Source organism: Cryptomeria japonica, chromosome 1, assembly GCF_030272615.1.
Source record: "Cryptomeria japonica chromosome 1, Sugi_1.0, whole genome shotgun sequence".
Lineage (NCBI taxonomy): Eukaryota > Viridiplantae > Streptophyta > Pinopsida > Cupressales > Cupressaceae > Cryptomeria > Cryptomeria japonica.
In genome coordinates, this window is record NC_081405.1 from 175,499,587 (window position 1) to 175,643,765 (window position 144,179).

General features: G+C 36.2%; 1 protein-coding gene and 1 long non-coding RNA gene across 5 annotated transcripts; one reads left to right on the forward strand and one right to left on the reverse strand.

The window, feature by feature from the left end:
* Nucleotides 1–10,699: 10,699 nt before the first annotated feature.
* On the reverse strand, nt 10,700–69,381 carry LOC131060919 (uncharacterized). 3 transcript variants are annotated; one of them, XR_009110460.2, is made up of 3 exons: nt 69,257–69,381; nt 42,862–43,013; nt 10,700–10,927 (listed from the first exon to the last, which is right to left on the reverse strand). It is a non-coding gene; the product is annotated as an uncharacterized LOC131060919 (long non-coding RNA). The 3 variants fall into 3 exon arrangements; XR_009371540.1 differs by lacking the exon at nt 10,700–10,927 and adding an exon at nt 21,654–21,758; XR_009110461.2 differs by lacking the exon at nt 10,700–10,927 and adding an exon at nt 24,563–24,895.
* On the forward strand, nt 13,940–69,693 carry LOC131060918 (beta-galactosidase 2). Of its 2 annotated transcripts, XM_057994356.2 has the most exons (19): nt 13,940–14,487; nt 14,959–15,054; nt 15,885–15,997; nt 16,105–16,171; nt 16,280–16,372; nt 16,528–16,671; nt 17,121–17,209; nt 17,366–17,471; nt 17,582–17,669; nt 44,216–44,334; nt 44,457–44,621; nt 63,968–64,137; nt 64,846–64,955; nt 65,162–65,271; nt 65,974–66,084; nt 66,960–67,070; nt 67,197–67,405; nt 67,588–67,903; nt 69,226–69,693. In XM_057994356.2, the coding sequence occupies exons 1-19, from the start codon at nt 14,326–14,328 to the stop codon at nt 69,334–69,336; spliced, it is 2,490 nt and encodes an 829-aa protein (XP_057850339.2). In that variant the 5' UTR covers nt 13,940–14,325; the 3' UTR covers nt 69,337–69,693. The 2 variants fall into 2 exon arrangements, with proteins under 2 accessions (XP_057850339.2, XP_057850340.2); XM_057994357.2 differs by lacking the exons at nt 13,940–14,487; nt 14,959–15,054 and adding an exon at nt 15,560–15,709.
* Nucleotides 69,694–144,179: the final 74,486 nt, after the last annotated feature.

Here is a 144,179-nt window from a genome sequence, read left to right on the forward strand (position 1 = left end):
TAGCATAAGTTCATAAGCATTTTCAATCTTGAATCTCCATAAGCATCCATAGTGCAAAAAGCTGCTGAGAGCTACACTAATTTGGAACTTAGAGAGGAGAGGAACAAGGAAGGAGTTTAGTTACCTTCTGTAGATTCCTTAAGCTTTCTTTTTGTTTAGTAGTGTCTTTCTTGATATGCTTGCTTAGGATAGTTTTTAATTTGTGATTTCTAACACTAACATCTAACAATTGATTTCTTTTGTTTCTTGTCTTGTGTTTGTTTATCCTAACTAACATTGTCATTTTTGCAGAGCATCACCAACAATCTCCCCCTTTGGCATTAATGGCAACACTAGATGTGAAAAGCATCTAAGTACCAAGAAGTGCCAAACAAGTCTCCCCTTGTGGAAGACAACCAACAATCTCTTGAATAGCTCTCCCCCTGTGAATGATATCTCTGTAAGGTTTTGAATGATTTTCCACATTACTATCACTCCCCCTTTGACATCAATACCATAAATATGACAAAAATACCAAAGCAATGATATAAACCTTTGAATCTCAAAGCTGACTACTCCCCCTGAGTAGTAGCACCACTCATCAGTGCTAGAATGAATAATGTCTCTGATAATGCATGTCAGACTGATGACAAACTTCATCAATCAAGTCTCTATTGGAAGGGTAGAAACCCCTAACCTGTCTCTCAAATGCTCAAATGATTCCTTGGACAACAATTTAGTGAATACGTCTACAATCTGTTCTTTAGTGTTCACATAAACCAATTTGACTTCCTTTGCTTCCACCTTGTCCTTCAGAAATTTATACTTTATTGAAATATGCTTAGTCTTAGAGTGAAATACCAGATTCTTAGACATGTCAATAGTTGCAGAGTTATCACAGTAGATAACTACCGGTTCACTACAATTTACCCTAATATCCTTCAACATTTGTTTCATCCACAAGACTTGAGTGCAATTAGTTGTTGTTGCAACATACTCAGCTTTTGTAGTAGATAAAGAAATGCATGACTATTTTTTGCTGATCCATGAAACCAGTTTCTTTCCAAGAAAGAAATCTCCACCAGAAGTGATCTACATGTCATCAGTATCTCCTGCCCAATCTGAGTCAGTATATGCACATAAAGTGAAATCATCATTTTTGGAATACCATAAACCATATTTTGTTGTTCCTTGCAAATATCGGAATATCCTCTTTATTGCACATTACCATGATTTTCTTTAGGATTACTTTGATATCTTGAAACATTACTTACTACATTCATAATATCAGGTCTAGTCTGAGTCAGATATAACAAACCACCAATCATAGACTTATACTTTGTCGGATTTACTAGTGTAGAAGTATCCTTGATAGATAATTTCTCACTTGTTACCATAGGAGTACTTGTCGGTTTGGAATTATCCATACCAAACTTCTTCAACAATTCCCTCAGATACTTAGTTTGACAGATAAAAAGTGTCATTGTCAATTTCAGTAATCTGCAAACCTAAGAAAAATTTCATCTCACCAATCATGGACATTGCAAATTCATTCTTCATGTTGTTAGCAAATTCCATGCACAATTTATCTTCTCCTCCAAAAATTATATCATCAACAGATAATTCAATAATTAGAATATCATTATCAGTGATCTTGTAATATAGATTACTATTAGCATTGCCTTTAGTAAAACCAGGCTTCAAAAGATATTTATCCAACCTTGCATACCAAGCTCTAGAAGCCTATTTCAAACTATATAAAGCTTTCTTCAATTTGCGAACCATATCTTTATCATCTGTCAGTGAAAATCCATCAGGTTGCTCAATGTAAACTTCTTCTTCAAGCTCACCATTCAAAAATGCACATTTAACATCCATTTGATAAACCTTATAGTTTTTATAAGCTGCATAGGCAAGAAATAATCTAACAACTTCAATTCTAACTACAGGTACAAATATCTCACCATAATCAATTCCTTCCATTTGAGAATATCATTTACAAACCAATCTAGCCTTGTTCCTTACAACTTGACCATCTTCATTCAGTTTATTTCTAAAAACCCATTTAGTTCCAATAACATTCTTTTTTTTAGGTCGAGGAACTAAAGAGCAAGTCTCATTTTTCTCTATCTAATCTAATTCATCTTCCATAGCATTTAACCAATGTTTATCCTTACAAGCTTCAATAATAGTTGTTGATTCAACTTGTGAAATAAGACATACCTCTTCATTTGCCAATTTTCTTCTTGTCATAACTCCCTTGTTCCTATCTCCAATAATTTGATCTTCAAAATGATTTAATCTTACATACCTCAGTGTCTTTTGAACTTCAGGTTCACTACTCTAATCATCAGTCACAATTGAATTTTCTGATTGTGTCGATGTAACTGTCTCAGGTTCATGTACCGGTTGAGACATTATCAGTTCAATTATGATCATTTCCACTGCCAGTTCCCTATCATATGATATAGAATGATTTTTGTACTATTCATCCACTTTCACATTAGCACTCTCCACAATTTTCTGCAATCTTTTGTTATAACATCTATATGTTTTGCTCTAAATTGAATAACCAAAAAATATCCATTCATCACATCTAGGATCAAACTTTCCAATTGAATCATCTCTTTTGATATAGCATTTACTTCCAAAAATTCTGAAATATTTAACAGTAGGTGTATGTCCAAACCATAGTTCATAAGGTGTCTTACCGATTTCACCTTTGATGTGAACTATGTTGAATGTGTAGACTATTGTACTCACTACTTCTCTCCAGTAGATATGAGGCAATTTGGCTTCCATCATTATAGATCTTGTTGCATCCAAAATGGTTATGTTCTTTCTTTCCACTACATTTTGCTGAGGAGTCCTAGGTGCAGATTGTTGTCTCCTAGTTCCATTTGTCTCACAATAACTATTAAATTCATGAGAAGTGAACTCACCACCATGATATGATCTTAGACATTTGATTTTCAATTCAGTTTCTGTTTCAACCTTCACTTTAAAGATCTTGAATTTATCAAAAACTTCAAACTCCTCCCTTAGAAAAGTCACCCACATTATTCTAGAATAGTCATCAATAATCAACATGAAATACCTATCACTTTGAAAGCTTCTAGTCCTTGTTGGACCACATAATTCAATGTGAATCAAATCAATTACATCATTATATTTATCATGTATGCTCTTAAAAGAACTTCTGACTTTCTTACCCAATTGACATTCCTTACATACTAGATTATGAGGCTTCATAATCTTAGGTATATCTTTGACTATCTTAGTTGAACTGATCTTAACAATACAATCAAAATTAACATGACACAACCTCTTATGCCATAGCCAACTCTCATCAATATGAGCAATTAAACATGTTTTATTACTAGTGTTCAAGTGAAAGATGTTACTTCTTGTCTGAATACCAATTGCAATCTCCAAACCAGTCTTGTTAATGATTTTGCATTTTCTATCTTTAAACTGAAGTTGAAAACCCTTATCAACCAATTGACCAACACTCAAAAGATTATGCTTTAAACCTTCTACATAATAGACATTATCAGTATTATGCTTGTCATCCAAAGAAATAATGTCTCTACCTTTGATCATACATGCCTTGTCATCTCCAAATCTGACTTGGCCACCATTGTATTCTTGTAGGGACAAAAAATTTCTTTTATCTCCAGTCATATGATGTGAGCATCCACTATCAATTACTCATTCATCCTTATCTTCAACTTTTTCTGCCAAGGCCTTTTCTTCATTTTTGATAGTCAGTTCTGATTCATCTTCCTTCAAAGCATAGAACACCCATTCTTTTCCATTTCCAGATCCACTAGCAGAGTCTTCTGTCAGTTCATCTCTAGATTCATTAGTTACTCCTTCCTCATCTACTATGTAGCATTGTTTACTTTTCTTGAATCTATATATGTTCTGGTTAGGCTTAAAATATGTCTTAACTCTTTCCTCAAACCTTGCATTCCTTTCAAGACATCTGGATGCAAAATGACCAATCTTATTACATGTAAAACATTGAAAAGGTGTTTTTCCTTCATACTTACTTCTAGTTGGTCCTTTAGGTACTCTTCTAGCAAATAAGGCTTCAAGTTGCTCAAGTTCTTCATCTTCTTTCCTCATGTCTTCCAATTCTTTTGCATATAGGGATTTCCAATCACTTTTGCCAGTAGATGATGATGATGATGATGATGATGATGATGATGATGATGATGCATGAAAAGCAGGTTCAGATTTTATAGCTCCAGAAGATCCAAAATTTTCAAGCTCAAAAGCAGATAATTTCCCAATCAGAATGTCTCTGTTAACTGAAGTGTTTGCCATTGTTCTTAACTCATTAATTGCAATTGCCTTCATCTTGTAAGTCAGTGGAAGGGATCTCAAGACTTTGGAAACTATTCCATCTTCACTTAGAAATCCTCCACAACATTGAATTCCCATAACAATCTCATTTACTATTTCCATAAACACAACAATTCTTTCATTATCTTCCATTTTCAAGTTTTCATATCTTACCCGGTAACCATCAAGTTTAGCAATTTTGACAATAGGATCACCTTCGTCAAAGTTTGCAATTTTTCCCACATAACCTTAGCCGATGATTTATCAGTCAATCCCATGATCTGTTGATCAGTAAGTGCACACAAGAGGGTTTCTCTAGCTCTGCAATCATTTTCAATATTCTTATCCAAGTCTGCAGGAGCAGGATTGCTAGATGTCGGATCATAAGGTGTGTATCCTTTCTTAGTGATCTCCCAAATATCCTTGCCAAGACATCTAAGATGAGTTTCCATTCAAATTTTCCATATCCCATTATTTGTTCCATCAAGCTTAGGGATTTCTCTTGTGAAAATAGTTGTCGGTGGATTAGAGGTGTTAGTTGCCATAGGATCTACCTCAAGCGGTTAAGCTTTTGCAAAAGAAGACCAAAGCTCTGATACCAATTGTTAGGATAACCGATGAACAACTGAGAGGGGGGGATGAATCAGTTGCTAACAGATTATAACTTTTAATCCACAATACAACCTTAAACAAATCAAGTATCGGTAAAGCACTTACAGATGTTGGTAGGAACAAATACCGGTAAACAATACAATTTAACAATTAACCAGATAATCAATGCAAAGCAACCATACCACATAACACCATGATTTGTACGTGGAAACCTTGGAAAGGGAAAAACCACGGTGGGAAGCCTACCCACAATTAGATGATACTTCTGCAGAAAGTATGTGTTACAATGAGGGGCCTACACTTGCAGGAAGGCACACTGCCTAGAGCGTACTGCTCATTACAAAAGAGTCTCACTGACTATAGAGAGGCTACAACCATCTCAAGATAAATGGACAACAATCCAATAGAGTGGATTGCCAAAAGTAGCATCTACCATGCCTGATTACAGTCCCGGTTAAGCTTAGTGTCGGAGGACTAAATCCTCTTCTGAATCCAATTCGATCACCAATGATTGACCAACTCCTCTACCTGAATGATGTTACAATATTCGCACATTACATTCCTTGACCATGACCTTTTCAATAACCATGATACATTACAAAGAGTTTCTACCTCTTATTTATATAGACCCTAAGGCCTAAAGCGATTAGGTCGGCCACAAGATATTACAATAAGATCATTACATAATTCCTTATTACAATGAATATGCCATGTCGGCTTAAGACCAAAACAATAATAACAAATCCATAAATCATCTTGAAACATCTTGGTAACGTGTAGAGTACATGTTAGCATGATACCAGTCCATAACCTAGATATGTATCAAACCTATAATGGGTCCACCATGCCAAAGCAATGTCTTCAAGTAGTTTGAAGCATAATCAAAGAACATCTTCAGCATCCTGAAATCCATGAAGAAGGTGCACCAACACAAATTATGCATCATGTCACAATTCCTCAATGAAAGCTCTTCCAGTAAAGCCTTAAACCAATGTTGGTAAGGGTTTACCAGAGTGTATGATAGCATCCGATTACCAAGCCAATACCAACTGACCAAAACATGCTCATGGAGCATATAACACATGAAATCAAACATACTTCACTGATCCAAACATGCCAGAAGTGTCCAACAGATAGTCTTTTCTACCGGTAACACTAGATCTTCTACCGGTAACCAAAATTGTCTATCAGTAACCAATCATAACAACTAGTGTTAACATCAATGCAACACATAATCAATTTATCCATGATGCCAACAAGGACATCCTCAGTCTCAAATTTATACTTCAGATTTTGCTTCTTGACTTGCTTGATCTTCTAATCTCCTTCATAATTGTTGCTCAACTTCTCCCACACTTCATTTGTAGTCTTTCAGAACATGACCTTCAAGAGCAGTGAATCACTCATCCACTGGTAAATGTGTTTCTTGCTTTGCTATTATCTTCATGCAACATGATCTCATATGGAGTAGAAGGACCACCAATCGGAGGAGTATAACCATTCTTAACAAATCTCATATTATAAATAACATAGAATCCAAATAAGATTCTATCCACTCCTTCCAAAAAGAGTAATTTAAGCCATCAAACTTTGGTATTTTGTGACCATTGTCCTGCACTTAAGTTTTTCCTATAGGAACCTTGCTCTAATACCAATTATTGAACATGCTATGAGACTGGGAGGTAGGGGTGAATCAATCTTGAGAAAATTCTTAAACTCGCAAACACTTATCAATTATCTTTATCCATCCAAACACTAATGAAAGATGAAGCAATAAATACAAACACATGAACACCAAACATTTACATGGAAAACTCAATATAGGAAAAACAACAATGAGAATCACACTCTCTATATGAATAATTGAATATAATGTTTTAGGCACAAGGCTAAGGAAGCTCACTACTCCTAATTTGGACTTGCAATCTAAGGCACACAACCTTAGGGCAAGATATAATAGACTTGTATGCTAAGACACACAATCCAGGGGAAAGATATAAATTTGCACAACCTGAAAAAAGGATACACTGTCTTCCAACAAGCATAGAGGAATGATGAATTGAAATGAATAAGATCTCTTGATCATGAAATTCTCATTGAACCTCAGACTCGAGCAACCAATATCATGGCAAACTCAACACACTTTTGTTTCCTCAAAACTTTGTCATATTGAAAAATATGATCATTTGTTGCCTCAAAACTTTGTCATATTCACACTTTTGCTTCTCACATATAATTCCACATTACTTTCAATCAATCCAAACTCAAATTCACACATCCACATCTATTTATATCATCTTATTCACCAAAACTCTCAACTTCCATGTTCAAATTCCAATTGTTGTGATAGTAGTTGTTGATTTAATACCCATACTTGTTGATTTAATGTCCAATTTCTTTGACAACATTGCACCAATAATTGTGACACTAATAACCATAATTTAATGAAATGTACCCTTAGTTGTAAAAAGCAACCAATCATGTGATGCCACATTAGATGCACAAGTATGGGGGGCCCTTATGCACAACTATTGTTCACACCTTTTTTTTGGTTGTTTTGGATATCTTGGCAAAAAGTATGTTGATGTGGCACTGAAACTTTAGTCATAAGTAGGAAGGGGACTTTCCAAGTTAGTTGTTGTAAGAAAATGGGAGTGATTTGAAATTTCCACGTAGGATTTTGAGAAGCGTAAAGTTAGGGTGCTCAAGTGCTAGGTCCTCTCCCCTAATACAAGTTCAGTAGAAAGAAAATCCACAACCACAAACCAATAAAGGCCATAATGTAATGCCCTGCCAAGAACCCTAGAGGAAAACAACACAACTAGGCAACTAAAGGGTGAAATAATTTAATTTTTTTAAAAGACTAAGTGCACTAACAAAAACCATTACACTTTTAATAACATAGCGGAAGTCTAACATATGTTTTCCTAAGGGTTACCAATGAAGGTTAATTCGTAGATTATATTAACACCATAGTTAATCCAATTGTCCATTTAATTAGATAAATTAAAAGCTTAAGTTTAAAACTACACATACATCTAAATTCCATAATGAAGAAATGAAAGTACTCCAATGTATTCAATTTCCATAAAACATTATAACATAAAATCAAAGCAACTGAAATAACATACATTCCACTGACATACTATTACAATATCCACAAATACATGGCTTCCAATAATGCCACAGGTTACAAAGTTACAATATCAAGGTTACATAAAAGTCTGATACAATGACCACAAAGTCTCAACTGAACAATGATCTCGAAACAGAGCTAGTACATGATCCACGAACCAAGAACATCAGCGAAGCCTTTCCTCGCCTGAAGATACAATCTAGAACATCCAATGGGAAGTGGCACTACCACCCGACCATGTGATCCCAAAATGGAACCACCCCACCATGCTAGGAGATAGTAGAAAACCCTCAAGCAAGCAAAGTAAGACAAGTACAAAAGGACTACAAGACTTTGCAAACATCCATGTGACTCAACTCACAAAACACTAGTGCCTCTAAGAAGAGAGTGTCATCGCATAGCTTGATGGTTACCATGGTACAGCCTCCATAGGTCCCGACCCCCATCCTTGGGTTTCTCCTGGTAACCTCTCCCGAGCCTCCGGTTCCAACTAAGTCTAATGCAGACCCTACCAATCCTTTCGTGAAGACAAGGTGGTAAGTTTGTCATTCCAGGACTTCTCATAACATTATGAGCCCTATACTAGTACTCACCTATGCATGAGGTACATTTATCTTAATTAATATTTAATCTACCCACCCCCTAATCAATTATTAGGTTATCACTTTTTAACTGACTTTCGACGGGTTATCCTGTCATCCACTTCGGGCACGGCCCCCGCTCGAAAGCCACTCTCTCTCATAGAACACTAACAGGAAACGTTTCTCTACGAGAACTCTATGGCGAAATAGACAACCATAACCAATCCTGACAAAGCACAGGTGAAGGATACATAAATACCAACCCAAGATTGATCATTTGGACAAAAACACACAATGGCTCATATCAAATAGGTTATACAACAACACTTGGTCTAGGAGAAATAATAACATAGGACACAATGACAATTCAACCAGAATACCCATGAAATTTAAGCTTGACTGAAAATATCATTTACACAACATCCCAATACAGGCAATCTTTCCTTAAAAACAGCCAAAAGCATAAATAACACGTAATTTAAGAATTTCCAGATAACAAGAATTTACAACTATTTAATACATAAACTTGACATTTGTCCAATAAAGTAAAATAAATTCACATATGTATTAATCTCCTAATGTATTTCCAATATGTATATCGAATTTAAAATTATAAGCTTTTTTCTAAAATTACTAAATTCTAAATTCTTTATTCATATAACAAAAATCTTTAAATTAACAGTTAAAAATAAAACAACATATATATATATATATTAACACATTATAATTATTTTATTATTATTTATTTATTTATTTATTTTTAAAACTAAATAACAAATAAAATAATAAATAAAATTAAAAAAAAATTAAAATTAATTTTTTTTTTTACTAACTATGTGATGGGCTACCCAAGGTAGCGGTGCTACCATAGGCAGCCAACGCTACCATTGGGTAGCGTTGCTGTCCTAAGGCAACAACCGCTACCTTTGGGTAGCGTTGCTATCCTATGACAACAGCCACTACCAAAAGTAGTGTGGCGTGGGTCGAGGCATGGCCTCCCCACATTTTTTAATAATTAATTTTTTTTATTTTTTTATAATTTTTTCTTTTAAAACATAAAATTATAGTTTTATTAAAAATCATTACAGCAGCATCAAAAAGACTAAATACCCAATTCTTTTAGAATTCTATTCCAATTTTTTTTTTAAATTAGATACTCTCATAAATTAAATCAAAATTAAATTTATTCCTAAAGTGATCAACAATTTCCACAAGATACCTTTATTAAAATAAAAAAAACTATAAAAACAAATCAAACAAGAGAGGATAATTTCTCCTAATTTTCTCAAAATTATATACTTCCCATAAATTAGAAATACACATCAGGTATGGATTTTAAAACAAAACTCGAATTCACCGGAAGAGGGTTTGTATTTGACAATAACTTTACACACACACATCAATCAGAGAAAAATAGAAATATCTACTAAAAACACACAACTAAGAATTCATCCAACCTGGTATAGCTTTCCTGGAAGAAATTTGTAGAAGAGCCCTAATCCTTTCAATAAACTTCCAATAAATTTCTTCACCTAAATTCCTAACCTGTTCCTATGTGTGTCTAAAATAAAGACCTATACCCCTATTTAAACTAAAATTCTAGGTTCAATAGCTTTTTCACAAAACCTAAATTTAGAATAATAGTAATTTTATTTTCTCTTCTAATTTTATAACAAAAGATAAGCTAATATGCAATAATTAAAAATCATTATTCTTTCTTTTCTTTTCTTATGCAAATTAATTAATTTCTAAATAAACAATTAAAACAATACTTTAATTCCAATTAAATCTTTTATTTATTTATTCTTTTATTTATTTAATTATTTATTTATTTAAAATTCAAGGAAACAATAAATATAAATAATCTAATTTATTTTTCCATTTAAATAAAAATATATTTCTAATATCATGCAACTTGCAACTTAATTTAATAATTTATTTTCATTAGCTAAATTTATAATCTCAATGCATAAACAAAAACAATTATGAGATAATTTCATAAACTTAATTAATTAATTAATTAAATCCACTAAAACGCCCAAATTAAACAAATCTCAAGCAATTACCCACAAAAGATCAAATGACAAATACAAAGGCCGAACAACTAACAAGACGACCAACTGACGACACTCACACGAGTGTAACTAAGTAAAATAGGGTCAACTACTATCTCCTCCACTTCCATCGGAAAATATAAGGCACGCTCAGACCTGTGAAGCCAGGTGGAGATGATGCCCCGTACCTATCCGATACTTGTACCTGCAATATCCTGCATCACCAAACCACACATGCATATATATACAATATAGAAGATACAGCATACACGCCGATGAAGGAGAATCGCGACGTTCCCTGTCTCACCGAAATGAGTGAAGGAAAATCGTCTCCTTGCATCCAATACACTCACAAACACACAACATATAATTTCACATTGCATAGGCAAAGTAAAATGTCAGTACATAGCAATAATCCATAAAATACCATAAATCACAAGTACTGAAATAATGCAAATAAATTATACATCTCATCTCTAGATAAAGCATAATGTTATAAAAATCTGAATAATATATCATGGTAATGTATCCACTGAAAAACAACCAATAATAAAATATGAGTCTAATGAGTTCAAACTAGTAGGGGTACTACACATAATAACAATTGCATGTTGGATGAAGAGTGAAAACAAGAATGAAGTCGTGAGTGGTTGGAAATCTACAAATGTATAGAGTCAATGTCTTCAAAAACTCCTATGTAGCACTATGGAGCGACGTTGGACAACTTGTCAAACCTAAACTTCCTCTTCAAATCTATTGGTCTGAAAGAACACAGAGAGGCCACCATGAATTGCAATAATGCTCATGGAAATGGAATGAAAACCATCGACCTCTAATGCTAGCAATAACAAGCAAAAATATCCACTTATGTGTTGCCAAGAGCCAAAAAACTACAACATCATTTTGAATCATGGTCCCTAACTCGTTGTGAAAATAGTTCAAATAATAGAAACATTGAAAAAGAGCAGATATGTTAGCAAATTTACAGTAAAGGGTAACAAAGTTAAGGCCTCCTATGTTTTTTCTTTTCTTTTGTACAAAAAAGTCAACCAAATGGTAAGATGGGTAGAGAGAAGATTGGCCCTCAAAGTTTGCAAAAATAGGAAATTACTGAAATTGATGAAAAAAAGGTATTTCTTTGTTTCTTAAGCCTTCAGAACATAATGATGGTGGCAGTTTGGTTCCATGATGCTCTAATGATAGGGCTATCTATGTGTAGGAGTCACCTTGATGCAGGAAGGAACATGCTAGCATGACTCTGATACCATGTTGGAGTAAGCTAGGAATTCGAAAGCATGAAAACAACCTTGCAATAGTAAAACGATAAACACAACGAGATAATCTATCATATAGATGAAGAGTGTGTAAAATGTACTTAGAAATCTTTCATATATACTCCTCCAAAGGTGCAACACTTCTGAGCTTGAACTTGACAAGTTTTTGAGCAATTGGCAAGTATGCATGCAATAGGTGTCATAAATGATGAGGACACATATCGCAATTCTAATGATGTGAGACAAAAGCATAAAATAGTTTAAGTAAATTTCAGCTAAGTGGGAATAGGTCAATCCCAAAAAGGTTAAATTAGCTAAATAATTCAACAATGACTCTAATTACACTAACATTAAATATGGTGGCAACCTCCCAAAATAGAATCTAGTGTTGGAAAGGAGTGATTTTTTTCTTGGAAGTAAGTACATTTGTGTAGGAGTTGTTTGTAGAAAAACTATGAAGCTCTTAATGACATGTTGGGCATTTGAGTTTGTTGTTCCAAAGTTTTTATCATTGTGGTGAGTAAAAATTTTATATGATAGAAGGCTCGTGTCATTTAAAATTGTAGAGCTATGTGTTGAGAAACTTTTGATAGATTGGTCTATAAGAAGAGGCTACTTGGATTCCTACCTACTAAAGGTACCCGATCGTGGACTGCATCATCATGTATTTTTTCCTCCTATAGAGATCCGATCATTGCTTTTCCTTACATTTTGGACTCTTACTACAACTAACCATGATCTCACATGTTTCCTTCTCCCATGGATTGTGCTAGCAATTTTATTGTTTCTAATTATGATGCACTACCTTTGAGCACCTTTTCTTCACATGATTTGATTTATGATATGTATATCTACTATGGCAAATATTTACAATGTACCCTTACTTCCCATTGCTATAAATATTATATTATGTGGTGAAGTTACACCTACTACACATGAAATATAGTTGCATTATATGAAGGTATTCTTAGAAATACATGTCATGATGGTTCTATCTCCTTATAGCTAGATGCATATGTTGCATGTTGTTGGATTTGATAAGCTAAAGAAACTATTTGATTGCAAGTAAAATTCTTTATTTTTTTGTTAGATTTTTCTATAGAGATTTCTAGAATAATTTATATTTCTATATGTGTATTTTGATTTATCATCATAATATGCTAATTTTAAATTTTATAATCAATATAACATATTTTTTTATTAATACTACTATTAGTATTAACATAATTTTTCATTAATACTACTATTAGTATTTTCTTAACATTAAATATCATAAACACAATTTGAATCAATTACACCTCAAAAATGTTTGAGACATAATGAAATCAAATAATATGTCATCACCCTCATAAATTAAACTATAACCTTTCGATAATATGTGTATATTTAATACACATAATATTATCAAATAATATACCACCATCCTCAACAATTAAACTATGGCCCTTCAATAAAATTATATATTTCAAAAATACACGTAATTGTAAACAATTCTAAAAACATTAAGAATCATTTAATAAAATCCCTTCACCCTCTTCATATTCACTTAATCACATTTCTTTCTAACCTCATGTTCCCATGCGACTGCTTAACTCTATTTTTGCTAAGTGTTCCCATGCAACTTTAAAATTGTGACAAAAAGGATAATTTAGAATCTTTAGAAATTAAAAATAAGCCATGGAAGAAAAGTTTTGAACCATAATGAAATCAAATAATATGTCATCATCCCTTATCAATTAAACTATAACCTTTTACTAATATTTTTATATTTAAAACTCATCCTGAAATCAAATAATACACTTTCATTAATATTTATATTTAACATATAACGAAACTAAATAATATACTATCATCCTCAACAATTAAACTACAACTATTCAATAACATTATATATTTAAAACACCATTTAAAAAATACACATAACCATAAAAACACAGAATCGTTTTTGGTAGTGTAGTGAAGGTGGCTAGAGCACCCGGCTTTTTCTCTGGTTTTATATGAATATAGGCTATATATAGATAGATTGTTTCCTTGATTATCGGCAACTTAACACAAACGCGGTTTTATTTTCCGTGTTATTATGAGGCGCAGGAGCCATTTCAATTTGAGAATTCCGAATTCTTAGCCAGGTCGTTTGAGCATTATACCGGCAAAACTATACTTATTTAGCATCTATTGATTAGAACTTAAATTTTTGGCGTCTAAACTTCCTCTATTTAAGGACAGTTTGTTAGTCCAGCACAGCTTCACAATGGGCTCTGATCTTGATTTTCAAGCTTTTTTCAGCAGGCAGATTAGTACATGAATTGTGGTTCAGATACAGACAGTAGTCAAAACAAATGGAAGGCGCCTGGTGGCAGTTGCTTCTGCTACTGAGCGCCTTTTCACTTGCACATTTGGTGGAGTGCAAGGTCACTTACGATCACAAGGCTCTGGTTATCAATGGGCAGCGTAGGATATTGGTTTCCGGAGAGATTCACTATCCAAGGAGTACTCCTGAGGTATATGTACAAGTAATGCCACCTTTGAATGCAATTGCTAAGCCAATAGTAGGCACAATGATCATATTTTAGAAGAGAAAAGGAAGCAAACATACCTTACAATGCAATGGCTACCCTGACAGGGTCTTTAGAATAAAAAAGATGAAAGATGGTTTGCTTAATTTGAAAGATGGTTTGCTTAATTTGTTGAAGGTTTGCAAGCTAAGTGGGTTTAATCTTGGAGGAAACTCTGCTTGGGATTGGTTCTTGCAAACCACTACTTGTGAAACATAAATCAAAGAGTTTGAGTCAAAAAGTACACAATTGAATCCTGATAGCAATATCATGTTAATGACCACCTATCTATGATTATAAAACAAAAGAAACTCTTAAAAACTTGTTTGAATTTTTTTAAGATGTAAGATTATTTTCAGTAGTGGGTCTTTGATTATTTTGATTATAATCTGGGTAGTTAATGACATACTGTTGCAGATGTGGCCAAAGCTGATCAGAAATGCTAGAAAAGGAGGATTGGACGTTATACAGACTTATGTATTTTGGAATGGACACGAACCATCCCCAGGCAATGTATGGTCTTTTAAAAACAGTTAGTGTTTGCACATTACGAAATTTATCGTGCTTGTTTAGTTTTTTGATGGACTGTTTTGGCAAGGATAGATTTCAGTTGTTCGCATTATGATCTGGATTTCCATTTGTTATTATGATTGGTTTGTTCAGACTTGTTTGAAAAAAACGTTTCCATTTGGTTGTTTTTATCAATATTAATCTGAAACAGTTGATATCTCAAGAATTGTTATCAACCTTTTCGTGCCAATTCAATAATAAATTATTTCATGCACTTTTGATTGTTTGGTTGGTGGTCGATATGAATTTATATCCAATAAAACCTTTGCAAATCCAAGCAGACATTGGCACAAGTCAAGGCACAAGTCAAGGTCGCTGTGCTAAAATTTTCACTCTATCTTGAGTGAGATGACGTGCACAAATGTACAAGCTATTTGCTTTTTTTGGCATATTCCATGATGGGTTTCTTCATCTATCCTTTCATTAATTACATTTACTTGTAACTTTTCGAATCACAATCTGCTTGACAATTTGGGACATTTATATGTAAAAACTACTTCTTACCGGCACTTTTGCTGGGCAATCTAAACATCACTTTGATAGCTCAATGGATGCATCAAACACCAACAATGCATCTATTATTCCTGGTTTTTTTACAGTTAATACTTCCACTAACTGTTCAAAAGTATTATCGCATTTGTTGAATTCTGGGAAACAGTACTATAATTTTAAAAATTTGTTTCCTATAATATACTGAAACTGGATTTTCTCATATTTTGAAGATTCAGAAAGGATATGCATGTTTAATGCTGCATACATATTGGGTTTTGCAGTACAATTTCGAGGGAAGATTTGATCTAGTTAAGTTTGTAAAGCTTGTCCAGCAAGAAGGATTATATGTTAGCCTGCGCATTGGTCCTTATGTTTCCGCCGAATGGAATTTTGGGTAAATTTGTTTGTTAATGATTGCGATTATTTATGGAGTGGTCTTGTCTTGAATCGTATCTAGTATAATTGACACTAGATGCCACTGCTTTTATGATCTATGTGCAGGGGCCTTCCAGTTTGGTTAAAGTTTGTCCCTGGCATCAGATTTAGAACAGATAACGAGCCTTTCAAGGTTGATCACCCTTTATTGGTTTACTTAAATAAAAGTTTACATGATTGCAAATACCCTATATCCTTATATGTTACAAACTTTCATATTTTCCATGGTTGAGTGTTGTAGAATGCAATGCAAAAGTTTACCAAGAAGGTTGTAGACCAAATGAAAAGTGAAGGGCTCTTTGAACCGCAAGGTGGACCTATAATTATGGCCCAGGTATAAGTCACAATCTTCTTCCCCTTGTGCCATGTGGACGTGCATCTGTGATATTAAAATGGCACAAAATGGCCACCTTTTAAAGTTTTTATAAATCTGTTTGCCCTTGCTCATTGTCTTAACTCTAGCAAAATGCTGAAACTTTTTCTTTACAGATAGAGAATGAATATAAGGGCACACAAACAGTTTATGGACATCCTGGAATCGCCTATATGAATTGGGCTGCACAAATGGCTGTAGCATTGGATACAGGCGTTCCCTGGATTATGTGCAAACAAGATGATGCGCCAGATCCTATTGTGAGTTTTATTATTAATGACCGCTTGTGCTGATCAATTTCTAATGTTTAACCAGGAAATAACTCATCGCGTTTACAAAATATCTTGTATAATTTACACCAAACCACTTTATCTGATAGTTAGATTCTGCCTAGCGTTCATGATATTGGAATGTAAAAATGAAAACTTACAACACACACTGAGCTAATTGTCAAGTGCGTCATCTTTTTGGTCTGACCTTACCTTTGCATTATGTCCAGATAAATGCAATTTAAACATAAACAAGTAGCAATGCATACTTGCAAAGAAGTTAATTTTGTTTTTTAACCTTGTAAGTAATTGAAAGGGATGCAGAAAACACAATAAACTGTAGTTTCTCAGGGATCTGCATGTGGCTTGTTTTGATGGAATTTTTTATTGAAATCTGAGCTCACTCTTTTGACATTTTTGCTGGGCTATATTCCAAACAGATCAACACTTGCAATGGTTTCTATTGTGACAAATTTGTACCTAACAAACCCTACAAGCCAGCATTCTGGACAGAGGCCTGGAGTGGCTGGTACAGACATTAACTTCTGAATCCTTAATGTTCTTATGATATTTTGAACTTTGAATGTTACTTGGAGGATGGTATATCAAATTTGCAGTAAAAATGGATGTTGAATGCTAGTTAAAATTCACAGTGAGATCAAAAGTTGCCTACTGTTCTCTGTAGGTTTACTGAATACGGGGGTGCTACTACTCAAAGACCAGTTGAAGATCTGGCCTTTGCAGTTGCTAACTTTCTCCAGGAAGGAGGGTCCTTTGTAAATTACTATATGGTAGGATTGCTTCCTCGCAAACTGATTGATATTCTACGTCTATCGTTGTTCTTATTCTTGTGTGCAAACTTTTTGAATATGTTAAAAAATCCAATTAATTTTCTTTGCAGTATCATGGTGGCACAAATTTTGGCCGTACTGCAGGAGGGCCTTTTATCACAACGAGCTATGATTATGATGCACCTATAGATGAATATGGTATGAGCTACTACCATTCTTTTTAGCTAACAAAATTTAATCAAATTCTGTAATAATCTATTCTAAGTCAAATTTTTATAATTCTTTTCTTCTATTCTACCAATGGAAACCCGTATCATCAATATTCAAATGACTAAACATAAATGTTAATACATAATCCATCTACAAAACAGTATATTAACAATGGACATAATTTCATTACAAATCAGTTCATGAGGATGTGCTAGCACTAATAGATGAATCGGTTTTTCAACAACTTCTTAGAGCATATGAACTTCCAAATAACATAAATTCCATGGAATAAACACTTAGAATATGAATTCTGTCACCAATTAAACAGATAATACCTCGGATGTGGTTCATCGTTGGAGCTGGTACATTTCCTTTGATAAGTCCCAATGGTACTTGGTTTGGATGCTAGGGTGCAGTATGACTCCAACAAGTAGATAAGAAAATCCTATCCACCTCATCCAAATGGACTCTATAGTTTTGTCAAGAATGAGGTTTTTAAAGCCATTATTACAAGGTACTAGGGTAGACACCAACTAAATAATATCAAGACTCACTTTTCCATCCCCCTCTTATCTGTCTAGTACACATATACTAACCAGTAGCCACAATGAATGGACGTGGCCTTATTACATCCACCAACTTCCTACTACCTAGTTAACTCGACCTTTGAATCCTTAATGGAATTGTGAAAATAGGGAAAAGTAATTGTAATTTTATTCTCTCCTAAGTATATTATTGGAAAGTTTTGATATATTAGAACTATTTTAGTCTGAAAATGGATTTGAGAATGATAATGTTTTAGTTTAAAAAAATTAAGTATATTTAAAATTGGGAAGAAATGCAAGTAAAATTCATGTTAAGTCAGTTTAAGACTGCACATATATTGGACCCTCATTTTGGGGATATTAAACCCCCCAATATGAATGCACGTTATATAATATTGCCTAGCCAGTCAAGCCCCCGTGATATATTTACATCCAAAATTATAAATATTAACATAATGAAACAAATAACATCTTTTAAAAAATTTAATCAAAATAACTCCAACTCATATATTTAATTTTGAATACCTTTTAATAGCAATATGTTAAATATTATTTGAATCAAATATCTTGGAATGACCACTCTCACCTTAGAAGATTCTAGTGGCCTTGGCCCTCATTACTATGGTGCACTCCAGAAGGAATCCCATACCATTTCCAATTCCTAGATTAATGTTATATATAATTCTTTAAGGAGTGGTTTCCAAAGCATAACTCTTTCCAAGGTTGTTGGTCTTGGTTCAGGAAAAAAACTTTGGAGGTTGGTTTCATTTTGGGTTCGTCCATACAAAAACATATAAAATAAAAAATATGTACATACATGCAGTAGTAATTAAGTTCAAAATACACCACTTTGCTAATAGTCAAATAACATCACATAATACACCACCGTATTAATTTTTTAGCTCAAAAATGATATAGTCAAGTGTCAACAATCAGCAATCAAGAACCACTGGTACTAGCATTGGCAACGGTACTAGCACTCTCAGTCTCATAATCATAGGTGGCTTATTGTGCAGCAAGGTGGGAAACTGAAGCATGCAACTCAGCATGCTATTGCTCAATATTCTGCTGCTTTGTCTACCCTTGTTTGTAGGAATTTTCTTTATGTGTGAGGAGCTGCAAGTTTGAATACACAAACACCAAGTCCTCTACCTTTTTGGAGTGTAGTCTATTGTGCTTTATTGACTAGATGGAGCGTGTGCTTAAATTCCTCTTAGATGAAGATGAACTAGCAACCTATCAAGATTTTCAAATTAGAGAGTTAAGAGTTATAAATAAAATAGTGAACTTAAAAGCAAGATAAAAGATGTTTTTTTATAAAACTAAGAGCTTACTTGCCATAAAATTTTAATGGCAAGAGGTTGTAGGTGCTGGTAAGATTCTCCATGGAAGTACCACCAACTATGAGCATCAACCCTATACTTGTCCCAAAGAGCATCAAGACCACAATCATTTGTGCTTGCAAAACTTTTGAATTCAAACCTCACTAAATCCCATATGTCATGGTGAAAGAGTTTGCGAGGTGCTGTCTTGTACCCTTGAGCAACTTTAGGATCTCTATATGAGGCAACTCTTGTGCCACTAAGGACTTGTTGACCATAATACCTGGGACTCAATGCAAAGACAAGAAGATGCAATGGAGCAGTCATTTTGTTCCATCTTTCCACCATAATTTGTTGTAGTTCTTTGAAGAATGTTTCTTCAAGATCTTTCTCCTTTTCATTTATGGACTTCCATTTTCTCAATCATTGAGTAAATGCCATCATATACCTCACCCAAACAAGGCCTATCCATGTCAGTATAATGGATCATGCTCAATATAGGCTCACCGAAACTCAAGACGTACTCAGCATGATCCCACCAAATGTCATCTAGTATCATTTTCCTAATGTTTTTTGCCCTTGTAGAGCTAGATTTCCTCCATATGCTATAGTTAGGGCTGATTACCATGCTAGATAGTGCCTCACAAACCTTCACATGTCGTCTCAACACAATTGTTTTGGAGGCAAAATGGGCCTCACCAACCTTTTTCAAAATCAAAATAATAAAAAATTTAAATTAAATTTAAATTAACAAAGTTTATAAAGTAAAACATATTTATTATTTAAAATTTTAACTTACCTTCAATAGCTCCAATCTCGAGAATTGTCTAAATATGCCTTGTGACATATGGTGGTTGGTGATGAACATTTGAATCTCATCGGCATCAACATACACCTATTTGATCCATTCAACTTTGTTGCAAATTTTTTGTAGCATTAGATTGAGTTAGTGGACAGCACAAGGTGCCCAAAAAATGTGTGAATAACACTCCTCAACCAATAACCTAGCAGCCTTATAGTTTTTGGCATTGTTTATTACAACTTGAACAACATTTTGAGGGCCAACTTCCTCAATGGCTTGGCAAAGAATGTTAGCAATAAATGGACCATCCTTTGCCTACCCTTCACAATCCATTGCTTTCAAAAACATAGCCCCTTTAGGGAACACTACAATAACATTGATCAATGGGCGATTTCTTGCATCTTTCCATCCATCAAATATGATGGACACCCCTGTTTCGACCCATGAACCCTTGATAGGATTCAAGGAGTCCTCTACATGTTTCACCTCTCTATCCAGTAAGGTAGTATGCACCTTCTCATAACCTAGGCCCTTGAACTCAATTGGAGCCTCATTAATTGATCTCACCATTTTTTACCAATAAGGTGAGCGAACAACATTAAATGCCAATCCATTAGCATAGCTACATCTAGCTATGTCTTTCTCAACAATCTCTATACTTTCATTATGAAATGTTGTTTCCAATGGTCCCTTTGTTCTCTTATGTGTCACAAGTTGTTCTTCAGGTGAAAACAAGAATGGATGGCCCTATGTAGGTTCAAGATTTGAAGGTGATGGAGAGGTCTCCGATCCTTTCTTAGTCTTTAGCAAAGGATGAGCACCTATAGCTACCTTCCCTACTACTTGGTTTGTTTTTTCTTTCTCTTCAATATATGCCAATACTTATTCCTTTGCAAGGCCGTTACCTTTTGGCTTGTCTGGACAAAATTTGATGCCTTGTTGAGGGATAAAGCACAAATGTGCTTTAACTGGATTGTATGAGCTGTTATATTGTGCTTTGCAATGAGGATAAATCCAAGTGTAACCTCCTCCACCTAAAAGAAGTAGTACCATTTCCACATATTCCAAAGGGGAGAATGAGGATTTGTTTTAAAGCAAGGTTGGCCATCAAAGCTAGAAGCACTTTCCATTTTAATACCTAATACAAGTAATTCTATAAACAAAATCGATAGGCGCAAATCCACAAACCAAAATGAAAAAGAAAAACAAAACTAGAGAGTTCATTTCAATTTGTTAAAAAAATGTAAGGAAATTTTTTTAAAAACAACAAAAAACCTACCTCTTTTGTTGAAATCTCCCTCTACAATGTCTTTGAGAACAAATCAACATTTGCAAATGCATAGGATTAGCACAAGAACCATCTTCAGGCATGCAACAATCAATCTTCAACTCTCTCAAGGGGAGGGACCTGGTAACATTGACTCTTTCACAATATTAATATGTATTTAATAAATGCAACTAGTTCTCCCTTTTAAAAGGGTCTTTACAAATATTGTTTACTAATCCCCTTCTAAACCAAAACATTGTATTATTATAACTAGCATAGCATGATGTTACCAATTTTAAGATGCAAAAAATGATCTTGGGATCTATAGGTTATGGACCTACAATATAACAAATGTTTTTGATTAAGGGTTAAAGAAAATTTGGAAGGGACTTGAAACCCTATTTACAAGAAGCTTCCATAAGGATACTCACAGCCAACCAGCAGCCCAAAACCAACAAAAAGCACAAACACACTAGCAACAAAGATAGAAGTCTAGAACTACAATGTAAATCATGTTAAACAAATATAGGTGTTTGTTTTGTTTTCTTAAGTAACTAGTAACACCAATTTCTAAAAATAGACATACAAATTAAATGGGAATTGGCATAGGCATACAAATTTGACCATTAGAAATGCTAACTCATTAACCTTATAATTTTTGTACAACTTCCTTGTATAAGAGGGTACTAGCCAAATAGAAATATAAACAAGATTCAAACTTAATACCATTAAAGTTGTAATCTCTTAATTGAGATATCATGATGTATAAATCGATCTTGCTTGAACTTCGTAAATCATCCATTGAACTTATGTGAGTGAATTGAGTTTGATGGTCCAAATGGTCACATGAAGGTGGCCAGAAAGAGGAAAGCAATATGTTTGACTTGAGTATATTAATCTTTATACAAAATGAATATAAATTACTCTTAGCAAGAGAAAATTATTACCATTTCTTTTTCTAAATAAAAAATGTGTAACATAACTTACATAGATTATCATATACTCATCAAATTTATTATATGATGGTATACCCCATAACAATTCTAATCTTAATTATAGCATGTTAAATTTATTTTTATATTCATTACCTATATAGAGACCTTTGCATCAACATGCCAATAGACCTACAAATCTAAGTTAGCTATCAACCGTTAAATTGCACCATTAATACTCTGGTCTAATTGTTTATCTTGTGTTATAAAAACAGTCTCACTGAATTACCACCACTGCATATATTAAATGTTTTGAACTTTGTGCACCTATCTATCATTGCACATAATGGATGAGAAGTCTCAACATAAAAATCATATAGCATAGTTTATTTATGAACGCATATGTGATGCCCAATTTATTTGGTTCTTTCTTTTTGAAGTTGGATTGGAGTGGGAGAATGCATAAAATACATAAAGCAACCGAACAGTAAATGCAATGTTAAATTGAAACCTGTAGGTATAACAATAGACCCCATTCCTCATGGAATCAGTTTATTTTGATAATTCTTGTTTTATCCAGTATTCACAATTTCAAGGCATTAAAGGTCAGCTAAAAATATTAAATTGGCACCACACCTTAAAAGGAGTTCAAGTTGCCCATAAGCTTTAGTTGCTACCATATTCTTCAAAAGATGTAAGCAAATTTAGAGTGTGAAATTCGATACCTAGATCATCCTTGCAAGACCCATTTGAACTTTCACCTGTTTCTTGGTGGCATAATGTGTCCAGTGAATCAACCACTCACTATAATTCCCGAACCCAGAGAAAATATCTCAGGTGAGATTTCAAAATTCTCACTTCTTCAACCCCAACTAGAGCATCTAGGATATGAGCTCTAGCGCTTGTACTGTTCTCTAAGGAAATAGGCCAGCCTATAGCTCATGTAAATGCGCTCTCATAACTATCTTAATGTCTAAACAAACATCATGACTATTGCCATGTCAGCTCGGTAATTCTTCATTGCTTCCCCCTTCTAGACCATGTACTCCAGTTGATGATTCACCTCCTTCCACATCACAACCAATTTTCACATGGAAATTTCCAGCATCATCTTGACTCTCTGTATTTGGAGGAACATAAACAGTTTGTCCTGACACATATTGTTCTACCTTCGCTCAGTAATTGTTCTTGGACAGACTAATCCTTGTTCGGAAAATATCTGAAAAATTCTTGCTTGGTCCTTGATCATAAGAATTAATTATATTCTCAAAAAAGTACCTGAAATTTTCATATGTAATGTGATTGTTGCTTAAAAGGTAAAAATGAAAGACAGTGAGACTGTGAACAAACCAAACAGAAATAAATGTATGAAGCATAAGTATCATAGATGTCAGAGATAATCTCATTGCCTCCCAAACATCATCGCAACACCATCCATAAGTAACTTGATATACAGGGCTGATATTGCAAATGCATACATGCAGAGAAGAGTTGTTGAAGCAACAACTCATGAAGAAGAAGAGATAATTTCTCTGTCCAATCCATTGTCCAACCCAATGGCAATGATGGCCAAATCTTCCACACAGTTATCACATATAGAGCAAAGGAAGCAGCATGGATGATGATATTCCATGCAAGTTTCACAATATTTGACTTTTAGTCTCACTTTATTTACCATTAAATCTTTCATATATGGAAATGATAAATGTGGGTTCTGTCTACTAGAATGTTCAACAAAACTTTTACAACCAAACAAATCTTCTAGCCTTGGAGGATGTAAAGCACATGGAATAATACTAGAGTCGCTGGCAGAGGTAAGCCAGAGCAACAGAAGCACATAGAATGTGTATACGACTGTCACCCCCACAATTGCATAATCTGTGTTGTATTGTGGGAATTTATGTAAATGATGCCTTTGTTTGAAGCCAAACCCTACCAGAGAACAATGTTTATCCTTGCTTATATGTGACAAACAAACAGCATGATTCATGTTTGCCAAAGTAAATTGCAACTCGTTATTTATGCAAATACAGCCAGTATTAACAAATCCATAAAGTGAATGATTTGTAAAAACCACCTTGTGGCTTTTCAAGGCCTCAAAAGTTGTCCCACTATTTGTTGGGCTACAATGAAAAGTAATACAATGTTTGAAATTAGTATTAGCTGGGGAAGATAAGGCCACACGGCTTATGTCCAAGTGCAAGTACCTTGCGAATAAATAGATCCAAGTAGTAAAATGATGCTAATAGAATAGCACTTAGAAATATTTCTGGTCCAACTGCTCATCAAACCTGGCTTTTTCAGTAATGATGTCTGATTTCACTAGTCTTTTTGGGTTCCTTGATCCTAAACAATGCAATATATCAAAGAAAAGAAGAAAAAATGCATGCAAAATATTTTTTAATCAAAATTAACTAGTTTAAGACTTTAGCACATCAAACCTGGTTTTTTCAGTAAAGATGTCTGATTTCACTGGTCTTTTTGGGTTCCTTGATCCTAAACAATGCAATATATCAAAGAAAAGAAGAAAAAATGCATGCAAAATATTTTTTAATCAAAATTAACTAGTTTAAGACTTTAGCACATTAAATTCAATGTTATAAATAATATTTACGTTCAAAATTATGAATATTAAAAATGGAACAAATAACATCTTTTAGAGAATTTAATCAAATTAACTCCAATATTTAATTTTGAATATTTTTTAATATCAATTGCTCAATATTTATCTAAATCAAATATTTGAGAATGGCCACTCACCCTCGGAAGATTTAGTGATCTTAGCCCTCATATGGTGCACTCTTGAAGGAATCTATGTAAAAACATAGCATGTGGCTATGCACTCTGCCTACACATCACATGCCCTAACTAGGGCAATTTTAATTGTACTATATACCCCAGATTAGATGCACTTTGTACACCCTCTCATATACCCATAGCCCACCAAACCAACTTCTTCCTTGAGTGATCTCCATGTCATTTCCAAGTCTCACATAAATGCTATATTGAATCCTTTAAGAGGTGATTTTCAAATCATCACCCTTTTACGATGCTTATCTTTTAATATGTACTTAATAAATACAATCATTTCTTCCCTTTTAAAAGTGTCTTTACAATTTATTTTTTATTAATTTCCATTCTAACCAAAAGGTCATAATCCCTTTTATTTCCAAAGTGTTCTGTTGAAGTGTTTTTTATGACAGCATCGAACACAGAATAAAGTTGCCTAACGGTCACTTCACTCTCTCTTGATCAAAGTACGATTGCATGCTAAGATTGCAAGAAGTTCAAACAATCGACTCCAAGGTTCCTTCGATGCGTGGACGTGACTCAGTTGGCTGATGTGATTGCTGGTAATCCAAGGGGCCTTACGTGTGCATCATTCTTTCACTTCTTTGCTATGGCTGGAACTCCATCATCGGATATGGCAATTCTGCGATGCTGCTGCTTCGAATGAAATAAAATGAACTGAAAGTAAAAGGGAAAGGTTTCAGAAGGATCTAAATCTATTCCTAAGGGCAGTGATAACAATGAATAGTGCTCTAGTGGACAAATTCCAAATAAACCAAGCTCTGCTTCGCCAAGATCAACTACAACTCCGCAAGAACCGGTGCAATCTTCTGGGTATGCTAGAGGATTTTCAAATGGAGAAAGTACATTTGAATACCCAACACAGCGCAATCCAAATGACTATCCACAATCGAACTTAGCACGAATTTAGGGGGCTCAGACTAACTTTACACTGCAACTTACAATCAGCAAGATGCAAAAAGTATGAACCATGGAAATTCATCAAACACCATTACATTCTCCATTGAAATCAAAGCACTTTACTATTTCTAATCTAAGCAAGGAAGGTGAAACCGTGCAAGCTTTGAAAAAATAATTTAAGTGGACACCATCAGAGAACAATGTTTCACTATTATTTTCTCAAAAACTTATCGCAACAATTTCATACGAAGCTCCCTCTCTTTTAAATGAGGGGGTCACCCCTTTATATAGGCTTCAAGCCCTGGCTACATGCAAAACCCTAATTAGGGTTTTCCCAAAAGATTCTCCACACATGATGCAACAATGTGGGAATCTCCAATTAATAACCCATCATGCCCATATACAGTTAATTCAAAAGTACCCAAAATAGCATCCATTGCGCATTAAATGCACCACCTCCTTCAAATTCGCCCAACATGCATTGAATATTCATCCATGCAAAAACCACCCCATTATGTCATAAATGCTCCATCATTTCCACATGTGGCGGCTGCATGTAAAAGGAATCTGCCATAAATTCAACATGCAATGACCAAGTTGCCATTTGGTCAAATATTCCGGCAATGAATGTGCCACCATACTGCCATGCGTTCAATAGATCCTCGCCATGCAAATGGACTCTGCCATCGTATATCCGCTCTTGCACATCTGGAATTGTTGGAGAGAGAAAATTCGATTCAGGAAGAATTTTCTTGAAGTCTCCTCAACTTTCCTTGCTTGAAGAAGGTTTTTCATCAATTCTGCACATTTCCTATTTTTTAGGAACTTTGCAATTCAAGTCCAGGAGGAAGAGAATTCTCCTACGAATCCGAATCTATAAAACTTTCTAAATCTGGAGGTCATTTGAGCCCTCAAAATGGATTTTTCAAATTCTTCCCCGAGGGGGAAATTTCTTGTTCATTCATCCCTGATTCCTTCCTTGCCTTAGAAATTTTATGTTCAATTCATCCTTGGGTGTATTTCTTCCTTGCCTTAGAAATTTTATCATTTCTAAGAACTATGTCCTGAAGGAAGAAATTTCAAACACTTAGTCAATTTTTTCACCTTTCCTAGAATTTTAACCTAAAGAAGGGAATTTCTGACACTTAGCCAAATTTTCACCTTTCTTGGAATTTCTTCTTCTTGGGTGCAATTCTTCCTGGATAAAGGAATTCATCTCTTTGTGTGCTGTTCATTCTGGCGCCCTCCACAAGGCCAGGGCGGAAATTCCTCCTGAGGAAGGAATTCATTGTTTTGTGAATTGTCCATGTCTCCTTTTCAACATCCTCCTAAAATTTAGGAGCTAGGTTCATTGGATGAAGAATTTCATCCCGATTCGGAATCTATAAAAATTTCCATATTTGGCCGGGATTTGATGCCTAAAAATAGCATAACTGAAAATTCGCTCGAGGGGAATTCTGCTTTTTATTCCTCATTGACTCCTTGGATTCCGTGCCTTAGGCAAAATTTCAATTTTTTTAGCTCAGGTGAAATTTTACCACGCCAAGGATTCATGAATTTTCCACTTGTGAATGTCTTCATGGATTCAGCGCCCCAAACCAGACCTGGGTGCATTTTGGCCCTGTCCATGGAGAGGCAGAATATTGCACTTGTGAATTACTTCTTGGTTTTAGCACCCTAGCCCATACCTAGGTGCATTTTGGAGATGTCCATGGAGAGGCGGAAAATTGCATTTGTGAATTACTTCTTGGTTTTAGCGCCCTAGCCCATACCTGGGCGCATTTTGGAGATGTCCATGGAGAGGCAAAAAATTGCACTTGTGAATTACTTCTTGGTTTTAGCGCCCTAGCCCATACCTAGGCGCATTTTGGAGATGTCCATGGAGAGGCGGAAAATTGCACTTGTGAATTACTTCTTGGTTTTAGTGCCCTAGCCCATACCTGGGCGCATTTTGGAGATGTCCATGGAGAGGCGGAAAATTGCACTTGTGAATTACTTCTTGGTTTTAGCGCCCTAGCCCATACTTGGGCGCATTTTGGAGATGTCCATGGAGAGGTGGATTTTTCCACTATTTCAGGCTCTTCGTCAGGATATATATATGAAATATAACATTTAAGTATATTGAAGATGCCACTTATACTTTAAGTTATATTTCATATATATTGTCAGGATGTTTGAGAGTGGTTTCAGGTCCATAGGAATCATAATGCAAATTTTGGATTTTGGAAGATCTTCCAAATTTCCAGACTTAGTCAAATTTCAGGCCATTTTCAGATCAGGATGACATTGGTGGATTGATGTGAATTTCTGGACTTGGATGATTTTGCATGCTTTCCTCTTCTGGAATAGGAGTTCCAAACTTAATCATTTATGACCCAACTTGTCTGCCTTCTGACTTTTCCGGATTTAGAAATGGTCTTCAAGAAAGCTCAGTCTTCAGCGTCTTCGTAGATATTCAACTTTCAGTGTTTTCCTGTGAAGATCTTGCCAAAAATAGATTTTCCCAAATAGTAAGTGTTTCAAAAAGCACTTACTAAAAATAGAAACTTACTAAAAATAGAACTTACTAAAAATAGTAAGTTTGGTTTTTGGCAAAATTAGACCAATCCGGGACTCAGTAAAATCCCTAAAAAATAGGAACTTTCTAAAAATAGAAAGTTGCTCAGTTTTGGCTCAAATTTTACTAGGAGGTTCCTTGAAAGGTCCCGATTCCAGCTGCATGCTTAGTTTCTCCAAAGCTATAATAGAAACCCCTAAAATCTAGGCCAGAAGGCAAAGCCCTTTCACAAAACGAGTCCTAGACCTAGCCGAATTTGCTCAAACAAAAAGAAAATTAAACCCAAATGACCCCCGAACACTTGCAAAGCAAAGAGACTGACGAGACTGCTATGAAAAAACCCCAAAAACGCAAGCCAAAAGACCAGGAGGGCCTAAAAAGTAGGGGGTCCCCATTAACAATGGAGCGATGTGTGGAAACGTCACAGCATCTAGCCCCCTCCCAAATAAATGTTCCTGAACATTTCAAGTTTTGAAAGATAAAATTCAATCCACAGGGAAAGTGTTGAAAAACACTTTAGGGCAAAATGCAAATTAAAGCACGTTCATCTGATTATATGTGTGCATATGCATTAATCCCATCTCACAAGACCATCCAGACTCCTAGAATTAGTCATGGCAAGCTATAGTTATCTATACTTCAATAGCTTCCGGGACGTTGCCTCGTTGCCAGTCAAGCGTCCATAGCTCCGACGAGGTTGTCTCTAGAAATCTTCAAATATTGCTCCACTGCCAGCCAGGCGTCCATAGCCCCGGTGGAGTTATCTGTATATTCCCAAAGCCAATATTTTGATATTTTTTTTCATTTTTCATCTTTTCTTTTTCTTTTTCTTTTATATTTCATTTCATTTCCATCAATTCCTTCGGCTCGTAAGCAATGAAGCCTACTATGGGTTTGGAGGTTCCAGTGGCGTTGAAGCAAGATATAGGATTTTCACCAGCCATAACTTCTCCTAAGAGATCTGAATGACTCAGAGCAATTGATAACATAAGTGGAATACAACATCCTCAATTCTACCCACAAACAGGAACTCCAAACAATTTAGGCCACTCCAAACCCCTTAAACCTAAGCAAAACCACTTGAGCAGACAAGCTCAAGGGAAACCAGCACCAAAGGCTGAAAACCAAAAATCAAAAAACCAAAACCAATGGGAAAACAAACAAGAAAGAAAAACAAAACAAAACAAGCCAAAAACCAATAGGAAAACAAACAAAGCAAACAGAAAGGAAACCTACTCTAATAAGAACAAAAAATTTCGAACGAACAATACCCACAAGACCTAAATATATGCAACTCCTAACATGATTTCTCAAGATGTGCAGGAGCAACATGGCATTAGTCATGGTTCAAAGCCTTGCAAATTCATCTTTAAACTCAGAAAAGTAATCTTTCACAATACAAATCTCAAACTCAAGCAAGACTTCAAGAAAAATTAACAACTGTGGCAACTCATTGGGACCATGATCAATCCATAAACAAGTTCTTCCTGAATTTCCATAATTAAATTCATAGCTTTCAAATTCAAGAGCAAGGAAAGAGACAACCCGGTGGTTTTCATGCTTGGGCAAGAATTCTCACATATCATCCACTGCTTCATCAGGAGGTCGAAGCTGGTGGTGTATCATCCCACTTGCATCTGAAATATGCAGATTGGGATCATATTCAATGGCGAGCAAACTGTGGCGTGAGCTGGACTTGAATGGGAACTTGGAAATAGAGGACATTTCTCCAGCTAACTCCTTTTGCATATTTGATAATGAGTTGAGCCCCAACCCGAATTGCTCTTCATTCTTCACTTCCATCATGGCAACTTGTTCCTCAATCGGCATCTCACGTATCTCACTTTCTTTTAACAATTCTTCTTGTATCTTGAGTAGAGGTTCAAGCACCAACCTGACCTGCATTTCATACTCTACTTCCATCTCAGCGGCCCACTGACTATCACATGTTCCTTCTCGCCTCGTGCTGCTTATCATTTCTTCCATCTGGAGCATGCACGAACGAACTTCTTCATCAAGGAGCATCTCTTCTTGCTTGATTGTGCAAACATTGCTTGCATTTGTTTGAACATCTCTTATTTCTCTGTCAACCTCCACTTCAGCAGGTGTTCCTTTCCTTGGCATAAGGTATGCAAATTTTCTCTTGACTAGATTGTGTTGATTGTCCCGCTCAATTGTGCTTTCTTCACTACAAGATGTTGCAGTAATACCTTCTTCATCTGATGCTAAGTCAATTGGTTGAAGGTGAGCATTCCGCCACTTTTCTGTAGTGTACATCTTTGCCGATTCTTTCAACTCTGCCTGCATCATAGCTTGGTGAACAGCTTCCCTGCATGATGGACATGTGACTTCGGAATGAGTGGTATTGTGAATCCTACACCAACATGGGACCAAGATGCCCTCTACGCACAAGTCTTTCTCAATACTTAAGCCTTCCTTAACCATCTCCTTGAACCTCATGAAAAATTCGTTTTCAGCAATTGAAGCTTCGGGTTCCACTTTCACCGGTGCAACGGGCTCATGTACTTTTGAAAAGGAGACTTTCCCTTGCAAGGCTAATTCCATCCTTGACAGAAATGTTAAACAATGCATCTCATTGTGTCCACCAGTGTTATGAATTCTACAACTATTCCTTGATGCGAACTCAGACAAACTCAGTGGATGTAACTGTGCATTCACTCTCCACCAAAGTTGAAGGATATCAACTTCTTGCTCCATTGAGAAATCTTTGTTTTAATTTTCAATTTTCTGATTTTTTTGGATTTTTCCGACATATAAGAGATCTAACATATCTCTGATTCTGCACTTGAAAGCTCATGCTAGTTCCAGCCAAATTGAATTTCACGGTCAGCCCTCCTAGCGCCAATTCTGTTGGCTACAGAGGAGGGTAAAAAAAAAAGTCTTTAAGATTACTCCTTGCAAATATGAATTGATATAATTTGGAGTTCAGCTGTTCAGGAATTCATCACGATTTGCCCTCCTTCTAGCGCCAATTCTGTTGACGTGTTTTTTATGACAGCGTCAAACATAGAATAAAGTTGCCTAACGGTCACTTCACTCTCTCTTGATCAAAGTACGATTGCATGCTAAGATTGCAAGAAGTTCAAACAATCGACTCCAAGGTTCCTTCGATGCGTGGACGTGACTCAGTTGGCTGATGTGATTGTTGGTAATCCAAGGGGCCTTACGTGTGCAGAGTTCTTTCACTTCTTTGCTATGGCTGGAACTCCATCATCGGATATGGCAATTCTGCAATGCTGTTGCTTTGAATGAAATAAAATGAACTGAAAGTAAAAGGGAAAGCGTTTAGAAGGATCTAAATCTATTCCTAAGGGTAGTGATAACAATGAATAGTGCTCTGGTGGACAAATTCCAAATAAACCAAGCTCTGCTTCGCCAAGATCAACTACAACTCCGCAAGAACCGGTGCAATCTTCTGGGTATGCTAGAGGATTTTCAAATGGAGAAAGTACATTTGAATACCCAACACAGCGCAATCCAAATGACTATCCACAATCGAACTTAGCACGAATTTAGGGGGCTCAGACTAACTTTACACTGCAACTTACAATCAGCAAGATGCAAAAAGTATGAACCATGGAAATTCATCAGACACCATTACATTCTCCATTGAAATCAAAGCACTTTACTATTTCTAATCTAAGCAAGGAAGGTGAAACCGTGCAAGCTTTGAAAAAATAATTTAAGTGGACACCATCAGAGAACAATGTTTCACTATTATTTTCTCAAAAACTTATCGCAACAATTTCATACAAAGCTCCCTCTCTTTTAAATGAGGGGGTCACCCCTTTATATAGGCTTCAAGCCCTGGCTACATGCAAAACCCTAATTAGGGTTTTCCCAAAAGATTCTCCACACATGATGCAACAAGGTGGGAATCTCCAATTAATAACCCATCATGCCCATATACAATTAATTCAAAAGTACCCAAAATAGCATCCATTGTGCATTAAATGCACCACCTCCTTCAAATTTGCCCAACATGCGTTGAATATTCATCCATGCAAAAACCACCCCATTATGTCATAAATGCTCCATCATTTCCACATGCGGCGACTGCATGCAAAAGGAATCTGCCATAAATTCAACATGCAATGACCAGGTTGCCATTTGGTCAAATATTCCGACAATGAATGTGCCACCATACTGCCATGCGTTCAATAGATCCTCGCCATGCAAATGGACTCTGCCATCGTATATCCGCTCCTGCACATCTAGAATTGTTGGATAGGGAAAATTCGATTCAGGAAGAATTTTCTTGAAGTCTCCTCAACTTTCCTTGCTTGAAGAAGGTTTTTCATCAATTCTGCACATTTCCTATTTTTTAGGAACTTTGCAATTCAAGTCCAGGAGGAAGAGAATTCTCCTACAAATCCGAATCTGTAAAACTTTCTAAATCTGGAGGTCATTTGAGCCCTCAAAATGGATTTTTCAAATTCTTCCCCGGGGGGGAAATTTCTTGTTCATTCATCCCTGATTCCTTCCTTGCCTTAGAAATTTTATGATTTCCAAGAACTATGTCCTGAAGGAAGAAATTTCAAACACTTAGTCAATTTTTTCACCTTTCCTGGAATTTTAACCTGAAGGAGGGAATTTCCAACACTTAGCCAAATTTTCACCTTTCTTGGAATTTCTTCTTCTTGGGTGCAATTCTTTCTGGATAAAGGAATTCATCTCTTTGTGCGCTGTTCATTCTGGCGCCCTCCACAAGGCCGGGGCGGAAATTCCTCCTGAGGAAGGAATTCATTGTTTTGTGAATTGTCCATGTCTCCTTTTCAACATCCTCCTAAAATTTAGGAGCCAGGTTCATTGGATGAAGAATTTCATCCCGATTCGGAATCTATAAAAATTTCCATATTTGGCCGGGATTTGATGTCTAAAAATAGCATAACTGAAAATTCGCCCAAGCGGAATTCTGCTTTTTATTCCTCATTGACTCCTTGGATTCCGTGCCTTAGGCAAAATTTCAATTTTTTTAGCTCAGGTGAAATTTTACCATGCCAAGGATTCATGAATTTTCCACTTGTGAATGCGTTCATGGATTCAGCGCCCCAGACCAGACCTGGGCACATTTTGGCCCTGTCCATGGAGAGGCGGAATATTGCACTTGTGAATTACTTCTTGGTTTTAGCGCCCTAGCCCATACCTAGGTGCATTTTGGAGATGTCCATGGAGAGGCGGAAAATTGCACTTGTGAATTACTTCTTGGTTTTAGCGCCCTAGCCCATACCTGGGTGCATTTTGGAGATGTCCATGGAGAGGCGGAAAATTGCACTTGTGAATTACTTCTTGGTTTTAGCGCCCTAGCCCATACTTGGGCGCATTTTGGAGATGTCCATGGAGAGGTGGATTTTTCCACTATTTCAGGCTCTTCGTCAGGATATATATATGAAATATAACATTTAAGTATATTGAAGATGCCACTTATACTTTAAGTTATATTTCATATATATTGTCAGGATGTTTGAGAGTGGTTTCAGGTCCATAGGAATCATAATGCAAATTCTGGATTTTGGAAGATCTTCCAAATTTCCAGACTTAGTCAAATTTCAGGCCATTTTCAGATCAGGATGACATTGGTGGATTGATGTGAATTTCTGGACTTGGATGATTTTGCATGCTTTCCTTTTCTGGAATAGGAGTTCCAAACTTAATCATTTTTTACCCAACTTGTCTGCCTTCTGACTTTTCCGGATTTAGAAATGGTCTTCAAGAAAGTTCAGTCTTCAGCGTCTTCGGAGATATTCAACTTTCAGTGTTTTCCTGTGAAGATCCTACCAAAAATAGATTTTCCCAAATAGTAAGTGTTTCAAAATGTCAAGGTTTGGGCAAAATAGGTCAAAAAAGCACTTACTAAAAATAGTAAGTTTGGATTTTGGCAAAATTAGACCAATCCGGGACTCAGTAAAATCCCTAAAAAATAGGAACTTTCTAAAAATAGAAAGTTGCTCAGTTTTGGCTCAAATTTTACTGGGAGGTTCCTTGAAAGGTCCCAATTCCAGCTGCATGGTTAGTTTCTCCAAAACCCTAACAGAAACCCCTAAAATCTAGGACAGAAGGCAAAGCCCTTTCACAAAATGAGTCCTAGACCTAGCCGAATTCGCTCAAACAAAAAGCAAATTAAACCCAAATGACCCCCAAACACTTGCAAAGCAGAGAGACTGATGAGACTGCTGCGAAAAGACCCCAAAAACGCAAGCCAAAAGACTAGGAGGGCCTAAAAAGTAGGGGGTCCCCATTAGCAATGGGGCGATGTGTGGAAACGTCACAACATGTTCCTTTATGAAAAAATAACTTTCTTTTCACTTTGGGAAAATAGTATCATAACAAGAAAAATAGTAAATCCTATACTACATTGTGGGTCCATCCCTTTCATGTTTCACTACCAACTACGATGATGAAATGAGCATCCCATAATACTTTTGACCACAATGGGAAATGGCATAGAAGTCCATCAAACACATAGATTAGAACAACCTAATACTCTTGACTAGATTTGCACATTTGCTAACTCCTTCCTTTGTTTACTGAACCCATTTAGTGTGTCAATCTTGGCATTCATCACTTGCATTCTTCTATCGAAAGTTGTTCAACTCAAGTAGGTAGCTCCTAACATCCATCACCTATATATTACTAGTGAAAGTTGGCTAACCTTAGGATATCTTTGATTGATTTCATAGGCAAAGTGCACTCCCTATCTTCTATCATGTTGGAACAATGATAAGCTTATCTGTGAGCAAGTTATAGTATTAGTAGTTGGTGATCACATTGAAAGGTGAAGGATAGGCTACATTTCAAAATGTATGAAAGCCTTCTACCTGTGCCCTTGTAGTGGCCTTACCTCCACCCTATTTGTGTTTTCATGGAAGTTGGCTCCTATATTAGACTCAGTTCTAGTATGTGACAACCTCTTATAGTTAGATAAATAGAGTCACTCAGTTTTTATAGTTTTACTTTACCCATGCTAGGGATTGCTATTTCAAACGCCTAGACAAGTTTAACAAGGGAACATAACCAAATTATTTCTCAATTTTCCATACCCTAGGCAAGACAACTAGTCCATAGACTACCTAGACAGTTCTCTTCCCACCTACAATCCCCCAAGTTATAGGAGTTAGGTTTACTAATTAAGTAGGAGATCCTTAATCCATGCTCATGCATACAAACAATATTAAATTATGTTCATCCAACTCCTACTTTGTAATGTCACCTTTTGTAAAAACCCTAGTTCTTGCCCTAAATCACTATTTTTATGTAAAACTACAAATGGAACAAGATGTGTACTTGATTGAGATCCTGCAATAGGTTAGGAAACCATTGAAATGTATATAAACCATAATATAAATCTTATAAAAAGGATAACTAAACATAAATTCTTTATACCTAGGGTTAGGAACATTATCTTATCCATAGTTATGTCTAATTCCTTATTGGAACTCAACCATAAGAGAGTGGGAGTAAGGAGGAACAATAAGGTGTCCAAGAGATCCTCTACCCTAGGCCCAAGAGTGGAGTGAAAGCCAGAGCCCCCTTGGCTTCATGGGACCTGTTGATGTGTTTTTTATGCACATGCGAACATAGAATAAAATAGCCAAGAGTATCTTATCCTCTCTTGAACAAAATCTCTCAAATGCTGAAGATTAGCTTAAGGATCACTTGAGAAGACTCCAAGGTTCATGAATGTAGGGTCACTATGTATGGATAAGCTTCGTTGGTTGATGTGATTATGTTGGAATCACAAGGGGACTTACATTTGAATGCTTGAATGCTTGATTCGCTGGAACTTAGATCATCTGATGTTACAATATGGTGATGCTTTTGATCCTAAACTAGCTGGAGTTTAAAAAAATGGCAAAAGATGAGGGGTTGAGAGAGTCTATTCTAATCCTAAGAATGTAGGAAGATGAGTGAATGATTAGATGGAATCCTACTTAGCGAGGTCTCACCGTCAACTTGAACAATTTGACACAAGCTCAGTTCAATCCTCTAAGGATATTTCAAAGATATTCAAATCAATACCATCAAACATTGATCACCATTCAAGTTAATGCATAATAAATGAATGTAGAACGACTCGAAGTTAAGCTCATATCATTCCAGTTGACCACACAAGGCACGCTTACAATCAATAAGAGGCTAGTGGTATGGGCTAGGCAGATTCCACTTGAATACATTCAACAAATTCCTCCATTCAATCTAATTTATTTATCATCTAACATGAAGATCCAACAAGAAACCATGCACATTGTAAAGAAACAACACACTTCACCATAACTTCAATGAAAATGGAGTTCATTTGCAACTTAGGCAACAATTTCTGCCTTCTCCTCCTACTCTACTCTAATTGCTATTCTATTCTTCAAAACTATCTATTCTTCTATTGCTATTAACTATTGGCTAACTATTTCTATTTGCTGACTATTATTCTTTACAAATGAAGAGTCTGAGCTTTTATAGAGAGCTCATTTACAATGAATGGCCAGGATTGAATCTCCATCAATGGACAAGATTTTACAACGAAACCCTAATTAGGGTTTGTTACAACAAACTCTTCTTAGCCAATGAGAGAATTGCATTCAGAGAATGTGGACCAATTGATATTGAGGGTAGTTACATTGGAGTTTGCGATTCATTGAACTTGGACATGTTGATGTGGACCCGTTGGATTGGTGGAAGGGGTGACTAGGTTGCCACTTCAATCTTGCACTTGTAAACTTGATTTGATTCATCATCATGAAGGGATGTTGAGAGATATCTCTTGATACTCAAACATTATTCAGTTGCTCAATGTGATGATGATGATGAGAAGCAAACTTTGATTAACTCTTCTGAAACTATTTGCTTCTTCAATCATGTTCGATGTATGTCTTGTGATGACTTTGGTTGATCCTCCTTCATTTCTGACATACTTGATGAATGATGCAACTGGTTGAATGTAGCTCCTCTACTGACTTCGATTCTTGGATTCTTGAAGGGAATTCAAGATTGTAAAACATCCTTTCATCATGTAGGTTATCCTTACTTGATGGTCTAGTGCCTTGAGGTAGTTGGATTATTTATTCTTTGCACTCTTGTGATATCTCCATGTCAATGTGATAGAATGAGAACCTTGAAGATATCCTGCTCTATTGCTTGCAGCTATTGAACATTTGAAGTCCTTCAACCTAGTAATGTTTTGAGTCTTCTTCATGTAATTGAGGTGGTGAGAGGCCTTAAACACTTTGAGATCTTCTCCTCCTTGATGTTCTTGTGTTTTCTGATGAAGCTTCTTGAAGAGGTTTTCCTTGTATCTTGCTTCATCTCCTGCAAAACAAATAAGCGTGTATCAAATACACTTGATATATAGATTTAATAAGAACATATAAAGAGAATTCGCCTTCATGAAGTGACATTTGAAGTTGATTTTTTCTCTTAGAGAGGAGCTCTCGAAGTTTACTCCACTCTTGATTTTCATGAAGTTACCCTTGTCCTTTGAACTTGCTCTCCTCCATTTTCCCTCAACTCAAAATGGCTCTTCCAAATCTTGCAACTTAGCCTTCTATTAAGAATACATGGAGTAGAGTTCACACCTTTGAAATTCGTTCTTGAAGCTCATTTTGTGGAATTCGCTCATATCCTTCAAATTGTGAGGTTCGCTTATGTAGGTCGAATCATGAAGTTCGCTCATCTCTCAATTCTTGAAGTTCATTCGCTTATTGGGCTTATTCATGAAATTCGCTCCAAATTCCTAACTCATGAAGTTCACCTTTGCATGAAAGTCGCTCCACTTTCTTGATTCATGAAGTCGCTCTTGATCTCTAATTCATGAAGTTGCTCCAATTTTGAAACTCATGAAGTTCGCTCTTGTTTCTCAACTCATGAAGTGCATTTGAAATTTTCTCTAAGTGGTGTGCAGATGAAGTCTTATTTCAATCGCCTTGCTAACTAAGCTAGCTTGTCTCTTCCAAACATGAAGTTCGCTCCACATTCCTGCTTCATGAAGTTCGCTTGAAATCTCTCAAACATGAAATTCGCTCCAAAACATGAAGTTGTGAAGTTTGCTACAAGTTGGCAAGTCATGAAGTAGGAAATTCACTCCAATTGCTCAATTCATGAAGTATGAAATTTCGCTCCAAATGCTCAACTCATGAAGTAGGAAATTTCGCTCCAAATGTTGAGTTCATGAAGTTTATTTTCAAATTGAATCTCTTCAAGGCTAAATGCTATCAATCATCCTTCACTTCTCTTTCAATTTCGCTTCATGTAGGCTTGCTCATGTGTGTTCATTGATAAAATTTGCTCCAAAAGGTGAAGTCATGAAGTTCACTCCTTGATGGCAACCCATGAAGTTCGCTCCAAGATGGCAACCCATGAAGTTCACTCCAAGATGGCAACTCATGAAGTTCACTCCAAGATGGCAACTCATGAAGTTCGCTTTTGAGTATTTGATCATGGAGTAGGCGATTTTTGAATTTTTCTCATTCTTCCACTTTCAACATGAATAAGTTCACTCCAAAAGTCTAACTCATGAAGTTCGCTCCAAAGTGGCAACTCATGAAGTTGGAAAATTCGCTCCAAGAAGGCAACTCATGAAGTTGGAAAATTCGCTCCAAGAAGGCAACTCATGAAGGTGGAAAATTCGCTCCAAGAAGGCAACTCATGAAGTTGGAAAATTCAATCCAAAAGGTGAAGTCATGAAGTTGGAAAATTCGATCCAAAAGGTGAAGTCATGAAGTTGGAAAATTTGCTCCAAACGGTGAACTCATGAAGCTCATGTTCTCAAATCCTTCACTTCATTCCTGTATTGCCAACCTCGTTTATGAATGCTTGAAAGTGAAATTTGCTTCAATCTCCTCATTCATGAAGTTCGCTCCATATCCTTCAAACATGAAGTTCGCTCGAAACCTCTCACTTATGAAGTTTGCTTCAAGTTGTGAAGTCATGAAGTTAAAATCTAGAGAAGACTTAGAGATGAGGTGGATTACAAATGAGCTTACTGATCATTTTACTGCACAACAGTTCAATCCTTAGAACAACTCATTCAAACGCTCGAACTTCATACTTACACTAATTCTCAAGCAAGATACTCAAGGGAAAATCCGCTCATCTGTCACTCAACATGAAATGTGGTTTTGAAGCTTGGAGACTAAGGTGATTTGTCATCTAAAAATCGCTCATTTACATATCGCCTTGGACATCTTTTCTCCCTTACAAGATGAGACCTCTTGGAAACAACTTCGGCCAAGGGTAATTAAAGCAATTAGAGTTTACCTTCAACCTTGAACTCTTGGATTGTCGCTACTAGCAACCTCTTAGACTCTTCAGCTAAGCTCCTGATTGACTAACATGACCTCTAAACTTTACTTACTTCACATTTCACACAAGGCTATTCACCTGACTCCTGGCCCCCTGACTTTATATTCCCCTTCAAATGCAAAGGCTAATAGCTAAGGACACAAACACAACCTAGGAAGCAAGAAAAAGTGGGGGTCCCCATTTGCGATGGGGCAATGTGTGAATACCTCACAACAGGACCATCAGTCAATTACCATGAGGAGGTCTACCTAGTGAGGTATCCTATCGCCGTTCTTCAACATTTCCATCCTTATCCTTCTTCTTGTGATTGGAATTCCCCCTTAAGTCTATTTCTCCCAAATTAACCATGTCTTGTTCCTTGACTCCTCCATGTAAGGGTCCTCCAAGTTCTAGATGCTACTTTGATCATCTAAGAATGGCCTACTTACGAGCCCCTCGTTACACCTTCATTACATCTCATACCTTCCTCTACAAGATGAACTACTACTAAACACAATTTCTATCATCTCTCTTTGAGTATATAATGTGCTGACAATGCCAATAAGTATTACTATGATGTTATCAAGCAATGCTGCAATAATAGTAATGATGCTCTAATAATAATAGTATTCCCAAGATGTTTGATCTAATAATGATACCAATTCCTATTTCCATATGAACTACTGTTAGATTTATTATATGCTGGCCCTAATGCTGAAATGGTAGATTTAAGGCTGAGGCCATCATAAGGCTACCGAGCATAATGATAACAGAAGTAGATAAGGAGATTAGATTGTAATGATAATAATACTGTGATAGGGCTATGATCAAAGATATTACCAGCAGTTTGTTATTCCTTGGTTTGATGTAATGGCCCCAACTGGGAGGCAGGCTACTGTTCTGATAATATTTGCATTCAATTCTAATTTCCCCTTGGTGCAGGTTTAACGTCTTTCCTTTGATCTCCCTTTTATGATTATATGCAACCTGGTTTGGTGCCCAAGTCTGATGCTTAATCAGGCCAGTCCAATAACGGATATGAATAAGAAAATGGTAGATAGAATCTGATGATGGCAGATTGCAATTTAAACTTGATCGATGCTTGAGAGCCAGTTCTTGTTAACTGCTCTTCTATCTTATCTAATCCATGGTAATGTCACTGTATGCTTTTGATTCATTTCCTTTATATCTCTTAATGTGAGGGAGAGGTCACACCTCTTCATCATGTGTGCCATTTGGCAAGAGACACACCCATTCACCATTAGCACCCTTTGAAAGAGTGTGACTCTTCATTATTTCTGCCCTTTGAAAGGGACGCAACCTTTCAAATCAGATCTGCACTTCTGATTCCCAAATTATCCCCCTCTCAAATGAGGTTCTCTTCTCACTTTTATATCTAATGTTTGAGGAAGTCACAACTTTTCATTCCATGTCTTTTGACCATTCATTAACTTAATTAAATTTTAACTATATTTAATTATATTCTTTTATATTTTAATATTAATTTTTTTTTATTTTTATAAATTTAAATTTTATAATTATATACTATTAAATTCCATTTCAAAGTGGGGACATTACATACTTTTCACACAACTAATATTGGTAGACACCAATTATATCAATCATTATATAAATATTATTTTTACAAGTTCGATCCCCCACTTTTATATTCTACGCTTTATTTTGTTAATTATGTTATTAGGCCATGATAAGTTGTGGCTCATGTTAATTAAATCTTATTTTAATTCATATTGTAAGGAGTTCCTTGAGGCTATAGATTTGTCCTAAAACTCTCAACCAGGTCTTAAACATGTTAAGTACAAACAATTTGTGTGTTGTTTATATGAAAACATGTTTTAAAAACATTTTAATAAAACCAGTTTTAAGTGTATTTCCATTAAAAATTACATTTCAATAATTTAGTATGATTTGCCTAACCTATTTTAAAACCCCTAATTTGCATAAGTTCGGAGGATGATAGAAAAGGATATCATAATTTAGAATAGGAAGCCAAATGTTGCCATCGTTAAGTCTCCAATGATTTACTTTCACCAATGATTGGAGAACTTAAGCCAGCATTTCACGGTGAACTTTAATAAAATAGTTCATGGGTATTGTATATCTTCACTGTGCACACATATATCCATGAACTCCAAACATAAGGGATTTAAGTGAATTTTACATATTAGTATGTATTGGGTTGGCTTCACTAAAAGCTAAAGCTATTTTGCCATAGCAATTGCTTAAGCATCATTTCCTTTGATATTCGTACTGGTCCATGCGTGTTGCTGGAGTCCTCATTAATGGTCAAAATAATTTCAAAAGAATAATTGTTGGGCATCCAATCATTGAGGTATGTTAAGATGTTAGACTTTCTATACTGCAAAGGATAGGAAGGTATGAGTTAGATACACCTATTGGAAGGATGTCATAGCCATGAAGAGTGAAGAATCTGCAATTATCCTAACTAAAACGCCACCAGAATCTAAGATCTATCCTTATAAACTAGTGAACAAGAAACCCAGTATGCAGATCCATCAATGTGCATACGGAGTTTCCTATTACTAAGGCATATGGGTGAGGGCTTTTAGAGTAAACAGCTATTTCATTTTGCATATAACTTGCTACATGACATTTAATAGCAGCTTAAGGCTTAGATATAGTGAAATACATCTCAATGAGTCTCCAGGTCGGATATTAATAGATGACAACAGCAATAGAAGGGTTAAAAATTCTCTTGAGGACTCACCTCATATTCCAGCATCTGAGTTTCAGCCCCCAACATCCCTGCATCTTTGAAAGCTCCTTCTCATGCCCTGCTGTCTGCACTTTTTCTTTAACCTTTTTCTCCATTTTATTGACCTCCATTTTAAAATTTTCATTTCTGCTCTCTCCAATCTCCTGCAGCCACCCATCTTCTGTCATTTCACATTAATCTTTCTACTTTTACTCTACCTTGCCTGAATAAAATATGGACATGGAGCTCTTAAAAAAATGCTACCATCCTAATGTGAAGGGTGCAGATTCATTCCAGAACTTTTATGTCTCTTCAAGTGCATTTTGTAGAGATTTTGGAGTCATTATACACTGCCCTTGCATTGTGCCCCACAACGGATTTATTTCAAGCCGCTGCTTTTTTTTGAAGTTATTACCATAGCCCCCCTTTTACCTATGGTTTGTAGTTTTATTTGGTTTATATTTTATTAAAAACTAGTGTAAAGTTGGGGTTAAATTATTAATTAGATAATGATAACATATTCAATATTCAATATTGTATATTATCAAAAGATCTTTAAATTATAGATTATTACTATAATGATAATATATATACATTTATGATAATTATCATTTAGTGTTATTAAAGATATTTATTTAAGGGATCTTCTAGACATTACACACATAAACTAGAAAGATGTCCAAACTCTTCTCAATTAGATGATCAAAATCAGGGTTAAGTGTTATTTGATTACAAAGTATCTATAATTGGTTGAACTTCAACCTGGACTAAGCATACAATTACGCAGTTGTAGGAGCAGTTTCATCTTATAACGTTTCACAAAGATTCAAGCATATGAAAGCATAGTTGACTTGATTATTCCATGTTGCATGCCAAGTAAAATAGACCAAGTTAACCAGTGATCACTAACTCAATTGATTGCATACACACACCCCAAAACAAAACATCACAATTGACGGACACCCCAAAACAAAACATCACAATTGACGGAGTCTCCTCTAATCTACATTACATAAGGACTAAATGTGTCTTAAAAGTTGGTTTCTTGGAGATGTGACACTTATTATATTTCAATTTTCGTGATACAAGAAGAAGAAAATTTAATTTTTGTCTACACATAAACTTTGAAAACAATGCATTAGCTTATCTCTTTAGAATACGTTTAAAATCCTGCTTTAAACCCCCTGGTGCCTGTGGTATCAATGTAGAGTAGTTGTAATAGAAAAAATATTCTCAAATGAAACACAGAATGTTGGATTCTTGTTTATTCTTAAAAATGTGAATTTTGGAAATTTTTTTTTCAATTTTTCAGCACTCCAAAAGACACTTTTGAATTTGACTTGTCAGTTTTGACTCTTTCTGGCAGGGCTTATTAGGAAGCCAAAGTGGGGACACCTGAAGGCTTTACATAAGGCTATAAAGCTCTGTGAACCTGCTTTAGTTAGTGGTGATCCTGTTGTTAATTCTTTAGGAAATAACCAGAAGGTATATTTTGACTTTTTGACTTTGTTAAGACTGCTTTAGTTTCAATTCCAATTGTAAAAGAAAAGCTTAAGTTGAGATTTTTATTATGAGATAGAACAATCTGACGGCACTGGCCTTTTCAGTCTTATGTATATTCTGCAGGGGCTGGAAAGTGTGCTGCATTCCTTGAAAACTTTGATGCAAATTCTGATGCAACAGTCATATTTAACAATAAAAATTATTACATACCTGCTTGGTCTATCAGTATTCTCCCTGATTGTAGGAGTGTGGTGTTCAATACTGCAAAGGTAATAACTGATTTCTTTAAATATTAGTGCTATTATACATTTTTGCTATGTAAGTTAGTTGCTTCCTAAATCTATTTTGCACTCTACCCCATCATTATACAACTTGTCAAGTAAAGTTAATATATACAAATCCATATTGTCCAAATCCCTTGTTTTTAAAAGTACAATTTGTAGGTTGTTTATGAGCAACGGATAGCAAGTTGAATTTAAACAGAACAATGAAAATGTTCTGGTCTCTTCTCAAAATTGAACTGCTCAAGGTAGCGTAAGAGTCAAGGAAAATTTTAAGATGGCAAAAATGCTTAATGTCGCCTCTCTGTCCTGATTCCTAAATCAAAATCAAATGAAATCTTCCATTTCCAATCGATTTCTTTATGGAACCCTGTCATAAAAAATCATTAGCAAAAGTATTGCTACCAGAATCAAGTGTCTTCTCTTTAAAGTTAAAACTCATTTGCCCCTCCCAACCTGCTTTTGTTTTGGGGAAACAAATTATTGACAATATGATAATGGTGCAGGAAATATTTCATTCTTTCAAAACAAAATCAAAGCTAAGAGTTCTTATTAACTTTCTTATTGCCAAAGATTTGTTAAAAAGAAATTGGACACTGCTCTTTAAAACTCTTCAAGATATGTGCTTTGACAACAATTTTGTCTAGGGTGTCAGCTGCATAACTTCCTTCACCTTTAGAATCTCGCTGTATGACACCTTTGACTACCATTCAGGTCCTTGAGATAAATATAAGAAGGGGATCTTCTCAGCTCATTAAAAAATCAGAAACAAGGCAAAATATATGAAACCCAAGTAAGCAAGCTTCCAATGTCACAAGAATTACTATCTTTTACTTTGTTGATGATACATTTATGACTACTTCTATCCTTAAATACAAAACATAACCTCAATCATTGGGCCAAGTCATCAATGACAACAAATCTTGCATTTAAAAAAAAAATGTTAAATCAGCAAGAAAAAAGAATTCTTAAGAGCATTCTCAATTTTAGGGAGCAAAAATTACATACTATTTTAAGTTTTGGTTCTCCTTATAGTGGAAATATAACTCCTCTAACAGAGACTTGGTCATATAAAAATCCTCAACTACACCAAGTAACAATCACTTTCCACTAATGGATATCCATTGGAACCTATCCAATATATGGAATGAAATCATGTATATTTACAAGAATGCTTCTGGAGAAACTGTGTAAATTTTTTCATCTTCCTGATGATGGATTGCTGAGTGCAATCCGAAACGTTGACACACAAAAAATTTACACAGTTTCTCCAGAAGCATTCTTGTAAATATATCATGGACTATGGAAAACTCATGCCAACTATTGTGTATATTCTCAAATATCTTACACCTTGAAAAATAAGTGCAATCCATATGAAGTAAGAAAAGAAAAAATAGCCAATACTCTAGCCAAGCCTGCATTACAAATCCCAATGAACAAGGCTCTTCACATTATTCAATTCACCCTAAAAAAACTACCTTGTGTTGTAGAATTAGAAGGCAATGTTTTTCCTAATAATAAAATAAGTGTCAAGAACAATCACTATCATGTACAATAAGATTGTCCCACTCTATTGCCCCAAGGAAAGCTAGGACTACCCTTAAAGAAAGTTACTTTTTGAAAGTTCAATCAAATTGCTACACCCAATATTTATCTACCCATTAAATTAAGTTTCCTTCATCATTCCTTATGAAAACCTTTTGTTCACCACACATGCAAATTTTAGCCAGGGCCTTTCAAGCTTTACCTTTCTTGCTACACTCCATTCTACTCCCAATCCTTCAACCCATCCTTGATTCTCGTAAGAGGTCCATTAACTCTTTGCAACACATGAGAATGAAATAAACTTACTCATCCCTATATGTCCTTATTTATACTTCCACGCCCTCTTGTCTAACTCACACTAACCATTTATGGGAAATCCTTTAATCCCCATTTAATGGCCCCCCATGACTTTCCATCAAGGAATTCTCCTCTTTTTTGGTGTCTTCGTCACTTAACACTACCATTCATTTCATATTTTCAATTTTTCATTTAACCATTGATAGCTGGAACCATGGAAGAACCCCCTACTAACATGGAATTGATACTCCTATTCATGGTGACTAGATACAAGTGTATCAAACTCTTAAGAATTCTTCATGTTTGAAAAATGTACGTCAAAAATAATAGAAGATACATGAACTATGGTCAGGTAATGTCCCCTAGTAAATTGGTTTAAAATATCCTAGTTATGGATCTCATTTCTTAGTACATGGGTTGCAAGAAGGTACGTTAGCCTCTGTTGTTGTCAAATGACTGCAAAAATAAAGTCAGAAGATACTACAAATTACATTAAAGAATGATCATATGAGCGACTATATATATATAGAACATAAAGAAGAATTCTTGTAACATTAACAGAGTAAAAATCATGAATTATGGTGGTGAACTATAGTGCAAGATTTGATAGGGTGTCTTTAACAGTCCCCCCTACTAAATGTAACCATATAGGATGCCTTTGTACAGCAGTTCCCCCTATCATATAGCGTGCCCTTGTACAGCAGTTCCCCCTATCATATAGCGTGCCCTTGTACAGCAGTTCCCCCTATCATGCAGGGTGCCCAAATTTATTTATAAGTATTCAGATCATTATCAGATTATTTACCAAACAAGTACCAGTATCCAAATGTTTGTATATTCAGATTATTTAGATTTTATCTACCAATATTCAGATTGTTATCAGATTATTTATCAGGCAATTACCAGTATCCAGAAGCATCAATATTCAAAAACTAAATAATTTCAAATAGTCTCAATTAATCATAATTACTCAGATTATCACCAATTTCTAGACTATTGCAAGATACACCTGCTTATTACATAAAGAGATTCTCATGGTGGATTTCATGTGACGTGAAATCCATGGACATGCCATGAAGTAATATCTTTAGATATACCATGATGGTGGATATCATGAGATGTGATATCCATGGACAAGCCATAATGGTGGATATTATATTAAAGGATATATGGTGGATATCATGTGACATGATCTCCGTGGATATGCCATAACTCCTGATATCACAGTGAGGTGATATCTTTCTCGAACACAATAGATGAAGCTATTGTGTTCACAATATGGTGATATAACTTATTAGGATAGAAGTATTCCTCCCTAGCTAAGAGGGAGTGTAGAAATAATATGTAGCAACGGTCGGATAATTCTAACCATTCTAATATCTACTTGGCCTAATAGCCTTAGACATCTGTATGATAAATTATTTTATTCCTACCCTTGATTGTGCTTCACTGTATATGCATATTCTGATCACAGATCACAATGTTATATGATGATCAATCCATAATCATCAATATGATAATTGGATTATACATAGCATTAATCATGTTTGTATATCGATTTTCAAGAGCGATGATTAAATGTTGTTTATTAAGTCATAGTAATTATACCTATTACTAATTGTTTAATCAAACATTGCATATGTCTATCAACAGTTATCAATGGTCATTGCTCCACATAGGAGTCACGACTCTATGTGGAATCATGTCGATTCCACATAGAGTCGTGACTCTATGTTGATCATCGAGAGTTTATATCTCAGCTCGATTCCATTTGATGACAGTAATACGAAGTTGTAGATATAACAGGAGCAGTCGATATCATTGTGCATATAGCAGCGATCTGCAATACAATCAGTTGTAACGTTACACAGAATATTGTGTGATCTTCAGTTACATTAAATAATATAATCTGAACTATGTAATCAGTTTTAAATGAAATTCTGATCCATACATAGTACTGTGAATAATTGTATACTACATTATAGTTTAAAATTACCTATATATAAATCTGATCCACTTTAACATGGTATCAGAGCCAGCATAAGAAAAAGATCAAATCAGATTTATATAGGCGATACTACTCTCTATATATTCTCGAATTCTTCAACTCCCTTCTATACATCAAAATGGTGAATGGTGTTAGATTTGAGGATCGACTTGATGGAGCTTCCGACTTTGTATCTTGGAAGTTTAGGATCATGCTTGCTTTAAGAAAAAACGAATTAGATGAATCCGTAAAGAAAGCTATACCGGTACCTGACGAAGAAAGTGAAAAGCCCCAATGGATGAAAATGAACAATAAAGCTATGAAAATGTTGGTGGATGCAGTGAAAGATCATATTGTACCAATTATCTCAAAATTGGAAACAGCCTATGATATGTTCAAATCATTAGGAAGTATGTATGAGATAAATAACACTAGTAGAGCTCTTGCACTAAAGCAACAGCTCCACCATGTTAAAATGATCAAGGGCGAAACTATCACCTCATACTTCATGAGGATAACAGAACTAAGGGACCATCTCTCCACCATTGGTCACACAATTGAAAGTAAAGAGTTAACCATGTTGGCCCTCAATGGTCTCCCTTCTTCTTGGGAATCATTCATTAAAGGGATAAGTGCACGATCTAAACTTCCTAAGTTTGATTGTCTAAAAACTGATTGCATTCAAGAAGAGTTGAGACTAATCACAAGAGGGATTGGACAAAGCTCCACGAATGATGACATTTATGTTCTAGCCACACACTCCACCAAGAAGGAGGGAAAGAAAGGATACTTCAAAAGAAAGAAAGACAAAGAATCAAATGGTGTTTCTACGTCCAAAAGAAGGAATGATATGTCAAAAGTACAATGTTTCAGATGTGACAAATATGGTCACTATGCCATGAAATGCCCTACCAGGACCATGCCTCAAGCTTCCATTGCACATGTTGACGAAACCCTTCCTCAAGGAGATTCAAATGGATTCATCTTCTATTCGGCTCTTTCAAGTCATGTGGCTACCACTCACAACACTTGGATAATTGATAGTGGGGCATCACGCCACATCACGGGATTTAGAGAACATCTAGATAACTTGGTGGAGAATACATCAAATGAGAAAGTTACCATTTGCGACTCTAGCTATTCAGTAAAAGGAATTGAGACCTCTACTCTACAACTAAATTCAGGCATCTCCATACAATTGACTGATGTATTATTCGTACCAGGGATTAGGCGAAACTTGGTCTCCATATCAGCCTTGGAAGACAAAGGCTATCGAATTGCTTTCATGGATGGCAAGGTCCTAGCATGGCCCAAGAAGACAAACATCAAGAAGGCTCAAATTATAGGAGTTCACCATGGATGTCTCTATCAACTTTGCACTACTTCTTCTCAAACACTAATTCATGATTCTTCAAACACGTGAGATTTGGCATAGAAAATTAGGGCATCTTCATAATAGTGAAAGTGGATCTAAATATGTTCTTGAACTTATTTATTTAGACTTATGTGGGCCCATGACAGTAGCTTCCTTAGGTGGGTTCTTGTACTATGTTACTTTCATTGATGACTATTCTAGGAAAACTTGGATATATTTTCTGAAGAATAAAGAATTTGATGAAGTACTAATGAGATTTAAGGAATTCAAAGCCCTAGTAAAAAACATGCCAGGGAAAAGAATCAAAATCTTAAGATTAGATAATGGGGGAGAGTATACCTCTAATAACTTGTTGGGATTAAGAGTGAGTTTAGTGTTCCCTATAACCCTCAACAAAAATGGTGTGGCAGAAAGAAAAAATAGGACCATTATAGAATCAGCAAAAGCCATGATACATGACCCAAATCTTCATACCTCTTTTTGGGCTGAAGCTTCTAGAACTGTTGTTTATATTCAAAATAGAAGCCCTCATAGCATTTTGGGAAATAAAACACCCAAAAAAGCATTTACAGGAGTAAAACCTGATATAAGCCACTTGAGAATCTTTGGTTGCCCAGAATACATACACATACCCAAAGATAAAAGATCAAAACTAGAACCTTCAGGCAAGAAGGGAATTTTCATAGGCTATAGTGAAACATCTAAAGCTTATAGGATCTATATTCCAGGACAAAAATTGATTGAGTTAAGTAGGGATGTAATCTTTGAAGAAGATGTTGCATTCAGAAAATCCAAGGATATCCATGAGATAGAAGATCAAGAGCCTCCTCAAAATATGGAAGAAGACCATACTCTTGAGATTCAGAGGGAGACTCGTGAACTTGTGGAAGATGTTAATCCAAATGAACCCTTGGATCCTACTAATGGGCCTAGAGATATTGTTGTAAACCAGAAAAGACCTCTTTGGGCAAGAAAAAAGATGCAAGAGGCAGAAGGCTTTGCAGCACCAAAAGAAACCTTTAGGAAAAGTAAAAGACCACATAGATTCTCTAGCTATGTTGCACTAATGAGTGAAATCATTGAGTCAGAACCCACTAGTGTTGAGGAAGCTTCTAGTCTTCAAGTTTGGAAAGATGCTATGACAGAAGAATACCAATCTATTCTAAAGAATGATGTTTGGGACATTGTTCCTAGACCAGAAGGTAAATTAGTTGTTTCTTCTAAATGGCTCTTCAAAATTAAACATGTTGCTGATGGTAGTATTGAAAAATATAAAGCCAGATTTGTAGCTAGAAGATTTTCTCAAAAGGAAGGAATTGACTGCGAAGAAACCTTTTCTCCTGTTGCCCGATATACTTCTGTCAGAACCATGATTGCTATTGCTGCATCAAAAGGGTGGAAGATCCATCAAATGGATGTAAAGACTGCCTTCCTTAATGGTGTAATTGAGGAAGAAGTATACCTTGAGCAACCCCAAGGTTTTGTAATACATAGAAAGGAATCTCATGTTTGTAAATTAAAGAAGGCATTGTATGGTCTTAAACAGGCTCCTCATGCTTGGTATGAGAGGATTGACCATTACCTTTTGAGCTTGGGTTTCTCCAAGAATGATGCAGATTCTAACCTATATTTCAAGGTAATTAATGGAGAAATCTTGATCCTAATTCTTTATGTTGATGACTTATTAATTACAAGAGAAGATCATCTTATTATCAAATGTAAGCAAGAATTAGCATCTGAATTTGATATGAAAGATCTAGGTCTATTACACTATTTCCTTGGCTTTGAAGTATGGCAGAAATCTGATGGAATCATTCTAAGTCTAGGAAAGTATACCATTGACATTCTAAAAAGGTTTGGAATGATGGATTGTAAATCCATGGTTACACCTATGGAAACAAACTTGCATAAGTTAAGAGAAGATGCAGCTTATTCATATTTGGCAGATCCCACTCTTTATAGGCAAATGATTGGGTCCTTGATGTACTTGGTCAACACTAGACCAGATATTTGTTATGCAGTGAGTGCACTTAGTCAATTCATGAGTGAACCAAGACAAATACACCTAGTTGCAACAAAGCATATTCTAAGACACCTGCGTGGCACAATCGGATATGGTTTAAAATATGATGATGTGGACCTAAACCTTCATGGGTACATTGATTCTGATTGGGCTGGAAGTGTAATTGATCAGAAAAGCACATCGAGATGTTGTTTCAGTTTGGGCTCAGCTATGATTTCCTCGTTCAGTAGGAAGCAATCTTCAGTTGCACTCAGCTCCACAGAAGCAGAGTATATTGCAGCATCCATGGGGGCTCGAGAAACTGTGTGGCTCAGAAAACTTCTTGTAGGATTGTTTGGACAATCCTTAGACCCTACTATCATCCATTGTGACAATCAGAGTTGTATAAAGCTTTTTGTCAATCCCGTGTTTCATGACAGAACAAAGCATGTGGAGATCCCTTACCATTATGTTAGAGACATGGTGGAAAGGAATGTTATTCAATTGAGATATGTTAGTACAGATGAACAAACTGCAGATATCCTCACCAAGCCTCTTGCTAGAATAAAGTTTGCATACTTTCGAGGTAAGCTTGGTATGGTAGAAAATGTAGCTCTAGCTGAGATTGAGTCTCAGCAACATTGATTTGTTTTAATAGTACTAATGTATTCTCTGAGATGTTTAAAGTGTAAACTCTTATTAATGCAATCTTATTAATCTGATATGGTTCATGATTAGTGTCATGTGTGTGACTCCTTGACAACATTGGTTCAGTGCTTGATGAGCCCTTGTGAACATTATTGTGAGGTGACGATCTCTCAATAATGAACACTTGTACATCTGATCATTATCGTAAGGTGACGATCTTACGATATTGATTGATCATACCATTATGATGGATATCATGAGACATGATGTCTATGGACATGTCATAATTGTCTGTATCTCTAGTAGTAATATCTATGGACATGCCATAATGGTGGATATCATGAGACGTGATATCCATGGATAATCCATAATGGTGGATATTACATAAAGAGATTCTCATGGTGGATTTCATGTGACGTGAAATCCGTGGACATGCCATGAAGTGATTTCTTTAGATATACCATGATGGTGGATATCATGAGACGTGATATCTGTGGACAAGCCATAATGGTGGTTATTATATTAAAGGATTTATGGTGAATATCATATGACATGATCTCCGTGGATATGCCATAACTCCTGATATCACAGTGAGGTGATATCTTTCTCTCACACAATAGATGAAGCTATTGTGTTCACAATATGGTGATATAACTTATTAGGATAGAAGTATTCCTCGCTAGCTAAGAGGGAGTGTTGAAATAATATGTAGCAATGGTTGGATAATTCTAACCATTCTAATATCTACTTGGCCTAATAGCCTTAGACATCTGTATGATAAATTATTTTATTCCTACCATTGATCGTGCTTCACTGTATATGCGTATTCTAATCACAGATCACGGTGTTATATGATGATCAATTTGCTCCATAATCATCAATATGATAATCGGATTATACATAGCATTAATCATGTTTGTATATCGATTATCAAGAGCGATGATTAAATGTTGTTTATTAAGTCATAGTAATTATACCGATTACTAATTGTTTAATCAAACATTGCATATGTCTATCAACGGTTATCAATGGTCATTGCTTCACATAAGAGTCACGACTCTATGTGGAATCATGTCGATTCCACATAGAGCCGTGACTCTATGTTGATCATCGAGAGTTTATATCTCGGCTCCATTCCATTCAATGACAGTAATACGAAGTTGTAGATATAACAGGAGCAGTCAATATTATTGTGCATACAGCAGCGATCTGCAATACAATCAGTTGTAACTTTATACAGAATATTGTGTGATCTTCAGTTACATTAAATAATATAATTTGAACTGTGTAATCAGTTTTAAAGGAAATTCTGATCCATACATACTACTGTGCATAATTGTATACTACATTATAATTTAAAATTACCTATATATAAATCTGATCCACTTTACCACCCAAACCCTTCATAGTTGTCCCTTAGTTTTTCCACTACTCCTAATTTTGGTCTACAAAATATTCCTCAATCTAGCGAATAAATCCTATAGCTAAAGAATTGACTTATCAACCATCTCTAACTTAGCTTCACAAATCATCTAGAGTGAAGACATTGTTGCCACTTACCTTCCCTCAATTGATGCCTCAATGAAGGAGATAAAAATTATGACGGCCAATAACATTTTGAACTTCCCTACTAATGCCAAGGATCAAATTCTTGAAATCCTTATTGCCAAAAGTCAAAATCTCCTCTCAAATGAAATCATTTGCTTCTATCTTCCAACCACTAATAAGTTGTAATTACTTAATCAAAACCTATATGGAAAATGCTCAACTTAAAAGAAAATTCAATGAGATGTCCCAAACACCTCAAACCCTCGTTGCCAACAATCAAAATCCTATCTCCAAATGAAAATCAATTTCTTATTTCCTCCAAGCATTACCAAGTTGTAATTACTTAACTTTAAACTTGGATGGACAATGTGGTATAGGCTGAAGGTCATTTGAATGGCTTCCCCCAATGTTTACTCTCCCATTAAGTTCCCTTCATCATTCGTAAAGAAAACCTCTTTATCATAATGTGTCATTTTTAACCATGTTGTTTAAATCCCTCCCTTTCTTGCTACAATATGCCCTATTCCCTAGATCCCTCAACCCTCCCCCACCCTTGATTATCCTTATCAATCCACTAGCACATGGAAATGAAAAATAGTTTCTCATTCTTACAATTCCTTATCAATGCTTCTATCCCCATCGCCTGCCTTATATTGACTAAAGTTAACATGAAATAATTTGGACCCTTCAACAACCAACGATGACTTGTCATTGAGAAACTCTCTATTTTTGGTGTCTTTTTCACTTCTTTCCATTACCATTCACTTAATATTTTCCATTTTCCATTCAACAAATCATAAATAGAACAATACCCTAGTCATGATGAGTGGATGCAAGAGTCTCAAGCTCCTAGGAAGTGTTAATCTTTAAACCTTATACGTACATTGAAATTGAATTCACAAGAAACATGACAAAAGTTTATAATATCCCCCCATTACTGTTGTCAATCTCAATTTTCAACCAAATATAACTAATTGGGATTTGCTCCTAATTTTAAAATGAAAATACCCTCCCCAACTATATGGGATATCCATCCTTTAATCATATTATGCTAAATCCAACCTCACTCCCATTAGATTGATTATAGAAAGGAGTATAGGATAACAATAAACCCAATGCTCCAAGCACCATTGTTTGCCCTGCTCACAAATACAACTAAGATCACAGGTCTTAACCATAAAAGAGCATCTAATACAATGTGATAGCCACAAAAAGGCAAAGAAATCCATAGCAAGGAGGTTGAAATTAAGAGAATGGAGGATGACCCTCCACAATAAGTGGAGATGTAACATGCTACCCAACTCTTACTTTGGTCTAATAGCATGCCTATACACTCCTTCAACTAGACTAATGAATTTTAGTAATGGACTTAGGTACATGTGGGTTTATCTCCTCACCAAATGCAACTTTTCTTCAATAGTAATCTTGATCCTTCTTCTAGTAGGCAACAAATGAAGCCTTTTCAGACAAAAACAAATTGTAAGGAATCTCATCTCGTGAGATTTCAGCCTTTGAATTGATTCCTCAATGAAAAATTTTTAAATTATGATGGCCAACAATGCCCTAAACTTCCTTACTATGTGATGCAATGAGCCTGCAACACACTTCAACACCTAACAAATGTGGTTCCTAAATCAGAAAAATGAATTTGTATCAACACCAAACTGATTCAGCAAAACCAGTGAATTTGTTATTGCAATATGAAATGAATTACATAACAAAGAGACTAGCCAATTGGCTTCCCATATCAACATTCAAATCTAATCTCTAACTGTCATTAGACCTGCAAAAGAAATACCATATTCCCACCCTTGGAATCCCAAAACAAAACAATTTCCAGCTTCTCTACTTTTTACCGAAGTCTGGAAATTCTGCCCTATTTTCCCAGAACCCCCCTGCCTCTATAAAAACAAAAAATAACCTGCAAAATCAACACTGCTGCCTCTAAATGCTACCGCTGCCTCCTAGAAGCATCCACCAAAAAAAACCTGTAAAAAAGAAATCAAAGCATTTAACTCTATGCATAGGAGAATTTGAAATTTGAAAGGAGATTCTCTCACACGTGGAGGATGCTCTGCATCAGACACCCATGGTAGAAAGAAATGTTTCCTGAGTTTAGACTTAGAAACATTTGTAGACCCTATGCTTGTTTTGAATCCACTTCTTTGCTTTGTCCACCGGAATTTTCATGTTCTTCACTTTCTACATCTTCATAACATTATTCCCATTCATCCTTACTCTTCTTCTACCATTCATGAAATCCAAATTTTCAAATTTGACCTTCCACCAATTCACTTCATCAAAATTAGACAAAACATGTAAATTTGTACCTTCATTTTCAATAGAATAAAGGTCTTCTATTACCTCCTTTGCTGTTTTACCTCTTTTCCCTCTTTCCATTGTGCCTCCTTCATGAATTTTCACTGTTTTAGTGCTTTCTGAAAGACACTACATTGCTGCAATGCGATTTCCTTCATCCAAAACAGCATTAGTAAAAAATTCAAAAGACCCAATCTTCTCATTTCCTAACAAGGAATCAAGATCACTCATCAAGGGACCTTCATCTTTATTGTTCTCAAACAAAGAGTCATCAGAAAATCCTTCACTTACCTCCGCACCATGCCCTTCAAATTCAGCTTTATCAAAGTTATCTACTGCTGCAATAATTTTCTCTATCTCTTTATTCTCATTAACATCAAAGAATACATAAAAATCTGATTTTACTTAACCTTCTACTGCAACCTTTGTCCCAAATAAAATCAGCTCTTCCCGTTCTCGATCAATTGCTTCAATATGCTTCAGCAAATCTTCCTTCTCAACTTCTTCTTGGCTAGCTTTAGCAAAACCAACATGTTCATGCTTCATGCCATCTACTAAACAAACCCTTGCATTCCCACAAATTGGAACAAAATCTTCTTTCAGATTTTTTTAACTTATGTATTACTCTATCCTTAGTCAATGTGTAAACATTTGTATAACCATCATGCATTGCTTTCCTATCATATTGCCAAGATCTTCCTAATAACATATGACGTGCATCCATAGGAATAATATCACATAATATTTCATCAAAATAACCTTCTATCTTACATTTTACCACATTTGTTCACTTACCAAAAGTTTCTTATCATCTTGAACACATGCTATTCTATATGGCTTCAGTTGTTTCTTCTTCTCTAGCTTCAACTTTCTCACCATTTCTTTTGATACAAGGTTGTCTATGCTCTCACTATCAATGATGACATTAAAAAACTTTCCTTCACACTTGCATCTTGTCTTGAACAACTTCCTTCTTTGTGCTGGTTCAATATCTGCATTCAATAGTGTTCTTTGCATCAAGACTTCACCTCCTTCGGCTTCATTTGACTGTGATGAATGTGCTTCTTCATTGATGTTTGCTGCTCTATTTTGATTTTCTAATCTTCTTTTTGGTCTTTCCTCTTCATGAGGGTATTCATGGGCCTTGCGACATCCTTCACCACACTTATAACAAGTTCTTTTGAGAGTTCCCCTTCTAAAACCTCTACCCAATCTCCCTCTGATTATTAACTTTATTCTTCTCTTCATATGATCTACCCTTTCCTCTTTGCTTGTTTTCAAACCTTTTGTTTAATCTTTCTTCCACCTTCAATGAAAACTGGTATGCATCGTCCATGGTGTAAATCCTTATCAATGCCAACTCTTCCTGAATGCTTTGCTTTAACACTTACTTAAATCTGGTTCCTGTTGATGTGTTTTTTATGCACATGCGAACACGGAATAAAATACCAAGGTATCTTATCCTCTCTTGAACAAAGTTTCCCCCAATGCTGAAGATTTCACCTAAGGATCAATCGAGGCAACTCCAAGGTTCTGGTCTGTAGGGTCTCTACGTGTGGATAAGCTCTTGTGGTATGATGTGATTTTGCTAGAATCACAAGGGGACTTACATTCGACTGCCTACGCGTTTAATTTGTTGGAGCTTGAATCTTATCTACTGGCTAGAAGATAAAGAAATATCAAAAGTCATAGGGTTTGAAGAATCTAATCTAAGACCTAGAATGCAAGAAGATGGATGAACGACTAGGTGGAGTCTTACTGGGTTGGGTCTCACCATCAAGCTGAACAATCCGACACCAACTCAGTGCAATCTTCTAAGGGAATTTTGGAGATGTTCAAATCATTATACGGTACACCATCAGACATTGATCACCATTCAAGTTAATGCATGAACAATAGATGCGTAACGACTCGAGATTAAGCTTATTCAATGCCAGTTGACCACACAGGGTGCCCTTACAATCAGCAGGAGGCTAGTGGTTTGGACTAAGCAGATTCCACTCGAGTGCATTCAAGAATTTCCTTCACTCAATCTAATTATCTATCTTCTAAAATGAAGATTCAACAAGAGACCATGCATATTGCAAAGAAATGACACATTTCACCATAACTTCAATGAAAATGGAGTTCATTTACAATTTAGGCAACAATTTCTTGCCTTCTCCTCCTAATCTACTCTAATTGCTATTCTATTCACTATTCTAGCTACTAACTCCTATTAGCTAACTCTTAACCTTTACAAATGAGGAGCCAAGGCTTTATATAGGGGGCCCTTTACAAACAGATGGCTCTGATTGACTTAGAATCAATGGCTAGGATTATAGGATAGAAACCCTAATTAGGGTTTGTTATAACAAACTTCTTTATCCAATTAGAAAATTACATTCCCGAAGCGAGGACCAATAGGAAGCAGGGGTAAGTACACCGAAGTTTGTGCCACCTCCAATGAGTCAGGTACATTGAATCTGGACATGCTGAGGTGGACCAATCTGACTGGAGGAAAAGTGACTGGGATGCCACCTTGTCTGATGTCTATGTCTTGGTTGATCTCTTTTTTGTCTCAATTTGATGAATGATGTACCTCCTTTACCCCTAAGTGCTTGATGAGGCTTTCTTATCGTCAAGTCTTCCTTCTCCGGTAGCATACCTTGCCTTTAAGTGCTGGTGAAGCCTTTCTTTGTCATCTTGTGGTTCCTTAGTTTGGCGAAGTGAAGGTTTTGGAGGTAGATGGCAACGCCTTGAACACATGTAGCTTTCCAAGGTTTCAAAACACCTTGATTCCTCCTCCATGCCTCTGAAGTGTCCTTGATAATGATGGACTGGAATAGGTCCCCCTTGCCCTAGTCTTCTTCCATCTGCAAAACAAACCAAAAGGTGATTAAGTACACCTAATAAACTCATTCACCATAGCATTTCCTACCTTAAAACATCAACAAGAAGACATCAAAATGAAGCTTTCTCAATTCCTTCCCAGGGACAGGCCCTATTAGAATTTCGCTCTAGACCCTTTGGAAGGGTCAGGAGCGAATTTTGCATTCCTGGCCTAAAGTTTTCTCACTTTGTGACCATACTTGCTCAAATACATGTCCAAGAATGCCCTCAATCTCAACCAACACCAAGCTTGACGTAAAATTGGAGCAAAAAGGAGTTTTTAAGGATTTTGCTCTGGACCCTTTGGAAGGGTCAGGAGTGAATTTTGCATTTTAGGACAAATTCCATCATGTATCTATTCCAAAATTCCTTCCAAGGCAAGCATACACTATCCTTGTCTCCATCAAAGCCTACGAATCCATCCCTTGACCTTAATCATGAGCAAATTAGGTGAAATTGAGAATTTCGCTCTAGACCCTTTGGAAGGGTCAAGAGCGAAATTCTTGATTTTGACTTGATCCTTCATTTTCTTCATTCCAATTTACTTCAAAAGACAAGAATACCTCACTCCTCCTTCAAGCATGCCATAGGAATCAACGTTTTGGCTCCACACAAGGAGCAAATAGGTGCTTTGAGGAATTTCGCTCTGGACCCTTTGGAAGGTTCAATAGCGAAATTCTTCTTTTAGGTTGATTTCTTTTACTTAGCTCCACTCTTCTCACTTTGTTCTACCTTGACTCTCCATTTGGATCCTTCTCTCATGCTTGCAACACTTTGTTTCACCTCAAAATGGCTAGCTAGGAGAAATTCGCTAAAAAACATCGCCAAGGACAAGACCTATCTAGGATTTCGCTCTGGACCCTTTGAGAGGGACAGTAGCGAAATTCTTGTCCTAGCCTAAAATCTTCATTTCTGGTGGCCAAAATCCATCCAAGGGCAATCCTAGGGGCATCTCCCAACTTCTCTCACCTTGGTCTAGGCTTGGCTTGGCACAAGTTTTGGAAGATAGAATAGGTTTTAGGATTTTCGCTCTGGACCCTTTGGAAGGGTTAGGAGCGAAATCCTTTGTTCTTGGACTCATTCCTTCATTCCACCACTTCAATTTACCTCAAAGGTCAAAGACACTCCATTCCTTCGTAGGCCATAAAAACCCAAAGTTTGACTTGTTTTGAAAGGGAAATAGGTGATCTTAGGAATTTCGCTCTGGACCCTTTGGAAGGGTCAAGAGCGAAATTCTAGTTTTTGCTCAATTCCTCCAAATTTGTTGATTCCTAGCAACTCAAATACATGCCTAAGGATATCTCCAATCTCAATTCATCCTGACCTACACTTGTCTTGGCATAAATTTGAGAGAAAAGAGAGGTTTTGTGGAATTTCGCTCTGGACCCTTTGGAAGGGTCAAGAGCGAAATTCACACTCTAGGCTTGATATTTCATCTTTTCGACTCCAATCTTCTTTGCAAGGCAAGTATACACCACTCCACTAGCATCCACGCCATAGGAACCAAGGTCTTGACCTCATCTAAGGAGAAAATGGGTGTTTTCAAGAATTTTGCTCTGGACCCTTTGGAAGGGTTAGGAGCGAAATTCAAGTTTTAGGCTAAATCCTTCATCTCCTCCACCTTTAGTCACTCCCTAAGGAAAAAACATATCAATCCACCCTCCAACAAATCTTGGAAACCAACACTTGGCCAAAACTAGGAAGGAAATGAGAGTTATGGAGATTTTCACTCTGGACCCTTTGGAAGGGTCAGGAGCAAAATTCTCCTTCTTGGCTTGATTTTCCACTTCATTCATCCAATCAGTCCTCAAACGTAATCAATTCAACTTCCTTCCATCCCAATCAAGGCAAACCACCATCAAACTAGCTCAAGACAAGGTCATTTTCATCATTTTAGGCAAGATAGGGGGTCAAACTAAGGATTTCGCTTTGGACCCTTTGGAAGGGTCAGGAGCAAAATTCAAGTTTTAGGCTAAAATTATTCATCTCCTCCACCTTTAGTCATTCCCTAAGGAAAATAACATGTCAAACACTTCCCAACATGTCTTAGAAGTCAACAAACTTAGTCATATCAAAGAGCAAAGTGGAGGAAAAGTGGATTTCGCTTTGGACCCCTTGGAAGGTTCAGGAGCAAAATCCATATCTTAGGTCAAAATCTTCATCTTTTAATCCTTTCAATCACTTTTCAAGGCAAGAACATATCAAAACCTTCACAACATGTCTTGGAAACTAAGACCTTGGTCTAATTCAGGAAGGAAAGGATGTCTTCTAAGAATTTCGCTCTGGACCCTTTGGAAGGGTCAAGAGCGAAATTCATAAATTAGGTTGATTTCACACTCCATTGCCTCAATTCACTTTCAAATTTGATCAAATTCACCTCTCCTTATCACCATCAAGTCTATTTGTCATCCACTTGGCTCCAAGATCTTCATTTTTTATGGTCAAAGCTAGAGTTGAGGGTCAAGAAGAATTTCACTCTGGACCCTTTGGAAGGGTCAGGAGCGAAATTCTCATTTTGAGCTAATCTTTCACTTGCTTCCTCCTTTTCATGCCTTGGACACACTTTGTTATACTTCCTTCCATCATGACCATGCAAATTTGCTCTTCAGGCTGACATATAGCTCAAGGTTTTGTGAAAAATAGGGTTTTACATGAATTTCGCTTTGGAACCTTTGGAAGGGTCAGGAGTGAAATTCCTCCTCGGGCTCAAATCCTGATTTCATTTTCACATTTCTTCTATCCAAACAAGTGTTTTGCCTTTACTCAAGCTTGGGAATGGATTAGCTTATAGTCTGGGGCAATGCAGAGTGTCTTAAAGAGGAATTCGCTCTGGACCCTTTGGAAGGGTCAGGAGCGAAATTCCTGATTATAGGCTTAATCCACCTTCAAATTGACCTGACTTTGGTCTAGACTCACACCTTGATGCATACCCTTTTCATATCTTTGCCAATTTGCCCAATTCAGACCTTCAAAGATGATATTCACTCACCAAGCTTCATTGACCTCCTGAAACTCAAGCAAGACACTATTAGCAACAAAAGCAAAACTAAGCCTAAGGAATACTTTCAAAGAAACCATAACTCTGGAGCACCTGCTGACTCACCCTGGCTCAAAAAGAGCATGCCATCTTAGTGATCCCCCTGACAACACTCATCATGCAAAGGCTAATAGACACAACCCTAGGACACAAACCCCAGAAAGCAAAAAGTAGGGGTCCCCATTTGTAATGGGGCGATGTGTGAATACGTCACAATAGTTCCTAAATCAGAAAAATGAATTTTTATCAACACCAAACTGATTCAGCAAAACCAGTCATTTTTTTATTGCAATATGAAATGAATTACATGACAAAAGGACTAGCCGATTGGCTTCCCATATCAACATTCAAATCTAGTCTCCGACTGTCATTAGACCTATAACAGCAATACCATATTCCCACCCTTAGAATCCCAAAACGAAACAATTTCCAGCTATTCTACTTTTTACCAAAGTCTGGAAATTCTCCCCTATTTTCCTAGAACCCCCCTGCCTCTCTAAAATTAAAAACAAAAAAACCCTGCAAACTCAACACTGCTGCCTCTAAATGCTACTGCCGCCTCCTAGAAGCATCCACCAAAAAAAGACATTAAAAAGAAAGAAAGCAAAGCATTTAACTCTCATACGTTACTTTCCAGCCCATTTTCAAATTAGCTAATATAGGCCCTCACGAGGAGTCCACTACCCAGCCCAGCATTTAAAAATCTATGCATAGGAGAATTTGAAATTTGAAAAGAGATTCTCTCCCATGTGGTGGATGCTCAGCATCACGATGCCAAAATTCAAACACCTAAAACCTCTATTGCCAAAATAAGAATTTCCTCTTAAATGACAACCATTGCTTTTATTCTCCAACCACTAGCAAGACATAATTGCTTAACTTCAAGCCCAGATGGATAATAGCCAACGTGAAGAAAGATCAATGAGATGCCAAAAATTCTTCAAATCCTCATTGCCAACAATCAGAATCCCATCTTCCAACACTAGCAAGTTGTAATTGTTATCATTTTCCTCTCTTGATTTTTCATTCAAATGGCTATTGCCTTGTAATTGTTTATCACTTAGCCAAAGGAAAGACTAGGACTTGTTGATGAGGAATTGGAAAATTTCTACTAAGGGCATCTTTTTGGTTTCAATTATCAAGGATGTGGGTTAGCATTTTTCTCTCTTGCATTTTCATTCAAATGGTTATTGCCTTGTAATACTTTATGAAATTGATGTGTTTGTATCCGTATGGTTTTGGCATAAGGTGTGTTGCACGTTAAACCTTGCATGTTGTATTTTTAGATTTTCTTTTTTGAAACTTGGTCAAAAAAGCGTTGATTATTTTAAAATGAGTCATTAACAGTTTGCAATGGGACTTGCTTCTTGCGTGTAAAGAGATTGGTATCCCACAAAATGCTTGTTGATAGAACAGAGTAAACTGGAGGTTTTGCCATTTTTTTTGTGTTATTGATGTCTAGAATACGTGCACGTGATTACATGTTGTATGTTCAAGATAATGTTCATAAAAGGTTTGGGTATCTAGGGAATATTTTATGGTAATCTGTAATCTTTTCTACCTTTCAAGTGGTGCCTAATACTAAGTTCTCTAGTTGAATGATGTGCTTTTTTTTTTGCTTAGAAGAAATTTATTTGAAAAAGATTTCACATACCTGAGTTGCTGTGGAAAATATGGGACTAAAATACCAATGTCTCTATTCTAGGTTAGCGTACAAAGATCTCAGATGAATATGACACCTGTTGGGAGATTAGTTTGGGAATCTTTTAAAGAAAATGTTGCCACATACGAAGATGGCTCCATCACTGATATGGGTTTGCTAGAGCAGATAAATACTACAAGGGGCAATACTGATTATTTGTGGTACATTACAAGGTGAGAAAATGGTTTTCTGCATCTTTGCTTCTCAATGGTGTTTTCTCTTGGGTAGCTGAGTGATAATGTTGTTGAAAGTTTTTATGAATCAGCAAGCTAGTATTTTTCATTAATTTCATTTTTCAGACTATTGGGTTGCTAGTTTTATCTAGAGATGTTAACTTATTTCTTAAATTCAACTTTCAGCATTTTCCATGTTTAGATTTTCCTATTTGGACACCTCACTTGAAGATGCATTGCCCATCTTTTATGTTTTCATATGGTTAAAATAAATCTGATGCATGTAATGTGTCTGAATGCTCAACTAGCTTAACTCATAAAAAGTTATAGTCACCATTGGGAACAGAAGAATGCTAAAAGAAATCCTTAAAGGAAAAATAAGTTGAAGTATTGCTTTCTTGTCCAAGTATACTGATTTATTTTTAATTGAAATAATAAAGGAAAAAGTAAGTTACAGCATTGTTTTCTTGTCCATGCATACTGAGGTTTTTTAACTCTATACCAATATATCCTTGTTTCTTGGTTGAAACTGTGTGGATTCCATTGATTTTTAAATTTCTTCTTAAAGTAGACAAAAAATGCACGATGATGGTCATTTTATTTGCTTTTTAAAGAAAGATGCATGACCTGATTTAAAGTTTCTTTAGGTCAAGCATGAATTAGTAATTTAGTGTATTAAAAGCACTCATTGAATCCTGTGTAATGCAGAGTGGAAGTTGGTGATGATGAGCCACTCATTAAAAATGGAGGCATATCAAATCTTTCGATACAATCAGCAGGACATGCCTTTCATATTTTTGTAAATGGCGAATATTTAGGTATAAGCCCAAACAACATGAAAATATAAATACAATCAGGCATTATTTACTACTTTTGTGTTGTTCAGTATGGCATTTAACAATGGATTGATAAGTGGTAAATTTTCTTGTGTAGTACATTTGTGGGGAAATTTTGAACATGTGCAGGATCTAGATCTGGAAGCTTTGTGTAAAATAGATTTAGATATTTCTTTGGATGCTTTCAGGGACTCAGTATGGAAAGAGGGAAAGCCCGAGGTTGAGGTATTCATCTGATGTGAGACTAAGAGTTGGGACAAACACAATTGCTCTCTTGAGCATGACAGTTGGTCTACAGGTTGGTTTCAAATTGCACCTGTTTTTCTTCTCATGTGGCTTTTTTAGTTGTTAGATACACAGGTGAGAAGAAGCTTGGTTTGTGTATGTCTTGAATTTATAATTTTGATACAATAATACTAAATAAATCATTCATTTCTCATTTGTGGTATATTAATCGACAAAAGGAGCATTCAATATATTTCTACAGTTCTACTAAATAAATAAATAGAAAATAGAAGGATTTTAAGTTTTCATGGTACATTCTCATGGAGAGTATTTTGGCTTCAGTTTTACAACTGTGTACAGAGTTTTGAGTGAATGCTTCAAGTCACTCTTCATGGCCCTTAATTGGAAGCAAACATGGATTGGATTCCTAAATCAATTCCTGACCATCAGGTTCAGATGTTATCTGCAAATCCAAATTATCTCTTCTCCTGATCAAGGATCATGAAGGAGAAACATCCACTCAAAAATCTTTGCATAGTCGTAATCCACAAGCCAATAAATTCTCAAATAGAAATTTGTTCATCTACATTAAGGGGAAAAATCAGAAAAATTGCTAGCTGAAATATTATAGGGATTTAAATATTCACATGTTAAACAGAACCATCATTCACATTATCAATTTGAAGCATGCCACGATGACAGAGGGTATATGATTGTCATCGTAGTGCTTTTCTACTCTAGATACTAATACATGGTTCATATGTTTTGGTTACAGTATATTGGGCCCAATTTTGAATCTCGGATTGCAGGAATCATTGGTCCGGTCACACTAAGTGGTTTTAAAGAAGGAACACGTAGCTTATCCAGGCAAAAGTGGTCATACCAGGTTTGGGTCACACAACTCACATCAATGCAAATCATTCCTTTACTTCTTAATGAACATACATTCTTGATGGAATAGTTGAGATCTCAAGTACAAAATGATAGCTTATTTTTTATTATAGGATATCTTTCATATTTGCAAACATATAGGCAATATACAAATAATCAGATCAAGATTCAAATGAAATAAGTCATTTGTAATTGGCCTGAGACTCTGATGCTGCATGCTAAAAGGTTGGAGAAAATGTTATATTGAGGGGCTCTAAATTCATTTCAAAATGATATGATACTTCCTCATTAATGGAAAGCAAACTAAATATATGGAACACAGTAGAGAGATGTTCTGACATGTGGTAATATGACGGGCATTGGGCAATTTTAAAGGGGCTTCTGGTTCATAGTAATCAAGTTCTACAGCAAGGTTAAGATTTTTTTAAGGATTCTTAACAGTCAATTATACTTTATGTTCTTTATACTCCTTGTTAAGTTCTAAAATTATTATTAAGCAACTTTATTTGGTGCTCATTGATCCACTAATGATATTTGGTTTGGTTTACAAAATTTTTACACCACAATTTTGTGGAACCTGGGTTCATCTTCATCTTCTCTTGAGATTCTAAAATATAAGAGGCCTGTAACCTGAATATACAAGCAAATAAAATTGATATTCAGGCATCAAAAATGATCTTGTGGATCTTGTAAGCAAAAGACCAGAAAAAAATCTATAGACTGCAAATTTCATGCTGAATTATCAAAGAAAAAAAAATAAAATTTCCATATATCTTTGTTTAGCCTTGTTTAATGATACTAAAAATGTGCATATAGTGCTTTTGTAAAAGTTCTCTAGATATATGAATATTTGATTTCTTTTGCACACAGCTTGGCTTCAAAGGCCAATCAAAGGATCTACATATGACATCTGGGCAATCCTCTGTTCAGTGGGTGAAAGGAGCGGCTGTTCCTCAGAGACAGCCACTAACATGGTACAAGGTACTCTTTGTATGATTCATGCCATAACCTCAAATTTATGTCATCATCATATGGCTTTACCTCTGGGATCAGGAAAAATGGTCTGCACAATTATTTATGTGTCATGCTTTTGAATTGTTTGCATAGGCTGTATTTGATGCACCAGATGGTCAAGAACCAGTGGGATTGGATTTGAGCATGATGGGGAAAGGTGAAGCTTGGATAAATGGACAGAGCATTGGACGATATTGGCATTCATTTCTTATGCATGGTAACTGCTCAAATGGATGCAATTATCGAGGACAATTTCGTCCAACTAAATGTACCACAGATTGTAGCCATTTTTCTCAGCAGTGGTGAGGCATTTGTATTTTCATGTCTTGACTAAGGACTTACTATTTAATGCTGGCTTGTAGACAATAGTGTAAAACATTCCAAGTTTATTGTCATAAGAATTGATTATGAAAGCTCTAAACAATGTTCAGTGTAGTCACAAAAAGGATTTGGAGATGATAGACAAGAATTTTCATGGTTTCAGGTATCATATTCCTCGATCCTGGCTGCAACCAAGGGAAAATCTTTTGGTACTTTTAGAGGAAATAGGAGGCGACGTGTCAACAGTTTCTATTGGAACAAGAGCTATAGACACTGTTTGTGTTCATGTGTCTGAATCACATCCTCAAAGGAACAACAAAGGGAGGCAATTACAGATACCCAAAGTGCGTCTAAAGTGTGGTACGGGACAAAAGATATCTGCCATCAAGTTTGCAAGTTATGGAACTCCATCTGGAGAATGTGGAAGCTTCCAGAAAGGAGTTTGTCATGCTCGAACGTCATTTGCAGTTGTAAACAAGGTTTGCTACTAATAGAATCCATGGAAGATTCTAAATTTTGTTTATTATTTTATAATAGATGAACAGAACATGAGAAAGTAGATTTTGAATGAGCTTCTTCACAAATCCACACACACATAAAGTGATAGGAAATTGGGGGAAAGAAGATGAAAGGAAGCAAATGAAGCACCAGCTTTCAAGTATAAGTCACAGAAATGGTACAATAAAATTAGTTTCGGTGTTAAAAATTAAAATGAAGCACCAAAGTCACTCTGCTTGGGACATGTATTTGGTCTTATGATGTGGATTGACATACACATTACAATGGTTCAATTTCAATTTCCACCGATATTTGTTCTACTTCAAGCAAGCTTGAAAGCTATGCTTGAGAGGTGCTTCACTGAAGATCCAAATATGGCATTTGGAGATTAAAACCTCTGCCGGGGACAGACTACAAGTGCATCATCAAAAAAATCCAATTTATTTTTTTGGTATGGATTTAGTCTACTAGTAAAACTACTTGAATTCAAGTCCCCCAGTGGCAACCAATCTAAAACTAATCTAGTTTGGCTCGAAAGAATTTACCGATTCTTTTGTTTAAAGCACACATTCTCTTATCTAGAAAAGCTTTCTCCTTATGACTCATGGCCCTCCTTATGATTCATGACCCATTAAATGTTTGGGTTCCAATTCACTCTTTGCCATGTGAGAAGATCAGATAGGCACACCGATAAGTGTATTTTTTGTTTCCAATGGAGCACTCCATTGTAAAATAAACTGTGGGTTTAATGTATGCAGACAATGTAGTTCAAACCCACTATAAGTAATGTGTGAATGTACTTTTGATGTTGGATACATTAAGTTTTCCAGTTCTTCGAGATTCCACTGGTTTGGTTTTCAACATGCTGAAACAAGTTTTGAAACCCATATTGATACAACAATTTTATTATGCAACTCTAGAAAACACCTCTAGCAATTAGGACTTTTAACTATGCCTGGTTTTAGAATTTGCTAGCCGTTTTTTCTGCTCCACCTGATAGACCAATGTTTGCATTGAATGGTTCCTTATGTGGTTCTGTAAGGGATGTGAGTAAAAACTTTGGTAACCACCGAGTGGAAAAGCAATGCTGGTAACCTTTAATAGAAACTGGGCATTTCATAGTCAGAATTTGCTATTATAGATCATACAACTAACACACCCTCCTTAAGATGTCATGTGTCATTTTGTTCACAAGCCTGGCATTATAGTAGATATATATAAATACATTTATATGTAATAGGTAGTTTCTTTTTTTGCCATTAGACCAGTGATATAATCTAATCTGAAGGAGTTTGTTTTGTAGAAATGCGTGGGACTGCGAACTTGCTCCTTACCTGTATCTAGTGAGCTCTTTGGAGGAGATCCATGCCCTCAAGTGCAGAAGAGTATTGCAATTCAGGCCGTTTGCAGTTAATCACGCTTCCAAAAGTAGAATATGGTTCCAAGGATTGTATCGTTCTTAAAGTTCTTAAAGGAAAATCTTAAACACATAAGCTCGTTGATGAGGCAGTGGAAAGGTCTATGCAGATACAAGCTTGGAAGATTATATTTTAATTAAAACAAGTTGATAAATTCTTCTTCCAATGATTAATTAAAACAAGTTGATAAATTCATCTTCCAATGTTGAAAGTGTCAAATTAATGAGTAAAGCACCCAATTGTTTCTTAATAAATTATAATGTAGTGTAGAATGTTAAATTTGTGATGATGAAGAATTATTATTATTTTTAATATTGTTTTGTAGAAATCATGAAATGTATTATTTGATTATGCAAATTAATAAGATTTTTTATTATGTTGATGAAACTTGCATACTCTTGCCATGTCCTATTTAGTTTTGTGCCTATTTTGAAAAAATGTTTTTGATATGTACATTCCCCAATCTTTCTATCCATCATATATCATGCATCCTTACATATGCATTGAGGTACCATATTCTCACATGTGTGCATGTACACACTATGCACACACATGCACCCACATACACGCATTATCATATTATCACATTTTATTATGGACCTACCCACTAGGACATTTTCGTGACCTTGTTGTCACAAATGTCCTCTTTTTAAAAAATTTAATTCAAAGTTTGGATAATTGGGCTCATCCACCACCTCACCTTGAGATGAGTAAACAAACATTTGGGGGATAATGTGATGCTATGTGCTAGTATTTAAATTAATTCAAGGCATTCATCCTAGCACATTGAATAATCAAGTAATACATTCATCCTACAACATTGGAAAAAATTAATAGCAATATATTTCTATTTGGTGCACTAAAAAAAGTAATAACTATGCATTTTAGGGACATTACCTTATCTTTTCAATCTTTATACATACATTTTCTTAGTGTTGATTTAGAAGAACAAATCAAGAAGTTTTCAAGTGTTTATAAAAATCATCCATCTCTATATCCTCAAAAATTAGGACCAACATTGTCTCAAATCCATGAACTTGTCCACTATCAATACATTCATTCTAACACATTGAATCATTAAGCAAATTATTCATCCCAGAACATTGGACAAAAATAATAGTGACAAATTTCATTTTGGTGTACTGAAAAATAGTGACAAATATGTATACTACCTCCCTTGCCTACTATTTTCAATCTTTGTACATACACTTTCTCAAGGTTGACCTAGGAGAACTTGTGTCATTGAGATGAATTGACAACTCTTTTTTGGCAAGACTTTATCTCAAATTTACAAACTTTCCTCTATCAAAATATATATCCAATGTAAATTTTGAGGCATTCTACTAATTAAGAGGCATTATTTCCTAAGCATACATCAATTTACTAGAAGAATTTCCTTCAAACATTTATAATTTTGTCATAGAACTAAGTAGCCTAATTAGCTCATTTACATTTCTTAGAATAGCTAGTACATTTATCAAATTTTCACTTTCAAGTATATTTAGTTAATCTAGGCTTATTGTGCTTAATTGATTGCGTTTGCTAAAATACCCTTGGTTTAAATCATAAGAAAGTTATTTTTTTGGAATGTATTCTGTTATTTACATAAAATGTTATATATTTTATAAGATTTGTGGTCCACCTTGGGGTAAGATGCCACACTTTGGGTTGCTCAAAATTTTCCTAGAGATTTGTTATATGTCACATTTGGAAAATGCATTTAACATATGTAGGTGGGTTATATGGAGACTTGACATTCTAAGTACACTGTTTATTAAGTGTAATTTTAGGATCTATTGTCAAACTTGGGTGTTGATCATGAGAAATATCACTTGTGTACATTAGTTAGAAAAGTTTGTAAGCAAGTTTTCAAGTTGATCATTATCTATATATAGGGTGCTTGGGATTGGATGCATTATTTTTTTTCCCTCAAAGTAGTACATGCTATTGAAATTACTCCAAGAAATTATTTTTAGATCCCTTTGATAGTATAGGATATTGTATTATAAGCTTGTTACTATGGATATAAGAAGAATGGTGCAATTTGGTTGAGGTTATTTTTTCCTTTGAGGGTTTCCCATATTAAATTGTGTATTCTTACCATTGAGATTCTTTGAGTATGTATTTATGTAGAATATTGTCTTTCTTAGATTAATATATTTTCCTACATTTGGTATCAAAACTAGTTTGTTACGAAGAAGGATACACCACACAACCCTTGATGGCACTCCTCAATGACTCTTATTAACTACTACTCATCTAATCAGTTAAGGAGTATACTAGCTTCAATGTTCTCGTCTACTTGTCATCCAATTGTAGTGGACAGTTTTTTTGTAGATGAAACATACTTTCCTTATAGGAGGGTAAGTGCACCAAGATAGTGTGCAAAAAGGGGGGTATAAGTGGACACTTTTTTTTTTTCTGAAATCAACTAAACCTGAACTTTGAGGAGAAATTTGAGAGCCATCCACTCAAAATATGAAGATATTCAAAGAAAAAGGATTGTAGTACTTTGAATCTAGTTTCCAAACTACTATAAATTTTCAAAATTGGATAAGATTAAGGGGATGAAAAAATGGTCCCCAATTTTTTTCTGAAAAAACATAACATAGTGTCTGGCGTGCGCATCAAAAAAATCATAGTTATATTTAGTGATGCTTTGCTAAAAGGAGATTGTTAGGATGACAAACACAAACAACAAGTGTTAGTGTTAGCAAATCAGAAATTAAACACTATCCTAAGAAAGCATATCAAGAGAGATACTAAATAAGAAATGGAAAGCATGCAAAGACAAAAGAAGCAAACTAAACTCCTCCAAATGCTAACCAAAACATTCATAGTGGCTCCTCCCTTGTTCCTCTCCTCTCCAAGTTCCCAAATGAGTGTAGCTCTCAGTAGCTTTTTGCACTATTTTTTGGATGTCTTATGGAGGTTCAAGATTGTGAATAAAAGCTCATGAAAATGCAAACATGAACAAGCTGAAAATGAGATTATTATCTAATCTAGTGTTGATTTTAGTCCAAAAGAGTAAATGTAAATGCTTATGCTAAATGCATACAAGTTTTTCAGGATTATAGATGTGCTTGAGAATGCTTGAGGATTTGAAAATGAAGAATGTGAGCTCTATTTATAGTAAAAATGGAGCAATGGATGGTTGAGATTGAGTAATCTCACAAGGGTCTGGATTGATGGGTTCAAGATCCATGTGAGGACTTTCAACCCAATCCCAGAATGACACATGTCAATAAGAGATGGGTTGAGAGGAGAGGGAATAAGCATTAAATGCTTGACATGACTTGAGGGTTAACTTGGGAGGTAAGGTTAATGTTGAGTTGAAAGAATAAAGCCATTATCCAATAAATAATGTCTTTATCCAATGGATAAACTCTTGTGCAAGAGTTATTCAGGATAACCATGGTCAAAGCAATAAATGCTTGAAGAGACCCATAGGTTAAATGAGGATTGAGTTAGAGGAAAAGTCTCTAACCATGGAGGCAAGTGGATTTAACCATAAATGGTTATGTAAGAGTCATTAATGATCATGTAAGAGCCATTAGTGGTTTGGAAGACTTTAGGGGTTAGCTTGTTAAACACATAAAGCATTAAATGTTTTTCAAAGACTTTCGAGTCTTTGAGAAGTGAGTCTAAGTTGCTTAGGAATGTGACAATATTTAGGGAACGGATTAGGCTAATTAGGAATGATTAGAAAGTGATTAGTAGGGTCTAGAAGGGGATTTAGGATTGCAAGTGGGTTTGGTGGGTGAGGAAAAATAGGATTTAAATTAAAATAAAATTAATTTATTTCAACTTGTGGTTGCAACTTGCATTTGTAGGAGAATGCAAGTGGGGGGGGGCGGGGGGGGGGCGGGCGGGGATTTAATGATTTAAATAAATGTTTTAATTATTTATTTAAAAGAGGAAAGGGGATTAAATTAAATAAATAGGATTTATTCATTTAATTGATTGTGAATTTGGTTTAATAAATTAATTTAAATAAATTGGATAATTTATTTAATTTATAGGAGAATGTTTGAGGATGAATTAATTAAATGTTAATTTAATGAACTATTGGCTAGTGGGTTTATTAATCAAATAAATAGCAAATATTCATTTAATTAAATGGACAGATTTGTGTGACTATATTTAGTATTTTGATAAATCCTTTGGTATAAAGATAGCTAAGAGTGAGCACTAGAAGTTGTGTATTTTTTTGTAATTTTTTATTCGGTATTTTTTTTTTATGATTTTTCAAAATGGGCACATCCTGAAAATCAGGTGCCTATTCATGCATGAAGTATAACTTGCACCAAAATAATCAAAACTGTAATTTTTTTTTGTAAGTGTAAAGAATAAAGTGCACTACAATAATATAGACTTTTTAAAAGATTTGTATAAGTAGATCAAAAGTTATATGTTATTGTTGTTCAAATTTAAGAAAAAATATATGGTTAGAAAGATCAGAAGATGGGTGAAAATATGGTGGAAATTTTAGAAATGCCCAGTTGATGAGGTGTAAACCTAATGATGACAAAGTCAAGAAACCAATTTGATAAAACAAAACACATCAAAAAGGAGGGAAAAGGAGGGAAATCAAACTTCCAACCCTTAGCCTTATCATCCAAGCCTAATCACAAGCCTAAACGCACTAAACGCATATGGTTTTTGTTTTACTAACAGTGCGTATGGGGTTTAGAGAGAAGAAAACTCGTACGCGTTTTGGAGAGAACAAAACCTGTATGTGTTATGTCAACATAAAGACATCCTAATATATAAAAATACATATATATAATATATATATGTATATGTATATAATATGTGTATGTGTATGTATACATATATGTATGTATACATATGTGTATGTATATATATGTGTGTGTATGTATACATATATGTATGTATATAATATGTACATGTATAATATGTATATATATAATATGTATGTATATGTTTACAAAATGTATGTATATGTATATAAAATGTGTATGTGTATGTATACATATATGTATGTAAAATATATGCATATATAGTCTCTCAATATCTTAGTACATTGTATTCCTACCCTTTTTAAATCTCTCTCTCTCCCCCTTAGGACCCCACATAACCCCTAATGACATCATATAAGGTCCCTTAGCACACCATATGACCCCTTAAGACCATATGATGTCCTAAGGGGTCATATGATGTTCTAACACATGTGTAGCCCCATTAGGACCCCACATGACCCCCAATGACACCATATCACCCCTTGAGACCATGTATGATATCCTAAGGGGCCATGTGGTGTTGTAACACATGCGTGGCCCAATTAGGACCCCACGTGACCCCTAATGATATCATGTGACCCCTTAGCACACCACATGACCCCTTAGGAGCATATGATGTCCTAAGGAGTCATATGGTGTCCTAGTGGGTCATATGGTGTTATAACACATGTGTGGCACCATTAGGACTCCACATGACCCCTAACGACACCATACGACCCCTTAGAAAACCACATGACCCCTTAGGACTAGATGATGTCTTAAGGGGTTGTATGGTGTCCTAAGGGGTCATATGGTGTTCTAACACATGTGCAGACCCATTAGGACCCCACAAGACCACTAATGACATCATATGACCCCTTAGCATACCACATGACCTCTTAGGACCATATGATATCCTAAGGGGTCGTATGGTGTTCTAAGGGGTCATATGGTGTTCTAACACATGTGTGGCCCCATTAGGACCCTGAAGATCCATAATGACACCATACGACCCCTTAGTGCATGACATGACCCCTTAGGACCTTATGATATCTTAAGGGGTCGTATGATGTCCTAAGGGGTCATATGATGTTCTAACACATGTGTGGCCCCATTAGGACCTCACATGACCCCCAATGACACCATATGACCCCTTAGGACCATGTATGATATTCTAAGGGGTGATATGGTGTCATAAGGGGTCATATGGTGTTGCAACACGTGTGGCCCAATTAGGACCCCATGTGACCCCTAACGACATCATGTGACCCCTTAGCACACCACATGACCCCTTAGGAGCATATGATGTCCTAAGGGGTGATATGGTATCCTAGTGGGTCATATGGCGTTGTAAAACATGTGTGGCACCATTAGGACTCCACATGACCCCTAACAACACAACATGACCCCTTAGCACACCACATGGCCCCTTAGGACCATATGATGTCCTAAGGGGTTGTATGGTGTCCTAAGGGGTCATATGGTGTTCTAACACGTGCAAACCCATTAGGACACCACAAGACCCCTAACAACACCATATGACCCCTTAGCATAACATACGACCCCTTAGGACCATATGATGACCTAAGGGGTCGTATGGTGTCATAAGGGGTCATATGGAATTCTAACACATGTGTGGCCCCATTAGGACCTTGAAGACTCGTAACGACACCATACGACCCCTTAGCACATGACATGACCCCTTAGGACCATATGATATATTAAGGGGTTGTATGATGCCCTAAGGAGTCATATGGTGTTCTAACACATGTGTAGACCCATTAGGACCCCACAAGACCCCTAACGATACCACATGACCCCTTAGCATACCACATGACCCCTTAGGACTATATGATGTGTTGGTATTTTGGTATGGTTTTGTCATTGATGTCAACACCTACTAAACTCTGGCACTTTGGAGATGTGACAATATTCACCGGCAGGCAAGTGACTTATGCACAGTCACTGGTATTTGGTTCACTAACAAGATATATTGTTCACCGGCACTTGGAATCATATGGGGAATACTTGGTTACGTTGAAGACATCGTTTGGACACTTTGTCTTGATGATTTGTTCATTGGTATATTCGAGTTTGCATATTTGTTGTTATCGGCAAATAGGTCCAAGTTTTGCACTGACAGCCTAATCTATTCCAGATCAGCACGACACACTTTAGAGATGATTTATTATTATTGTAAATGCATTAAGTCGACATGATGAATTGGTTATTGCATCAGAAATTGATTTACTTGTAAATTAATTTTATTGCAATATCCTTTAGAGCTGACCTACTAAAATTGGTCTTAGGTTATCGTATAAATGTAAGATCTTATTTGCAAGATTAGTAAGGCAATGTGAAGGAAGATATAATTCGGTATATGTGAAGATAAGCAGAGCTATACACGCAGACATCATTTGAAGATTGAAGGAAGGTTTTTGTAAAGACCATCAGAGCTAAACCGGTACTGAATCCAGCATAGAAAGATGTTATTTTGTGCAGTACATTCTTATTGGATTTAACCATCCAATTGTAGTCAGTGTGAGTCCCATTTGTGATTTAGCAGTGAGCTCTAGGTACTTGACCTTTCTGCATGTGCAGACCCCATTTGTATACACATACTATCTGCAGTAGTATCATCTGATTGTGGGTAAGCTTTCCCACCGTGGTTTTCCCCCTTACAAGATTTCCACGTACAAATATTGGTGTTATGTGTTATGGATGTCTTTATCTTTCTGTTTCATGCATTAAACTTTACCGGTACTATAATTAACTAATAAACTGGTTATCGGTATTAAGTTTTGGTTTACCGATACTAAGCATTAAGTTGGTTAAGTTGTTTTTGGTTTGAAATTATCAAACAACTGATTCACACCCCCCCCCCTCTCAGTTGTCTCCGGGACCTAACATGATGTCCTAAGGGGTTCTATGGTGTCCTAAGGGGTCATATGGTGTTCTAACACATGTGTCGCCCCATTAGGACCCTGAAGACCCGTAACGACACCATATGACCCCTTAGCACACGACATGACCCCTTAGGACCATATGATATCTTAAGGGGTCATATGATGTTCTAACACATGTGTGGCCCCATTAGGATCCCCCATAACCCCCAATGACACCATATAACCCCTTAGGACCATGTATGATATCTTAAGGGGTCATATGGTGTTGTAACACATGCGTGGCCCAATTAGGACTCCACATGACCCCTAATGACATCATGTGATCCCCTAGCACACCACATGACCCCTTAGGAGCATATGATGTCCTAAGGGGTCATATGGTGTCCTAGTGGGTCATATGATGTTGTAACACGTGTGACACCATTAGGACTCCACATGATGCCTAACGACACCATATGACCCCTTAGCACACCATATGACCCCTTAGGACCATGTATGACATCCTAAGGGGTCATATGGTGTCGTAAGGGGTCATATGGTGTTGTAACATGTGTGGCTCAATTAGGACCCCAGAAGACCCCTAACAACACCATATGACCCCTTAGCATACCACGTGATCCCTTAGGACTATATGATGTCCTAAGGAGTCGTATGGTGTCCTCAGGGGTCATATGGTGTTCTAACACATGTGTAGCCCCATTAGGACCCCAAAGACCCGTAACGACACCATACGACTCCTTAGCACACGACATGACCCCTTAGGACCATATGATATCTTAAGGGGTTATATGATGTCCTGAGGGGTCATATGGTGTCTTAACACATGTGCAGACCCATTAGGACCCCTTAGGATGATGTATGATATCCCTCTCTCTCTCTCTCTCACCCTCTCTCTTTTTCTCTCCCTCCCTCCGCAATCTTTCTCTCTCCCTCACCCCTTCTATATCCCTTTCCTTTCCCATCCTCTCACTCTCCCTCTCTCTCCCTCCCTCCCTCTCCCCACTCTTTCTCTCTCTCTCTCCCTCTCCCTCACTCCCCTTACCATCCCTCTCTCTTTTTCTCTCCCTCCCTCCCTGCTCTTTCTCTCTCCCTCCCCCCTTCTATCTCCCTTCATTCCCCCCTCTCTCTCTCTCTCCTCATCCTCTCTCTCTCCCTCTCTTACCACATCTCTCTCTCTCTCTCCACTCTTTCTCTCTATCCCCCTCTTCCTCATTCCCCTTACCATCCATAGAAAATAATCAATAGAATAGATTAATTATGATATTATTCAAGTACATGATATTATTTTGATTATTTTCCTCCTTCAAATTTTTTTTATTTAAATATATTTTTTAATTATTTTATATTATTTAAATTTATACTTTAATTATTTTAATTTATATTTTAATTATTTGTATTCTTCTAATTTTAATTATTTTATATTATTTTGATTTTGATTTTAATTTTCATTTGTGATTGAGCAGTGAGCTCTACGCGATTGGCCTTTCTGCATGTGCAGACCCCATTTGTATACACATACTATCTGCAGTAGTATCATCTGATTGTGGGTAAGGTTTCCCACCATGGTTTATCCCCTTACAGGGTTTCCATGTACAAATATGGTGTTATGTGTTATGGATTTCTTTATCTTTTTGTTTCATGCATTAAGCTTTATCAGTATTGTAATTAACTAATAAACTGGTTACCGGTATTAAGTTTTGGTTTACCAGTACTAAGCATTAAGTGTTAGGATTCCCACAGATACTAAGAGGGGGGGGTGAATCAGTATCTAACTGGCAATTAGATTTTCTTAACTTAAAACATGCAAAACATATTATAACAGTGTACCAGTATGCAAGAAATAATGCAATAAACAGAAAACAAAGAGACCACATGAAAATCACACCATAACACAATGATTTAATGAGGAAACCTGGTGTGGGAAAGACCTCGGTGGGATTTGTGACCCACAATATTCACTTACTGGCCAATAAGAAAATATTACTACAAAAGAGAGGCTTGCACATGCAGGAAGGCCAAGTGCCTAGAGCTCACTACTCAAATGGGAAGTCTCACTAACTTACAATGTGGATTACATAAATCCAATAACTTGTACTGCTTTACAATAGCATCTTCAATGCCAGATTCAGTACCGGTTTCTGCTCTATTCTTTTCATAAACCCCTTAACCTATTTTTTGCATAATAGGTCTGCCTAATAATTTTTCTTTGCCTTTAAAAATATCCTACAATGACTTCCTATATATATGTGTCATTTTACAATGATATCAACTCGGCTTACAAAGTTTTTACAATAATAGATAAAATACAATATATCAAAATCATGTCAGCCTCTGTGCCGATATTCTTCCTTTCTCTGCCAGTGTCGGTGTAGAGTGTGATCTGTTGATGCTGGTGTAATGCCATGCCAGTGCCATAGGATTGTAAGGTTGCCATCAATGACAAAACCTTCAATCACCTTCAATGTCTCATTGGAGTGTCCATATGCCAACAATCTCCCCCTTTGCCATTGATGGCAACACTCATGAGAAATTTCAAAAGTGTATCCAAAAATGTTATGTCCAAAAAAATGTTACCAAAATTGTGTGCTCCCCCTGAGCATGTGATCCCTGTGATGTTTTGATTTTTCTCATACCACTACTCCCCCTTTGGCATCAATGAAAAAGGTTTTCAAGATGTCAGTAGAGTTTTTAGTCTCAACCTTGTACCCATGTGATCATTATTTGAAATATGTCAGCCAAAATTAAGTTTATACTTTCCTTAAACTTTTGGCTATCTCTGATAGCTGTCACTATTCTTTGAACTATACCGGTGAGATGCTGCATGTGTTCTGCCGATGTCTTCTTTCCCTGTATAAGTGCCTCAGATATTTCTATCCTTGTGAATGCTAGATAGTCCAGTTTTGGACTCGGTCTTAATCTTAAATTCTTTGCCTTATTTTCTACTTTCTCTTTTTCTCTTCCCAACTTAAGTATTTCATCCTCAAAATTTGTTATCTTCTGTTAAAAGACTGATAGAGTATCCGGTGAGTTAACAAAATCATCTACAAGTTTATTTATCTCATCATGTGTCTTGCTTATTTTCTTATCAATATCAACTGTTAGTAGATTTGTCTTACATAGGTCTCTGTACAAAATTTTAAACTCATTTAGCAAATTACATAGTTCTAGTAAAAGTGTGTCAAAATCTCTTGTACATTTCTTTACCCGATCTTCAAAGAATTTTTCTTTTTCAATTTCCATTTTATCCTTCAATTCCTTTTCCTTTGCTTGTTCAATTGTCACTGTGTTTTTAGTGATATATTTACACAAGGTATCAAGTTGTCCTAAAGAATCTTTATTGTCAGTATTACAGTTAGGAGCAATTACCTTCAAAATTGGGATTGTGCCTTCTATTGCTTTATAAGCTTGAGAGCTGCAATCAGTTATCCTCTTGATTGAATCTAGGAGTACCTCAGTTACATTAGTTGGTTTAAAGCCTGATGTAGAACCAACATTCTGAATATTGCTGGTGATAGAAGTAACCAAGTCTGCTTGTGTTTTCATTTCCTTAAGCAATGGTTTTCCTACCTCTCCAATTGCCGGTTGCTCTGTCTCCTTGTTAACCTGTCCCTGTTCCAGAGCCTGCTGTTCTTCTTGTTTCTCTATTTGTTTCTCTGTCTCAGTTTCTACCTGTTGCTCTTTATTTTCATTTGCTGGTTTTTCTTGAGTGTTATTAGATTGCTTAGCTATCGGTGGCTCACTAGCCATTTTAGTCTTACCAGGTGTGTCTCTGTCAAGCACAATATTGATCTTTTGTGTATCAACATCTACTGTATATAAGACTTTAGGATTAGGATTAATATCCTCTACATCCATACTTTCAACTGTCGGTTGATCTTCTGTAGTTATTACCGGTGGAGTAATAAAAGGAGGTGGGGTTAAGTTGTCTTTGACTTTGATACTAGGTGGTCCACCAACTTTTCCTTTACCCTTGACCTTGTCCTTCTGATAAACCTTTATAGGTTTGCGGCTCATGTACTCTTCCTGTTTCTTTTTCAACTAAGAAAATGTCCCATGCATTTTTTGTCTCCTCAGTCACCTCATTAACTCTTCCAACCATTAAAGCAATGTGTCGGTGTGCAGTAGAAAATGCTATTCGGTTGGCTTCAACAATTAGATCATCAATTTCTTTAGGTGAGTTCACCGGGTATACAACAAGTTGTTTCTCTATCTTGATTTTCTTAGTTCTACTATTGCTTGTCTTCTTGCTTCCAATCTCCTAAACAATTCATCTAGTACTTCATCTACCACTTCCATCAAAAATTTCTTATACATGTCCATATGCAGTTTAACACTATTTTCTTCTTGTTCTTTTTCATCTGCAGTCAGAGTGTCATATAATTTTCCTATGTTTTTCAGTTTTCCTTTCTCTGTAATCTCATTCAATAGTATGTCAAGAGGGGCCAAGTCCTGATTTGACTTCTTTTTCTTCTTGGGTGTAAGTTTCTTCTTTGGTGTAGCCTTTCTTACCAGAGATCTTATTGCTTGTTGTTTATGTCTTGTTCTCCTAGGTGAGGGTGTGGTTGCTAGTGAGGGATCTCTTTTTCTTACAACTCTTTTGAAGGTTGCAGGCATGTCATTCTTTGAAGATGTACCTATCGGTGATAAGTGAGTTACAGGTTGTGGAGTTGCTAACTCATCCTCTGTGATACCGGTTTGTTTCATTACATTCTCCTTGATTTCTTTTGCCTGTCTGGAACGTCTTCTCACAACTACCTCTACCTTTTTCACTCTCTTCTTCGATTCAATTTGTTTCTCTATGGTCTCAGCACTACCAAATACTTGTTCCTTTGGTTCATGTGGTGCTTCCAGAAGTGCTTTAGCATATGTTTCAATGATAAGGTCATCTGCCTCATTTCTGTGACCCAAATTGTCCTTGGGATGACTGCTTCCATCTAGATTTCATCATTTTTAATTACAAAGCAAATGCTATCCTTGTATTTGTCAATAGTCTTTTGTGATAACCTGATTCTTTTCTTCATTTTAGCCTTAAATGCCTGAAAGTAGTCATGAATATGGTTATCCTTGTCTTCTCCCATATTGTTCAATAGTTCAGTAAGCTATTTTCCTACAGGTATATCAAATCCAAGTTCTTTGTAGCCAATACTGGGAACCTGTTTGGTTATATGTAGCATTAAACATACTAGTAAATTTCTAAATCTGAAAGTACCTTTCTTATCCTTCTTAATCTTGCCTAAGTTATCAATTAACTCATCCTTCAACCACTCACATATATCAATCTTCACATTATCATTTAACATGTCATAAGCACTTTTAATGCATAAACTTGAGACTGAGTTGAGTCTGTTTGCATGTGTTGCCTTATACCCTAATATCATGCTGATAAATCTTACATTTGTGTCGGTTACATCATTGACTCTTAAGGACCTTTTATCAAATGTAGCACCAGTTAGCTTCATAACTAGGTCATTTGAAATCTTCTTGGTTTTGTCTGGTCTTCTACCGGTTGAGGGTAATCCTGTCACTGCTTTGACAGCTTCCTTGGTGATTTTGTGAATTGCATCTAGCCAGAAAAATTCTCCATGAACTCTACTTAAGACTATCCTTATCACATCTTTGGGAAATTCAGGAATGTTGAGGATCTCTGTGAATCCTAGGGTTTCAATAATCTTATGTTTCAGTTTTACATTGCCAGATTCATCACATATGACAGATTTAAACATTGTTTTAATCTCTTCATCTCCTAACTCCTCTATGTTACAGTGAATGTAAATTCTGGGGTCTTTAGCATAAACAACTCCTTTTGGAATTTGAGAAAAAGCACCTAAAGTATCATCTTTCTTTTCTATATTGGGAACTAGTTGAAATACGGGCCTAGGTCTTTTTACAACTTCGACAACAGTAGGGTTTGCTATATATTCAAGTGCAGAGGTGGATGCCATGATAAAATACCTTTTACTGCCTTTAGGATGGATGATTGCTTGAAGTGTTCTTGCCTCTTGCTCGAAATGCCTTAGCTTGGAATCTTCGCGCTCTTCGAAAGTTTGAAATCTCAGTGAAATGAAATGGAGCCAAAACCACAAATTTATAAGGTCTTTTTGCCATATACCATATTAAATGTATGCTAGTTAAGTATTCATTTAACATTGTCTGCCAGTAATGAAGTAATTTCCAACTTCTTATCTCTAACTGAGGGGATAATAGCATATGTTTCATTTATTGCCAAACCCTCAAAGAAGATTTCTTCAATTAGATGAAGAACTTCCTGTCGGTGGAGTACTATTTTGTCCTGTCGGTGGAGTACTACTCTGTCCTATTGGAGTTGAGAAAATACAACACCACAGGAGCCCAAATAATCTCTGCAAGCTGAAAAACCTGTTACAAGGAGAAGCAATGAAGCAAATCACAGAAGGAAAGAATACACAAAAAAATATGCTCCAAAAGATGAGAGCTCAATAATCTCCAAAATGTATTGTCAATAATAATCCTTCTTCATACAATGAAAAGAATAAACTCAACCTTTAATAGGTCAAGAAACCCTAAAAGGGAAAACCTAGGTTTGCACATAATAATTAATTAAAATAATTAATTATTATGCACCTAATGTTAGCTTAAGTGTAAAAGAGATAAAGGGAACTTAAATAATTAAACAAATATTGTTTAATTAATCAAATAAATACCCAAATACTCTAACACCCCCCCTTAAGCTAGACTTAGGGAGAAGCTAAAACCTAGAACAGCTACTGAAAGCAATAAAGATGAGTCCCAACAACAAGGCCTAATCAGGTACCCAAATACAATGAAATCTCTATGAACTGGAGAAATAGAGAAAACCACGTGGGAACAAAACTCTATGCCAAAAAGAGATGGAAAAGAATACCACTGAAGCATGAAGAACCTGCAAACTTTGTCGAAGAATAACTAGTGATCTGAAGAACCTCCACTGAAATAGAACATGACCAGGTAGAGAAGACTGTAATCTGTATGAGTGTCCTCAAATGACACTAGAATCAAAAGGCAAACAAGGCAAAACAACTGAAATCGAAGATACAGATGGCATGAGAAACCAAAGCCTAAAGAGCTGATCAATTGAACCACAGAAGCATTAGAACCAACAAGACAAACCTCCCCATAATGCGGAAGAGGGAGAGGGACAGGTACACTGAAAAGAACGGTCAACAAGAAACTGCATGACGAAGAACCAAGAACATCAAAGGTGCTGAGACACATCATCATGAGGCGAATGTCGTGGAAGGAACACTCACTGGACAAAGGAAGATGGCAAACAATAGGCAAACATCAACCTCCTCATGGCACTTTTTTTTATTTTTTCTTTTTGAAATTTTTTTTCTCTCAGATCTAGGCCGTATGGCTCTGGCACGCAGATCGAGAAAAAAATTGAAAAAATAAAATAAAATTGCCTTTTGACGGCATGCAAGCCGAAATTTGAGTTTTTTTTTGCAAAAAAAAATCAACCAAAACATCAAAAGGTGATTAGATTTTTTTTTTTTTTAATTTGTTTTTTGAGGCTCCCACGGTATGCAGGGTACCGTGGGACCCCTGTCGATGTTAGTACAACACACAGGCATCGGGCCCCACGCCTTCCCTTCAGCTCCGGCGTCTCCTTGCCGGCCACCGGCCTCCAGCTCCATACCGGCCACCGGCTCCCTGGCTCTCGCCGGCCTCCCAGCCGTCTGCAGCCCCGATCGCCACCTGCTGGCCCCACCACCGCCCGGCCAGACCTGCTCCGTCGCCCGACCCTTGCCGCCAGCCGACGTGCTCCGCTCAGCCCCGGCTCGCTCCGCTCCCCAGCCAATGGCTCCTGCCCAGCCACTAGAGCTCTGCCCGGCAGCCACCGGAGCGTCGCTCCCTAGCCTCCTCCACCCAAACAATCCACCAGACTCCCTTTTTTAGGGGGGGTTTGGTTTTTTGGCTCTATCTTGGGTATATGGAGTCATTTTTTCAAAAATGAATAGGTGTCAAAAAGCTGGCTCCAAGCCAGACCTCATGGTGTTGGTAATTTTTTCCAATTTTTCTGTTTGACTATGTTTTTTTCCAGTCAAAGTGAGGTCTCTTTTTTGCACTCCGGGAGCCATAGAATGAGCATCCGACCTCCATTTTTCAAAAAGTTTATATTTTTGGAAAGCGTGTGCTGTGTACTTTCTATCCATTTGAGTTTTATTTCCAGATTCTTCTCCATGCATATTTTATTCAGTTTTTTTCTTTTCAGCACTCTGGTGGATATCGTGGTTGTTTCAGGTCCTAAGATCTCTTCTCTAGGTAGGATGTCTCTATTTTGATTCTCATTTCTATTTCCAGTATTCTTATCATTGTAGCTTGTATTTATGCAAATGCACTGAGATAAAGTGTCATCATGTATTGTTTACTTGGAATCTTGCATATATTGTGTCTTGTTGTACATGCACTATTGATCAAGTGCCATGAGGGGGTTGATGTTTTCCTGTTGTTTGCCATCTTCCTTTGTCCAGTGAGTGTTCCTTCCATGACATTCACCTCATGATGATGTGTCTCAACACCTTTGATGTTCTTGGTTCTTCGTCATGCAGTTTCTTGTTGACCGTTCTTTTCAGTGTACCTGTCCCTCTCCCTCTTCCGCATTATGGGGAGGTTTGTCCTGTTGGTTCTAATGTTTCCATGGTTTGATTGATCAGCTCTTTAGGCTTTGGTGTTTTCATGCCATCTGTATCTTCAATTACAGTTGTTTGCCTTGTTTGCCTTCTGATTCGAGTAGTGTCATTTGAGGGTACTCATACAGATTATAGTCTTCTCTACTTGGTCATGTTCTATTTCAGTGGAGGTTCTTCAGATCAACAATTTCTCTTCGATAGTGTTTGCATCTATTTCATGCTTCAGTGGTATTCTTTTCCATCTCTTTTTGGAGTAGAGTTTTGTTCCCATGTGGTTTTCTCTATTTCTCCAGTTCATAGAGATTTGATTGTATTTGGGTACTTGATCAGGCCTTGTTGCCGGGACCCATCTTTATTGCTTTCAATAGTTGTTCTAGGTTTTAGCTTCTCCCTAAGTCTATCTTAAGGGGGGGTGTTAGAGTATTCGGGTATTTACTTGATTAATTAAACAATATTTGTTTAATTATTTAAGTTCCCTTTATCTCTTTTACACTTAAGCCTAATAATTTTTCTTTGCCTTTAAAAATGTCCTACAATGACTTCTTATATATATAAGTCATTTTACAATGATATCAAGTTGGCTTACAAAGTTTTTTCAATAATAGACAAAATACAATATATCAAAATCGTGTCGGCCTCTGTGCCGATATTCTTCCTTTCTCTATTGGTGACGGTGTAGAGTGTGATCTGCTAATGCCAATGTAATGCCATGCCGATGCCATAGGATTGTAAGGTTGCCATCAATGACAAAACCTTCAATCACCTTCAATGTCTCATTGGAGTGTCCATATGCCAACATTAAGTTGGTTAAGTTGTTTTTGGTTTGAATTTATCAAACAATTGATTCACCCCCCCCTCTCAGTTGTCTCTGGGACCTAACAATTGGTATCAAAGCCTAGTCCTCTTTTTGCAAAAGTTTAACAACTTGAGGAGATCCAATGTCCACTAACTATTTCAAGAAAGGCAGTCCTAAACTTGATGGAACCAACTATGGGATATGGAAGATCAGGATGGAGACACATCTGAATTGCATTGGAAAGGATATCTGGGAAGTTACAAAGAATGGTTATACCGTTCCTACTTAAGGTCAGCCTAATCCACCCACCTTAGCTAAAGATGAAGAAAATGATTGCAAGGCAACATAAGCACTTTTGAGTGCATTATCAGATCAACAAATTATGGGATTATTAGATAGATCTACTGCTAAAGCTATTTGAGATCATTTGGAAACACTGAATGAAGGAGATTCCACAGTCAAAATTGCAAAACTTGAAAGCTTCCGAGTCAGGTATGAAAATTTGAAAATGGAAGAAGATGAAAGGATTTCTGCTTTTATGGAAAGAGTAAATGAAATTGTTTTGGGTATTAAATGTTGTGGGGGAACCTTAAGTGAAGATGAAATTGTTTCAAAAGTTTTAAGAGGATTGCCACCGGCATACAAAATGAAAGTTACTGTTATAAATGAATTAAGAACAATGCCTAATACATCAGTAACTAGAGATACATTGATTGGAAAACTTTCAGCCTTTGAAATTGAGGAATTTGGTCATGTTGCTACTATAAAGACAAACTTATCTTTTAAGGCATCAACATCATTTGCACCATCTTTTGACAAATCTAATTGGAAAGCCTTTTATGCAAGAGAACTTGAAGAAAGTAGGAGAGAAAATGAAGAACTTGAAGAACTTGAAGCACTATTTGCAAGGAAAATGCCTAAAGGTCCAGTTGGAAGTAAGTATGAAGGTAAAGAACCCTTTAAATGTTTTAACTATAATAAGATTGGTCATATGGCTTCAAGATGCCCTAATAGACATGCTAGACTAAGAGAAGAAGCTAGAAGGACATTCAAGCCTAACCCTAAATAACAAATATATAGATTTAAGAAGAACAAAGATAAATCTTGTTATCTTGCTGATGAAGGAGTCACTGATGATTTTGATGAGAACCCAGCAGACAATGGAAGGGTCTTTGTTGCTATAATAGAAGATCAACCGACACCTACTGTTCAATCGGTAGAGAAGGCCCTGACAGCTAAAATAGACATTAAGGATGAATGGATCATTGATTCAGGATACTCACATCATATGACTGGTGATAAAGGTGAATTCTTGATCTTTCAAGAATATAATGGAGGTCTGGTAAGATTTGGAGATGACAAAGCTTGCTTGATCAAAGGAAAAGGTACAATATCTCTTGATGGTAAGCACAACACTAATAATGTTTACTATGTTGAACGTTTAAAGCATAATCTTTTGAGTGTTGGTCAATTAGTTGAAAAAGGATTTCAGTTACAATTTAAAAATGGTAAATGCAAAATTATGAATAAACTGGTTTGGAAATTGCAACCGATAGTCAAACGAGAGATAATATCTTTCATTTGAATAATAATGAAAAGACATGCTTGATTGCACATATTGATGAAAGTTGGCTATGGCATAAGAGACTCAGTCATGTAAATTTGGATTGCATTGTGAAAATTAGTACAACCAAGGCAGTAAGAGATTCACCTAGGATTGTCAAACCTCACAATTCGGTATGTAAGGAATGTCAATTTGGAAAATAAGTTAGAGCATCTTTTAGAAGTATTCCAGAAAAATCCAATAATGCTCTTGACTTAATTCATACTGATTTATGTGGTCCAGCTAGAACTAAAAGCTTACAAGGTAATAGATATTTCATGCTAATCATTGATGACTATTCTAGAATGTGTTGGGTTACTTTTCTCAGAGAAAAATCAAAAGCACTTGGGAAATTCAAAATATTCAAGGCAATGGTAGAGAATGAAACCAGTAAGAAAATCAAATGTCTAAGATCAGATCAAGGAGGTGAGTTTACATACATTTTGTGAAGTGAATGGAATCAGAAGACAGTTATCAGCACCCCGGACACCACAACAAAATGGAGTTGTACAAAGGAAAAACATAACCATCTTGGATGCAGCAAGAAGTATGTTATCAGAAGAACATTTACCACATGTATATTGGAGAGAGGCAGTAAGCACATCGGTCTATACATTCAACAAAGCTCACATCAAAGGAGAAACTGGTAAGACCCCTCATGAACTATGGTTTGGTATTACTCCCACTCTTAAATATTTCAGAATATTTGGAAGTAAATGCTATATTAGAAGAGATGAGTATATTGGGAAATTTGATCCTAGAAGTGATGAAGGAATATTTCTTGGTTATTCATCTAAGAGCAAGGCATATAGATGTTTTAATAAAAGATTGCAGAAAATTGTTGAGAGTACAAATGTGAAGATTGATGAACAATTTAGAGGAACTTCAAGGTACATAGATTCTGAACCGGTAACAGAGATAATGACAAATGAATCCACATCAAGAACACCAGTACAAAATGAAGATCTAGTTACACCGATATCATCTGAAAATTCCATTGTAACTGAGGAACTGCATCATACAAAGACACCCCGGTATGTAAGATTGAATCACTCTGAAAATCAGATAATTGGAAACAAATTTCAAGGAGTTATGACAAGAGGAAGATTGGAAAATGAAGAGGTATGTCTTATTTCTCAAATTGAACCAGCATCAATTAATGAGGCATGTGAAGATAAATTTTGGATTAAAGCTATGGAAAAAGAATTAGAACAAATTGAGAAGAATAACACATGGACATTAGTTCCCCGGCCTAAAGACAAAAATGTGATTGGAACAAAATGGGTTTTTAGGAACAAACTTAATGAATATAGTAAGGTAATTAGGAATAAAGCAAGAGTAGTTTGTAAGGGATATTCTCAGAAAGAAGGAATTGACTATAATGAAACCTTTACACCGGTAGCTAGAATTGAGGTAGTTAGATTATTTTTAGTCTTTACAGCACATAAGAACTACAAAGTATATCAAATGGATATCAAATGTGCATTTTTAAATGGAGACCTTGAAGAAGAAGTTTATATTGAACAACCTGATGGATTTTCTTTGATAGATGACAAAGATATGGTTTGCAGGTTAAGGAAAGATTTGTATGGGTTGAAACAAGCTCCAAGAGCTTGGTATGCTAGATTGGATAAATATCTTTTGAAGATTGTTTTTTCTAAAGGTAATGCTGACAGTAATTTATACTATAAAATAACTAATGATGACATCTTGGTTATAGAAGTTTTTGTTGATGATATAATCTTTGGAGGAGAAGATGGATTATGTAAAGCCTTTTCTGTTAAAATCCAGCAAGAATTTGAAATGTCTATGATTGGAGAAGTAAAATTCTTTTTAGGATTGCAGATTTCACAGACTGATAAGGGTATATTCTTGAGTCAAACTAAATACTTGAAGGAGTTACTAAAGAAATTTGGAATGGAAAACTCTAAACCGGTAAGCACACCTATGACTACAAATGACAAATTATCTCTAAGGGATGAATCAACACCTATTAATTCGACTAGATACAAGTCTATGATAGGAGGCCTACTGTATTTGACCCAAACAAGACCTGATATTATGAATGTAGTATGTATTGTTTCAAGATTTCAGAGTAATCTTAGAGAAAATCATGAATCAGTAGTAAAAATGATTTTCTGGTACTTACAAGGCACTACAAATCTTGGTTTATGGTATCCTAGAGATGAAAACTTTGAATTATGTGCATACACAGATGCAAATTGGACAGGAGATGTAGATGATAGAAAAAGAACCACCAGAGGAGCATTCTTTCTTGGTAGCAGACTAATTTCTTGGTTGAGCAAGAAACAAAGTTGCACATCTTTATCTACAACAGAATCAGAATATGTTGCAACATCAACTAACTGTACACAGGTATTATGGCTCAAACAAATGTTGAAGGACATAAAGGTAAAATGCAAGGAACCTATAACTATCTATTGTGATAAAATTGCAACAATTGATGTATCTAAGAATCCGGTACTACATTCTAAAACTAAACATGTTTCTATCAAATTGAATTTTCTGAAAGAGAATGTTGAAGCAAAAGAAGTAAAATTGGTTTATGTAAATACTAAAGAGCAGATTGTAGATATTTTCACTAAACCTCTACCTAAGGAAAATTTTGAATATCTAAGAGATCAGCTTCGGGTCATACCCCAAGTGGTAGAGACTTAGACAATTAATGTTTGTTATCAACCGATAGAAATAACAGAGAAATCTTTTACTCCGACTTTGATGAGAAAGCTACTTCTCAGGGGGAGTAGTCGGTATAGTGAATTGGTTGGTATTTTGTATTTGAAAAATAGTTTTATATTGCTTTGGCATTTGATGTCAAAGGGGGAGAGATTGATATATGGAAAAACACAAAAATTCATGTCACTCTTAGGGGGAGAAATTGTTACTTTGGGGAGAAATTGTTTATATCTGAATTTTGATTTCTGGTTATAATCTATTTTTGAGATTGTTGTTTATTTTGGTATTTGGCATTTTTGTTTTGGCACTTTGATGGTTTTTCCATCTTGTGTTGCCATCAATGCCAAAGGGGGATATTGTTGGTATTTTGGTATGGTTTTGTCATTGATGTCAACACCTACTAAACTCTGGCACTTTGGAGATGTGACAATATTTACCGGCAGGCAAGTGACTTATGCATAGTCACTGGTATTTGGTTCACCGACATGATATATTGTTCACTGACACTTGGAATCATATGGAAAATACTTGGTTATGTCAAAGACATCATTTGGACACTTTGTCTTGATGATTTGTTCATTGGTATATTCGAGTTTGCATATTTGTTGTTACCGACAAATAGGTCCAGGTTTAGCACCGGCAAGCTAATCTATTCTAGATCAGCATGACACGCTTTGGAGATGATTTATTATTGTTGTAAATGCATTAAGCCAACATGATGAATTGGTTATTGCATCAGAAATTGATTTACTTGTAAATTAATTTTATTGTAATATCCTTTAGAGCCGACCTACTAAAATTGGTCTTATGTTATGGTATAAATGTAAGATCTTATTTGCAAGATTAGTAATGGAATGTGAAGGAAGATATAATTCAGTATATGCGAAGATAAGCAGAGCTATACACACAAACATCATTTGAATATTGAAGGAAGGTTTTTGTAAAGACCATCAAAGCTAAACCGGTACTGAATCCAGCATAGAAAGATGCTATTTTGAGCAGTACATTCTTATTGCATTTAACCATCCAATTGTAGTCAGTGTGAGTCCCATTTGTGATTTAGCAGTGAGCTCTAGGCGCTTGGCCTTTCTGCATGTGTAGACCCCATTTGTATACACATATTATCTGCATTAGTATCATCTCATTGTGGGTAAGGTTTCCCACCGTGGTTTTCCCCCTTACAGGGTTTCCACGTACAAATATTGGTGTTATGTGTTATGGATGTCTTTATCTTTGTGTTTCATGCATTAAACTTTACCAGCACTGTAATTAACTAATAAATTGGTTACCGATATTAAGTTTTGGTTTACCAGTACTAAGAATTAACTTGGTTAAGTTGTTTTTGGTTTGAAATTATCAGACAACCGATTCACACCCCCCGCCTCTCAGTTGTCTCCGGGACCTAACATGATGTCCTAAGGGGTCGTATGGTGTCCTAAGTGGTAATATGGTGTTCTAACACATGCGTGGCCCCATTAGGACCTCGAAGACCCATAACAACACCATATGACCCCTTAGCACACGACATGACCCCTTAGGACCATATGATATCTTAAGGGGTCATATGATGTTCTAACACATGTGTGGCCCCATTAGGACCCCCCATAACCCCCAATGACACCATATAACCCCTTAGGACCATGTATGATATCTTAAGGGGTCATATAGTGTTGTAACACATGCGTGGCCCAATTAGGACCCCACATGACCCCTAATGACATCATGTGATCCCCTAGCACACCACATGACCCCTTAGGAGCATATGATGTCCTAAGGGGTCATATGGTGTCATAGTGGGTCATATGATGTTGTAACATGTGTGCCACCATTAGGACTCCACATGACCCCTAACGACACCATATGACCCCTTAGCACACCATATGACCCCTTAGGACCATGTATGATAGCCTAAGGGGTCATATGGTGTCGTAAGGGGTCATATGGTGTTGTAACATGTGTGGCTCAATTAGGACCCCAGAAGACCCCTAACAACACCATATGACCCCTTAGCATACCACATGATCCCTTAGGACTATATGATGTCCTAAGGGGTCGTATGGTGTCCTAAGGGGTCATATGGTGTTCTAACACATGTGTAGCCCCATTAGGACCCCAAAGACCTGTAACGACACCATACGACTCCTTAGCACATGACATGACCCCTTAGGACCATATGATATCTTAAGGGGTTGTATGATGTCCTAAGGGGTCATATGGTGTCTTAACACATGTGCAGACCCATTAGGACCCCTTAGGATGATGTATGATATCCCTCTCTCTCTCTCTCACCTCTCTCTTTTTCTCTCCCTCCCTCTGCACTCTTTCTCTCTCCATCACCCCTTCTATATCCCTTTCCTTTCCCATCCTCTCACTCTCCCTCTCACTCTCTCTCTCCCCTCTCTCACTATCCCTCTCTCTCTCTCTCACCCTGTCTCTTTTTCTCTCCCTCGCTCCCTACTCTTTCTCTCTCCCTCCCCCCTTCTATCTCCCTTCATTCCCCCCCTCTTTCTCTTTCTCTCTCTCTCCTCATCCTATCTCTCTCTTTATCCCTCTCTTACCACATCTCTCTCTCTCTCTCTCTCTCTCTCTCTCTCTCTCTCTCTCTCTCTCTCTCTCTCTCTCTCTCCACTCTTTCTCTCTATCTCCCTCTTCCTCAGTCCCCTTACCATCCATAGAAAATAATCAAAAGAATACATTAATTATGATATTATTCAAGTACATGTTATTATTTTGATTATTTTCCTCCAAATTTTTTTTATTATTTTTTTATTTTATATTATTTTAATATATATTTTAATTATTTAATATTATTTCAATTTATACTTTAATTATTTATTTTATTTTAATTTTAATTATTTTATATTATTTTGATTTTGATTTTGATTTTATATTATTTTAAAAGAGAGGGGGGCAAGGACCCCGCAGGGCTGTGGCCCCCCCTCCCCAAATCCCCTACGAGGCTGTAATTTTTTAACATAAAAAGTGTGTACGGGTTATGGGAAGTATGAACGTTGCCATGTCGAGGTATTTTGAGGGACTAATTACGCGTTTCTTGCACATATTTGTATTTGGTCAACAACCTCAACGGTCGCAAAAGGAGTTTTTGAAGTTGTTGAAGGCCCCACTGCAACCGATACTATGATTTTGTGATAGTTTTATAAGTCAAAGTAATGAAAATTTTGTTGTGCATGATTTTAAATGATTGAATTGTTGTTCTAATTATTGCAAATTGATTCTGATAAGTTCTAATACTAAATGTAAAGTACAGATGCCAAGCTAACCAAGATGAGAGGGGGGGGTGTGAATCATACAACCTTAAACTTCCATAAAAACAACAGATTCAACCTCGGTAACCTTATCAGAAAAATATTAATGCATGCAGACCCATAAACAGATAAGATCACAAAACATATAACACTAGATTTAACGTGGAAACCCAAATAGATTACAAACACATTGCTAGATGTGACCCGGTTAAGGGATTTCCCTCAGATCTGTTAGGATCTTCACCTTGTTAGAAGTGACCTTGTGAAAGGATTTCAAACACTCAATTAGAATGTCACCTTGCTAGAGGATTTACATATAAGACTATTAAGTCCACTCGGTTAAGAGATTTTCTGTTACTTCACAAAATAACAGTAATAAAATCTATCTACAACTTCACATCTAAAAATGCTAAAGCAAATTCTTATTTTCTCAATACAATCTAGACATAAGATTTATCTAGTCATCTGCTGGGCACAATACTTTGTTATTCAAATAGGTCTTCAAGCTTCTGTGCTCGGTAATCACTATGTAGCATCCCCTGTGCATACACTTGCCCACATACATTGTTTATCAACAATTCATTATTTATAAACAATTTGCTAACCGCTCAATATCCTTGATCACATTTCCCATGATCGATCATAGCCATCAGATCTTCAAACTTGACTAGGTTCAATGTATCCTTCGATCTGAAAAATATTTTGCCTCGCCTTGGAACTTGCATACATATCTTGGAACTTGTGCTAAGGTATTGCGGTTGAATCTAAGCTGTAGATCTTCCTGCCGATTTTCCTTCACCATAGATCTTTAACAAACTTCATACACGTTGTATCAATCATTTAAACAACTCTAGCTCATCAACTTCAATCGTTAAATGTCGCTTGTCTTCATTCAATGCATTCTGTTATAACTCGGTTGCAACTCGGTGAATACTAAACTTCACTCGATAGACATTCTGTCTTCTTTAACCGATAGCAATAACCTTAGGGTTTACCGACTAGATTCTTTGCTCGGTAACATAGTATAGTATTAACCTTGCAAATAACAAATGTAGGATATCAAAACAATCTAAACATCATGATCTCATCATTGTTTAAATCGGTAACAGTTGCCCATTGAAAAACTTATTCATCCCCTTATTCATCATATTCTTTTTATGTTTTTTACTGACATCTTAATTCTCTTCAAAATACATTTCTTAAGATATGGCAACAACATACTAAATTAGAAAATCAATTTCTTGACATCAATGACAAAATAATAATCAATCTCCCTTTCGCTGTTATAATGCTAACAATCTCCCCCTTTGGCATTCATGGCAAAACCAATTGATTTGACTTAATTGATTTTGGAGTGCTGTAACTAAAATGCAAATACTCTCCCCCATACATTAGTCTTCTCCCCCATTCTACAGTATTCTCCCCCTTTGACAACAATGCCAAAAAGTAAAAGAACTGAAACATGATTTCTTCCTTTGAGAAGTAATTCCTTTGCTGTTTGGTATCAACTCAATCTTGGGTAGAGCATTTTTGTCTTTATTTCCTGTTCCTTGGATAATTTCTTGTACACTTTTATAAAATCTCCTAAAGTGTATATATCAGCATCAACTCCTAAAAGATATTCTGTAGAGTCATCAAAGTGATGCTTTCACCGAATTCGGTCAATGAATGGAAGATAGGGGTAGGACCCCTAACTTGCTTCTGAGATACTCAAAAGTGTCCTTTGGTAGTGGCTTGGTGAAGATATCTATGATTTGTTCCTTTCTGACATACTCCAACACCACTTTCTTCTCTTAAACTTCTTCTCTAAGATAATGATATTTGATAGAGATGTGCTTTGTCTTAGAGTGCATAACAGGATTCTTTGAAATGTTAATAGCACTAGTGTTATCACAGAATATAGTGTTATTTGTGCAATTCAATGCTGCAGCAACATACTCGGCTTCTGTTGTTGACTGTGAAACACATCCTTGTTTCTTGCTAAGCCAACTCACTAATCTTTCTCCTAAAAAGAAAGCTCCTCCACTTGTGATTTTCCTGTCATCTATGTTGCCTTCCCAATCAGCATCAGTATATACTGTTAAATCAAAATCATTTCTCTTGTGATATACTAAGCCATAATCTTCAGTGCCTCTTAGGTATCTGAAAATTCTTTTGATTGTTGTCATGTGTGTTTCTTTTGGATCTATAGAGAATCTTACAACAATACCGACTGTATGTGCTATATCTGGTCTGCTATGAACAACATATTGTAACTTTCCAATCATAGATTGGTAAGTGTCTCATCAACAGATACAAATTCATCATTCTTTGATAATTTATAGTTGGTAGTCATAGGAGTGCTTACAGGTTTTGAATCCTCCATTCCAAACTTCTTCAAGATTTCCTTTATGTACTTGGATTGGGTAATGAAGATCTCATCTTTCATTTGTAGTATTTGTAAACCTATAAAATACTTTATCTCACCGATTCGTGACATCTCAAATTCTTTGCTCATTTCATTTCCAAAGTTCTTGCATAGAGAGTCATTACCACAAAATATTATGTCATCAACAAATATGGCTGAAATTAGTATTCCACTTTCATCATTCTTCATGTATATATTGTTGTTTTCACTTGTTCTTATAAAACCAATCTTGATCAAATAAGAATGTAATCTTTCATACCATGCTCTAGGTGCTTGTTTCAAACCATATAATGTTTTGTAAAATTTACATACCTGATCTGTATTCTTATCTTCAACAAATCCTTCAGGTTGTTCAATAAAAACTTCTTCTTCTAATATACCATTCAGAAAATCAAATTTGACATCCATTTGATATATTTTGAAATTCTTGAAAGCAACATATGCCAACAATGTTCTTACCCCTTCAAGTCTTGCTACAGGTGCAAAATTCTCACCATAATCAATTCCTTCTTCTTGAGCATATCCTTTGCAAACTAGTCTTGCTTTATTTTGAATGACCTCACCTTTTTCATTAAGCTTGTTTCTGAAAATCCACTTTGTACTGATTACATTTTTGTCCTTCGGTCTTGGGACCAATGTCCATGTGTCATTCTTCTTGATTTGATCAATCTCTTCTGTCATAGCATTTATCCAATCTTTACCGTTAAATGCCTCTTTCACTATTCTTGGTTCAAATTCAGAGATTAGACATGTGTTCTATCTCAGTTTATTCCTTGGCATCACTGGATCATCCTTATTTCCTATAATCTGACTTGATGCATGATTTCTTCTGACATACTTGGCTAATATAGGCTCGGTAGGCTCTGTATGATCTTCTTCATTACTCGATAGCTGGATATTTTCTTCATTTTCTTCAACAGTCTTCTCAGTAGGATTTCTCGGTTGAACATAGACAAATTCATCATAATATTCTAGTTCCTTGGAGTTTCCTTCATCATTTCTTTCTGCAAATTCATCAATTTTCACATTTGCACTTTCTACTATTTTGTTAGTTGATTTGATCAGACATTTAAATGCTTTGCTTCTAGAAGAGTAACCTAGAAATATTCCTTCTTCACTTTTCTGATCAAACTTTCCATTTCTATCATCTTTGTGAACATAGCATCTACTTCCAAAGATTTTAAAATAACTTACATTAGGTTTCTTATCATACTAGATTTCATAAGGTGTCTTCAATGTTGCTTTCTTCAGTTGTACTTGATTAAGTGTATAAACTATTGTGCTTATAGCTTCTCTCCAAAATGTTTGTGGCACATTCTTTTCACTCATCAGGGTTCTGGCACAATCCACAATAGATCTATTTCTTCTCCCAGCTATTCTATTTTGTTGTGGAGTTCTCGGTGCAGAGACGTGTCTTTTAATACCATGATCATTGCAGTATAAATTAAACTCATCAGATGTGAACTCTCCTCCTCTATCTGATCTAAGACATTTCAGTTGTCTCCTTGTTTCATTTTCAACTCTAGCCTTGTACCATTTAAACATTTGAAAAGCCTCTGATTTTTCTTTTAAAAACATAACTGAAATCATCCTTGAATAGTCATCCACAAATAATATGAAATACTTGTCACCATAATAACTTTGAACTTTCATAGGACTACAAAGATCAGTATGCACAAGATCTAAAATTCCCTTAGAAGTGTAAGACTTACTTGTAAAGCTTGATCTTGTCATCTTTCCCATCTAGCATCCTCGGCACATAGCATTCTTAGGTTTCTCAAGACTCAGTAGACCTCTTACTCGATGCTTCTTACTTATTTTGATCATATTATCAAAGTTTAGATGACAAAACCTCTTGTGCCATAACCAGGTATCATCTATCTTTGCATAGAGACAATTATTCTGAGTTGAGTCAAGATGAAATGTGTTACCTTTTGTTTGTGTCCCGGTAGCAGCTAACTTTCCATGTTTGTCATGACTTTGACAGTTCCATTCTGAAATTCTATTTGGTAACCTGTGTTGTTCAGCTGTGCTACACTCAACAAATTATATTTCAAACCTTCAACCCAATAAATATCATCACATTTAGCATTGTCAAGAAGTGTTATGGATCCTTTTGCTTTTACTGGACATGGTGCATCATTACCAAATCTTACATATCCTCCATCAAAAATTTCTAACATAACAAACTTGTGTTTATCACCTGTCATGTGATGTGAGCAACCACTATCTATGATCCAAGAATCATTTTTACTTATGTGAGATACTAGGGCTTTTTCTTCATACCTTTCTTCATTTGATCCATCTTTGATAGCCACATAAACTGCTTCCTCTGTATCAGTTTCATCTGATATATCATCATTAGATTCCTCATCAGCTATAAGGCATGTCTTCTTATCTCTTCTCCTGAAGTCTTGGTGTCCTCTGTAATGATTATCTTCCTGTTTGTTATCTCAGTAATCTCTCTTTTCACTGGATTCTTTGTCAGGACAATTAGAAGCCATATGTCCAATCCTATCACAATTAAAACATTTCAAAGGTAGTTTTCCTTTATACTTACCTTTTCCTCTCGATAATCTTCTAGCTAATAGTGCTTCAAACTCTTCTTGCTTTCTGATTTCCTCATATAGTTTGTGCACTTTTTCCATGTTCTTGCGAAATCTATCACTTGCTCCACTATGATCTCCTTTAGAGTACTTACTCATTCTATCATTGTAATTATCAGATTCATCAAGATGAAAAGAACTGAAAGCATATTCAACTTTATTTATCGAAGACCCACTGTTATCAAAGTTACTTAACTCAAATGCATGTAGCTTACCGATAGTAGCATCTAAAGAGACTGCCATATTGGGTATAGACCTCAATTCATTGATTGCTGATACTCAGATTGCATAAGCTGGTAGAAGGGTTCTTAACAACTTACTTGTTACATCTTTTTCTTCAATAGTTCCACCTGCTCCTTTGATTTGATTTACAATCTCCTTTTGTCTTGTACTGTACTGGGTTATGTTCTCACCTTCATTCATCCTCACAGATTCAAGTTGTCCTCTTAAACTATCTACTTTTGCTCTTTGAACATGTTCATCACCACCATACACAGATATGAGCTTTTCCCACATTGCCTTTGCATCATTGCAGCCTTCTAGACCATTAAACTCTGAGTCAGTCAATGCAGAAGTTATTTCAAACATAGCTTGAATATGTTCTTGCTTTGCCTTTATCTCTTCCATTGTCAATGGATAGGTGCTCGGTGTAATGAAATCATTCTCCAGATAATATATAGCATATTCTCCAACTCCTGATAAGTGCAACTTCATCTTTTTCTGTCATGTAGAGAAACTTGATTTGTTCAGCTTCGGTGCATCCCTCTTGTACATCTTTGGATCTTTGCCTCAAGTGCCTTTAAACTTTTCCTTCCAGAGTACAAGGCTCTGATACCAATTGATAAGTTCTAATACTGAATGTAAAGTACAAATGCCAAGCTAACCAAGATGAGAGGGGGGGGTGAATCATACAACCTTAAACTTCCATAAAAACAACAGATTCAACCTTGGTAACCTTATCAGAAAAACATTAATGCATGCAGACCCATAAACAGATAAGATCACAAAACATATAACACCAGATTTAACATGGAAACCCAAATAGGGAAAAACCACTGTGGGATTTTGGACCCACAAAGAAATATACTCTTCTAGAGTATGCTCGGTTAAAAGAAAATCCTGTTAAAGATTACAAACACATTGCTAGATGTGACCTGGTTAAGAGATTTCCCTCAAATCTGTTAGGATCTTCACCTTGTTAGAAGTGACCTTGTGAAAGGATTTCAAACACTCAATCAGAATATCACCTTGCTAGAGGATTTACATATAAGAATGTTAAGTCCACTCGGTTAAGAGATTTTCTATTTACTTCACAAAATAACAGTAATAAAATCTATCTGCAACTTCACATCTAAAAATGCTAAAGCAAATTCTTATTTACTCAATACAATCTAGACATAAGATTTATCTAGTCATCTGCTGGGCACAATACTCTATTATTCAAATGGGTCTTCAAGCTTCTGTGCTTGGTAATCACTATGTAGCATCCCCTGTGCATACAATTGCCCACATACATTATTTATCAACAATTCGTTATTTATAAACAATTTGCTAACCGCTCAATCTCCTTGATCACATTTCCCATGATCAATCATAGCCATCAGATCTTCAAACTTGACTAGGTTCAATGTATCCTTCGATCTGAAAAATGTTTTACCTTGCCTTGGAACTTGCATACATATCTTGGAACTTGTGCTAAGGTATTGTGGTTCAATATGAGCTGTAGATCTTCCTGCCGATTTTCCTTTGCCATAGATCTGTAACAAACTTCATACACATTGTATCAATTATTTAAACAACTCCAGCTCATCAGCTTCAATCATTAAATGTCACTTGTCTTCATTCAATGTATTCTGTTATAAATCGGTTGCAACTCAATGAATACTAAACTTCACTCGGTAGACATTTTGTCTTCTTTAATCGATAGCGATAACCTTAGGGTTTACCGACTAGGTTCCTTAGGGTTTACCGACCAGATTCTTTGCTCAGTAACATAGTATAGTATTAACCTTGCAAATAACAAATGTAGGATATCAAAACAATCTAAACATCATGATCTCATCATTGTCTAACTCGGTAACAGTTGCCCATTGAATAACTTATTCATCCCCTTATTCATCATATTCTTTCTGTGTCTTTTACCGACATCTTAATTCTCTTCAAAATATATTTCTTAAGATATGGCAACAACATACTGAATTAGAAAATCAATTTCTTGACATCAATGACAAAATAATAATGTTAAGACAATAAAACATCCTTCTCAATATCCTCATTGAAAAATGCCAACAGATTCTATTTAGGAAAATCATTATTAATGATGAGAAAGAACAACCGAGGAACAATCGAACAATGAGAGGTTGAAAAGGAAAGACAAAGGCAACGTATGAAGAAATTACGTGAACTAAGAACAATTGGACAAGAAGGTATGTCATCCACAACATCTCAATTAGATGTACCAAATGAACCTAATGCAATTGAAGAAGAAATCACAATCAATAATCAAACAAACGATAAAGATGCACCAACAACATTTGATTTACCAAATGAACCTAATGTAATTGAAGAAGAGACCATAATGAATAATCAATCAAATGATGAACATACACCAGCTCAATTTGATGTGATGAATGTACCTAATGCACACAATGCACCAATGTTAACACCTCTTAGATTTATTCATAGGAAACCAAATTATCTAATTGACATCGATGAGAATATTTTGAAGCCAATGCCCAATAAAATAAATGAATGAACTTGTACAAGAATGGTTAAAACAATATGGAAACACTATTTTGAAAACTTAAATCAAACTAGAAGATGCCAAATAATTGTTGAAATGATTAAAAAATTGAATTTTAGAGAGACAATGAAAATTCTAGGCCTAAGATCATCAAAAAGTAATAGTGAAAGAAATATTGTGAGAAATTTGTTTGATTCATATCAAGCTATTGGTTCAAAATCATGTACTAAATATTCTAATATTACTCGACGTGTTATTACATCAACCATAATGAGAAAGAAAATTTAAAAAGATCATTTGATAAGAAAAACAAGTAAGTCATTAAACATAAGTAGAACAACATTATGTAAAGCATTAGAGAGGCTGGAGAAAATAGAGGATCCTAACAATAATTCTCTTTGGGTGTTCTTGAGTACACTACCACACAAAGACAAGGTTGTTGTTGATGCACTAAGAACATTAGTTAAAATTTTTTGGCATGACAACGCAAGGGTTTCTCCCAACCAAAAAGATGTTGTTAGAAGGCGAATTAAATCTAGGAATCATGAGCCACATGCCAAACACTATTTGGATATGACTCAAACAAATTTTATGAAAGATTCCTTCAAAAGTTTCCTCAAATAAGAATCAATCAAAGATTTTTTGAAATGGAAAAACCTTTTTATGTTAAGATTAATCATGTATGCACCACGTGTTGTTGTAGGATGCATATTGAATTTTCCATGTACTATGATATTTATCATCATATATGTTCTACTTTGCACTCTAACGATGTTTTGTGGGAATGCAATATACAAGCACCTCCTAAGTCACCAAGAGAATTTATTTCAAGTGTGCTATGTAAAAGACATCATGGTTGCATTTATTATAAGATGATGTGTCTAAAAGGTTATTGTACTACATGTGTTGGTTTGCAACATTTACCAAGATGTGTACATTTGGAGAGCACACATGAAATTGGTAAGAAACTAGATTCTTTTGGAAAATACAAGATAGTCACATATGGGGTTAAAGATGGAAAAGAATTGAAGAGATGTGAGTTAGTGAAAAATGATATGTGTAGCTGAATTTATGAAAATATTTCAAGAGAAACTACTTTATGAGTACATAATGCATACACATAGAGCTTGGTGGTTTGATGAGCAATTAAAGTTATGCATATTTCCTCTTGGTATCATTGTTTCTATCACTGATTTTGCTGAAAATTATACACTACAACCTAAAAATGAAGTGCAATCTATGTATTACTATTCTATACAAGTTTCTATTTTTGTACACATAGCATTCATGCATGCAGATATAGCACAAAGGAGGATAGAAAGGTTGTAAGAGAGTATCACTTCGACATAAATGATGATCATACTCATTCATCAAAGTTTGTGCAAGGATGCTTTAAAGTTTTCTATGATAATTTAAGGGAAAGAAACATACAATACAACCAACACATAATATGGTCAGATAATTGCACCTCACAATTCAAGAATGCAAGGATGTTCTATTGGTTGACTAGGATGTATGTGACAAGCGATGTGCAACATTTTCAGAATTTCACTGAGGCTAGACATGGAAAGGGGGAGCATGATGGTGCATGAGCATGTGTAAAAAGAGCCCTAGCTAGAGAAGAATTTAAGTATGCAAGTGGTGCTGAGTTGATGGATGCAGCAACAATTGTGCAATGGTGTAACTCTACAATGGGACTAGGTAATTCGGGTATGTCAATGGTTCATAGATATTTTTGGTTGATTAGTGAATCTAATATTGAAAACTACCAAGATTGTTGTATAGTTGTAGGATCAAGTGAAATGCACTCATTTAGAAGTTCAAATGCAAGTTCACTAGTAATTTATACTAGACAGATTGTATGTTTTTACTCTTCATGTATGTATTTTTTGTGGGAAGAATGTGAATCACAAGAGTGGGCTGAAAAATGGTCTTGTAGACCGTTGGTTCCAATTGATACATATCAAGTTCCCAAAGCACTGCAATTGAACCAGATGGAAGCATTAGTGGATTTCAATCATGTTTCCAGCCTAGTGGAACTAGGTGATTTTTTTTGTAGGATTTTTTTGGCTCATTTTATTACATCACACATTATTTTTGGTATTAATTATCATTCTCTAAAATGTAGGTCATGTGTACATAGTTTTTGCAGAAGAGAATAATGAAGAAGGAACAAATTACTTTTTGTGTCATTGTATTGAGCCTAAAAGAAAATTGACAACCACAATCATTGATGGAGAGGGTATTGAGTACCCAATAGGGTCTATTGTCATGATAGGCACATGGCTTACTAGATACCCTATCAAGAATTTGGATGTTTGGTTGTTTGAGGACTTTGAAACACATAGACATATTCTTCATTTCTCCAACCTTGTTGTTGCAACAAATATTCAATTGATTAGGTATTGTGGTATACCTCATAACAAGAATTTATGGAAATTTCATGATTCTGATCATGAGGCAATACTTGACACAATATGGGTTAGAGCCAATCCAGAAGGCTCACTTGATTGATTTTGGGTCATCTATAAGTGTTCAATTGTTAGAGCATTACAATTATTCTACGGTTCAGGGTAGAATGATTTTGAGAATTTTGTATATATCATCGGCGAATTGTTCTATATTCATTTTTTGTATATATAAATGCCCATGAGCTAATTTCTTCATATTTAGAGACAAAATTTTGTATATTTAAATGGCCATGAGCTAATTTGTACATATTTAAATGCCAAATTTTGTATATTTAGACAACCATAAGTTGGATTTTGCATATTTAAATGCCAAATTATATATAAATGCCCATGAGCTTATTTATAATTAATTTTTTTGTATATTTAAATAGCCAAGAGCTAATTTTTTCCTTTTTAGAGGCAAATTTTTGAATAAATATCAATTTTAGTATATGAAAATTATATGTAAATTTGTGCATAAATAGAATTTTGTGATGCATTTTATATTATTTATTATACTTGAAATTTTGTATGACTATTTATGAGTACATGACCTAAATTTTGACTATTTATGAGTACATGTGTATGCCTACCGTATGGCTTTGTATGTTCCAGCAAGCTCGGAGGCACAACAAGAGCATACCTACAATAAAAATTCCCACCCAAACACACTTGTGTTGTTGGTTCATGCCCATGACGAACGGAATCAAATTTATCCTATCTTGCAACCTTCCATTGCATGCATTTGATGATTTTCGCACGAACTGAGAAAAATGCTACCATGTGAAAATGGCTTAAAGTCTTCAAAGACAGAGATAGTTCACTGTAAACGGGCCTCACATGACCCTATAGGTTCAAATAGATCAATCATATGCAAATTTGATTATGAGAAATAGTTCGTCAAAGTTCGATAATTTTTTGGACTTAGGGCACTTGAGAGATCGCATCGGTGGGGTATGGCTTGGGAGGTTCCAGTGAGTTGGGGGGCACAACAGGAGCATGACTACCATAAACCTATTGGTTCCCAAAATGGAAGATGGGTTTACACTACTACAGGGCAGAGACTAAGCTGATTTCCTCCAAATATCTATGGAGAGCCACCTCCAACTATCAATATCTGTTAGGCTTGGACCAACAATAACAAGGATAGAAGGTCATTCTACACTTTAGGCTCTACAAAACCAGGGAGGGTGATCCCTTCAGTAAGATCTCCTTCTCTCTGCAACGATACTCAGGAACTTACTGAAACAAAGCAGATTATCTCATAATAAGACTTGATAGGAAGGGAGAATGCTCAAGGATGGAAAATCCTTCAGTGATCCTCAACCTTAAGATGGAGTATGAGAGAAGGTGGGACGACTTTCAGAAAATAAATATAACTTAGCAAATGATATTTTGATATTTATAAATTCATTCTGAGAAATCATAAAGAAGATAAACCGGAAGCTAAAAAACTAATGACATTTTCTAGCAAATACGAGTGCCTTACTCATTTGGGTTACAGAGTTGATGAAAAGTGTTATTGAAAATCTAATAAAATTTCATCTAATAGCTAGTCTATCCTAAAACAATATTGCCTTACAATATTGTTCTGCTTACAGTCCTTCACTTGAACTACTTATCAAATCCTATGGCAAGCCTTATTTTCTCTGTAATCTCATTCAAGTATTTTAATTTATCCCTTGGACTAAAGCATTGAATGGAAGAATACATACATCATAACAATGCAACAAACAAACTAAACCCTTGATCATATTTGCTTAAAAGAAGATAAAATCGCACACACGAGAGTAAAGATTGGGAAAATATATTTGTATTAATACCATAAGCTATCTTTTATCAGATGATAGCCAACAAATTCAAATACAGAATAACCATTTGAAAAATGGAACTTGCAATAGTTCTATTACTTTTTTGCTCTGCAAAATAATATTATAGTCCCTGTTATTTCCTATGACTCTCTAGAACTACCTAGAACCTAACTCTATAGAACAGATCTATTTTTACAGAGATCTTTCTCAGAAAGTTCAGACCCTAACTAATGACCTTGAATTCCCTTTTATAGAAGACAAGGGAGCAACAAGCTTCAGGCCAAAAGACACTTGTCAGCAGAACCAAGCCTTAGAGGTTGTACACAATTTTGTTACATAAATTCTTATCCACATGCTTATGCTTGTGATGAGGTGGAACCAAAATCCTCAACCAATTTTTGGTAGAAACATAAACACTTGAGCTGCGCCAATATCACCCTAACACTCCTGGATAGATCCCTAGATGCTCAGTTTGTTCCATAGCATTTCTCTTCTTCAAAAAGAAAAGAGATCCCAACATGTAACAAAAATTTCCCACCGAAATGAAGGAAAGTCTCCAGCCTTTATGCCCCAGACCAAAGAAAATGGAAAGAGGAACTTGGGGGTAAACAAGATTTGTTGAGAAGGCATTGCAACATCGAAGTTGCTGCAGAGATGACTGGCTGTCAATCCTCCCTCGAAAAAATCCTTCTTTCCGTTCCCCATGAGCTCCCTCTTGGAACACTCTGCCAACAAAAACCAAAGTAAGAGCGGGGAATAGGCCCAGGGTGACTTTTCTTGAAAAGAAAAGGATTTCACACCCCCTCTGGCAATCCCCTAATCTTTCACAACCCCTCTAGCAATGAACAACATCGTACCAGAGAAATATTATTCATCCAGTGTCGCGAAATATGCAACGACTCCATCCATAATTCTATTTGAACAACATCCTCTCACTGATGAAGAATCACTCTCAAAAAATGAATAAGCTTGTATCTATTTCTACCCATTTTATCCTCTGCCTAGTGAATTCATAACCAAAATTCCTTTCAATGTGGTGATGCTAACCCATGTGAAGAATCATCATCCTGATATCTTTTGCTCACCTTGTCAGCTATGGATTTCAGCAATCATTCCTACAACTCAAGGCATCACCATCTTCTAGGCAATTACTCCATTGCCACCTACATGTGTTCACCTTACGCGAATGATATTATTCTGATCTTATTTCTTTCTTAGTGTACAGTCTTCTACTTTGGGATCTCTGCCAATAGACAAATCTCTGAATTCATCAGAGAACTCGTGATCCATCACAATTGAACTATAAGCTTATCCAAATCCTTTCACATCTTCCAGATATCATCTTTGACTATCTAATCAATCCTGAATCGACAAGTATGAATCCCATTCATTTTGCCTTTTCTCGCGAGATACGACCGGTGCCTCCAAAATCCCTCCAAACTTCTCATTTGAAACTCAACCATAGATCTCATCCAACTTGGCAAATCTAACGATCATTTCTTGCCAACTTAGCATTTTGACCTTCCATCTGTATCCATGGACCCACAAAATCCTGACTGAATAGTGCCATATCATCCATTGACCAAACTCCGTCAGCAACCTCTTTGTAAGTCTTCCTGATTAGCCCAAGACACGTGGCATCATCTCGTGATGCTGCGGTCTGTAATCTCCTTGCAACTTCCATAGCGGAAATACAAGGGTCGTTTGATCTATTCAATCTTTACCGCTTTGCATACTACCCGTTAACTCTTCCAGGACTTAAAAGTTGAGCACATTTTACCTTAGGATAAAACATCTCCATTCATTCTAAGCACGTGAAAATTGATGGGAATATTATTAGATCAACCTTTACCACCTGCGAATCGGTAACACAATGCTTTCGACCGGTTACACTGCTAACCCTACCGATTTCTGCCGATAAGACGCAACATGATCTTGCAATGCCAGAGTCATTATAATCCTTGCATCTTTGATCATGGAGAAGTGCTAGCTGTTGGATCCATCCTATCTTTAACAAATGGTCAAAATGCTTAGGGTTCTTTGGACTTAGGAAAATACAAGCGCGGGCTTAAATATTTTAAAAGGAGACCGGTAGTAGGAATGTTATACGCATGACTTAGGGAAATTATTATTTCACAAACTAGTTTATCATCACTTAATGCTTAGGAAATAAGATGGCCCCGCTCATGGAAAGGGTACCCATGACTTTAAGTGGGAGTAAAAGGTAACAATAGAATATATCATTGTTAGGGTTTTCTTCACAAAATGTAAGAAGTTTTGATAAACCATAAACCCTAGACCTTGGATCGTTCACAAAGGATATAAGTAAAACCTGAAAATCAATGTTTTGAGCTCAAAATTGAAAATTTCATGCAATCAATTTTCAGAGCTATCAGTGGCTCTAGTTGGGGATGCTCATTTTACAAGAATGAAGCAAGAGACCAGAATCTTTGAGCTGAAGCAGACCAACTGCAGGGTAGACCCAAAAGAAATTACCTGGACAAGGTAACTTCAATAGAAAAGAAACTACACTACCAAAGCAAGTCTAACTAATGCTCATGCATAACAACTACTTTAAGAAAAGTAGAACCTCTAAAATTGTCCATGAACAAGCAATTTAAGAGGGAATTTATTTATAATTCCATTGGGCATAGAGTCAAAGAAACTTACTCTACCCCAAAATGCTTTGTGGCCTACGAGATTAAACCACATATGATGGCCCAATGCCACCAGCCAATGTCAATCAATATTTTCCCCTGTTAAAAATATAATTCTCTTCTAAAAGCATCAAATATAATTTAATAACATAAGTGGAAAACCATTTTTCAAACTTGTTGGCTATTTTTATCCATCCACTATGCTTAATTTTATCACTACAACTACTACTAAAAATCTAAAACTTGTGCAATGATATAGAACATTTTATATTTTGTGACATATATGCAGTGTACCGAACATAGCATACATCCTGACTGCGAACGATATCCTTTTCTGCAAAAACATCATCTTGTTGAAAAAGGAAAATCTCATATTTTGGCACATAACTGAGAAAACATGCCTCTCTTGCATTATCAACCTACCTACCGAAATAGGGACTCTCTGAAGAATCCACCTTCTTACTGATCCTATCAAGCAAACTGTTATCAAGGGGAGGGAAAGGATCAGAGATGACAAGATATATTTCATTTTCTTGCTCTATATCCAATCTAATGTCAACAATATCAGCAACAAGGGAAGACTACTCATTGTTACCTATCTTTAAATCAGATATTACACCTTTATCTTCACAATATTCCATTTCAGAAATTGATGCAATAATATCTAGATTCTTAGTTGTTTCTTTATACAAAGGGTTAAGAACAATATGAAAACCCTTCTCAAAAATATTATAATAGAGCATCAATTGATCTTCATCTGCATCTTCATCAAATAATACATTGATATTTTAATTAAAGTTATTTTTCATCTTATCTTCAGGTTCATCAGGAATTCAAGAATCAAAATCTGAACTGGAGCAACACCCAATATTATGATTTTCATAATATGAATCTTCCATATTAAGATATTCATAAGTCCCAACACAACTGATGTGATCGTTCTGACTCTTTTGAACTAGATTTCCCTCAAATGTAGAGATTAATTTTGGGACATTTTGGAGATGAGAGAAATTTATAACAGTTCAGTCCTTGATGCTAGAAATAGATTGGATTGGGACAACTTCCTCAGTTGTACACATCATGCATCTTTCTATCCCCATAATTTTATTGACTAAAATTAGTGGGATCTTATCATCACAGTCCTGCAGACTTACATCCATTTCAAACATAAAAATTTCTAATTCTTCACACTCACTATCAGATCTATTTGAAACACAAGACAACAAACCAATTCCCTGCGAGGTATTCTTCCTAGATAAATAATTGTTGTTGTCCTTCAGTAACGTCATTGACACCATATCTATATCTACATCTAATATATCAGATACTTTCTCATTAGCCTCTTCTTCATCAATATGAGGAATAACCACTATTTGGGACAAGTTCTCTTCACTCATATTTTTGTTCAAATCATAACAAGTTATAGGGCTAATGTGATCAGTAGGGATATAAAGGTCTTGACATGGTTCTTTAGTTTCAGATTCATGCTTTGCTTCAAATCCTAACATCTTAGGATACGCATACCATTGCAGATAGATAACCCTTGGGAATTCCATACTTCAAGTTGTTCTTAATATCCATTGCTATCCTATATGCCTGATGTAAGGTTTTAGGATCCTTATCTCTTAGCAAATAAATCTCTTCCTCTTCAATTGCAGCCAAATAAACAACTAAGCATACTGCATCATTTGGTCTATAACTGCTAGGAATATCATCCAATTCCCTAGCAAACCCGAGATTAAAAATAGGTACTAACTCATCTTCTTCTTTCTGAATGTCCATGAATGTTTTCATAATTGATCTTGGATTATTTCTTTCACCAAATTGTTCTATGAATGCCACCTTCATCTCATCCCATGATGAAATAGAGCATAATGTCATGTAGGAGAACCAGTCTTTGGCATTTTCCTTCAAAGACTGAACAAAAACTTCATGAAAACATCTTCCTAATTTATTTCAAAATCTTCCATCAATTCAAAAAACTCCTGCAAATGTTGTTGTGCTGATTCTGACCTCTTCCCATTGAATCCTGGTAATTGTTCCCTAACCCCTACAAGAATAGGATTTGGGAAACCTTGGATACCATCAAAATTCAATCGCTTATGTCTTTCCCTAAAGAAAGAAGCTCTATGATGACTCAGCATAGGTTGCACATTTGTATTTGACATTTCATAAGGAAACAGAGGCACGTGATGCATATTTTCATTCATTCCCTTATTTCTTTCCCTTCTCTTGAACTATTACATTGTAAGGCTCAAAACATACTCCATCTAATCTTATACAAAAAATGGAAACTGAATCACATGAGCATGTAAAATAATCACTACCATTCTCTTCCTTAGTGCTTCTTTCACTCTTTAGGGAACATTTTTTTTATAATTTTTATAATTTTCATGAAAACACACTTGACTCGTGAAAATCTAAATACCTGGAAATGTTGAAGCTGTTGCTACCTTCTTTAACCTGGGACTTGCAAAATCACCTTCAAATCTTTCAAATCTTTAACACTGATCTTTTGACAGAGTTGCCACCTCCTTGCAGAGGACAAATACTCAAACAATCAGGAATTTCTTCACAGGTCAAATTTGTTTCAACACAACACTACAACACTTCCTTATCATCAAATGACATTACTGATTCTATCCTCAACTTTTCAGGGTAATTCATCATAAGAGCTCAAATATGCTTCATCCTTCCTGCAAATTTCTTGGTTCTTCTTCAAGAAAACACATACTGGTGCATAGATCTCAGAGTCTCAAAGTCATCACTCACAACTGTGAGGTATTACATATAATCTTGAAAAATGGACAGATCTGGACCAAACTCTTTATAGAAAAAGAACTACAATAGATTTCTGATGAACATTTATGAGAATTGACTCAAACTGACAAGGGACAGATTAATAATCTATTTCACTCTGCTAGAAAAATCTCCACTATACATTTGGTAAATATTTTCTTACCAGAGATTATCAACAATTCATTTCATTCTCCAGTAGAGTTGCCAATTTTTGTTGGTTCCCAAAATGGACGACGGGTTTACACTTCTACAAGGTAGAGACCAAGTTGATTTCCTCCAAATATCTATGGAGAGCCACCTCCAACTATCAATATCTGTCAGGCTTGGACCAACAATAACAAGGAAAAAAAGTCCTTCTACACTTTAGGCTCTACAAAACCAGGGAGGGTGATCCCTTCAGTAAGATCTCCTGCTCTCTATAATGATACTCAAGAACTTACTAAAACAAAGCCGATTATCTCATAATAAGACTCAATGGGAAGGGAGATTGCTCAAGGATGGAAAATCCTTCTGTGACCCTCAACCTTAAGCTAGAGTATGAGAGAGAGTGGGATGACTTTCAGAAAATACATAAAACTTAGCAAATGATATTATAATATTTATAAAATTCGTTATGAGAAATCATAAAGAAGATAAACCAGAAGTTGAAAATCTAATGACATTTTTTAGCGAATACCAGTGTCTTACTCATTTGGGTTACAGAGTCGATGAAAGTGTTACTGAAAATCTGATAAAATTTCGTCTAATAGCTAGTCTAGCCTAAAACAATACTACCTTACAATATTGTTTTGCTTACAATCCTTCACCTGAACTACTTATCAAATCCTATGGCAAGCCTTATTTTCTTTGTAATCTCATTCAAGCATTTTAATTAACCCCTTGGACTAAAGGATTGAATGGAAGAATACATACATCATAACAATACAACAAACAAACGAAACCCTTGATCCCATTTTCTTAAAAGAAGATAAAATCGTACACAGGAGAGTAAAGATTAGGAAAATATATTTGCATTAATATCATAAGCTATCTTTTATCAGATGATAGCCAACAAATTCAAATACAGAATAATCCATTTGAAAAAGGGAACTTGCAACTATTCTATTACTTTTTTTCTCTGCAAAATAACATTACAGTCCCTATTATTTCCTATGACTCTCTAGAACTATCTAAAACCTAACCCTATAGAACAAATCTATTTTTACAGAGATCTTTCTTAGAAATTTCAAACCCTAACTAATGGCCTTGATTCCATTTTATAGAAGACAAGGGAGCAACAAGCTTTAGGCCAAAAGACACTTGTCAACAAAACCAAGCCTTAGAGGCTGTACACAATTTTGTTACAAAAATTCTTATCCAAATGCTAATGCCCATGATGAGGTGGAACCAAAATCCTCAACCGATTTTTGGTAGAAACAAAAAAAATTGAGCCATGTTGATATCACCCTGACACTTCTGGATGGACCCCTAGATTCTTAGTTTGTTCCATAGAATTTCTCTTCCTGAAAAAGAAAACAGATCCTGACATGTAACAAAATTTTCCCACCGAAATGGAGGAAACTGTCCAACCTTTATGCCCCATACCATAGAAAATGGAAAGAGGAACTTGGGGGTAAATAGGATTTGTTGAGAAGGGATTGCAACTTCCATGTTGCTGCAGAGATGAGTGGTTGTCATTCCTCCCTCGAACAAATCCTTCTTTCAATTCCCCATGATCTCCCTCTTGGAACACTCTGCCAACAAAAACCAAAGTAAGAGCGGGGAATAGGCCCAGGGTAACTTTTCTTGAAAAGAAAAGGATTTCTCAACCCCTCTGGAAATGAACAACATCATACCAGAGAAAGATCATCCATCCAGTGTCACAAAATATGCAACGACTCCATCCATAATTCTGTTCGAACAACATCCTCTCACTGATGAAGAACCTCTCTCTGAAAATGAATAAGCTTGTATTTGTTTTTACCCATTGTATCCTCTACCTAGTGAATTCATAACCAAAATTCCTTTCAATGTGGCGGTGCTAACCCATGTGAAGAATCATCATCCTGATATCTTCTGCTCACCTTGTCAGCTATGGATTTCAGCAATCATGCCTACAACTCAAGACATTTCCATCTTCTAGGCCATTACTCCATTGCCACCTACATTTGTTCACCTTACGTGAATGATTTTATTCTGATCTTATTTCTTTCTCAGTGTACAATCTTCTGCTTTAGGATCTCTGCCATCAGAAAAATCTGTGAATTCATCAAAGAACTCATGATCCATCACACTTGAACTGGAATCTTATCCAAATCCTTTCACATCTTCGGGCTATCATCTTTGACTATCTAATCAATCCTGAATCGACAAGTTTTAATCCCATTCATTTTGTGTTTTCCCGTGAGCTACGACCAATGCCTCCAAAATCCCTCCAAACTTCTCATTTGAAACTCAGCCGGAGATCTCATCCAACTTGGCAAATCTAATGGTCATTTCTTGCTGAATTAGCATTTTGACCTTCCATCTGTATCCGTGGACCCACAAAATCTTGATTAAACATTACCATATCATCCATCGGCCAAACTCTGTCAGTAACCTCTTTGTAAGTCTTCCTGATCAGCCTGAGTCACATGGCATCATCTCATGATGTCGCTGTCTGTAATCTCCCTGCAACTTTCATCGTGGGAGTACGAGGGTCGTCTAATCTGTTCAATCTTTACTGCTTTGCATACTGCCTATTAACTCTTCCAGGACTTAAAAGTTGAGCACCTTTTACCTTAGGCTAAAACATCTCCATTCATTCTAAGCACATGCAAATTGATGGGATTGTTAGTAGATTGACCTTTACCACCTGCGAACTGGTAACACTATACTTTCGACCAGTTACACTGCTAACCCTACCGATTTCCATCGATAATACGCGACACAATCTCGCGATGTCACAGTCATTATAATCCTCGCATCTTTGATCATGGGGAAGCATTAGCCATTCGATCCATCTTGTCTTTAACAAACGGTCAGAGTACCTAGGGTTCTTTGGTCTTAGGAAAATACAAGTGTGAGCTTAAATATTTAAAAGGAGATCAGTAGTAGGAATGTTATACGCATGACTTAGGGAAATTATTATTTCACAAACCAGTTGGTCATCACTTAATGCTTAGGAAACAAGATGGCCCCACTCATGGAAAGGGTACCCATGACTTTAAGTGGGAGTAAAAGGTAACAACATAATATATCATTGATAGGGTTTTCTTCACAAAATGTAAGGAGTTTTGATAAACCCTAAACCCTAGACCTTGGATCGTTCATAGAGGATACAAGTAAAACTTGAAAATCAATGTTTTCAGCTCAAAAATTGAAAATTTCATGCAATCATTTTTCAGAGCTATTAAAACTTGCCCACCTAGACGTGGTTGTGCTATTGGTTTGTGCCCACGATGAACGAAATCAAATTTAGCCTATCTTGCAACCTTGCATTGCATGCATCTGATGATTTTTGCACCAACTAAAAAAATGCTACCATGTGAAAATGGCTCCGAGTCTTCAAAAACCGAGATAGGTCATTGTAGACGGGCCTCACATGACCCTATAGGTTCAAACAGATCAATCATATGCAACCTAAATTGTGACAAGTTTAGTCTGTCAAAGTTAGACAATTTTTGGACTTAGGGCACTTGAGAGATCGTCCAGGTAGGGTATTGCTCTGGAGGTTCCAACGAGCTGGGAGGCACAACAGAAGCATGCGTATCGTAAGTGTGCCCATCTAGACGTGCTCGTGTTGCTGGTTAGTGCAAATGATGAACACAATCAAATTTAGCCTATCTTGCAACCTTGACAACAACTGAGCAACTTTTACATCTTTTATCCAAGTAACCCCAAACTTTCACAAATGACTCCAAATGATCATTAATGGTCCCAAATGATCTTATTTAGATGAAACAACAAAAAAAAAGACAAAACCCCAAATTTGACCATTGTGAGCATGAGGGTGCTCCCACACCACTCACATTGATAGATATAAAGGATAGGAATAAAAAACATCCAGTGATCATTACTATGGATCAAATGTGATCATTACCATTGAATTTCATTGTGATTGAGACAAGGAGTTTGTAGGGTTAATTCAATATTTTGGAAAGCTTATCAAATCACCTCATTTTCTTGTAACCCATGATTGTAGAAAGTATATTTTTGTTGTTTACATTCACATAACTGATTACATAGGCAAATATTCATTTAACTTTATAAAAGGGTAGTCACCAAATACACCGAATAGTTGTCTAAGTTTGATATCAAAGATTAGCCAAGTCTATGGAGTAGCTGAGATCAAAATTTATCAGGCAAGGATCTAGCTATTGTTAGGAATTTAGTAAAAGTGGAAGCTATTTTGAAGTGATCAAAGGCTTTCATTATGATTGAGACATGGAGTTTTCTAGGGGTAGTTCAATATTTTAAAAAGCTTATCAAACCATATTCTACAATTATAATGCTTCATATTCCATGATGGCAATTGTTAAGTCTTTTATATGGGGTAGAATTCAACAAAAGAAATTTGTTTAGCTAAAGTAATTGATTAGCAAGCCACTGGTTTTGGCAATACCTAGCTTGAAACTACTATTTTAGGTAGAGACAAATTTTAATGATTGTGTGTTGGAGGCTCTTTTATTACAATTTTGTAAGCTTTTTTGTTGTCATTGAGACTTATTTCATTGAGCGTTTTGGATATATTGCTCACATAATGAATTGTATGTCTTTGTTTGAGAAAAAATTAACTATATAAATAATTAATCAGCATTTATATATATCAAAATGCATAAAATGAACACAATGAACAAATTGTGTATGTATCAAATATCAAATCAATATCAACAAAATGCACAATAATGAACACAGTGCACATTTATTGGATTGAATATCAATATTTATATATATCAAAATGTACAATAATTGTGTATGTAAACAAAAAATGCCATTTATGACAAGTTGATAAAAGTTTTACAAAAATATGGCATATGCCATGTCTAGATCTATATAAATAAAAAAGGTAGACTATATCTAGATGTATTGGTCATTCGATGGCCACATCTAACACTATAGATCCTATAGTTGTAGTGGATCATCAAAATCGAGCCTCTTCGATGCACTATGCGGCTCTATAGATGGCTGCACAACCACAATTCAAAAGCCAAGTTAGAATCCTTTTGTACAAAATAGTTCATAATTATCAACATAACTATACATTCAACTATAATTTCTTTGCAATTGAATTTTAGATTATCTCATCTGCTGATCTGGGATCTATCATCTTTTCTTTCGTTGCCTTGTCAGACTTAGGAGTCTTCTTAAAATGGAACTTGAAATGATCCACATTATTCCCAAACCAAAAAGGGGCCTATTGTAGGTTAAATACAATTAATACAAGGTAATAACATATATAGATTAAAAAACACTAAAAATCTACAACATATAGAACAAAAGTGTATCGGATCCTGAGATGCTTCTCCAGTAGACTTAGGAGGGTTCGCTATTGATGAAGCAACTATGGCTATTTCCTGTATGAAAAATCATAAGATTAAATACAATTAATAAAATTATAAGTATTGTAGGTTAAATACAATTAATACAAGGTAATAACATATATAGATCAAAAACACTAAAAATCTACAATATAGAGAACAAAAGTGTACCAGAGCCTGGGATGCTTCTCTAGTAGACTTCAGAGGGCTCACCATTGATGAAGCAGCTATGGCTATTTCCTATTTGAAAAATGATAAAATTAGAATTTATCTAAAGTTCGCATTTACATGTGCATATAATCACCAATTCAAGAAAATAAAGTAGAGACATACCTCTTCCCTCTCTTGATCCTCTGGTGTATCAGGTGCATTCATCAGTTCTACAAATCCCAATTTCTGCTATAGATAAAAGAGACAAAAAAGATTAATCAATCTACAAGTTCCAATTAAGACAATTTCAACCTTTTCAAACAATTGTGTCAATTAAAAATGTGTTTAATTACCTTTTGACGTTTAGGCGTCCTTGAGGATTTCTTTTGCCGAGGATGTGTCCTAGACAGATGTGTGGTACCTTAAAAGGAACAAAATTAACACAAGAGATATCAATAGATAATATTAAATATAATTTAACAAATCTAAATTTAAATGACTTGCATATTCAATCAAAAGAATACATAAAAAGAGGTATGCAAAAATATGATACCACATAGCTTCCTAGGCCAAAATTGATGGTCAAGAGCATGACATTATAATTCTACGACATTTGATCCCCTGACAACACCTATAAAATCTAAAATAAATATACATTAAAGAGAGTTAGTATATCTTATAAATTTATTTTGTTGAATTCAAGGTACTATTCTATTTTAACATGTTACAAAATTTATACCTCAAGCATCGAAGTTGCAACTGCAACAAGTGTGGGAGGAATATCAGATGGTGTATTAACACACGCTAATACATCATCCTCTGTGCAGTGGTAGTCCGACATCTACTCCCACAAATTGTACACAGATAGGATGTGGAACCATCTGCCCTAGCCTCGACATCCATCCCAAAGCATATACCTGAACAACAGGGACACACATTTTGAATGGGCTCACAAAGGCTAGATGGCTCTGTTAGGTCTTGGAGACAACTGAGAGGGGGGGGGGGGGAGCGCAGGGGGGTTGAATCGGTTGTCTAATAAATTTAAACCAAAAAAAACTTAACCAAACTTAATAATTAATACCGGTAAACCAATCTTTAAGCTGGTAGACAGTTTGTCAGTTAATTGTAGTACTGGTAAAGATTAATGCATGAAACAAAAAGACAATAACATACACAACACATAACACCAATGTTTGTATGTGGAAACCCTGTAAGGGGAAAAACCACGGTGGGAAACCTTACCCACACTCAGATGATACTACCGCGGATAGTATGTGTATACAAATGGGGTCTGCACATGCAGAAAGGCCAAGCGCCTAGAGCTCACTGCTCAATGGGAGTCACACTGACTACAAATGGATGGTTAAATCCAATGATGATGTACTACTTAATATAGCATCTTCATATGCTGGATTCAGTATAGGTGTAATTCTAATTATCTTCACAAATACCTTCAACCTTCAAATGATGTCTGGGTGTATAGCTCTGGTTAATCTCACATATACCTTCACACTCTTCTATTCACAATCCTCTTCCACACCCACAATCGATCTTACAAATAAGATCTTACATATATACCATAACCTAAGACCAATTTTAGTAGGTCGGCTCTAAAAGATATTTACAATAAAAGTAATTTACAAAACAATAACCGATGCAATATCCGATTCAACATGTCAGCTTAATGCATTTACAACATAATTAAATCATCTCCAAAGTGTGTCGTGCTGATCTGGAATAGATAAATCTGTCGGTGCTTATCCTGGACCTATTTGCCGGTAATAGAAAATATGCAAACTCGAATATACAAATTAATAATTCTCCAAGACAAACTGTCCAAACAATGTTTTCAACATAACCAAGTGTCCTTCATATCATTCCAAGTGCCTGTAAATAATATATCTTGCCAGTGAATAGAATGCCAATGTAGAGTCTGTCGATGCTAGTGTCAAGGTTTGCCTACTGGTGAATATTGCTAGAGTTGATAAGTGTTGACATCAAGTGTTGACATCAATGACAAAACCATATCAACATATCCAAAATACCAACAATCTCCCCCTTTGGCATTGATGGCAACACAAGATGGAAAAACCATCAAAGTGCCAAAACAAAAATGCCAAATACCAAAAACCAACAATCTCCCCAAAAGAGATCATAACCAGAAATCAAGATTCAAATACAGAGAATAACAATCTCTCCAAATTAAAAATCTCTTCCCTAAGAGATAAAGTCTCTCCCCCTAGGAGTAACATGTGTTTTCCTTGTGTTTTTCCATATCAATCTCTCCCCCTTTGACATAATATGCCAAAGAAATACAAAAACCAGATTCAAATACAAAATACCAACCAATAGATCAACTTCTCCCCCTGAGAAGTAGCTTCCTCATCAAAGCCGGAATAAAAGATTTCTCTGTTAATTCTGCTGGTTGATGACAAACATCAACTGTCTAAGTCTCTACCGATGGGGGTATCACCCCAAGCTAGTCTCTAAGATATTCAAAAGTCTTCTTAGGTAGAGGTTTGGTGAAAATATCTCAATCTGCTCTTTAGTATTCACATAAACCAGTTTTACTTCTTTTGCTTCAACATTCTCTCTCAGAAAATTTAGTTTGATAGAAACATGTTTGGTTTTAAAATGTAGTACCGGATTCTTAGATATATCAATTGTTGCAGTGTTATCATAATAGATGATTGTAGGTTCCTTGCATTTTACCTTTATATCCTCCAACATTTGTTTAAGCCACAATACCTGTGTACAGTTAGTTGTTGCTGCAACATATTCTGATTAAGCTGTTGATAAAGATGTACGACTTTGTTTCTTACTCAACCAAGAAAAAATGATCCTTCGGTGGTGCTTTTTTCTGTCATCTACATGTCCTGCCCAATTTGCATCTGTGTATGCACATAAACCAAAGTTTTCATCTCTAGGATACCATAAGCCAAGATTTTTTGTTCGTTGTAAGTACCAAAAAATCCTTTTTACTACTGATTCATGATTTTCTTTAAAATTACTCTGAAATCTAGAAACAATACATATTGCATTCATAATATCAGGTCTTGTTTGTGTCAAATACAGTAGACCTCCTATGATAGATTTGTATCTTGTCGGATTAACAGGTTCTTATTCATCCTTCAAAGATAATTTATCAATTATAGTCATATGTGTGCTTACTGATTTAGAGTTTTCCATACCAAATTTCTTTAACAAATCTTTCAAGTACTTAGACTGACTCAAGAATATACCATTATCAATTTGTGAAATCTGCAATCCTAATTTTTTTTTTACTTCTTCCATCATAGACATTTCAAATTCTTGTTGCATCTTTTCAGAAAAGTCTTTACATAATCCATCTTCTCCTCCAAAGATTATATCATCAACAAAAACTTCTATAACCAAGATATCATCCTTTGTTATTTTATAGTATAAATTACTGTCAGCATTACCTTTAGTAAAACCAATCTTCAAAAGATACTTATCCAATCTATCATACCAAGCTCTTGGAGCTTGCTTCAATCCATACAAAGCTTTTCTTAACCTACAAACCATATCTTTATCTGTCAAAGAAAATCCATCAGGTTGCTCAATATAAACTTCTTCTTCAAGAACTCTATTCATAAATGCACATTTAATAACCATCTGATATACTTTATAGTTTTTGTGAGCTACAAAAGCCAAGAATAGTCTTACTGCCTCAATTCTAGCTACCGGTGCAAAGGTTTCATTGTAATCAATTCCTTCTTTCTGTGAATATCCCTTACACACTAGTCTTTCTTTATTTCTGATTACCTTACCATCTTCATTAAGTTTGTTTCTAAATACCCATTTTGTTCCAATTACATTTTTATCTTTAGACCGAGGAACTAATGTCCATGTATTATTTTTCTCTATTTGTTCTTGATGCACTGCGAAATGGGACAAGGTTAGTCAATGATAAATAACACACAACACACAAGAAATTGTTAGTGTTAATGAATCAAAAACTAATCTAAATAGGCATATCAAAAGAGATACTAAAAGCATGAGAAAATATTTAACTAAGAAAGTAAATATGACGAGACATTTCCAAATGCCTCCTAACAAGCTCTTGGCTCCTTCTCCTTTGTTCCTCTCCTCTCCAAGTTCCAAACTAGTGTAGCTCTCAACAGCTCTTTGCACTATGGATGCTTATGGAGGATTGAGATTGAAGTATTTGCTCCAAATGTGAATAAAAAGATAACACTAGATGCTATTGATACTAAAATGATTTATTTTAAACCAAAATGACAAGATATTAGTGTTCTATGCTAAATGCTCTCTAAAATACCTATAGGTTAAATGCATACAAGTTTTCAAGATCTAGATTATGAAGAAATGGGCTCTATTTATAGGAAAAATGGAGAAATGGATGGTTGAGATTGAGCAATCTCAACAAGGGTCGGGATTGAGTGATATTCAATCTATGTGATGCCTTTCAACCCAATCCCAGGATGACAAGTGTCAACATGAGAGGGGTTGAGAGGAGATGGAAGAATACTTAAATGCTTGATATGACCTAAGGGTTAACTTGGGAGGTAAGGTCAAGGTTGGGTTGAGTGAATAAATTCTTTATTCAAAGAATAAAGCTTTTATCCAATGGATAAACTCTTGTGCAAAGTCAAAAGGGATAACCATGGTCAAAGCAATAAATGTTTGAGGAGACACATGAGGTCAAGTTGAAATAACCATCAATGGTTATGTAAAAGCCATAAGTGGTTTAGAAGACTTTAGAGGTTAAATTGTTAAACACACAAAGCATTAAATATTTTTCAAAGACTTTGAGGTCTTTGAGAAGTGACTCCAAGCTGCTTAGGAATGTGACAATAATTAGGGGATGGATTAGGCTAATTAGGAAGGGGTTAGAAGAATCTAGAAGGGGGTTTAGGAGTGCAAGTGGATTTGGTGGGTGAGGAAAATAGAATTTTATTAAAATAAAATTCATTTATTTCAATAAATAGGTGCAAGTTGCATTTGTAGGAAAATGCAAGTGGGGGGGATTAATGATTTAAATAAATATTTTATTTAATTTATTTAAAAGAGGAAAAGGGAGATTAAATTGAATAAATAAGATTTATTCATTTAAGTGATTGTGAATTTGGTTTAATGAATTAATTAAAATAAATTGAATAATTTATTTAATTTATAAGAGAATGTTTGAGGATGAATTAATTAAATGTTAATTTAATTAACTAGTTGGCTAGTGGTTTTTTAATCAAATAAATAACAAATATTCATTTAATTAAAATGGATAGATTTATGTGACTACATTTTCCCCTCTTTGAGACGGTGTGCTTTATCGCATCGTTTCAAAGAAAGAAAAATAGGTGTGAAGAAATGCCCCATAAAATGTTAATTTAATGGGTGGTATGCCCCCTCGAGAGATGAGCCAAAAAAATTCAAAAAATCGAATGATCTCTCAAAAAAGAATGAAAATTGGCAGGGTGATAGAAGAGAAGAAGTTAGCCATGTGGGTGAAAAATAGAAGAAATCAGAGATAAAATGGAGAAATGGGAAGTTCAGGAAGTTCACAGGGACCATGGCGGTGAGTGGGGGGAAAATTTGGGTTACAGCGAAGGGTTAATATGGGGAGAAAGGGGTGAAAACAAGGTCATTTGTAACCGCGACCATAGTGAAACTAGAGCTCTGATAGTGACATTTTGGAGGAGCAAGCAGTAGTCAGGATGCCAGTAGCAGTTGCAGAGCACCGATTTGAGCGAGTCCGACGATTCCAGCGGCCAGATGACTACGGACAAGCGGTAGACAAATTTGAAATTTTGAATTTTATGCATTTTTTATATTTTTTTTGCTGAGTCCAAGTTGAGTCAAGACAATAGCACTGAAACTATGTTTTGGCACTTTTGTCCAATGAATTAGCACTTTTGTGCCGCAATGGCGCTATTGTGTCGTTGTTTGAGCGCTTTTGAAAGTAATAGCACTATTGTCGAGTGGTTTAAGTGCTTTTGTTTGTGTAGCGCTATTGAGGGGTCAATTGAGCGCTTTTGATGTGAGGTGGTGCTTTTGCATAGATCTTTTAGCGCTTTTGTCATTTGAGCGCTTTTGTATGATTGATTAAGCGCTTTTGTTAGGGGATTAGCGCTATTGTTTAGAAAGTAGCAGTGTTATTTGCAAGATAGTGCTTTTGTTTTAGGAACAAGATGCCCTAGTGTGTGTGAACAAAGATCTCCCGATGCCAATGATGGATGGATGGGGATGTGAGATGGGAGTTGTTTTGAACCATAGCAGCCCTGATGAGACTTAAGTCATTAGGATAAATACCTGTTGAAGTCTAGGTGTGCCATGATTGCTTACCTGTTGAGACCCGAAGATACTTGATCAAAGTATCTATTGATAGTCTAGGTTTAAAATTAAGAAAGTTTGAAACAAAACAACTGATGATGATTGATTGATGCACCTGTGCAGGAGGATCTACGCATCTTACAGTTGCGCGAGAGACATCCGATTACACAGGGGCTATGCAATCGGCTGACAGAGGCCGAGGTGGATTGTATTGCAGTGACTGGGCTGTATGATATTATGCATATGCCTATGATTCGGATGAATCATGGTTTGATCATAGCCTTGGCAGAGCGCTGGCACAGTGAGACATGCACGTTTCACTTAGCACAAGGGGAGATGATAGTGACACTAAAGGATGTGTGGCACATCTTTCATATTCCTATTCGGGGTGAGCTAGTGACATATGATAGATCCCAGGGGACTCTAGCAATACAATGATTCTTCGATGAGGACGTGTTCATTGATGACGGTTCCATAGCCTGGGAGGATATCGCGACATTGTATGAGCCATTACCAACAGTTTTGTTTGAGATCATGGGAGGACTACTGTGTCCGGATAGATGATCACATGGTCTAGCCATTGGTTGAGGCCAAGTTATAGAGAAGATGATGACAAAGGGGACCCGATTTGCTTGGGGACCATGTGTATTAGCGCACCTATATCAAGAGCTGCATGAGGTGGTATACCGTGGGAGGGGCTCATTGGCAGTGGGAGTGACACTGCTGCATATATGGGCATGGGAGCACTTACTAGTGACTTGACCAGTGAGTCTAAGATTCCGGGTTGTCGACCAGCCCTATGTGTATATGTATAGTGGTATGATGAGTTAGCCCTACCTGGGGAAGTTAGAGTGGTGGCAGCGGGCATTGGATGATCTGGATGCAGTGATTTGGAGACCCTATATTGAGTGCAATCCCTGGGAGGATGACGCGGATGCATTACCGTATGTGTTTATGACCTGATTCCTCATTGGGAGGACATGATATGATGTAGAGAGATAGGTGCCTGGCAGAGTTATGAGATAGTTTGGACGTCAACAGAGATTTCTAAGGGGATCAGGAGAGTACGCCAAAGTGGTTCGAGAGAGTTATGCATGGGGGCCAATACTTCCTTATGATCAGGCATTAGCGGAGTTCCAGATGCTATAGGCGAGGCCATGGGATATACAGCCGAGGGTGGTAGATGCAGGGGTATCAGAGGAGTATACGTAGTATATGGCAGCTCATCTGATACTTCGGATATCAGATCTGATGGAGTTGATTCCCGATTTTGAGGAGGATAGGGGGCGGAGACAGAGGAGGAGAGGAGGTCGAGGACCGATAGTAGGTGGACAGGGGAGAGGGGATGGTGGTGATGGAGGAGGGGGAGGAGGAGGTGGAGGTGGGGATGGTGGAGGTGATGGGGGTGGTGGAGGTTTTTTGCGTAGGTGGTTGAGTCCAGCGGAGAGGGAGAGGCAAGTTGCCACTGTCGATATCACAGGGTCATTTGACACATGGAGGAGTCAGAGTAGGTGGCCGAGGGATGGAGAGGGAGATACTAATGGATAGAGGGGACTGAGCCACTGGAGAGGGAGCTACATGTGATGCACCTATGGATATAGGGGAGGGAGCCACTAGAGATATGCAGGATCACATAATATTACATTTGCAGACTTGACTTACAGCAACCGAGGCATAGGTGGAGGATCTAGAGGCGGGGGTGGCAGCTAGAGATGTGCAACTATTTACACGGGAGTTAGAGCTGACTGTAGTGCTGTGGGAGAGAGATCAGGCCATTGACAGGGTGATCCAGTTATAGGAGAGAGTGAGGATTTCGGAGGGAGTGCAGGGACAAGGACCATCTGTGGAGGCATTGGTGAGGGAGGTATGAAGAGTAGGTGGAGAGGTTGATTACTGGCGGGGTCTATATGAGCAGGTGGTGCCATCTAGTCAGCAAGCCATGAGCTATTCACAGATGCGGTAGGCTAGATCCGAGCAGTCTCAAAGAGTGCAGAGCAGTGGTGGTGTGATGGGGCCTCCTCGGTGAGATAGATTAGGTGGTGCAGGGGGGAGTGCGGGAGCAAGTCATGATGTTGCAGCATCAGGTCAGAGTGGCATCTGAGAGAGTATTTTGCATGTTTTGTACATTTGTCATTTTGGACTGTGTCTTGGATGGCTCTTAGTAGCCGATATTTGGACTTCATTGTACTCTAATACATGTATTTTTGGTGATATGATGTGATATATGAGGAGAGCCCATTTTTGGTTTATGATATGCATGTTTGATATATGGATTTTATGCAGGATGATGATCTTATAAGTTATGCTTAGATGGATACTTGTGCTTGCTATATGTATGTGTTTATGAGATGGTTCCTATATACATGTTTTTATGATGGTTTATTCTTACATGATGTCTATATGCATATTATATGATGTAATGGATACTAACATGCGGATGCAGGTTGATATGTGTGTGTATTGATGCTTGATGTATGTAATGCCATGATGGTTATGTATGCATAATGATGATGATTTATGATGGTGTAGATAGTATTCGTATGATGATGATGAGATAATGAAAGGCAATGATGTGTGTGAATGAATGATTTATTTTTGGATATGCATCTAAATGATTGTATATGGGGATAAACAAATGTAAAGTACAAATGTTTAAATGATGATTAAATGAATGCATATGTATAATGTATGAACAAATGTTTGAGACAAATGGTTTTACTTATACTGCTAAATGGTAAAAGATATGATGATGTGAAATGATAATGTAATGAATGTTTATGATGAATCTTTAACTGAAATGAGTGAATATACTAAATGGATAAATGAATGCACTTTAACTAATGGACAAATAAATGTATGCAATAATGGAAGACTAAACAAATGTACGGTATATAAAATGCTTAAATGATGAGAAAATGATGATTGATAACTGACATTTAGATGAATACATAGTAATGGCTAATGCAAATGAAGACTTTTATATATATAAGTGAACCTAGATAACATGATTATGCAAATAATGACATGACATAATGATACTAATGCAAGTAATGAGAATGAACTATATGTGGTAAGTGAAACTAAATGATATTAAATGCACACTACTAAATGGCTAAAAAATTAAGGCAATTAACTGTAATGAAATGATGTGATCATGATAGATGAATGCAAGGCTGTTTAGACTTTGCATGATGCACTAATGATGTATCAGAGTACTCTGTCACAATTGTATCTGAGACCAACTTAATTTTCACATAACTTCTCATATTAACTTTGTCCACACTTACCTTCAAAATTATGCCTATAAATAATGAGTGAGTGAATGGATGAGCAATATGCAACGGAATGCAATATAAACAGATGAGATGAAATGACGATCCATAGTGCTCTATTTTCATCATTGAGCTTTAAAATGTTGTAAGAAAATACAAGAAACTTGACATAATGATTCAAGATGACCTGAGTATTTCTTACATGGATTTGATATAGCAAGTTAATACAAACAACTTGATATAATGGGTCAAGTTGACCAGAGTATTGCTTGCGGAACAAACAAGGATTATCTCCTTTCATGCATGACTTGGATCATCCTCCTTGATCTTAGGCTAATCATATCCCGAGACAAGTGCATATCGTAATAAGAGATAAAAACCTTTATCCAATTGGATGAGGTAGGAGAAACCAAAGAAAGAGCATTCGTACCTGCAAACAAATAGTATATACACAAAGAATAAAGAATATGGATCCTTGGTAATGGTTCATGCTCATATGGTCGAGGTATAAGCTGTAGTCGGCAAGCCGTAGTGATCTATGACTATATTTTACCTATGATCATGTAGCTTAGTGAACTTCCCACGTAGACACCATTAGTACATGCCCCAGAACTGCATCGGAATAATGCACAGAAGATACACAAACAAATACTGTAAGAACTTGATATAAATAATGCACAAATCAACCAAGTATTTTGATAGCTTAAACAAAATTTTCTTGTCAAAGAAAATGTCATCTTGTCTTTGTTTTGGTAAGGAAGGATGCATCCTTGTTGAAGATAGTTGGTGTGTCGATTGTTGATTTGTTTGGTTGATGTGATAAGTTGTCATTGTTTTGAGTGTTTCATAGTGTTTGCTTGGTATCTGCTCTGAAAAATGTATGTACAATGAACTGCCATGTTTTTGATTAATTTTGATGTTTTTGAAATGTTTTTGGATTTTGTGAGATAGTTTTGAGTGTTTTTGGCATTTTTTATGGTTATTTGAATGTTTGTGGTATTTTGAGAGACAATTTTGAATGTTTTTGGTATTTTGAGAGACAGTTTTGAATGTTTTTGGTATTTTGTGAGACAGTTTTGAATGTTTTTGGTATTTTGAGAGACAGTTTTGAATGTTTTTGGTATTTTGTGAGATAGTTTTGAATGTTTTTGGTATTTTGTGAGACAATTTTGAATGTAGAACTCAATGAATCACTAGATAATGTAGAATCCACTTCCATCAACTAGATTAAGGGCATTGCCCCCAGTTTAGACATGACTATGAAAAAGTGGGATGCAAGATGCATGAAGTACTACCCTTGATTGTAGATCAACCTTGGTTTTGGATGAATGGATGAATAGAATGTGATCGCAACAAGTCTGAAAGACAATGGAGTCACAACCTTTTTATGAGTGGTGCCTATTTGCTAGGTTTTCACCATCGCACTTACCCAAGGTGCCATCGGAGTGGTTGTTCACCGTTTGGATGTATGATTTGTCTTTAGTTTTTTTTTGTTGTTGTTGTATTTTCTTCAGGACATTTTTCTGAATGTTTTTGGTATTTTTGTGGTATGTATGGGAGCTTGATGCCCTATTCAGCTTAGGTATAGAACCTTTTGAGGTGCATCTTGTTGATCGGATTTGCTAGTGGTTCTCCTTCTAAAGTAGCAAACTGATATGCCCCAGACCCAAATACAACTGTGACAACATATGGACCCATCCAGTTTGATTCAAACTTTCCTTGATGTTCTCAGTTTGGTTGGTTACGCAGATTCTCCCAGAGAAAAAGATCACCTACCTCAAATGTACAAGGTCTAACTTGATGATTATAGCTTCTGCTCATGCGCTGCTAATAGGCTTTAAGGTGATTATATGTAGCTTGTCATTTCTCATCAAGTAGTTCTAAGTCTTGGAGACAGGATACTCTGTATGCTTCATCATCATTTAGATTATGCAAGGAAACCTGTAGTGATGGTATCTCAACTTCAATAGGTAAGATAGCTTCTGCACCATAGACTAGTGAGTAGGGAGTTGCGCCTGTAGGGGTTCGAATGCTAGTTCGATATGCCCATATTGCTGGATTCAATTGAACATGCCAATCACAATCGGAATCATTAACTGTCTTCTTGAGGATTCTCAATATGTTTTTATTTGATGCTTCAACTTGACCATTGCCTTGTGGGTAATAGGGGGTAGAAAAGTGGTGTTGGATGTGAAACTTCTCACAGAGCTCACGGACATCCTGATTTTTGAAAGGAAGACCGTTATCTGTGATGATGGATATGGGTACACCATACTGGCAGATGATGTAATTAAGGATAAATGAGGCGATCTGCTTGCCGGTAACCTGGGTAAGTGGAACAGCTTCAATCCACTTTGTGAAGTATTCGATGGTGGTAATAATGAACTTATGGTCGTTGGATGAAGATGGATGGATTTTACCCACAAGGTCAAGTCCCCATTGACAAAAAGGCCATGGTGTTGAGATGGGTTGCAATTCCTATGTTGGTGCATGTATCAGATCTCCATGAACTTGGCATTTCTTGCATTTTCAGACAAATTAATAGGAGTCTTTTTCCATAGATGGCGAATAATATCCAGTGCGCAGGAGTTTCTTGGCTAGTGACGAACTGCTGGCATACGTTCCACAAATTCCTTCATGTACATCTTCCAAGGCCTTTTTTATCTCATCCTTCTCTAAACATTGAAGGAGAGTACCATCAAGACTGCGATGGTATAGGGTTTCAGCAATGATGGTATATCGAGCAGTTTGGCGAATGAAGGTTTTATGTTGGTTATTCGATTGGTTAGGAGGAAGTGTGTGATCATGGACGTAGGTGTAGAACTCACCGTACCACGGGGATTTAGAACCGATAAGATGACATATCATTTCAAATTCGGGGATCTCATAAGCGGGGATCCAAAGCTATTCTACCAAGAACTCGTAGCGTGTTGAATTCTGTGAAAGATCTAGGAGAGATGCAATGGTAGCCATGGTGTCAGCAGCTTGATTTTGATCCCTAGGTATCTTCTCAAAGGTGATAGTGGTGAATGATGCCTTTAATGTGTCCACCATTTGTTTATACGACATGAGTTTGTCATCTTTTGTCTGATATTCATCTGTGGCCTGACGAATGACCAGTTGGGAATCACCATATACTTGCAGTTCTTATAATTTCCATTGTATGGTGAGCCTGAGTCCTGTGATCAAAGCCTCATACTCAACTATGCTATTGGTGCATGGGAATGTGAGCCTGTAGGACTTCGAGATGCTGTCACCTTGAGGTGTGATAAATAGAATGCCTGCCCCTGAGCCATGCCTTGTGTATGAACCATCAAAGTATAATTTCCATGGTTGTGTTGGGGTGATCATGAATATCTCCTCATCTGGAAAATTGGAAATAAGAGGATGATCACCTATGAGAGGTGCATCAGCTAGCTGATCTGCAATAACTTGACCTTTGATAGCCTTACGGTCCACATAATTTATGTCAAATTCACTTAGAATCATCACCCATTTGGCCAAGCACCCTGTTAATGCTGTTTTGCTGAGTAAGTACTTGAGTGGATCAATTTTGGTGATGAGATGTACTTTGTTTGTCAATAGATAGTGCCTCAGTTTAGTGGCTGCCAAGATTACTGCTAGGCAAGCTTGCTCAATAGGGGTGTAATTGAGTTCATAGCCAACCAGCGTGCGAGAGATGTAGTAGACAACACACTCTTTACCTTATGCATTATGTTGTGCCAATAGTACACCTAATGCTATATTTGTTGCTAAGATGTAGCGTAATAGGGGCCTGTCTAGATCTAGGGGGATCAACAATGCTGTATTTATGAGATAGTTTTTGATCATCTGGAATGCTTGTTGGCATCTGGCATCCCATTGAAAGTGGATGTTCTTTTCTAACAGGTGTGTAAAGGGGTGGCACTTATCTGCCAGTTGTGCAATGAATCTTTGGATGGATTGATGGCACCCTTGTAATATCCTTAGCTGACTGATGTTCTTTGGAGGTGGCATATCCATGATGGCTTTGACTTTTGTAGGATCGACCTCAATGCCTTTGCTGGAGATAATGTATCCTAGAAGCTTCCTTGAGGTCACTCCAAAGACACATTTCTTTGGGATAAGCCAAACATGATACTGTTCCAGTCGATCAAAGATTTTCTATAAGATGTCCAGATGACCTTCTCTTGTGAGTGATTTTTCCAATAAGTCATCAACATAATCTTCCATTATAGTATGCATCATGTCATGGAAGATGGTGGTCATTGCTCTTTAATAGGTCGCTCCTGCATTATTTAGACCAAAAGCCATTACATTCCAGCAATATGTTCCCCATGGACATGTGAAGGTTGTCTTATGTTGATCCTCTAGTGCGATCTTTGTCTGATTGTACCCAAAAAGCCATCCATGAGTGAAAGCATGGCATGTCCTGCTGTGAGGTCCACTATTATGTCGATATTTGGTAGGGGGAAGTCATCCTTAGGACATGCCTTGTTTAGATCTTTGAAGTCAGTACAGATACGGATGCCCCCATTTGGTTTGCCGATAGGCACAATATTGGATATCCAATCTGCATAATCGATTGGTCTAATAAAACCAACATCTAGAAGTTTCTTGAGTTCTGCTTTGATGAGTACTGCAATTTGAGGATGCATCTTGCAAAGTTTCTGGTTGACAGGCTTAGCTCCTTCTACTACGGTGAGATGGTGCATGACTAAATCAGGATCAAGCCCTGGCATGTCTGTGTATGACCATGCGAAGTTAATCTAACGCTTTTGGAAGAATTTATCAAACTTAGGATGTTCCTCTAGAGTTAGAAGAGATGCCAGATGTATGTGGTGAGGTGTTTCAGGAGTCCCCACATTGTATTATTTTGTTTCCTTGGTAAGGATGGTTGATCATTCCTACTATGTACTAGAAGGGAGGATGTCAAACCTTTCATCCTCAGGTGCCTTAGAGAGGTTTTCACCCTTATATACGCTCTTTCTTTTTACTTTTGAGGGATCAAACAGTGCCACAGTGTGGTTTTCACTGGAAGATCCATGTTTTATTGTTATATTTTTGCAACTAAAAGGTTTGGCATCTGCCTCGAAGTATGCTATGCTATTAAGTTCAATGGCAAATCCAGCTTTGTGATCCCCGCTTGGTATGTTATCCCGCAATTCCAAAAAGTCAATGATCGCCTCATCATTTTGGAAGTGGTCAAGGCATGGGGGAGTAGATTGGTTCCATTCGATGAGCTCAGGATGGATAATAGGCATTACTTCATCAATTAGGTTAAGCTCATTAGATGTATCAGTGAGGGTTAAGACATTGTGGTGAAAGTCGTTGATGGTACTCTCCCTGTCAGAATCAGGTGTAGGATGTGGCGTAGGGTCTGTGGAAGATGTTTCCAGTTCAGGAACCCAAGAAGTCTTTATCTGTGCTTCTCCATAAATAGGGATGTCTTTATGGGGTCGAGATGGTGATGCGTCTTCCTCATCTGAAGTATTAAGCTGTACAGAATCAAATTCCCATTCATGTGAGTCAGTCTCTGAGTCACTTTCTAGAAGCTGATTACTGTACCATACCGGGATATCATTTGAGTTAAATACTGCAGGTGTTATCGGTTTGTACACTTTGAGGTAATTGGTGTTATAGGAATAAGCTCTGGGATTAGGGAATCCAATGCAGGGAGCATTGGCAATGTTGAGCCTACTACTTCTGCTAGAACTGTTGATGTCTTAGATACTGCTGTGGGTTCTGATACGGTTGCTGCTGCTAATGGGATTGTTGGTTTGACTGCTAGGATGATTGGTATTGTGGATGTTACCATTGGGTTTTTGAGCCTCAGTGGGGTATTTTCTATGATGTTTGGTGTTGCTTTTATAATAAAAGGTGACCTTTTTGTAATAGGCTGATATAGTGGCTTGTTGGGTTTTCCTTTGAATCTGAGCTAGGGAAGGATCTTCTTTTGAAAGCCTAAGCCTGTATTATCCCTGGGCTTCAACTCTGGTTGTAGCGGTTCATGTCTTCCTTGTTTGCAAGGTCCTAAAGCACTCTGACCATCATAACCCATTCTTTGCATAATGAGAAGGCCTTTGCCATATTGATTTGTGGGAAGTTTAGCTTGTGGGATTTCTGTGGTAATGGGATTTTTATATATCCATTCTGCTAAATCCTCATCTCTGGTTTCTTCTTCTTGACTCTTTCCCAAGATAAAAAGGTGCCAAAGTACATGTTGGCTTGATCAATGGTTGTTGGAGTAACCGTTGAGGTTTACCATGAGTTCTAGGAGAAGTAGGCATTTTCCCAACACAAAAAAGTTATCTCAAATTGTATTCCCTGGGACCTTCCTCTGCTATCTTCATTTTGAGCTTCTCTTGCTTAGGTATAGTAGTGTCTGAACTGGAAAGAGAGGTTGGACTTACATATGATGTAGATGAGATGGCTTCTCTATTGTTGGGAATGGTAATCTTTGGCTGATGATTGATATTGTTGCAATATGCAAATGGATTTGCATCACCCAAGATTGTTATTTCGACACCGTTATGTGGGAACTTGATACATTGGTGATAGGTGGATGGAACGACTTGCATGGCGTGTATCCAAGGTCTTCCCAACAACAGATTATATGGCAGAGGAAGGTCCAAAACTTGGCATGTGATATGTTTTACTACGGGGCCCACTCGAATTGGCAGCACCACTGCTCCTTTGGATGATCTCTCTGCATCATCATAGGCTTTGATTGTTATTTTCTTGCAGGGATCCACTGATTCAATCACATATCCCAATGTTGTGACCAATTGTAGTGTACGGATATTCAAACCTGCTCCATTGTCAATCAAGACTCACTTGATCCTATGTTGGTTGATAAAGCCTTCGATATGGAGTGAGGCGTTATGAGGTTGTTGAAAAGATGTGTTGTCACTTTTAGAGAAAGTGAGACAAGGTCATGACCTTAGACTTCCAACCATGGCTTGGAACTGATCTGTATTTAAGTTTGCAGGGACTGACACCTCTTGGAGTGCTTGATCCAAGATTGTTTTATGGGACAGAGATAGGCGCAATAGCTCTAAAATGGATATAAGCGCAGGCGTTCTGTCTAATTGTTCCACAAGATTATATTGCTTTGGGATATATGGGGTGCCTTGTGAAGCTGATTTGATAGTGACCTTGCCGCGACGTGTAACAACATTGCAAGTGGGATTGGGCTTTTTGAAAGTAATAGTGACAATTTGTTCATTGGCATCATATAGGTGGTTCACAGTGTAATTATATGCGGCACGCCTATAATCAGTGTTATCGGTATTGTGCCCTGAAGTGGAAGGACCCCTTTGATCTTGTGATGGAAGTGGATTTTTGAACATGAGATGATCATTGTTTGATGTTTTGGGTAAGGTAACCATATTTTGAGAAACCAACTGTCGCAACACTATTTCAATGGGTTCCCCTAAGGGAGGGTATGTCCATTTTGGTTTGAAATTTTGTTGATGTTGTCTGGGTTCCTCTTGAGATGTGTTGTGGCCTTGATTTGGAGGAGCAATTGTGTTATTCTTGGGTGGGGGGTTCTGTCCTGCAAATTGAACCACGGGTTGTGCACTTTTGATAGTTCTTGCATCCACAACCCCGTCATTGACGATGGTCTTGTTTTTACTCCAGAAGTTTGGTTTGTCACTATTAAAGCATGGACAAGAGCCATCCTTTGGCTCATTATATACTTTGATAAGCCCTTTTTTGATAAGAGCTTGCTCACATTTTAGGCCTTTCGTGATCATATCATTGAAGGAGCCTGTGTCCTTCATGTCTAAGTGAAATTCCATTTCGTCGCTTAGGTTGGAAACAAATATTTCCACCAGTTCTTGTTCAGGTAATTGAAGAGAATGTCTGCTAGACATTTGATGCCATCATTGTAGAAAGATTGAAAATAGTTCACCTGATTTTTGTTTAGTGTTACATGGATCGGCCATTGTGGTATCACGCTCAATGTTGTGGGAGTAATGTTCCAAGAATTTCTGGATGAGTTCTTCAAATGTCCTAATGCCACTTGGTAATCGGGAAAACCATGATGTGGTTGTTCCTCCCAAGCTTTGGGGAAAAAGTCGCATTAGGTATGTGTCCTTGTATGCCACTTCGAGGCAAGCTAAATGGAACTCTCAAACATGATCCCGAGGATCTCCTTTTCCTGGATACTTTTCAAACTTGGGTATTTCAAACCCTCATGGAAAAGGTGGCATATGAAGATTCCTATCAAAGGGATAGGGACAAATTTCATTGAGTGAAAACTAATTAGTTTTCACACCACTATGAAGTTGTTGGGTGAGATTTTCAACTTGTTGCCGTAACATGTCAATTTGATTTGGAGGAGGAGGTGGGGGATTACCTTAAGGAAGGTTGTATCTGACATGTTCTTGACCTCTTTCATCCTCATTACGACTTTGGAATTTTGATATTTGTCTTAGTTGTGCAACATCAAAGTTAGAGGGTAGTTTAGCCCCTTCTTAGGCAAGTCTAAAAAAGTGAGCATCCACATTGCTCCCGAGTATTTCATCAAAGAGTCTATTTAAGAGAGGGTTGTGTTGTGCCCTTTCTAGGGCTGTAGGAGTAGTACTCAGATTTTCATCATTGATATTTCCTCCAAGTGCTTCTTGGAATTCATTGATATTTTCCTCCTCTTCCTCTTCAATTTTGGGTTGTCTAGATCTAGACCTGGTATGAGCCATTTTGTTTACAATTTTTTGTTGAAGTTGGGTGAAAATGATGATGAGTTGTTGATGAAATGAGAGATTTATGTTTGGTGGGGTGTTTTGCATATGGATCTCTAGCACTAAAGGTAGATGTTGCCAAAGTTCTTCCTTGAATTGCTTGCTTGTTTTGATAAGGTTTGATGTGATAAGGTGTAGAGAAATCTGAGATGTGTTACAGATTTAACTACCTAGTAATGAGAGGATTCACCCATAAACTAGTTTTAACCTGCATAGATATGTCTCTTAGGATGAGCTTATCCTAGATGTAGAAACAATCTAAAAGTGATTTGTTGTGTTTGATTCAAGCAATATCGAAAAGAGAACTTTTAGGACAAGAACCTCTTAATGTTTCGAGAGTACGGAATGGAGTTGATGATGTGTGAATGTCAAAATGGATGAAATGTTTACTTCAATAGAAACTTTGTGTTACAAAAGGAACAAATTCTTCCTCTTCTCTTTCAGGAGTTGGTGGTTCTTCCTGAGTTACATTGTATGTGATGCAAATGTGGGGAAAGAAATCAGGATTGATCTTGCCTCCTTTGTTCTTGTGATAACTCAAAGCTCTATATTGCATAAAAGCTTTGCAGTTTAATGACTCTGGATCGAATTCGTTTGATTTTCCTTGTAGACATAGGCGCATGTGATGTAAGAAGGCTCTATGAGAGACAAAGATTTGTCTATTAAGATAGAAAAATTTCCTCCTTTTTATAAGAGCCTTTGAGCTTAGTGGCCTTTTCTTCAAGTTGATGTGTTGATGAAGATTCTTCTTTCTCAAGATGTGAAGAATGGTCATAAATTTGGATACTCTTGCTCTTTTGCTTTTGATCTTTTGTTTTGGAATCCTTTTGTTTTTGAAAATGTTGGTGTTGGATGAATACTTGTTTTGGATTTTGGATTTTTGATTTGTCTCTGACAAGAAAACAAAGCAAGCACACAAACACAAGAATGTTGCCTCAAAAGGCACAAATGGGTATGGGTCTAGATTAACCCAATCTTTTGGAACTTTTATGATCTTTTCCTTTGAATTTATTTTAGGTGTTTTTCCAAAGCTTGAAGTTGGCTCAATTTGCACTGGTTTGACTCAATATGAAAACACTTCAAACACACTTTATCCCTAAGGTCAAATGGCCAGTTGTGATAATTTCATCCCACATCTTGATATTTCTTCAACTTTAGTACTACATACCTTATGAATCCCGCTGTGGCAGGTAAGGATGTGATATACTAAGTCTTGCATGAGCATAACAAATAGATGTTCCCTATGATGGGGGAGTCACCACTTTCATCAAGCCACAAGTGACCTTTCAAAAAGCTATGTTTCTACTCAAGGAAATATGTATGGTGAGTATATTGGGAGCAAAACATTCTATGCTCTTGCACTGAACCTTTCACAAATATCCTCAATCAATAGAACGGGTGGGCTACTACTTAAAGGTGTTTAGTAATGTTCGATATTTTTGGACATAAGTTCATTCTGTAGTGACTCACTTAAGAGCCTTGTAACTTGTGGTGGGGCCCATTTGTCCTTTCAACAAGTTACACTGTAGGAATAGCTATACCCAAGGCTATAGCTTTTGCTCTCACTTGATTTCTATAGCAGCTCGAAGGATTTACCGCGCGAGGTCATTCCCAAGAGTGATGATCCCTTGGCAGGCCTCTCTTAAAAAGATAAAACTTGAGTGTTACTAACACTTTTCTCTTGCACCTAGGACCACGAAAGCCAAGGGAGAGGATAGTGTGTGTTAGAAGTAGGACCACTCGATAAACTTTTTGTGCACAAGTGTGCCAAAAACAAAAGACGCTTGTTCTTTTTAACTTGGTATTGCAATGATGATCTAACTATTTGGAGATGTTGCTCCAATAGCCATGGTGTTCGTTTTATCCTCAAATGCAAAATGTTTGAGTAAACTAGAACTTTGAAATCCTGGTCAATTTAATTTGAAACACATTTTGCATGAAGTAAAATCGCTTTCGCAAGGTAAGACAAATTGATTGTGAATTTTTAGTTTGCACCAAAATGGAAATGTTGATTGTGAATTTTTAAGTTTGATGCAAGAAATAAATTTGTCTTGTTTTAAGCACCAAAAAGAGATTTAGCCTAACTTGCAAGAAGGAAAATTTGATGCAAGAAGGAAAATTGTGTTGTCCAATTTTAGAGCACCAAAATGAAATTTATCCAAACTTGCAAAAAAAAGAGAATTGTGTTGTTCAATTTTAGAACACCAAAATGAAAGTTTGAATTTTAAACAAATAAAGAAATTAATCTAAACCTGCACAAGAAACAAACAGTTAGCAAAATCCGAATCTAGGGGGGGCTTCCACAAGCCTAAGAAAAATCATTTTTTTCGGTTACAAGGTCTTTTTTACAATGTTTGGTTACAATAACGCTACTCTGTGTGCAAACAGAAGCGCTATTTAACACAAACGCGCCAGAAGAGAGACAAAAGCGCTAAAAGAAGAATTTTAATAGTAAAGACAAAAGTGCTAGAAAAAGCACAAAAGCGCTATTTAAGCTACAAAAGCTCTAGATAAAGGTTAATAGCGCCAAACTTGAGACAATAGCGCTAGAATAGCAAGTTGCAATAGTGCTACAACGCAATCAAAAGCGCTAAAGCGTGATCTGTGTGATAAAAAAAGTTAGTTTTTCAAGAAATAAAATACTGCTGGGTGTTTGATTCACGTCGGGTTCACCAAATGATGCACTACGAAATGTGACAAGGTTAGTCAATGATAAATAACACACAACACACAAGAAACTATTAGTGTTAATCAATCAAAAACTAATCTAAACAAGCATATCAAAAGAGATACTAAAAGCATGAGAAAATATTTAACTAAGAAAGTAAATATGATGAGACATCTCCAAATGCTTCCTAACATGCTCTTGGCTCCTCCTTTGTTCCTCTCCTCTCCAAGTTCCAAACTAGTGTAGCTCTCAATCGCTTTTTGCACTATGGATGCTTATGGAGGATTGAGATTGAAGTATTTGCTCCAAATGTGAATAAAAAGATAACACTCGATGCTATTGATACTAAAATGATTTATTTTAAACCAAAATGACAAGATATTAGTGTTCTATGCTAAATGCTCTCTAAAATGCCTATAGGTGGAATGCATACAAGTTTTTAGGATCTGGATTATGAAGAAATGGGCTCTATTTATACAAAAAATGGAGCAATGGATGGTTGAGATTGAGCAATCTCAACAAGGGTCAAGATTGAGTGATATTCAATCCATATGATGGCTTTCAACCCAATCCCAGGATGACAAGTGTCAGCATGAGAGGGGTTGAGAGGAGATGGAAGAAGCATTAAATGCTTGATATGACCTAAGGGTTAACTTGAGAGGTAAGGTCAAGGTTGGGTTGAGTGAATAAATTCTTTATTCAAAGAATAAAGCTTTTATCCAATGGATAAACTCTTGTGCAAAGGCAAAAGGGATAACCATGGTCAAAGCAATAAATGCTTGAGGAGACACATGAGGGCAAGTTGAAATAACCATAAATGGTTATGTAAAAGCCATAAGTGGTTTAGAAGACTTTGGAGGTTAAATTGTTGAACACACAAAGCATTAAATGCTTTTCAAAGACTTTGAGGTCTTTGAGAAGTGACTCCAAGTTGCTTAGGAATGTGACAATAATTAGGGGATGGATTAGGCTAATTAGGAAGGGGTTAGAAGAATCTAGAAGGGGGTTTAGGAGTGCAAGTGGATTTGGTGGCTGAGGGAAAATAAGATTTATTAAAATAAATCATTTATTTCAATAAATAGGTGCAAGTTGCATTTGTAGGAAAATGCAAGTGGGGAGGGGCATTAATGATTTAAATAAATGTTTTATTTAATTTATTTAAAAGAGGAAAAGGGGGATTAAATTGAATAAATAGGATTTATTCATTTAATTGATTGTGAATTTGGTTTAATGAATTAATTAAAATAAATTGAATAATTTATTTAATTAATAGGAGAATGTTTGAGGATGAATTAATTAAATGTTAATTTAATTAACTAGTTGGCTAGTGGTTTTTTAATCAAATAAATAGAAAATATTCATTTAATTAAAATGGACAGATTTATGTGACTACAATTCTAATTCTTCTTCCATAGCTTTAATCCAATGTTTATCTTCACATGCCTCATTAATTGTTGATGGTTCAATTTGAGAAATAAGACATACCTCTTCATTTGCCAATTTTCCTTTTTTCATAACTCCTTTATATTTGTTACCAATTATTTGATACCAATAATTAGGTCCCGGAGACAACTGAGAGGGGGAGGGGGGGGGGGGGGGGGGGGGGGGGGGGGGTGAATCAGTTGTCTAATAAATTTAAACTAAAAACAACTTAACCAAACTTAATACTTAATACCGGTAAACCAATCTTTATGTCGGTAGACAGTTTGTCAGTTAATTGCGAGTACCGGTAAAGATTAATTCATGAAACAGAAAGACAATAACATCCACAACACATAACACCAATGTTTGTACGTGGAAACCCTGTAAGGGGGAAAACCATGGTGGGAAACCTTACCCACAATCAGATGATACTACTGCTGATAGTATGTGTATACAAATGGGGTCTGCACATGTAGAAAGGCCAAGCGCCTAGAGCTCACTGCTCAATGGGAGTCACACTGACTACAATTGGATGGTTAAATCCAATGATGATGTACTGCTTAATATAGCATCTTCATATGCTGGATTCAGTACCAGTGTAATTCTGATTGTCTTCACAAATACCTTCCTTCAACCTTCAAATGATGTTTGCGTGTATAGCTTTGGTTAATCTTGCATATACCTTCACACTCTTCTATTCGCAATCCTCTTCCACATCCACAATCGATCTTACAAATAAGATCTTACATATATACCATAACCTAAGACCAATTTTAGTAGGTCGACTCTAAAAGATATTTACAATAAAAGTAATTTACAAAATAATAACCGATGCAATATCCAATTCAACATGTCGGCTTAATGCATTTACAACATAATTAAATCATCTCCAAAGTGTGTCGTGCTGATCTGGAATAGATAAGTCTCTCGATGCTTATCCTGGACCTATTTGTCGGTAATAGCAAATATGCAAACTCGAATATACCAACGAAAAATTCTCCAAGACAAAGTGTCCAAACAATGTCTTCAACATAACCAAGTGTCCTTCATATCATTCCAAGTGCCAGTAAATAATATATCCTGTCAGTGGATAGAATACCAATGTAGAGTCTGCTAGTGCCGGTGTCAGGGTTTGCCTGCCGGTGAATATTGCCAGAGTTGATAAGTGTTGACATCAATGACAAAACCATATCAACATATCCAAAATACCAACAATCTCTCCCTTTGGCATTGATGGCAACACAAGATGGAAAATCATCAAAGTGCCAAAACAGAAATGCTAAATACCAAAAACCAACAATCTCCTCAAAAGAGATCATAACAAAAAATCAAGATTCAAATACAGAGAATAACAATCTCTCCAAATTAACAATCTCTTCCCCAAGAGATAAAGTCTCTCCCCCTAGGAGTAACATGTGTTTTCCTTATGTTTTTCCATATCAATCTCTCCCCCTTTGACATAATATGCCAAAAAAATACAAAAACCAGGTTCAAATACAAAATACCAACCAATAGATCAACTTCTCCCCCTAAGAAGTAGCTTCCTCATTAAAGCCAGAATAAAAGATTTCTCTATTAATTTTGTTAGTTGATGACCAACATCAACTGTCTAAGTCTGTACCGGTGGGGGTATCACCCCAAGCTGGTCTCTAAGATATTCAAAAGTCTCCTTAGGCAGAGGTTTGGTGAAAATATCTGCAATCTACTCTTTAGTATTCACATAAACTAGTTTTACTTCTTTTTCTTCAACATTCTCTCTCAGAAAATTTAGTTTGATAGAAACATGTTTGGTTTTAGATTGTAGTACTAGATTCTTAGATATATCAATTGCTGCAATGTTATCACAATAGATGATTGTAGGTTCCTTGCATTTTACCTTTATATCCTCCAACATTTGTTTAAGCCATAATACCTGTGTACAGTTAGTTGCTACTGCAACATATTCTGATTTAGCTGTTTATAAAGATGTACAACTTTGTTTCTTACTCAACCAAAAAATTAATCTATTTCCAAGAAAACATGCTCCTCCGGTGGTGCTTTTTTTGTTATCTACATCTCTTGCCCAATTTGCATCCGTGTATGCACATAAATCAAAGTTTTCATCTCTAGGATACCATAAGCCAAGATTTTTTGTTCCTTGTATGTACCGGAAAATCCTTTTTACTGCTAATTCATGATTTTCTTTAAGATATACTCTGAAATCTAGAAATAATACATACTGCATTCATAATATCAGGTCTTGTTTGTGTCAAATATAGTAGACCTCCTATCATAGATTTGTATCTTGTCGGATTAACAGGTTCTAATTCATCATTCAAAAATAACTTATCAGTTGTAGTCATACGCATGCTTACCGGTTTAGAGTTTTTCATACCAAATTTCTTTAACAAATCCTTCAAGTACTTAGATTGACTCAAGAATATACTATTATCAGTTTGTGAAATCTGCAATCCTAAAAGAATTTTACTTCTCCCATCATAGACATTTCAAACTCTTGTTGCATCTTTTCATAAAAGTCTTTACATAATCCATCTTCTCCTCCAAAGATTATATCATCAACAAAAACTTCTATAACCAAGATATCATCCTTTGTTATTTTATAGTATAAATTACTGTCAACATTACCTTTAGTAAAACCAATCTTCAAAAGATATTTATCCAATCTAGCATACCAAGCTCTTGGAGCTTGCTTCAATCCATACAAAGCTTTTCTTAACTTGCAAACCATATCTTTATCTGTCAAAGAAAATCCATCAGATTGCTCAATAGAAAGTTCTTCTTCAAGAACTTCATTCAGAAATGCACATTTAATATCCATCTGATATACTTTATAGTTTTTGTGTGCTGCAAAAGCCATGAGTAGTCTTACTGCCTCAATTCTAGATACCGGTGCAAAGGTTTCATTGTAATCAATTCCTTATTTCTGTGAATATCCCTTACACACTAGTCTTGCTTTATTTCTGATTACCTTACCATCTTCATTAAGTTTGTTTCTAAATACCCATTTTGTTCCAATTACATTTTTATCTTTAGGCCGGGGAACTAATGCCCATGTATTATTTTTCTCTATTTGTTCTAATTCTTCTTCCATAGCTTTAATCCAATGTTTATCTTCACATGCCTCATTAATTGATGATGGTTCAATTTGAGAAATAAGACATACCTCTTCATTTGCCAATTTTCCTCTTGTCATAACTCCTTTACATTTGTTACCAATTATTTGATACTAATAATTAGGTCCCGGAGACAACTGAGAGGGGGGGAGGGGGGGGTGAATCAGTTGTATAATAAATTTAAACCAAAAACAACTTAACAAAACTTAATACTTAATACCGGTAAACCAATCTTTATGCCGATAGATAGTTTGTTAGTTAATTGCAGTACCGGTAAAGGATAATGCACGAAACAAAAAGACAATAACATCCACAACACATAACACCAATGTTTGTATGTGGAAACCCTGTAAGGGGAAAAACCACGGTGGGAAACCTTACCCACAATCAGATGATACTACTACTAATAGTATGTTTATACAAATGGGGTCTGCACATGCAAAAAGGCCAAGCACCTAGAGCTCACTTCTCAATGAGAGTCACACTGACTACAATTGGATGGTTAAATCCAATGATGATGTACTGCTTAATATAACATCTTCATATGCTGGATTCAGTACCGGTGTAATTTTGATTGTCTTCACAAATACCTTCCTTCAACCTTCAAATGATGTCTGCATGTATAGCTCTGGTTAATCTTGCATATACCTTCACACTCTTCTATTCACAATCCTCTTCCACATCCACAATCGATCTTACAAATAAGAGCTTACATATATACCATAACCTAAGACCAATTTTAGTAGGTCGGCACTAAAAGATATTTACAATAAAAGTAATTTACAAAACAATAACCGATGCAATATCCAATTCAACATGTCGAGTTAAATCATTTACAACATAATTAAATCATCTCCAAAGTGTGCCATTCTGATCTGGAATAGATAAGTCTGTCGGTGCTTATCTTGGACCTATTTGCTGGTAATAGCAAATATGCAAACTCGAATATAACAATGAACAATTCTCCAAGAAAAAGTGTCCAAACAATGTCTTCAACATAACCAAGTGTCCTTCATATCATTCCAAGTTCTTGTAAATAATATATCCCGCTGATGGATAGAATACCAACGTAGAGTCTATCGGTGCCGGTGTCGGGGTTTGCCTGCCGTTGAATATTGCTAGAGTTGATTGCCAGTGAATATTGCTAGAGTTGATAAGTGTTGACATCAATGACAAAACCATATAAACATATCCAAAATACCAACAGGCTCAACTACTAGATCATCATCTGGGCCAAGAGGGTGTGATAACTATGTGCCATGTTGAATGATAAGATCGGTCAATGCAGTGGCCGCCTAAAGAGTCTATAGCTCCATAGACTCTTTCAGGGCTACTGGGATCGTGACAGGGACCACAGGTTTTGGTGCTAGGAGGATGTGACTTTGGGGATTTAGTACCCTCCGAGCTCCAGGTCTATCTTGGGCAGAGACTCCACCTCTACCTTGGAAGTCTCTCATATCAAAATAGCTCGGTCACTTAGTGAAGATAAACTCACAATATAGTTTCCTCAAAAAATATAATGAAACCTCAAAATTATTACAAGGTGG

Bases quoted from the DNA above. Each gene is read 5' to 3' on its own strand.
- LOC131060918 (XM_057994356.2), top strand. From the start codon at position 14,326: ATGGAAGGCGCCTGGTGGCAGTTGCTTCTGCTACTGAGCGCCTTTTCA. The intron at 16,172-16,279 runs GTTGATCACCCT...TGAGTGTTGTAG, and splicing joins CAGATAACGAGCCTTTCAAG to AATGCAATGCAAAAGTTTAC. The intron at 64,956-65,161 runs GTATAAGCCCAA...GGATGCTTTCAG, and splicing joins TGTAAATGGCGAATATTTAG to GGACTCAGTATGGAAAGAGG.